Genomic DNA, 144,179 nt, shown 5'->3' with positions numbered 1-144,179 from the left:
TTTCTAAAGAATCAGAGTAAATACTCCTGCTTAACACAACAGTTACCAATAAGATTTCACTTTTCCAAAGTAGCAATATCTAGAACTCTATGAAAATAAGAATCCATTTTATGGATTCTGAAATGACTTAGTAGGATGATTCAGACAGAAGGTGCTCCTGAACAAGGTCATTTTCTTTTTGTTTTAAATATTCCAACTACAAATGAGTAGACTGCCCTCTCAGGACAGCCAAATGCTCTGTCTCTCCTGCTCCATCACTGAGGTGCTGAGTGTTGCTGAGTAATAGCACGCAAGGGAAAATATGCAGATGTTGACTTTTTTTTTTTTCAGTGCAATGGTGTTAAACCATGAGGAAAGCTGTAAGGACCCAGGGAGTAACTGGATCTCAAGAGCCTACTTACTGGCTCTCATGCACTGGGAAGACCCAATCAATCTTGCCCCCACTCCTAATTCCCAATTCTGTGGAACTCGGGTCAGGGACAGATTCATACCAAGTACTCCTAGGTCTGGGCATTTCAGTATAAGCCATTTCCAGACTGGAATTATTTTTTCTCATTTTGAATATTCTGAAAAGGACATGAAAGAGCATGCCAAATGGTGTTTAAAAGATAGATATATAATTTTCCTAAGAGAATATGAATATTGCAAATAAGATTGATGGCCTTACAACAGTTTCATGAATAAAGACCCCCAAGTTCAAACGCATTTCACTTACTCTAAAGAAGCATCGTGGTAGGGAAAGTGTGGTTGCACAGTGGCAAAGGAATCTGCTTGGACCAGAATTTTTTAAATGGAGTAAAGTAGTTGAAGAAAATACTGCTTATTTTTACCTGATAGATTTTCACAATAACTTTGATTTTCATGAGAGCTAGCTGTATGAGGCTGTGAAGATTGTCTTACCCCTGAGGACCTTAGTTTCTTTATCCGGGAAAGAAGGCAGCTGAACATGATGGGAAAGGCCAGAGCACTGCTTTCCACTCCCAATCCTGCCATTGATCACGTGCTTGTGGGCATGTCCCTGTGCCTCCCTGAATGGGACCATCATTGTCAGAGTCCTCCAAATACTAGCAACCTCACATGTTTGGATAAAATGAGAACATGAACATTAAAGTCCTTCAGAAATTGCAAAGTAGTGTACAAATGACAAGTCAGCTTCATCTCATTCTCCAAAATCCCTTCCATATGGAGTTAATTAATTAATTCACAAAATATTTTCAGGGCCTGCTATATGCCATACACTGTACTAGGCCATCATGCAGTGGTAATCAACACAACTATAACCCCTGCCCTCATGCTGCTGTGGGCTCCTGGAGGAGAAACACATGAAATAACTGCACAAATATTTTTGTGATTCTATAACACAATTTCTTTCTTCCACATTATTCCTTCCCAGTTGCTTCTAACACCATGTGGCCACAGTGGCAAGTATTGTGGGGCAGGGAGGAAGCCTCACTCCTACCCCTACTCCTCCCTCCTTGGCAAAGGGCCGGGAGTCTATCACTGACATTGTGCAGGATTTCTAGCACATGGCAATTATGAAAAGCACATGTATTTAGTAAACTTTGTGATGGTTTGGTAAATTCCTCTGAGACAGTAGACTCCTTATGGTCTGCACTCAAGGGGGACCATGTCCCTTCACCATGGGAACCTCACACACCTACCTCTCTATCTACTATCTACAGTTTGGTCCACAGACTTTCATCTCTGTCAGGAGAGTGCCTCTTCATTGTAGACAAACTACCAGTGCTCAAAATCCTGACTCAGCTCCTGTTTACTCTCACCAAGAAAACACCTACTGGCTCCCAAATGCCTTTGAAAGAGATCCACATCACATTTTGAACTCAGAGCCTTTCAACCACCAAAGGCTTATATATCTCCGCTCATTTAAGCACTTTGGTGCATGAGGGCGTCTGATTTCTTATGTCTCGCAAGTAAAATGAGAAATACTGCTGCTCTCCCCAAAATACACTAAACTTAGATAAACTTTAGACCTTAACTCCTGTGGTCAACAGAATAATACCCCCAAAAGATATTGTATTAGTTTGCTAGGGTTGCCATAACAGACTATGACGCAGAAATTACCACAGACTTGGTGAGTTCTAAAGAAACTTTTTTCTCATGATTCTTGAGGCTGGAGGTTTCAGATCAAGGTGTTGGAGGGTTGGTTTCTTCTGGGGTCTCTCTCCCCAGCTGTCTTCTTCCTGTATCTTCATCATCTTCCTTCTGTATGCATTTGTGTCCAAGGACATGAGTTTTATTGAATTAGAGCCCACCCTAATGACCTTATGCTAACTTAATTATCTCTTTAAAGATCCCATCCCCAAACATAGTCACAGCCTGAAGTACTGAGGGTTAGCATTTCAATGTTTGAATTCTGGAGGGACACAATCCAGCCTATAACAGATGTCCATGTCCTAATCCCCAGAACCAGTGAATATGTTACCCAACATGGCAAAGGGACTTAACAGATGTGATTACATTGATTTAAGGATATTAAGGTGAGGAGATTACTCTGGATTATCCTGGTGGCCTCAATGTATTTACAGATCCTCAGAGGGAGGTTAAAGGATCAGAGTCAGAGACGTAAGTCAGAGAAGGCAGGGACAGACTTGGAGGGATAGACTGTTGGCTTTGAAAATGGAGGAAGGGGCTGTGAGTCTTAGGAACACAGGTGGCCTTTAAAAAGTGGAAAATGCAAGAAAATGGATTCTCCCCTAGAGCCTCTGGAAAGAACGCAGTGCTGCAGACACCTTGAAACTTCTGACCTCCGGAACTGTGAGATAATAAATTTGTGTTCTTTTAAGCCACTAAGTTTATAGGAATTTGCTACAGCAGCAATAAGAAAACCAATACAATTTTCTAGTCTGGAAATATTTTGGAAGCTGTGAAAATGAGGAAACAGGATAATCAGAAAATAATGGGAAACTGGAGATCAAAGGAAAATACCAATGGAAATGAGGAAGGAAGAGAAAAGGAGACAACGAAATTAAGTAATGCAATGGAAGAGATTGGTAAGGAATTCAGAAGTTTCGTAGAAAGCCCTAAAAAGACATTCTGGCCTGGAAAAGATTATGATGTTAGAGAATTTAAAATACGGAGTATGATAAAATCAGTTGTGGAACATGGAGCTTCTAGGAAAGGATCCCTATTCAATGGTTTGCACCCATGGCTCTGACCGCGCTGATGTGCCAGAGCCTGAGCAAGCCACAAAGCCAATTAGCCAGATCTGGAAATGGCTTAGGGTATACGTGCTTTAGGGAAGCCACTGACCTAAACAAAACCTAATTCTAAAACCACCCAACAATTCAGATAGCCTCAATTGAGATGACAACAAAAATAACAGCTACTTTTTAGAAGTTTATGACTATGTCTAAGCACTTGAAAGAAGGAATATACAAACAGACAATGGCCAGACTCCATACAAAAATAGAGCTCTCGCCCACCGCTTGCAGCAACCTCTTCTCTATAATAACCAGCCCAGGAAGCCAGCCTGCTGTAAGTCAGGCTTGGAGGAAGTCAGGCTGCTATCTGCAGTAACAATCCAGGAAGTCAAACAATAACTTCTGTAACAATTGGCCCTAAATGGCCAGGACTTGATTCAATAACTGGCAGCTTCATTAGTTTTTTACCTTAATTCCAACTTAAGACCAACCCCAGAGAAAGCCAAATATGCACTCCTAACTAACCACATAGGGTGTCCTCCTTGTTCCCATCTCCAGCTTTGCCATGATATAACAGCCTCCAATCAGGGCGTACCTGAGCCTTCTGGTTTTTTCCACCACAGAGCTTACCTACTCCTCTCCTGAGTTAATGCCAAAAGGAGTAATGGTGGCTGACTCCCTTGCTATAGCAAGATCTGAATAAATGGCCATTGCCTGTTTTCATTTGTGTGGTTTTCATGTAAACACTTAGGAAACACTTGCTCACAGCTGCGAGGTGATAGCATATGATGGACAGATGGCAGCACCCAAAGGGTCACTCTCTGATTGGCACCGGAAGTTCTATGTTCATTATCTGGTGCCTGAATACACAGAGAGTTTTGGCTAAATACTTTTCCTAGAATGGCCCACCAACTATGTTTGGGAAATATTGGGCTAGAGTTTAGGAAGCAAAGCCACAGTTTAGGGGCGAGAAAATAAATAGTTGAATGCCAGAGCAGAAATATTCCACAGGGAAAACCAGAGAATGGTCAACATGAGATGGTCAGATATGTCTGACCCACATCATAGGGATATTTCTTTTAGAGATTAATGTGCTTTAAAATGTGCCCAAGTATTCCTGAGGGTTCCCTGAGGTCATGTCTCATGTGGGCAAGCACAGTCCAGGCCTCCATGCCACTCTGTGCTGGCCTTGACCCTCCTGTAGTCCCGGCCAGACCACCGTGCTGCTGGGCCTAGTAGAAGCCACTGGTCTCTTCCTCTAGAAGCTGAGCACTGAGCACAGGGGCCTGGATTCAGCATCCCATATTGCTATGTATCCCAGTCCCACAATCAGGATGATCTAGGCTTCCCAGACATCAGAGCCTGGATCAAACACTCCCATCTCTGGGAGATTAGGACCTTCCCCTGTCTCCTCTCTCAGGCTCATCTCCTTGAGCCCTATGCAGTGTCCAGCATCACTGTTATTGCAGGTGACTGACAACAAAATGTCTACTCCTTTCCCACTATGATTCTGAAAAAGTTACTTAGTAATATGACATTGAGACATTCCCATGATTTCCTTGGAGCAAATCATCTTCAAATTAACTCCACAAGTACTGCTTATACATGGCCCTATCCCTCTTTTGGAGGATGATGAACACTGGTGGAGGGGGCTGGGTTTTCATCCAAAGAGCAAAACATATTCAAAATTCAAAAGCTCCTCAAGCTCCATGAAGCCAGGGACAAGATTTCAACGAAACCAAGCCCCATAGCTGCCATTCACCTCCCTCCTCCATGTGCCCTCACCTGGGCTCCCTTTGCTGGTAGACTCTGAGAAGGGGGTGAGGGACATGCTGGAGAATAGGTTACCATGAAAAGAAAAGGGTAAATCAAGGAAGACTTGCCAAAATATGAAAAATGCATTGGCAGAAGGCCACTGTGTGGTGAGCCAAAGCACTGTAAGAGTATGGCCAACAAGTACTACGCGCAGGGAGGGACTAGCACATGAGAAGTTAGGTCTCCTTGAATCTCATCCTGCGTGTCCATCATTCAAGATAACGCTCAACAACACCCAAAGGCTGCAAAGGTGCTTCACAAGTATGATGTACAAAGGGTAAAAACCAAGCTGTAACGTTTTCTCAGTGGAGGCATCAGGAGCGTATCCTTATGTGAACTTGGCAGTGGGGAGCCAAGGGGTCACTCTGTCCTGAGAGTAGCAGGTGCAGTTTCCAGTGCTCCCTTATGTGTGTCAACACATCCCAGCTAAACCTTTACCTCAATGGACAGGTTAGATAGCAGATGTATTTACACTTCTGTCTGTCACACATGCTTTTCTTATGGAAACGTCTGCACTCAATATGATAGTGCCGGGGCTGAACACTGAGGGTTGCAGCCTCCTTCATCACAGGGCTGGCCTACGGCTGGCCCATCTCTCCAGACTCTGTGATTAGTTAATACTCTAGTGTCCCAGAGTATTTAGGACATTAGGAGACCAAATTCTCTTTCCTTATCAGATTGTTAGTTGTAGGAATCATAAACCCGGAGCATCTGGAAGTCACCTTTCCCAGCACCAGAGAAGAGCCTCACAGAGCAAAGCAGAGCTGAGAGATAGGGAGAAACGGAGTCTTAACACCAAGAGATGAGAACCAGAATCCTGTTATTGCTGAAGAAACATGCTGAATGCTTATTTCTAGAATCAGTAAAGCCCCTTGTATTTTCCCTAAGTGGCCCACCTTGGACTTCTATCACTAGCCCCAGCTGGAACAGAGGGAAACCCACTGAGCCTATGCCTAAAATTAGGATGTACACTAGCATCAGATTTCCCACCCTTTCCCCAGCGCTCATGTCAAACAGTGAATCCAGGAAAGTGGCAGGAGACAGTGCCTTCAAGAAACACAGCTCCCTCCCAGATTTGAGCCAAGCCCAATAGGAGGCGGCGGCCACCTTACACTGGGTACCTCGAAGCCTGAAATAGCATCACGGTGTCAGGAAGGCCAGAAAAGCAAAAGTAAAGTGGCAAGACAGCTGCTCTCCTCCAAAGGGCTGCAGCCTCAGGACGAGGAACATCAGCCCATTGTTCCAGGGCACGTAACTCCGAATAGCAGAACTTGCCCACTCTGATGTCCTGCTCCTAGAAATCCAGAGAACCAAAGCAAGTGGAGCGCTGAGTCGGAAACTCATACTCCAGTGTGTGTAAGCACCTATGAACTACTTCTACGGCCCATTTATGTTTCCAACATCACTGGGTTATCTGGTAGAGCAACCAGATGTCCCCAGACACAGCCTGTTTGGGACTCCGAAAGGGACTCAGGTCCAGGCGCGGCTGTAGGACAGCTATGACCTGGACTGTGTCCCCTTCGAATTCAAGTGTTAAAGCCCTAACCTCATGTAACAGATTAGAAATAGAGCCTTAACGAGTTGATTAGGATTAAGTTAAGGTCAAGGGTGAAACCCCGATCTGTTAGAACTCTGATGTTCTTATAAAAGAGGAGGAAACACAAGAGATTTCTCTGTCTCTGTAGGTCTCTCTATCTCTGCCATGTGAGCACACGGTAAGAAGGCAGCTCTCTCCAAGCCAGGAAGAGTCCTCACCAGAAACCAAATCCCGCGGGCACCTTGATCGTGAGCTTGCCCGCTTCCAGAACCATGAGAAATACATTTCTGTTGTTTAAGCCCTCGGCCTTCCTCCCTGCATCTGGGGTATTTTGTCAGAGTGTCCTGACCTGACCAAGACAAGGATTGGGAAACTCTCTGGATAGCTATGTCCCAAATGTCTGGTAAATATGACATCCATCTGACACTGTGGTTTTCTGGACAGAACTTGAGATAATGCCTCAGTTAATCTTGAACTTCACATGGGCCTAGTCCCGGCCACTGGCGGGCAGCTGGAGGTTACAGTTGCCAGAAGCTCCCATGGCTGGCCAGATGCCTGCCATGTGAGGCCAGCAGATCTGAAGGGTAGACTTTATGGCCAGGAGCTCCATTTCCTCCCTGAGGAAGTCAAGTCTGTTGGCACAACCTTGAGGAAAACTAAGTGTTGGGCAAAGTCTTGGCTCCGGGTCCACCCAGTCAACTGGCCTCAAAGTCTGGAGTGTGACAAGTGGGAAAGGCAGCCTTCTGATTCCAGATGCTTTGTTGTGTCGGGGGCTGGGCTGCAGTCAAGAACTTTCTTCTTATAATGATTCAGCAGAGCAGCCACACTGGACAAGTGTATGGAAAATGGCCTCATTGAAGGCAGGGCCTGTGGGCTGTGCTCACTGTTTCCTTCCCAGTGCTTAGCATGGAAAGAGGCACGTGGCTCAGTATCCCTGATGGGGGGAAATGCCCTTGGAAAATTTCCGGCTGCTTCCAAGCCGCAGTGACAGAAATGCCCCATTTGTTCTTAAACCATGGGGGTCATCTGTCCTGGATACTCGGCCTGGCCTTCCCACCTGTAGAATAGCAGCAAGTTCTCTGCCTCAGCTGGACTATTGCTTCCTGTCAGGCAGAGGGGCTGAGCAGCAAAGGTTAAGGGCATGGCCTTTCTTCTCCTCTATAACCATAAATCCCCAGAGTTCTACCCTAGCCAGTCACCCTACCACACTCCCAGAACCCGTTTGCTCTCTCACTTCCCCTGAAGGTTATTTCATGACCTCCTGGTGCTCACACTTCCTACAGCCTTCTCTTCCTCATGCTGCACCCCAGCCTCCCCTCCTCACTGAGTATGCAATGATCTCCTGCCGCCACATCTGCTGAACCCCCTACCCCTAGAATCCTCGACTCCCTGTTCTCTCCGTGGCAGCTGGGCTAACAGTCCTTGCTTCTTCCTTAAGCAACCCCTCCATGTGTGCTCTGGCCCCCATCCGTTCTTGTTAAGTCAAGGATGTTTCTCCTATAATTATCTTCCCTCCCACTGGCACCATTAATTTACTCCTCTCTCCTGGTTTATCACCATACGCATATAATATATTCTAGTATCTCCCACCTTCTAAAAAGTTATCTCTCTGGAACCCCTGTTCCCACGTGTGCTGCTTCTTCCCTCAGGACTGCTCCTTTGCAGGGCCCTTCACTGGCTCCTCATCCTCTACATGGAGCCCAGGCCTCAGATCTCTTCTATCTGTAATCGTATCCAAGACATCTCATTGGTCCCTTGGCTTTATTGACATCAAACTGTTCATGATTATTAAATGTCTATTTTTAGTCCCAACATCTTCTCTGAGACCCAAACTCAAATATCCCAGTACTTACTTAGGTATCTAGTAGGTGTCTCAAATTTAATGAAATCAAAACAAAACTCTTATCAACTCCCCTCAAACTTGTAGATCCCTCCGATCATCCCCATTTCAGCAAATGATATTTCCCCCATTTTCAAGTCAAAACCCTAGGAATCCTTATTAGCGTCTCTTTCCCATATACCCTGGAATTCTTCTTGGGATTCCTCATCAGGTCACACTCTCTTACTTCGCGAACCCTGAATCCAACCCCTCTTATCAGGACCTGCTGACCATGCGTTCAGGTTCATGGCACCTCTCCAAACCCCAGGATAGACTGCTGCCTGTGCTGTGAGCACCACAGCCCTTGAGGCAGGACAGGTGGTGATGGATAAGCCATTGCCACCAGCTACCACACACAGGACCAGTACCAGGACCACAGAAACTGTAGTATCTTGGCTGAAATCACATGACAGAAAGTGGAAAAGGCAGGATTTGAACCTAGGAAGTCTGGCTCCAGAGTCAGGGCTCTCGGTCACTATGCACTAATCACTATGCTAAAATAAACACAAGTGCTGGATGTGGAGTGTCCAGCACACCTAGGGAGCTGCCCAGAAGACATGAATAGACTTCCAAAGAAGACATACAACTGGCCAAAATATATATGAAAAGATGCTCAACATCACTCATAACCAGGGAAACAAAAACCATAAAAGACTCTTAACGATGAACAAACTGAGGATTGATGGAAGGAGGTGGTGGGGGATGGGCTTGATGGGTGACCGGTATTAAAGAGGGCACTTGTGATGAGTACTGGGTGTTGTATGTAAGTGATGAATCTCTGAATTCTACTTCAGAAACCAATATTGATTTGCACTGTATGTTCACTAACTAAAATTTAAAAAAAAATTAAAAACAGACAAAAACAGGGATCCCTGGGTGGCGCAGCGGTTTAGCGCCTGCCTTTGGCCCAGGGCCCGATCCTGGAGACCCGGAATCGAATCCCACGTTGGGTTACCGATGCATGGAGCCTGCTTCTCCCTCTGCCTATGTCTCTGCTTCTCTCTCTCTCTCTCTCTCTCTCTCTATCATAAATAAATAAAAATTAAAAAAAAAAAAACAGACAAAAACAAGGAACTGACTAGCTGACCTGTGAAACTTTTATTTTTGAGATGAAAAAAGTTAGGCTTACTCAAAATCCTATTTCCTCACCCACTCATTCACATGTTCATTGGCCATACATAGTTGGGGAAGTCTATAAGGCCATTTTTCAGGCTTTGCAAACACTCTCTTCCAAGGACGAGAGGCTAAGGTAAAAGGTCTGGATCCATCAAAGTGGCCAGTTGGACAACTGATCTAGTGAGGGTAAGAACAAGGGGAGCCAGAGAATGAAGGCATAGCCAGAAGAGGAGCAAGGTACAAAAAGGCAGTTCTTAAACTAACACAGGGGCTCCTTTCTGAGATTAGAGGACCCTCCCTTATGTGACCTAACACATGGGGACAAAATGTAAACTCCATCCCATCGGGACCAGAAACTAAGTGCCCAAATCAAATAAACCATAAGTTCCTATTGTACCATCAGAATTGCTTTGGGAGACTAAAAATACAGTTTCTAGGCCCAACTGAATCAACACATCTCTGGTGGCATCTGAGAATCTTTACTTTTAGAAGCTTCTCAATGATTCTGTAGATCATCCTAATTTGAGAACTACTGGTGCAGAACTACTGTGGAAGAAGGAAGAGGTGATTGAGGCCTGTCATGGCAGCCAGCTCCTAGGCTGACCCTCAATGATTCAAACCACCTGATAGTCATGCCCTGTGGAGTCTCCTTCTATAATGAATAGACCTGACCCGTGTAACCAATAGGATCTTGCAAAAATACTGATGTGCGGTTCCATGTGTAGGTCATGAAAGACATCACAACTTTTCTCCTCACTCTCTCTGGACCACTGCATCATGGGACCCTCAAGCAACCCTGTAGAGAAGTTTACACAGAAAGAAAGCCTGGCCTCCTGCCAATAGCTAACATTGATTCCCGGGCTACATGAGTGCACCATTTTGGAAGTGGATCCCCCATCCCCAGTGAAACCTTCAAATGTTAGTCCTTCCCGACATACTGACTCTTCATGAGGGGCTCCAAGTCAGAATACCCAACTAAGCCACATCTCAATTCCTGGCCCACAAAATGATATGAAATAATAAATGTTTATTCTTTTCACTGCTGAGTTTGGGGGGGGGGGTGATTCATTAAGCAGAAAGCAAAAATCCATATACCTGGAATGATCAGGGACACTTCATGAAGGAAACTGGACTCTGAGCCCTGACATGAGAAGGGATGAGAAGGATAAAGAGACGAGAAGGGAAGGGCATCAGGACAGGAATATATCTAGGTTAGGAATGATATATTTCACTGCCAGTGAAATAGAGAAGTGTACTTTTATCCCTATTTTCCCAGCGAGACTAACAGTGCTCCTCCAGGGCAGAGGAGGACTAGGGTCATCATGCTCAGTGACGAGGAATGCTGGCACTGCTACAACAAGTTGGCCTGGGGGCCTCTGCCTGTGGTCTCAAGCTGAGCTACACATTAAGATCACCTGGGGGAACTTTAAAAGCTATTGATTCCTGGACCATATCCCAAAAGATTCTGGTTTAATTGGTCTGGGCTGTAGCCTGGGCTTGGGGAAGTAATAAAATCTCCCACAGGTGATTCTAATATGCAGCTCAGCTCCAGCTGAGGACCACTGCTGTAGACAAAAAGCTTCAGTATCTGTCTACATGGCCGGGCTAAATATGTTTATGGTGAGTGTAGGCAGAAAACTGTGGCCCGTTGTTCTAATGTAGCCTGGTGTGCAGGGAGCTGGGACTGCACACTAACATCAGCCTTCTTCTGAAAGGCAACAGTAACCAAATAGCCAATGAGGTTGCTCTTCTGGTTATCCACTGCTGTGTGGCGGAAACCACAGTAACCATCTAATTGTCGCTTTTGGGTTTTGGAGGTTGACTGGCCTCAGCTAGATGCTTCTTACTTGGACTCTTTCATGTGGTTACAGAAAGACAGTTGCTGGGGCTGGAGTCCTCTTTAAGGCTTCCTACCCTGTTGTCTGGTGGTTGACGCTAGGTGTCAACTGGATGTTGTGTGTGCTATTATGGAACGTCTACATGTAAATTTTCCCTGTGGGCTGGGCTTCTTCACAGCATGGGGGCTGGGTTCCAAAAGGAAGCATCCCAGAGAGGCCATCACAAGCCATAGAGCCTCTTATAAGTCAGCCTTAGAAGTCATGCCACATCGCCACGTTTTGTCATCATGGCAGTCACAAAGGCCCAAGATCGAGGTGCTGGGGATTGACTTGTGTTACCCTAAAAATTCTCATGTTAAAGCCCAAATCCCTAATGTGATGGTATTTGGACATGGGGTCTTTGGGAAATGATTACAGTTAGATGAGGTCTGAGGGTGGAGCCCTCATAGAGACACCAGAGAGCTTGCTCCCTCTCTCGGTCTCTGCCAAGTGAAAACACAGCACGAAGGTGGCCATCTGTAAGCCAGAAGGAAGACGCTCACCAGATCCCAACCACATTGGCACCTGGAACTCAGACTCTCAGTCTCCAGAACTGTGAGAAATAACTATCGGTTAAGCCACAGCCTCTGGAATTTTATTATAGTGGTCCTGGCTAAGATAAAAGAGGAGTCATTGATTCCACCCCTACTTTTTTAAAGATTGATTGATCGGTTGGTGGATTGATTTAGAAAGCACATGCATGGGGGGAAAGGGCAGAGGGAGAGGAAGAGAGACTATTCAAGCAGACTCCCTGCTAAGCATGGAGCCCAATGCAGGCCTCAATCCCACAACCCTGAAATCATGACCCGAGCCAAAACCAAGAGTTGGAGACTCAACCTACTGAGCCACACGGGTGCCCCAGACTCTACCTCTTGATAGGACAAGTTTTAAGAAAATTGCAGACATATTTAAAAAACCACCTAAAATAAAATGGATAGGAACAACACCTCTTGGGTACATCAAGATTGATGCCCATCTGGAGCTGAGAAGTTTCTAGTATTTTATAGATGATCAGTGGTAGAATTATTTTGTAATGCATAGAGTTTCTGTAATTGCAGCTCCTGGACCTTTTCGTGCAGAAATAGGAAGGGTGGAGGTCAACTTGGTGGTCTTACCAGGAAGAGCAGAAGAGATTCCCACTTAACTTTTATTTATTTATTTATTTATTTATTTATTTATTTATTCTTCCCCACTTAACTTTTAAAATCACAGTTTACAACACTCTGTATGCAGCACTCAGGTGCATGGGACATGCAGAAAAAAACATCTGGTGGGCTGATGCCTTCGCTTATCAGTTAACCATCTCGGATACCCTTGATACTCACCCTTGATGACCTGAAGGAAAGGCCCTGGGCTCAAATAGCCTCTCTCCTCTGTCTGGTGGGGCTCCACCTGCTGAGAAACAGAAGACGTGAAGTGGACAGACATCTACCTGCTGTCCAGCGATGAAGATGGGAGCTGGCCCCAGAAGGCCGAGACTGTTCAGAGCAGTTACTGCAACTGGTTTTTGCTGAGGGAACAGCGTGGGAATCTGTGAGAGGGACTAAGCTGTGGCTGAGATGTTGTGATTCGTTCCAGATGTGGACGACAAGTCGCAGTGGGAATGGGATGCAGAAGACCTCTCAGGACTGCCTTAGCCCTTCAGCTGCTGTGGAGTGGCTCCGGGACAAGACGTCAGCCACTCACCAAAGGTGACTGGCACAAGATACTGCTCTCAGGGGCCCCTCCAGCCCTCACAAGCAAGGGTACAATGTAGTGGCCATTGGCCGCACTATGCTTGTGTCCCCTAAATTGCTGCCACTTGGGAAGGCGGCTGGGAGGGCCAAGCAGATGGGAAGAAGTCCATGAAGGTGGAGGGCACAGCCTCAGCTGTGGCTAATGCTCTTCAGAGGAGCAGAGCAGAGGACACAGCCAAAGACCTCCCCCCACCCAGTACCCTAATGCTGCCATGGAGGGTGTTGGCTGGAAGGATTCACTAACTGGGTGGGAGCAAAAAGGCAGGTGAGCTGAGATGAAGTGGGAGGGGATTCCCAAGGATCAAGAGGCTGTCACCACGGCGACCCTCAGAAGCAAAGAATCAGCCTAAGCAACGACATCCTAAGGGCTGACCATGTGCCTGGCAAGAAGCGAGGCACGATCACTCTGGCTATCAGAGTGACTGCACCGCCATTCATAAATCATTATATTATTTAATCCCACAGCACCCCCCGACGTGATATGATCCCTGCTCTGCATCCGAAGAAACTGAGTGTGTTCGTTTCCTATGCTGCTGTAACAAATTCCCACGACCTGAGTGATTTAAAACAACAGAAATTTATTTTCTCATAGTTTGGGAAGCCAAGAGTCCCAAATCAAGCTCTCAGCAGGGTCATGCTCACATGGCCCCCTTTTCTGTGTACCTGTCTCTCCATGACCTCTCCTCTTCTTATAAGGACATCCGTCATTGGATTTGGGACTCACCCTAATTCAGTATGACCTTATCTCGTTAGCTCTGCAAAGACCTTATTACCGAGTAAGGTCACATTCTCAGGTTCCAGGTGAACATGAATTTCAACCCAGCACATCGAGTCTTGGATTTGAGGAATTGCCTGAGTCCTCCACAACCAGTAATCAAGGTGGTTGGGATGGGATTTGAACCAATAGAGCAAGCCCCGCTGCACTTGTCTCAGCAGCCCAAGGTTGTCTCAGCAACAGAGCGGCTTTCACTCATTATGTGAAGCCCCCAAGAAACATCACCACTACCCTCACTTCTTAGCCATGGGGACAGAATTGGAGGACGAGTATCGTGCTATCGCTGTGAACCCCTGGACAAGAAAATACCTATACCAGTAAAGAAAAATGAAAGCAGGATTTGGAGAAAATGAGCTCTCAAGGGGCAAAATGCATTACCCTAACCGTTGTAAGCAGACAGGACCCATGGGGAAGTTGAGGGAAGTTTTGTCCAATAACTTGAGGACCTGAGAATGGTCTCAGCCAGATTGAGGGAGATCATCCAATGTGACATTCCCCGTCCTGCCCTCACTTGGGATTATCGGGTGTAATCCCAGTCTCGGTAGGAGACAACAGGGCAGCCCCCAACCTCAGGAATTCTATGCAAACTATGGTGACCCCTCGTGGCCTGAAGGAGCCATGTGTGCTGGAGGGAGGCTCAAAGGTTCAAATGGGAGGCGGGAGCCTCCATGGGGTGTTTACAACTACAGGGAGGAACCCCAGAATTCCAAGGAGAGGGGGCCGGAGGGAAGGCACACAGCTCGAGGGCCCTGGCATTACGGACCTGGGACAGTGGCTTATGGGCAATGAGTAGGAGGACCTTGAACAGGAAATAACGCTTCCTTGGTCCAAAGCCTACATATTACACCATGCAGCGTGTTATCAAAAGCAAGAATTAAAAATGGCACAAGACAAAGGAATAAAGACCTGCATGCGGATCCCCGGGTGGCTCAGCACTTTAGCACCTGCCTTTGGCCCACGGTGTGATCCTGGGGTCCTGGGATCGAGTCCCACGTCTGGCTCCCTGCAGGGACCCTGTTTCTCCCTCTGCCTGTGTGTCTGCTTCTCTCTCTGTGTCTCTCATGAATAAATAAATAAAATCTTTAAAAAAAAAAAAAAAAGACCTGCTTTGTGTCCTCAGTGCCATCGGCCTTCATAAGTGAGGAGATGGGATGAAGTCCCTTTGCTGTCCAAACCCTTTACCCTGTCTCCTGCTGGGTCTCAGACCATTCCCAGGGCCCCAGAGGGCTGGTGGCACAGAAGCTAACCCTCTGGCTGCCATCGTAGCTGTCTCACCATTCAGCTGTTTCCTCAGACAAGGTGCTAGCCAGCTCCGGGCCTCAGTCCCTTCGGTTAAACAAATAAAATGACAATACTTGCCCTGCCGACCTGATGGAATTGTAGTTAGGAACAAATGAGATGATAGTAAAGCATAACCTGCATCTCCCTTTTCAGAGGAAAGAAAATATAATGGATTTTTTAAAAAATGCTCTAGAAGTCCCCAAACCAGAGGGACAGGCTGGACCTCAGTCAGATCTGGTTCCACATCTTGTGGAGTTAGAGGCTGGGCTGGAGGTACCAGAACAGGTATCAGGGGCAGGGGCTCTGAGTCCGCTGCCCTGCCTGTGTCCTGTGCAGCAGCCGTGTGGCCTGGGCAGGCTCCTCTAACTCTCCAAGCCTCAGGGCCGAGGTGAGTCTCAAAGGAGCTCACACACAGCTTCCAGGCATCCCCAGGTGTGTTTCAAAAGTCTGCAAATGTTCTCCAGATGATTATCTTTCCCTTAGTTTTATATTCTGCTGCTATTTTTCTATTTCATATGATTTCTCTTTTCAAGAACATTTCTTCAGTCCTCTCTCTAGATGCCCCACCTCCTCTCTGGCTGTACCTACTTGTTCTCATAGTCCTTTCCCAAATGCTGAATTTTCCTAATTAGTAGGTGAACATTTTGCACCTCAGCCCTCCCCAGTCCAGCAGAGCTCTAGGAGCCCTCTGCAGGAAAACTCACAGGTACAGCACTCTTGAGGGCTGGGAACTGGGTTTGGGTTAGGATATAAATCCTCAGGGAACTGCAAACAGTAGAGGGCAGTGGTTCTTAGTTATCCCAGACCTGGAGATAATCATCTCCGTTTACCAGCCAGACTCAGGTTGGAAGGTGGAAAGGAACCTGGGATTCCCACCCCGTCACTCCCAGGCTTCAGACCCAAGCAGGGGAGTGAACAGAAGGAAAGAATTAGGGAAAGTTGAGAGAAGAAGAGAGAGTAAATTTTTATTTCTCTGTCCATGTATCTCATAAAAATCTCCCTCTGAGGAGTACTTACAGTCCAACCCCTATCCCAGAGCAAGCTGTAGCCTCCAGAGGGAGCTCAGAACCCTGTGGTGATTGCCTGGCAAGATTTCAGGAGCTTGCCTGTTCCCTTTGCCCTCACACACTCCACCCCACCCTCAGGTAAGGAAGTCTTTGGGAAAGATAATTAATCACAAGCTATATAGATTAAATATGTATAGTTTTCTGTATATCCATTATAGCCCATTAAAATAGTTTTTCTATAAAGACCCAAAGCATGTGCATATCACCAATTTCAATTGTGGCAATTTATTCTAAGAAAACAAATGAACATGTCAACAGGAATTATTACTAAATCCTAGTAATAAATGATACAACAAATTTAGTAATAAATGATACTGTGAAATACTATGTCATTAAATCTTGAGGGAGAATATGTGTTCACATAGTAAGATGTCCAACATATATGGGCACGTCAAAAGCAGATCATGAGAGTATGTATTCTATAATCATAGTTTGCATTATTTTAAGGGGAAGAAATGAGAGAAGGGAAGGAAGGAAAGTAGGAAGGAAGTGAAACAATCACTCTGTTAAACAAAATGTCAACACTGGTTAGTTCTAGTTTTCAGTATTATGAGTAATATTTAGTTTTTATAATTAACATATATAATCAGATAAAAAATTCTGTGCTCACAAAAAAGAACAAGAAAATTATCTAAACAAATTGATGTATAACAATCTCATGCCTCATGTATTTTATAAAGGGGGAAAATAAAACAAAAATTGGGTCAAATTTTTATATTTTATAGGTCAGTCAGAGAAAGATAAATATCATGATTTCAATCATTTGTGGAATTTAAGAAACAGAACAGATGAACATAGGGGAAAGGAAGGAAAAGGAAAATAAGATAAAAAGAGAGAAGGAGGCAAGCCATAAGAGACTTTTAACTGTAAAGAACAAACTGAGGGTGGCTGGAGGGGAGGTGGGGGGGATGGGCTAAAGGGGTCATGGGCATTAAGGAGGGCACCTCTTGGGATGAGTACTGGCTGTTGTATGTTAGTGACGAATCACCAAATTCTACTATTGAAACCAATATTATACTAATGTTAGTAACTTGAATTTAATTTAAAAAGAAAAGATATAGTCTAACTTCCCTCAAAGAGCTGATAATTTACTTGGGGAGACATGAATTCCACACATTAAGAGTAGCAAATAAAATAATATAGAATTTTAAAAAGTTTAAATTTCAGGTGTAATCACATGAAAAGACAAGGTGTTTAGAAGTCTTCTGGCCTCCACAAATGTCTGCATTTCTTGGTCTGAAAATGTTAGGTTACTAGAAATTGAGAGGAGAATTTATGGTTTATCTATAATGCTACTGCTTCATATATCTGCCATATACATTCAGGAATTGTTCTACTTTTAGGTATTCAACTTATCACATTTTGAAACTATTAACAAAACTACTCCAAGAAGCTCTAGCACAAAGGCTCTTCTCACCACCAGCAGGTAGCAATAAAAGTGTTGGGAGTTGCAGAGGGAAGACAAAGGTGACATAGCTGTCCGAGAGACGAGAAGCATGAAAGGTCAACAGCAGAGGTTCTCCAGCTTTGGCATTCAGCTCTCCTCGACAGACATTTGTTTGAGTGCAGCAGGCATCAGGTCTTGTTTCCCCCAACAACGACTGCAAACCATTCCATTCTGCTCCATCTCATTAACCCTAGAAGAGCCAGGACCTCAACAACCAAGTCTCCTCAAAAACTTCCTCCAGTTCCCTTTTGAGGCTGCATTGACAACCACATTGTGATTCCAAAATCTTAATGGATAAAAAAACCATCCTCCACACGTGGACTGTTACGTTAGTTGAGTTTACTGTTAAGTTAGTGATAAAAATTTTAAAGTGTAAATGTCTGGTTGAAGTAGCAATAGATAATCAAGTCTTTTTGGATGTCAGTGGGGGAACAGATAGATTCTAGGCATCTAAGGTGAGGACGATAAAGCAGGAAAGGAGAATTTACAGAAGATGGAGAAAACTTAAGAATTTTATTTTATTTTTTTATTTTTTATTATATATATATTCTTATTGCAGTTCAATTTGCCAACATATAGCAAAACACCCAGTGCTCATCTCGCCAAGTGTCCCCCTCAGTGCCCATCACCCAGTCACCCCAACCCCCCACCCAGTATTAAGAATTTTAGAAGCAAACTTCTACTGTCTCAATTATTGTCTGGGATTTAAGCCAACTACAACTGTGTTAGGGGTGTCTTGTCAAATGACTTACTTGCAACTCAGTGGGGACTCATTTAAACTAAGTGACACATTCTGATAATACATGATTTATGAAGCTGTGTGCTTATTATCTTAGCATATCTTAGCTCTGTTCTAAAAGAGCATTCAGACAACTCCTTGGTTAATTATCACCAAGCTATTTAAAAGGCCTAAAACTTAGTTTCATGGTGGAAGAAAAAATTTCAGTTTTAGATCTAAGTGCTGTTATAAAAATAATCCTTGTACTAAGTTATTACAATAAGGAAATAATAATGATATCAAGGAACATTTATTTCATATTAGTTGTGCCCTGGCTGAAGTATTCAGGGTCTAGATTATATACTTTTATTTATTTGTTTGTTTATTTATTTATTTATTTATTTATTTATTTTAAAGATTTTATTTATTTATTCATGAGAGACACAGAGAGAGAGGCAGAGACACAGGCAGAGAGAGAAATAGGCTCCATGCAGGGAGCCCCACATGGAACTTGATCCCAGGTCTCCAGGATCAGGCCCTGGGCTGAAGGCGGCGCTAAACCGCTGAGCCACCGGGGCTGCCCTATACTTTGATTTATAACGTCAGATGGAAACCAGATAATATCCAATGTGGAGTTGCATTTGTAGATTATAAGCTATGAGTGTAAAGTGGTTGAAATGCAAATAGAGCAGATGGCCACATCATACCTTAAAACCTGCCCTTATAGCAGAGATTCTGATCCAGCATCTTGGAATCAACAGAGGTCATGTGAACTGCAAATGTCCCAGAAATTCTGATATGTACCCCAGTGCCCAGGGAAGTGCCCTCTTTCAACCTCCCACTGCTGCTACTGAAGAGATCACATCATTTATCAGAGGCATGGAATGAAAAGTTGTTTAATAATCGCTATCTTAAAACAACTAAAGACAAATATTAAGACTTCTATAGATCATGTACTTATTTGCTCAGGTCCAGAAATGGTTCTGCATGGAGCAGAATGCATTATGAATCAATATGAAACAGAAATTCAGCAGTAAAGAACATCAAATAAGCAAGAGTAGTTGAACTACCCCCATTATATAAACAGTAAAGGCAATTCTGTTTCAGTTCACTAATTCTGCAAAAATGAGAAATTGGTAATATTACCTCAGTAACATTTGTGTTAACTGTATATTAAATTTAACTTATTCTATAGGCCAAACTTCAATTAACTGTTTCAGAGACTATACATAATTTGTCCTAGAGTATGGATATTGTCATCTCAATGATGATGACAAAGAAAAGAAAAATAAGAGAATTGACAAACTTTTAGCTAACTTTACCAGAATAAAAGAGAAAACTCAAATTACAAAAATAAAAAATAAAGAAGGAGGGGATCCCTGGGTGGCTCAGCGGTTTGGCGCCTGCCTTTGGCCCAGGGCACGATCCTGGAGTCCCAGGATCGAGTCCGGCCTCAGGCTCCCGGCATGGAGCCTGCTTCTCCCTCCGCCTGTGTCTCTGCCTCACTCTCTCTCTATGTCTATCATAAATAAATAAATCTTAAAAAAAATAAAAATAAAGAAGGAATTCTACTATCAACACCAGAGGAAAAAAATAACAAACAAGGTGGGACACCTGGGTGGCTCAGTTGATTAAGCATCCAACTCTTGATTTTGGCTCAGGTCATGATCTGAAAGTCCTGGGATCAAGCTTCACCTTGAGCTCCAATCTCAGTGAAGAGTCTACTTGAAATGTTTCTCCTTCTCCCTCTGCCCCTCCTCCTTCTCTCTCTCTCTTAAATAAGTAAAATAAATCTTTTTTAAAAAGTGTTATGAGGTACTATTATGAGTAAATGTATTCCAAAAATTAGATATCTTAGGTGAAATGGACAAATTCTAGAAAAACACAAACAAAACCGAATCAAGAAAAAGTAGAAAATATGAATAGAACTATAATAAGTAATGAGATTAAATCAGTCATTTAAAACCTTCTCACAAAGAAAAACCCATGTCCAGATGGTTACTCTGGTGAATTCTACCAAATATTTAAAGAAGAATTAATATCACTCCTTCCAAACTCTTCCAAATATAAAGCAAATGGGGAAACTTTCCAACTTATTGTATGAGGCCAGTATAAATCTGACTCCAAAATCAGACAAAGACATCATAAGAAAAAAAAGCTATAGAGCAATCTCCTTTAAGAATATATATATTAAAATTCTCAACAAAAATACTAGCAAGTTCAACCCAGTAACAATGATCAAGGGGGATTTGTCACAATCACGCAAGTTTAGTTTAACATATGAAAATTGGTGTAATGCATCATATTTATAGAATGAAGGACAAAGACCACCAGATCACCTCAATAGATTCAGAAAAAGCATTAGACAAAATCTAACATTCTTTCATAATAAAAACATCCAACACACTAGGAATACAGGACACTTCCTCAACCTGATAAAGGCCATCTTTGAACACCCCTCCCCAGTTAACGTCATGCTTAACTGTGAAACACTAGATGTTTTTTCCCTAAAATCAGGAACAAAACAATGGTCTCTACTCTCACCACTTCCATTCAACATTGTACAATTTCTAGGCAGAACAATTAGGCAAGAAAAATAAAAAGCATCCAGACTGGAAAGGTAAGGATAATATCTCTATTTGCAGATGACAAGGTTTTATATATAGAAAACACTAATAAATTTGCTTAAAATTTATTAGAACTAATAAATAAGCCCAGCAAATATATTATTCAGAGTTCTTGAGAGAAACAGAACTAATAGGGGAGGGAAGGGGAGAGACAGAGAGAGATTTATGAGGCCTTGGCTCACATGATTGTAGGGGCTGTTAAGTCCAAAATCTTCAGGCTAGGCCAGCAGGGAAGAGTTGATATTGCAGTCTTTGAATCAAGGAAGTTTGGAAGCGAATTCCTTTCTCTTTGAAGGACATCTGTTTTTTCTGTCAGGTGTTCAATTGGCTGATGAGGCCCACTCATGGTATTAAGGGTAATCCATTTTACTCAAAGTCAGCTGTTAAAAATATATCTTCCTAGCAACATCTAGACTGGTGTTTGACCAAACAACTAGATACCATAACCTACCCAAGTTGACACATAAAAATAGCCATCACAGTAAGGTTTCAAGACACAAGATTAATATAAAAAAGTCAATCATATTTCCATACACTAGTGATGAACATTCTGAAAATGAAATTCAGAAAATAATTCCATTTATAATAGTATCAAAAGTAATAAAATATTTAGGAATAAATTTTAAAAAGAAGTGCAAGAACTGTACCTGAAAAATGTAAAACATTTTTAAAAGATATCAAAGAAGATCTTAGTAGGTAAAAAAAAAAAATCCTATGTTCATGAGCAGAAGACTTAATATTGCTAAGATAGCACACTCCTTTAATTGATCTGCAGATTCAATGTCAACTTATCAAATTCCCATTTGAAAAATTTGTTAAACTTGCTTCTAAATTCACCTGAAAAAAATCAAAGACCAAATATATCCAAAAAACAAACTTGAAAAAGAAGAACAAAGTTGGAACAGTCACATTTCCCAATTTCAAAACTTAGTATAAAGCTACAGAAACCAAGAAAGTATGATACTGGCACTAGGATAGACTTATAGGTCAATGGAATAGAAAGAAGATACTGGAAATGAACCCTTAAATTCATGGTCAATTAATTTTCAATAAAGGTGTTAAGATAATCTAAATGAGAAATAAGTCTTTTCAATAAATATTGCTAGGACAACTGTACACTCACATGCAAAAGAATAAGTTGGACTTCTATTTCACACCATACACAAAAATTAACCCTAAGTGGATCATAGACATGAATATAAAACTCTTAGAAGGGAACTTGAGGGGGGCACCTGAGTGGTTCAGTTGGTTAAGTGTCTGTCTCTTGATCTCAGATAAGGTCTTTTTTTTTTTTTAAGATTTTATTTGTTTATTCATGAGAGACACACAGAGAGAGAGAGAGAGAGAAAGGCAGAGGGAGAAGCAGGCTCCATGCAGGGAGCCTGATGTGGGACTCAATCCCAGGTCTCCAGGATCACACCCGGGGCTGAAGGCCACACTAAACCGCTGAGCCACCCGGGCTGACCTCAGCTCAGGTCTTGATCTCAGGGTTGTGAGTTCAAGTCCTGAATTAGAAGAAGAAAAAGAAAGGAAGAGGAGGAAGAAGAGGAAGAAGAAAGAGAAGAAGAAGAAGAAGAAGAAGAAGAAGAAGAAGAAGAAGAAGAAGAAGAAGAAGAAGAAGAAGAAGAAGAAGAAGAAGAAGGGGGAGGGGGAGGAGAAGGAGAAGGAGAAGGGGAAGGGGAAGGGGAAGAAGAAGAAATATAGGCATAAACATTTATGATCTTGAGTTAGGCTATGGTTTCTTAGATCTGATACCAAAAGCATGGGTGATTAAAAAAATTAGACTGTCAAAATTAAACCTTTTGTGCCACAAATCATACCAAGAAAGTGAACAAGCAGCCTACAGAAAGAGAGAAAATATTTGTAAAACATATAGCTAATAAGGAACTCTTATTCACAATATAAAAGAACTCTTACAACTCAGTAATAAAAAGACAAATAACCCAATTGAAAAAGGATGAAGGATTTAAACAGACTATTCTCCAAAGAATATATTCAAAATGGCCAAAAAGTACATGAAAAAATCCTTAATCATTGGTCCTCAGGGAAATGCAAATCAAAACCACAAAGAGATACCACTTCACATCCCACAGGATACCTATAATCAAAAAGATAGATAATAACAAATTTAGATGAGGGTGTGGAGAAATTGGAGCCCTCATATACTGCTAATGAGAATACAGAATTGGGCAGCTGCTTTGGAAAACAGTCTGACAGTTATGGAGTTATCATATGATTCAGTAATTCCAACCCTGGGTATATGCGCTACAGAAATGAAAAACATATGACCACACAAAGGCTGACATGTGAATGTTCATAGGTGCGTTATTCATGGCAGTGAAAAGGTAGAAACAACCCAAATGTCTATTAGCTGATAAAGGATGATACGTTGTATATCTATGCATTGAGATATCACTTATCAATAAAAAGGAATGAAGTACTGATACATGCCACCACACAAGTAAATCTTGAAAATATAAAAAGAAGTCAGTTGCAAAAGTCTGCCTTATAAAAGCAGTGATTCCTTTAAAGTAATTCCATTTACTGGAAATCTCCAGTATAGGCAAATATTTAGAGACAGAAGTAGATTAGTGACTGGTGTGTAGAATCAGAACTGCCTATTAATGGATATAGAGTTTCTTTTGAGAAGTAATAAACATACTCTAAAATCAGATTATGGTGATGTTTGCACAACTCCACAACTATACTACAAACCGCTGGCTTGCACACTCTAAATGGATGAATTTTATGGTGTGCGAATTTTATTTCAGTAAAGCTATTAAAAGTTTAAAAGAAAAAAGAGTCAAACGTGGAAGGAAAATAAAGGGAGTGAGAAAAAAAAAAGAGAAGAAACAAGAAAGCTGAAGAAGAAAGTTATCTGTATTGTCTTTAGGAAATCTTAAGAAGTCCCAGACATGAGGAAGACCAACCTACAATATCACGGAAAGGGGTCCAAAGTTTGAATGTCTTAGGCATTTGTATCTCTGCTGAGGAGCCCCTAGCTTAGGAAACACAAAATATTTTATTAATCTTGTGTTTGTTTATCTTTTATTTATTACACAGGCTGCTAGCAAATCTGACCTTTGCCTTAAAGGGAGACATTACACTGAACAGCAAATAAACTTACTCTCTGCTCCAAAAGGAGACTCTATCTCTATCTTCCAAGACTGTTCACCATACAAACATCTTTGGAAAACATAGTCCAGAGCAGCAGAGCCTCGGCTCAGAGGACGTGGAGAATTGTCTCCCAACAGGGTCATCCAGGCTCTCTTTCTTGACAGAGTGAGCTTTGGTAGCTTACGTCTTTCAAGCACTTTGTCCATTTCATCTAAATTATCAAATTTGTTGTCATAACATTGCTTATGATATTTCCTGATTTTCCCTTTAATATCTGTGAGTTTATAATGAGGTCCTATCTCTCATTCCTGGTATTGATAATTTGTGTCTTCACTATTTCCTTCTGCTCAGTCTGGCTAGAAGTATATCAATTTTATTGATCTAAAAATGAAAAGCTCTTGATCTCATTGATTATAGAGATGTTGTCTATTTTATTGATTTCCAGCTTGATTTTTATTATGTCCTTCTGTTCAGTTTGAGTTTAATTTGTTCTGCTTTTTCTAGGTTCTCAAGGTTATTTGTTAAGTTGCTTAGATCATTGATTTGAGCCCATTCTCCTTTTTCATACAGGCATTAATATTATAAATTTTCCTCTAAGCTCTGCTTTAGCTGCATCCTACATTTGCCGGAGTGTTTTCTTTTAATTTTCATTTAATTCAAAATAATTTCTAATTTTTTATTTCTTCTTGATCCCATGGGTTATTGAAGTGCAATTTAGCTTCCAAATATTTGGAGATTGTTCAGGTATCTTCTTATTACTGATTTTTAATTTGATTCCATTGTGGTAGAAGAGCATACTTTATATAATTTGGATATTTCATAATGTATAAATATTCACTTAATAACCCAGAATACAGTCTATTCTGCCAAATATTCTGGGCACACTTGGAAATAATGTATGTTCTGCTATCGTTGCATAGAGAAGCATATGATTGTCAATTAGGTCAAATTGGATACTAGTGCTATTCAAGTCTTCTGTACTTATTGATTTTCTCTATTTGTTCTATTGATTATTGGAAGAGTGGTGTTGAAATCTCTGGTTATAATTATGTATTTGTTTATTCTTCCTGTATTACCAGATTTTGTTGCAAGTATTTTGAAGCTCTATTATCTGTTATAACGTTTGGAAACATAAACATTATGATTGTTATATCCTCTTGTTGAATTGGCATTTTATCATTATGACATGAATCTTTTTTATTTCTAGCATTATTGTTTCTTCTGAAATATTTCACATAATATTTTGGTTAATAACATAACTCCAGTTTTCATTTGATTAGGGTTAGTAAGGTATATCTTTTTCCATTCTTTTACTCTATAAGTGTCTTTGTATTTAACTTGTTTTTTTTATAGCCAGCACACAAATGGGTCAGCTTTTTACATTTAATCTGAAAACCTATGCCTTTTAATTGGAACACTATGTGTATTTACATTACTAAGAATTAATGCAAAGTACATACATCTGTCATGCTAAACTGTGGTAACAAATAAAATCTAAAACTTTTAACAACTTGTCTCATAAAAGTTATATACCATCCACTCAACATTCAAAGCGCTTGATAAAGTCTCCTCCATTCACTGACTCAGGGATCCAGACTTTCCTTATTGTGATGCTACTAGTTTAGCCAAGGCAGAAGAGAGACATGAAGGAGACATGCTTAATTTTACCTGCCTCTTTTCACAGACTTAGCCTGAGCTAGAAATGTAGCTCCAACCTACCTACCAAGGAGGCTGGAAAAGGAACACATGAGATGTTGGTGAGCACAACTGTCTTTGATGATCTTTGCTGTGTTATTTTAAATTGGTTCAGAAAGAAAATGGGAGGGCAGCCCAGTGGCTCAGTGGTTTAGCGCCTACCTTTGCCTCAGGGCATGATCCTGGAGACCCAGGATCGAGTCCCACATTGGGCTCCCTGCATGGAGCCTGCTTCTCCCTCTGCCTGTGTCTCTGCCTCTCTCTCTCTCATGAATAAATAAATAAAATCTTGAAGAAGAAGAAGAAGAAGAAGAAGAAGAAGAAAGAAGAAGAAGAAGAAGAAGAAGAAGGAGAAGGAGAAGGAGAAGGAGAAGGAGAAGAAGAAGAAGAAGAAAAGAAGAAGAAGAAGAAAGGAAATAGGAGTCTTAGAGAATGTGGTCTAGGGGTCAAGTTCTATAGGGTTAAAACTCCCTGTAGTTAAGAAGTGTTCAAACTTGGCAAAGAACTTTGGGAGAATTAAGATGTGTACTTCGACATACTTTTCCTAACTAACCATTTTAAAACTATAAAATGTTAAATCTAGACAGAGCCATAGAGATCTTCTATTCCATTCCTCAATTTTACTATCAAGGAAACCAAGGACAAGTGGTATACTGTATTTTTAGCAGAATTGGCTCTAAATACTATGTCTCCTGCATTCCAGGATAGGGCTCTTTCCTTCATAGCATCTTTCAACATAAAAGTCTACAGAACTACCTTCATAAGGCTTCAAAGTCTGCGAAGAATTAAATTTTTTCATAGGATAATTTGAGACCTAAAGATCAAGGCTCAAACCAGATACCACCTTTCTTTCTTTTCTTTTCTTTTTTTTCCTTTTTAAAGATTTATATTTTTAAGTAATTTCTACACCCAACATGAGGTTCAAATACATGACCCTGAGATCACGAATCGTGTGTTACACATACTGGCTAAGTTTGGCCAGGCGCTCCAAACACCTTTCTTATATGTGTGATCAATATTTAATCCTTTAACCACAATATCCTCCTTTGAAAATTAGAATAATAATGTCTATCCTGTGGGAATGTTGTGCATAATAAATGAAGTAATTAGGACTGCTGCCTGGCTCAGTCAGTAAAGCATGTGACTCTTGATCTTGGGGTTATAATATCCAGTCCCACGCTGAGTGTAGAGATTACTTAAAAATAATAAGTGAAGTAATTTATTTGAAGTATCTTTGTAGTTGGCATTCATTAAGTATGAATTCCTTTTTATATTTCTTCTCTTGGAATGGAGGTCTGATTTTAAAAGACACACCTAGAACCACAAAGTGACTGAGTTTGAAAGGACTTGTAAAGGTCACCTAACCCCAAAGCCTCCTGGTGCTTGACAATTCTCTACCAAATCCTGACCAAGTGGTCATCTGATCTGTGCTTAAATGCCTCCAGTGGTAGAAATGCTCTCTAACTGCCAAAAATCCATTTTTATTTAGGGTCCAGTTTGACTTTTGGAAAGTGTTTCTTTAACATTCCCACCCATTGCCCTGGTATCAATTTCTTGCAGTCCTACAAACAGATTTTCCACATAATAGTTCTTCATTACATTTGAAAACACATTTTATAGCTCCCAAACCTTCTCTCCTGTAGGGCAAGCATTCTCTAGTTCTTCAATAAATCTCATTTTTGCACATTTTTCATCTCATCACTATCCTGACTCTTGCTTCTAAGCTCCAAATTATTTATAGGTCTCTGAACAGGTGGCTTTCAGAAGTGAACACACTATTCCAGGTGTGACTGACCAGCACAGCACAAAGTGGGGCTATCACTTTCTGCCTTCCAACTTCTATACTTGTATTAATGCAGTCTGAGCTCATTCTAGCTTTTTTTGGCAGTCATCTCACAAACCAATGACTCACACTGAGATAACTTTTTAATAAAATGCGCTAAAAATCCCAAAGTCTTCTTAACAGGAGCTGCCCTCAAAGCTACATATTTCTCATTCTTCATTTGAGCAAATGGGTATATGGACCCAGATCAGGACTTTTCCATTAACTTCTACTTGTCGAGATCTTACTGAATCCTGATTTTGTCTCACAGCTCACTGTAATCTACCAGTGTGAACACTGTGCCTTCTGCTTGCCATATCCCAGGATTAGGATACAAGACACAATCTTCCCTACAGCATCCTGGAATAGGTGGAGTGAAAGAGGGAGCCAGGACCTGAAATGACCTTTACCAGGAAGGTAGATGGAGCCTAGGCAGAGGAATGCCACACATGGAGGGGGAAACCAGGTATACACAAGCCAACCTATGACCAATTTAGCCATGAATTTGGCCACAGAGAGCCCTAATATTTCCAAAAGAAAATAGTGAAATCTTATTCTGGAGGATTGTGATGGAAGGAACAGGAAAGGATCCAACAGGAAAGGAATCAAGGTCCAGAGGAGCTCTCCCAAGGGTTACAATTATTTAAAATGTGCAAAGAGAAAGCTCGATCCCTGAAAGAAGAGTTAGCAAAAATAGGACAGGAAACACAGTGGAAACCCAGACCTGGCAAACAGGGGTTAAGAAGAGCTTCTGTTGGGCAAGGTCATGGGGGCACAGGAACAGCACTTCTTGATCCAAGTCTAGGGGTGACAACTTGCTAATAAGTTTGCTAGACAGGATTGATTTGGAGTCTGGGACGAGAGAAGCCAGTGCTGGAGATGAATCCAGCAGGACGTAGTTGTGAGTAACAGAACAAAGGAGGCAGAAAGAGAAGCTAGAAAATGAGACATACACGCTATCATTGAAAATGCCAGTGAAAGAGCAGAAGATCCACCTGAAACATGATCAGAACACACAATTCCAGCCACATCACTTTCACCCTCTTCAGTTTGATATCCCCTTCTATGTCTTTTTCTCCATCTCCCTCTAAAATCTGATTTCATGGAGAGCAATTTTTTCTTGATGTTACTTGGGCCTTCAGTAGGAAGATTTGTCTTTAAAGACACAGGCATCAAGCCTATATCTAATTGCATTACCATTTAATCTACACTTCCCTCTTACCTGAAAAGATAATGAAAAAAAAAAAAGATTAAATGCCTTGCTGAATTTCAGGAGCAAATGTTGACCATTCTGCCAATTTTTCAATTTTACAACTGAATCAAAAAGGAAATGAAGCTACTTCAGTATAGTTTTTAATTGAATCCACCATCCAATTTAGTTACCTCTAGCTTGTGCAAACATAGACAAGTGATTTGTTTGCTAACTTATTCCACAAGGGTAGAGTCTATAGTGTGTAGCATGTACCTTACTCCAAATGCCTGTGATTTTGAAAGACTACTACTCATCATTGGTGAGTTCAGCTGTTTGATGTCTGATGTTGCTTTGGTCCAGCCCTATAGAGCAACTAGATAATCTCTCAGGAGAGGTCATCAACCAGCAGATGTTGCCCATATTCAGAACACAACTGTATTTTGTTTTGTTCAATAAGGGTTTTGATACTTCGAGTTATTTGCCAATGTTGAACATTGAAGACACGCAAAAAATCAGGATTCTTTATCTCTTTTGAAAATTTGGAAGCTCTGATTTTCCAGTTTCCATGTGGGATGCCAGATATCCTGGGGCACCCTGAATTTCTAGGTTTCTCATCCCACCTGGCTCACGTGACCCCTTTATATTGGCCTCCTGGATCCTTTCTGGGCAGACTTTGTGATTCCCAGCTTAGTTTCATCATTTATCCTGGGCTCAATATCCTGCTTCCAGTTACAACCTTCCTAGTTTGAAGTTGATAATCCCCAAATGAGAATGAAGATGCAAAATGTAAGGAGAAAGAAATGGCAAATGCCTACATAGCACCTACCAGGTGCCAGACACTGAACTGTTAGTTCAGTTCACACTCACAACAACCCTGCGTGGGAGGTGCTGTTATTGCCCTCATTTTACAGGTGAGGACACAGGCTCAGAGCAGTCAGCTTGCCCAAAGGTAATTGTCTTTTCCACACTTCTGTTCAATGAGAACTGTAATTATTTCTTATGAGTCAGGGAGTATCTAAATTTACTTTCTGAAGTCAGAGCCTTAGAGGATCACCAGCTGCAATCTGGTAGTGAGTAAGTGTTTTCAGCACTTTTACTTGTCATTATAAATAAACTTGAAATTGAAGGAAAGTGAAGGAACACCTTTCAAAAGAGCACGTCTTTGACTTGAATTATAGGGCAGAAACTACACAATCTCCTTAAATCTCACCTAGTCAAGCTGGATAGCATTTAAGTTCAAGGATATCTATGTAGTCGGCAATTCATCAAGCATGTACTAACTGTGTACCATGCACCAGAAACCATGCCAAGTAGTTATCAGGGGTTTCATCCTTCACTAGTAGCCATTTGTGGGCCTATGAGGTACAAACATCACACTAGGCTTTGAGGATGTAGTCTCTGCCCTTACAGCCTGCGTATTAGCAGAAAAGCCAGACTTTCAACCATTATACAACTAGTTAATTATCATTATAAGTATTGCAAAAAGAAAATGCAGCTTTCTAACCTAGGTGTTCCCAAGCTTCTAGCTCCCTCTCTTGCACTGTTGGTGGGAATGCAAACTGGTGCAGCCACTCTGGAAAACAGTATGGAGGTTCCTCAAAAAGTAAAAAATAGAGCTACTCTAAAACCCAGTAATTGCACTACTAGGTGTTTGTTTATCCAAAGGATATAAAAATACAAATTCAAAATGACACATGCACCCTGATGTTTAAAACAGCACTATCAACAATAGCCAAACTATGGAAAGAGCCCAAATGTCCATTGATCAATGAACGGATAAAGAAGATATGGTATGGAATATTACTCAGCCATCAAAAAAAAAGAAATCTTGCCATTTACAATGACGTGGATAGAACTAGAAGGTATTATGCTAAGCGAAATAAGTCAGAGAAAGACAAATACCACATAATTTCACTTACATGTGGAATTTAAGAAACAAAACAGATGAACATATGGGAAGAAAAAAAAAAGAGAGAGGGAAACAAACCACAAGAGACTCTTAACTATGAAAAACAAACTGAGGGCTGCTGGCAGGGGGTGGGCTAAATGGGTGATGCGTGTAAAGAAGGGCACTTCACTAAATTCTACACCTGCCAGTAGAAACAAACAAACAAGCAAACAAAATCTAATTCTAACCACTAGTCTGGGAAATAAGGAAAAGCTTCCCGAGTGAGACAATTTTTGAGCTGAAATCTGCAGGAGTTTGGAGGAGTTAGGTGAAATTAAGTAAGTGAAAAGGGCAAAGGGGAAAGTGCCAAGGACCTAAGGAGGGAAGAGGTCCCTGATTTCAAGGAATTGAGAAAGGCCAGTAGCCAGCACACATGGAGAATAAACACTGAGGCCAGGGAGGTGTGGAGTAGGATCAGAGACCTCGGCAAAGGTTACACCACGTAAGGCTGGTGAACTATTTAAAGAATTTGAGATTTATCCTAAAAGCACTAGGATTTCAAGTATGAAAATGATCAAATTAGCCTTTATAAAGGTCAGTGTGCTGTCATGTGAAGAAAGGTCAGAGATGTAGAAGAACATATACAGGGATTCAGGTATTTTGCAAACTCACTGGGGCAGGTAGAAGTTCTGGTTTAGAGCTGAGTTTCTCACCAGCAGCACTGTTGACATTCTACAGCAGATACTTCTCTGTTTTAGGGCTGTTTGCAGATGTTTAGCAAGAGTCCCAGCCACTAGATACCAGTAATGCCTTCTCCCAGTCATGACAACCAAATGCGTCCACACATTGTCAAATGTCCCTTGGGAGCAAAATCATCCCCAGCTGAGAACCACTGGTTTAGACTAATGTGATGACAAGGGAGGTGAAGAGATGTGAAGAGATTCAAGATCTATCAAAAGAAATTAATGATAGACTTGAAAAAGGATGGAAATGACTCTAATTGAGCTACTGATGGATGGCATGGCCACCCACAGGTGGAAAATATGAAAAAAAAAAAAAAAGACCAGATTTGAAAGAAAACATAAAGAGTTCCATTTTGGGTGTGTAGAGTTTATAGTGCCTCTTAATTCCTCCAAGGAATACAAAGAAAAATGAAATAAGGCCCTTGTCTTCCAGGAGTTTAGAGTCTAGAAAGAGAGACTGACAAATACATGAACAATTGTAGTGCACTGGGTTAAATACTCCCTTAGTTATGCTCATATGTGTTGGATGCACACCGAGAGGCAACCAGACCTAATTGGAGAGAGAGAGACCAAGGATGGTTTCTCAAAGACACTGAAGATTGGATTATGTTTTAAAGACTGGATTAAAATAAACTAGTCAGGGGTAAAGAAAGAAAGAGGAAAGCAAATGTGAAAATGTGCAGCCTAAGGAAAGATAATATATGCAGAAATATACGAAGCAGCTGAAATAAGGGCTACAACCAAGAGAGTGAAAATGTGGATCAGATGAGTTTGAGAGATTCTGCTGAGGATGATGCCTCAAGACTTGAAGAGGGACTACTCCGAGATGGCCTCTGCTTGAGCAGCAAGTACCGATACCAGGACATGTTCAATGTTTTCCCAAACAGTTGTTCAAGTAAATATGGGACCATTCATTTAGATAGAGACTCCAGGGTGAGAACTGAATTTGGTGGAAAGATATAAACCCAATTTGGGGTTAGGAATGGTGAGTTCCAGGAGTGGGAGAGACAAGCACCTTCAGTCAGCTGATTCCAGGCTCCCAGAAACCCCATCTGTTAAGAAAGGGAAGTCTGGTCCAAACGATGATCATTCTTTTCTTTTCTTGAGATTTTATTTATTTATTCATGAGAGACACACAGAGAGAGGCAGAGACACAGGCAAAGGGAGAATCAGGCTCTCCGCAAGGGCCCAGATCACGACCTGAGCCAAAGGCAGATGCTCAACCCCTGAGCCATCCAGGGCCCCCCAGCGGAGATCTTTCAAATGACCTTTCTCTTCAATCACTGAGTTCTGCATTCTGTGCTGCTATTTACTACATTTCAAGTATGTCTACACCTCCTTGGTCCATTTCTGACTGGTAAGTCACTTCGTTTGAAATAGGGACTTGAAGTCTCCACGGTAACCAGCCAAGGTCCAGATGGGGAAGTTGAATGCCTGATTCACTCCTTTCGCAGCACAACTGTGAAAATGACAGCAGGTACTCCCAGATGCCGGGGCAGATTATCTCCTCTGTTTCTGCAGAAACAGCTATTCAAGCAGCCGGGAAAGCTGGTGTCACGTGCAGCATTATACTCACAAGATTATTATTCCAGGTGAGCTTCTGCATCTCATTAGCACACGTACTGCCTGGGTCTCCCTGAAGTCTTTCTGTTTCTTTCTTTTGTGACAGAATTGCCCTCTTCTCCTATTTCATAGGTTTCCCTTTAGTTTTGTTGACTGTTTCTTTCCCTGCACATAAGCTTTTTATCCTGATGAAGTCCCAGTGGCTCATTTTTGCTTTTGTTTCCGTTGCCTTTGGAGACATGTCTAGCAAGAAGTTGCTGCAGCTGAGGACAAAGAGGTCACCTCCTGTGTTCTCCTCTAGGATTTGGACGGATTCCTGTCTCACATTTAGGTCTTTCATCCATTTTGAATTTATTTTTGTGTATTGGGTAAGAAAGTATCCAGTTATATTTTTCTGCATGTGGCTGTCCAATTTTCCCAACATGATTTATTGAAGAGATTGTCTTTTCTCCTTTGGACATTCCTTCTTGTTTTGTTGAAGATTAGTTGACCATAGTGTTGAGGGTCCATTTCTGGGTTCTCTTCTGTTCCATTGATTTTTTTTTTTAAGAGGGAGAGCTCACATGTGAGCTGGAGTGGGGCAGAAGGAGAGGGAGATAGAGAGACAGACGGAGAGAGAAACTTAAGGAGATTCCGCGCTCAGTTTGGAGCCATATGTGGGGCTCAGTTTCATGACCCTGAGATCATGACCTGGGCTAAAATCAAGAGTCAGATGCTTTACTGACTGAACCACCCAGGTGCCTCAGTTAAAAAATTCCTAAGAAGAAAAATGCAGCTTGTTCTCCCTCATTTTTAACCAAAAGTATATCTCATTCCTTTTTATCAATCCAAAAAATTGTGCTATACACTCTCTCCTGTCTCTTGGTCACAACTTAATTAAAAAGTTGAAAAAATATGAAAAGTTGTGTGTGGAGTAGGGTTGTCAAATAAAACACAGGACATTCAGTTAAATTTAAATATCAGATGAACAGCAAACAAGCTGTTAGTATAATTATGTTTCAAATATTGCATAAGACATACTCATACTAAAAAATTATGCATTGTTTATATGAAATTCAAATTTGACTGGACATCATGCATTTTTATTATTAAATCTGAAAAACTTAGTATGGAACACTATGAAATTTGACCTTCAGCCTCCTAAAAGAGATATGTCAAATATATTTAATCACTTGTTTAATAGGTTCTTTCTAGTTCCAGAGAAGATTTGAAGTAGCTAAATAGAGATGTGTCTTCCTGGCAATAAAAGTTGCCAGTTATGGTCCGTTTACTCTTTATAATGAAGAAAAGATCATCAACCATTGTCTTCTCCCCATGTCGTTAAGCCCCAGGGAGGGAATGACAGCTCCAGTTTTGAGAACCAGTTGACACCCTCACATGATTCCTCCTGAACATCCTTTCATCCCTGGGCTCTCTCTGCTCAGGACACCTATTTTCTCATCATAAAGCTGGAGTTGAACTTAAAACCAAGCATGATGATGGTCAAGGAGATATGTCTCACCTATAGCCTTCCTCCTTACCCCCTACCCTTTAATCCTAGAGAAAAAGCCACACCCCTCACTTCCCACATAGTCCCCCATTCATTCTGATCCTAAGCAGGGGTTCCTGGTAAGTCAAGAGGGGCTGTCCTTCAAACACTCAGTGGTTCTGTCAGACATACTCAGTGTGACAAGGAACCAGCAATCTGAACTGATTCCACTTAGGTCAGAGGTAGAGCAAGGTAAGGTGACACTCAGACAAAATGTCTTTTTAAAAGTTATATTCCTTCATGACAACTAGACTATGAGGAAGACTTTGGAGAAGTAGGAATACAATCGAGAAAGAGACGGAGCGAGAAAAGGAGGGAGAAAGAGAGAGGTTGATTGAAAGCAGTGCCATGCTAACACGCTCACTCTTTCAGGGGGGCTGACCATACCCCCAGGCTCAGCTCTTTGAAAGTTTAGAAACTGGTGGAAATTCTAGGGTAAGAAGTGCCACCAAAAAGTTATCTTTCCAGGTCTCAACTCTACTTGGTTTTGCTGGGAAGGAAGAGGGGCAGGGACATGAAAAGCAGGATTTACTGTCCCCGTGGACGGTCAAGGGCAGGGTCTTTGGAGGCCTTCACAACACCTGATCTGACTCTAGCCTAAAGATCTACAGCAGTTGCCAACCCTAAGATGCCATCTTTAGTCACTCATTAGAAAAGCCTCCGTTTTAAGTACAGAAATCACTCAGCTAGCCTATTCCAGATGGCACAGAGCTCTTCAAGGCCATTACTGCAGGAATAATTTTTATGATTCACTGCAATAAATGTGATAAGTGGGTGTAAACATTACTTTTCTTTCTATAATAGAGGAACAGAGGAACTAAGTTTACTGAAGATCAGGCCAGAGAGTCTTACTACTAATAAGACTCCTACATACAAAATGTTTTCCTTTTAATTTTTTAAAAAATACTATTTAAAAGTCTAAACATATACAAAGCGGAGAGAATAATAGAGTGAACCGCTATAAACCCATCAATCAGCTACAACAATTATCAGCTCGTGGCCCCTCTTATTTCATCACCCACTTTCTCCTCTCCCACATTATTTTAAAGCAAATTGTAGTCGTTTATCATTTCAACCAGCAATGATTTAGTATGAGTCTCTGAAAGATAAGAACTCTTTTTCAACATAGCTACATTACTAATTTTATACCTAAGAAAAAATTAATTTCTTTAATAGCCTCAAATATCCATGTTCAAATGTCCAATGATCTCATAAATGTCATAAATTTATTATTAGTTTATTTGAATTAGGATCCATATTCTATTCAGATTAATATATCTCTTATATCTATAAGCACCCCCACCCCTGTGTATTTTGTTTCTTTGCATTTGTTTGTTGAAGAAACCAAGTCTTCTGTCAGATTGAGTTTATCATACTATGGATTATTCTAATGGAATCCCGGAGGTGCCATTTAACATACCTCTTTATCCTCATTTCCTGCAAATTGGTAATGAGGATTCAATCCATTTTAATCAATTCTTTTTTTTTTGCCTTTTTATTTTATTTTATTTTATTTTATTTTATTTTATTTTATTTTATTTTATTCAATTAGCCAGGGCCACCTGAGTGGCTCAGTGGTTGAGCGTCTCCCTTTGGCTCAGGTTGTGATCATGGGGTCCTGGGATCAAGTCTCACATCAGGCTCTCTGCAGGGAGCCTGCTTCTCCCTCTGCCTGTGTCTCTGCCTCTCTCTGTGTGTCTCTCATGAATAAATAAAGTCTTTTTAAAAAATAAAATCAGTTAGCCAACATATAGTACATCATTAGTTTCAGATGCAGTGTTCAATAATCCATCATTTGCATCTAACACTCAGTGCTCATCACATCGTGTGCCCTCCTGGATGCCCATCACCTAGTTACCCCACTCCCCACCCACCTCCCCTTCAGCAACCCTCAGTTTGTTTCCCAGAGTTAAGAGTCTCTCTTGGTTTGTCTCCTTCTCCGATTTCTTCACATTCAGTTTTCCCTCCCTCCCCTTATGATACTCTGCACTATTTCTTATATTCCACATATGAATGAAAACATATGCTAATTATCTTTCTCCAAATGATTTATTTTACTTACCATAACACCCTCCAGTTCCATCCACATCAATGTAAATGGTTCGTATTCATCCTTTCTAATGGCTGAGTAATATTCCATAGTACAAAACACACCTTCTATATCCAACCATCTGTTGAAGGACATCTAGGCTCCTTCCACAGTTTGGCTAATGTGGATATTGCTGCTATGAATATTGGGGTGCAGGTGCCCCTTTGTTTTACTACAACAGTATCCTTGGGGTAAATACCCATTTGTGCCCTAGCTGGGTCATAAGATAGCTCTATTTTTAACTTCTTGAGGAACTTCCATATTGTTTTCCAGAGTGGCTATACCAGCTTGCATTCCTACCAACAGTGTAAGAGGGTTCTCTTTTCTCCAAATGCTTGCCAAACATTTGTTGTTCCATGGCTTGTTAATTTTAGCCATTCTCACCAGTGTAAAGTGGTATCTCATTGTGGTTTTGATTTGTAGTTCCCTGATAGCAAGTGATGTGAGCATTTTTTCCTGTGTCTGTTCGCCATGTGTATGTCTTCTTTGGAGAAATGTCTGGTCAAGTCTTCTGCTCATTTCTCGACTGGATTGTTTGTTTTTTGGGTGTAAAGTTTGATAAATTATTTTTTTAATTTAATTTATTTATTCATGAGAGACACAGAGAGAGAGGTAGAGAGAGAGGCAGAGGAAGAAGCAGGCTCCATGCAGGGAGCCAGATGTGGAACTTGATCCCAGTACTCTGGGATTATGCCCTGAGCTGAAGGCAGACGCTCAACCGTTGAGCCACCCAGGTGGCCCAAGTTTGATAAATTCTTTATAGATCTTGGATACTAGCCCTTTATCTGATATGTCATTGCAAATATCTTCTCCCATTCTGTAGGTTGCTTTATAGTTCTGTCGACTGTTTTATTGCTGCACAGAAGCTCTTTATCTTGATGAAGTCCCAGTAATTCATTTTTGCTTTTGTTTCTCTTGCCTTCATAGATGTGTCTTGCAAGAAGTTACTGTGGCAAAGTTCAAAAAGGTTGTTGCCCTTGTTATCCTCTAGGATTTTGATGAATCCCTGTCTCATATTTACATCTTCATCTATTTTATCTATGTGTCTGGTATAAGAGAATGATCTAGTTTCATTCTTTTCCATGTGGCTGTCCAATTTTCCCAACATGATTTATTGAAGAGACTGTCTTTTTTCCATTGGATATTCTTTCCTGCTTTGTTGAAGATTAGTTGACCAGAGTTGAGGGTCCATTTCTGGGTTCTCTATTCTGTTCCATTGATCTATGTGTGTGTTTTTGTGCCAGTACCTTGCTGTCTTGATGATCACAGCTTTGTAATACAATTTGAAGTCAGTCAAGTCATTGTGATGGCCCCAGCTTTGGTTTTCTTCTTCAACATGCCTGTGGCTATTTGGATCTTTTTTGGTTCCAGATGAATTTTAGGAAGATTTGTTCCAGGTCTGTGAAAAATGTAGATATTTTGGTAGGTTTGCATTGAATGTGTAGGTTGCTCTGGGTAGCATAAATATTTTAACAATATTAATTCTTCCAATCCATGAGCACAGAATGTTTTTTCCATCTCTTTGTGTCTTCCTCAATTTCTTTCAGAAGTGTTCTGTAGTTTTTCAGACACATGTCTTTACGTTTTTGGTTAGATTTATTCCTAACTATCTTATGCTTTTTGGTGCAATTGTAAATGGGACCAATTTCTAAATTTCTCTTTCTTCTGTCTGTTGTTAGTGTATAGAAATGCAAACGGTTTCTGTGCATTGATTTTATATCCTACCATGTTGCTGATTTGTTGTATGAGTCCGAGCAATTTTAAGATGGAGTCTTTTGGGTTTTCCACATAAAGTATCATGTCATCTGGGAATACTGAGAGTTTGATTTCTTTGCCAATTTGGATGCCTTTTATTTCTTTTTGTTGTTTGGTTGCTAAGGCTATGAATTCTAGTACTATGTTAAACAACAGAAGTAACAGTGTGCATCCCTCTCATGCTCCTTACCTTAGGGGAAAGTTCTCAGTTTTTTCCCACTGAGAAGGATATTCACTGTGGGCTTTTTGTACATGGCTTTTATGATATTGAGTTATGTTCCCTCAATCCCTACACTTTGAAGAATTTTAATTAAGAAATGATGCTCTATTTTATCAGATGCTTTTTCTGCATCAATTGAGAGGATCATATATGGTTCTTTTCTTTTTTTAATGTGATCTATCACGTTGATTGATTTGTGAATGTCGAACCACCTTTGTATCTCAGGAATAAATCCCACTTGGTCATGGTGAATAATCCTTTTAAAGTATTGTTGGATCCTATTGGCTAGCATCTTTCTGAGTATTTTGACATCCATGTTCATCAGAGATATTGGTCTGTAATTCTCCTTTTTGATGGGGTCTTTGTCTGGTTTTGGGTCAGGGTAATGCTTGCCTTGTAGAAAAAGTTTGGAAGTGTTCTTTCCATTTTTATTTTTTGAAACAGCTTCAGAAGAATAAGTATTATGCCTTCTTTAAATGTTTGATAGAATTCCCCTGGGAAGCTCTCTGGCCCTGGACTCTTGATTTTGGGGAAGTTATTGATTATTGCTTCAATTTCCTTGCTGGTTATGGGTCTGTTCAGATTTTCTATTTCTTCCTGTTTCACTTTTGGTAGTTTCTAAGTTTCCAGGAATGTATCTATTTCTTCCAGATGGCCTAATTTGTTGGCATATAGTTTTCATGGTATGTTTTTAAAATTGTTTGTATTTCCTTGATGTTGGTCGTGATCTCTCCACTTTCATTCATGATTTTACTAATTTGGGCCTTTTCTCTTTTCTTTTTGATAAGTCTGGGCAGGGATCTATTGGTCTTATTAATTCTTTCAAAGAATCAGCTTCTAGTTGCATTGAGCTGCTCTATCATTCTTCTGGTTTCATTGATTTTTGCTTTAACCTTTATTATTTCTCTTCTCCCACTTGGCTTAGGCCTAATTTGCTATTCTTTCTCCAGCTCCTTAGGTATAAGTTTAACTTATGTATTTTAGACTTTTCTAATTTTTTGAAAGAATCTTGTATTGAAACATACTTTGAGTTCCTTTCAAATTTCCTCTTCTGATTGAGTTCAAGTTTCAAAACATTATAGTTTGGAACTACACACGGAATAATACCAGTCTTTTGATATTGGTTGATACCTGATTTGTGACCAGTATGTTATCTATTCTGGAGAATGCTTCATGTGTATGAAGAACAATGCTTTAGGATGGAATGATCTGTGTATATCTGTGAAGTCCATCTGGCCCAGTGTGTCATTCAAAGCCCTTGTTTCTTTGTTGTTCTTCTGCTTCGATGATCTGTCCATTACTGTGAGTGGGGCATTGAAGTCCCCTACAACTAATGTATTATTATCTATGTGGTTCTTTACTTTAGTTATTAACTGGTTTATAAATTGGCTGCTCCCAACTTAGGAGCCAAATATTTACAATTGTTAGATCTTGTTGGATAGACCGTCTAGGTGTGGTATAGTGTTCCTCTTTGTCCCTTACTACGGTCTTTGGTTTAAAATATAGTTTGTCTGATATGAAGATTGCTACCCCAGCTGTCTTTTGAGGTCCATTAGCATGATAAATGGTTCTCCATCCTCTCCTTTTCAGTCTTGAATTGTCTTTAGGTCTAAAATGAGTCTCTTGGTAGACAGCATATAGATGGGTCTTATTTTTTTAATCCAATCTGATACCCTGTGTCTTTTGATTGGAGCATTTAGTTCATTTACATTCAGAGTAACTATTGAAAGATGTGCATTTAGTGCCATTGTGCTACCTGTACAGTCTCTGTTTCTGTTTCTTTCTGGTCTATGTTACTCTTAGGCTCTCACTTTGTCTATAAAATCCCCCTTAATATTTCTTGCTGTGCACCTGTTCTTCCAGTTGGTCTTTTGGAGAGAAGGTGCTGCTTCTCAGATGTCTTTGCCCGGGCAGAGTTGCACCACCCCTTGCCAGGGAGCTGGGCTCAGTGTAAGCTGGTCTTCTGTGTGGCTTTTGTTCCCTGAAGGCTTTCCATGCCTCTTTAGAGATCAAAATAAAAATGGCTGTGCCAATCTCCAGCCCTAGAGCCAAAAGATTGAGATCCTGTTTCTTCAGTAAAATCTCAGGGATAAACGGTCTTCACTTTTACATATGCCAAACTCCACAAACTCTGGTGGTGGTGTCCACACCAATCCTTCCAGGGGAAGTCAGAGGGTCCCACGTTACTGCCCTTTGTAGGCCCTGGCACTGAGAGCTGTTGCAAGATGCTGTGCGGATCTGCTCTGCTCCTCCCAGGGAAAAACAGAGGATCATCTGGTACCGTCTTCTCCAGGGGCCCCATCCTGGGAGCTGTTGCCTGGTTGTCCATGTAGCCCTCTGCCCCTCCTTGGGGATGGCAGAGGGTACCTGGGTTCCAGTCTTCTGCAGGGTCCCTGGGTGGAGAGCAGTCCCCTGATCAGGCCCAGCTCCTGGTTTATGGTGTTAGGCTGAGAGCTCCTTCCTGGGTTGCTGACCCCAACCAGTTTCCCAGATCACTTTTCGGAAATTCTATCAGCTCAGACCCCCTGTTAACTCTGTGACTCCTAGGATCCTGAGACCTCATTGTCCCACCTAGAATTATGCCCATTTCACCACTTGAGCATGTTTCTGGCAAGGACGTCTCTCACTGGAGCAGATTTCTAAGGGTTCTGATTTAGCCCTTTGGGGCTATATCACTTTCCAGTAGCCAGCTTTCAGGAGGCTCCCCCATCGCCACTCTGTTTACCTTCTGATATCTCCCCTCAGATTCACTTCTCCCCACCTGCTGTCTTGCAATAAGTGGTCGCTTTCCTACTTGTAGAGTTCCAGATATTTGTTCCTTATATATGTCTTAGGTTGAATTCATGGGTGTTAGACTAATTTTGTAGTTATCTAGCTGAATTCAAGGGACCAGATGAAATGAGGTCAGCTGCTCTTCTGCCATCTTGCCTCCCCTCAATGTTTTTCAATTCTTCACTGGTGGTACTGTCTACTTCAAGAAGGAGGTGTATGGTTGTCTCTCCTCTCTCTCTCTTTCTTTCTCTCTATCTGTCATTTACTGTTCAAATATTCAAAGCCTATATCTCTTAATTTATTATCGGTTGTGAAAAGATGTTAATCTAATTCAGTCTTCCCTTCTTCATCTATTAGCTAAAGTACATACACACACACACACAACTACCACTTCTATCTAGTTGCCCACTGGTATAGTTCATAGGAGAAAGGTAAGTTAAATATTTGATTATTTTCTTTACATATCACTTCAAAATAATGTTTTGATCTACTAGTGTTCTCCAATAGTAATGAGTGAAGTTTCTTTTGTGTGTGTATCATGATGGCCATGGACTTGTTTTTAAACTACTAATCTCTATACCAAACATGGGGCTTAAACTCACAATCCCAAGATCAAGAGTCGCATGCTCTTCTGACTGAGATAGCCAGGTGCCCCATTATGATCATGGATTTAAATGTATTTGATAAATCAAGGAGAAATAATATCAGGTTATAGGAGATTTGAAACATAATTAACAAGCTTGCATTAATAATTGAAGAAAATATATTTTTAATTGAGAGATAAAATTCATCCTTAAAGTATATAATTCAGTTGTTTTTATTATATTTATAAAATTATGCAACCACCACCCCTATAAAATTCCAGTATCTTTTTACAACCCCAAAAGGAAACCCTAGAACTATTAGCAATCATACTCAACTCTTCTTCCCCACATCCCCAGGTAACCACTAATTTACTTTTTGTCTCTATGGGTTTGCCTAAAATCCAGAAAGCAAATCTTAACAAATGTGGAAGAATTGATATCATTCTTTGACTACAATGCAACTGGGTTAATAATAAATAACAAAAAGATACCTTGTAGTTGGAAGATCAACAACACATCTATTTGATCATGGATCAAAGAGTCGATAGATCATAAGACAGTATTTGCAATATGTAAGGAACTTTCTTTAAAACTATTTAAGCCCAAGCTGGAAAATATTAGATGTCAACTTAAAGGCATGGGTGAATTTTTTCCAGATCTTTTTTATGGAAGCATGAAAGAGAGAGGAAAAAAGAGAGGGAATTCACTAGTCTAAAGAACATCTAAATTGGAGCTCTGCTGAACAAGGCAAATGCTAACCTTGTGGCCAAGAGAGGTATGTGGCATACCTGGAGTCTCAACAAGAACAAACAATAGACATATTCTGAATACAGGCAATATCCTTTCAAGGGTTGTTCTGCTGGAAGTGAGAATGCTTCCTAAATTGGTCTGTAAGAGAATGGGGGTTTCCCCAATATTTTTTTCGCTTGAAATACCCTGCAGTCATGACATCACCCTACAGCTTCTTCCAGCTACTATCCATACAGCTTCTGGTCTCTTCTTCACCATTTGCATAATGATAAAAATCCCTCTCCAAAGTTAAACAACTTTCTTGTGATGAGGGCAGCATAACATACAGAGTTATTGAATCACCATGGTTGGTATACACTGAAAACTAATGTAACACTATATGTCACCCATGCTTTTAAAAAAGGTTAACTTCCAGTAATCCTACATGCCAGATTTTACTCCAGTAATTCCTTAAAGATGCCATGAAACTTACATCCTAACTTGCATTTCAAGTGGCCTAACATTTGCACCTGTAGGCGCCCATCGCAACATCATCTGAATGCCTTTTGTCAACCAATATAGATCAAAATTACTCAGATGAACATACTGTAATGGCAGAAAGCTTGGCCACAGCAATGAAATAAACAGATTGGTCAGCACTTGGCAAGCTGAGGAAATCACACTTTGTCCCCTCTGGCCACTGATAAACCTCTGACTCAACAGTATTAGCTAACGTGATACAAGAATTATGTTAACTATACTCTTCAGAATTCTAAAATAAAAAATGTTTCTGAAGGAATAGAGCTGTCGTAACTCAGCCTGTGTGGTAACTGAGCAGATCTCTAATCAGGTGATGTGGCATGGAGATAGTGCTGGAGTATTAGGATATTGGTGTTCTGCTAAGGCAAGCAGTGTTGTCAGAATGGGAGGACCCTGAGAGAGGGCAGCAGCAGTAATTCAGCACACACAGCAGGTATCAGACGGGTTTCAAGCAGTGCTGGCAGCAAATTTCAGGAACCCATAATCAGTAAGAATCTAAGAATTCTGAAACACTCTTTAGGCAACAAGAATAGTTTGTGGATCCTACACCCACACCCCCAGCTCCATCTCCTCTTGCTTTATCAGGAAACAAGATGACAGAAGGAGGGATGCCTGAGGTTCCAATAAATGTTGGTTTTGTTACCAAGGAGAAGGAAGGTTCATCCCCCTTCGCTCTATTGTCCTTTCTGAGATGAGTGATCAAGAAAACAAGTTAAGTTATGCTTGTTGCTTGAACTTCAAGCTGCTTGAACATTTAATATAAAACAGTAGCTAGTGGGGTTTTCTTCATCCACAACCATACTATTAAAACAATTGTCAGGTGATCATCCACCTAAGCCAGGGTGTAAGTCTTCACAGACAGATAGCTATGAAGCCATTGTCTTAGGACCTAATGGGACATCTGCTCAGGGTCTCCACTGACTTTGAGCCAAAAAAGTCAGAAGCAAGAATAAAGTATTTTGTGATTTTATTTTCCTCTGGATTTGATTTACAAAGCATAACACGAGAGGTAGAGGGAATTTTTCCAAGATAACCTAGAGGGGGGGGATCAGGTGGATACCATGTTGTTTCCACTATTCTTAGTAAATTGCCAAGAATGGAGTTTATAGAGGAGAGTTCCTGATCCCCAATATAAGGAAGAATTTCCCGTGATGATAGTTCTCATTATTTTGTGCTGTGATACATAACATTTCAGCATGAGTGTTAAAAAAAAAGGTGCCAGAGTAAACCAAGCCAGCAAGTGGACATCCTGTGCCTGAAAGACGATCCTGTATGTTTAGCTTTTTCCACGGTAGGAGGAATGCATGGGGGGACACCTCCAAGAAGTTTGCTCCTGGCTATTGCTCTTCTCTTCTGTTCCTGCTCTCCCAAGTTCTCTCCAGGACAACATACACATAGGTAAAGCCATCATATGACACTGTACGCAACTTCAGAGTAAAATCATAGACACATTTTAAATAAATTACAGGTGCACATTTTCTTAATCAATCCAGGTTCTAAACATTCTTCATATAGAATTGTCCATTGTGGCCCATCTGCTTTGTGTTCTTGAAGAATAGAGCAGTTGTTTTGGCAAATGTAATAATAACACATGCTTATTATCAACAGTTCTAGAAATAAAAAATCAGAATGGATCATAATCCTATTAAGTGATTACCGGAGCACTGAATTTAGTACATACATATATACATGTGCGCACAGACATGCACATACAAAGATGCTGAAATCCTGGTGCTCATGAGTTAAACATTTGCAACCTCAGTGATTCACAAGTCACTCTGAGTTGCACTGGGTACAGATGTTACTTTGGTGTCTGGGAGAATGTCCCTAAGCTAATGAGTGACCTTGCTGACATTGTCTCCTTGATTGCCTGGATCATTGGAGGCCATCAATAAATTCATAAGAGGACCCAAATCCAATCCGTGAGCATATTTATTTGAAGACCCTACTGATAGCATCAGAGACCCAGTCACAGTAAGCATGTAGAGGAGGGTGGGGCTAATAAACAGAAATCTCATAGAGATGTAAGGAAAGGGAAACACACATGGAACTAACTCATAGGGAACCAGAGAAGAAAACTGGGAAGGCAACCAGGGATAGAGAGGCAAACCAGGGTTGCTCTCTATCCCCTCTCTTAAGCATTGACTTGCCTCTGTTTGCTTCCTTCTGTGTCTCTGTCCCCCCCCCCCCCCGCCTGAGTTTTCTATTTCTTCCTCTTGCAAATGTGTAAAAATGGCCACTTCGGCCCCAAAGGATAAATTAAACTTAGTCTTATTTCCCAGAGAAGCTGTCAGATTTTTCAGTCTCAAATTTGACATCCCTGGAGTAGAAATCAGATTGGCACAGACCAAGTCCTTTGGAAAGACTGCCTGGTTTTTTTCGGCTTTAAAATCATGTTCGTCTAATTCAGTAAGAGATAAAAGCTGATGCATTCATCCATCAGTGTACTTATTTACCTGAGTGATTTCCATCTAGTGTGAATATGTCAACCTATTACTTCTCTCTGATGGTATAGTTTAACCCTTTAATTCATAAGTATAGATTGATTGAAAAGTTATCTCTGAAGACAGACACCTCGGGTATCAGTCATTTTTCCTGCAGGCTGAGGAGAAGGGATGGATTCAGTAGGAGAAAAATCAAACTGCAACTCAGAATGGTCTTGAACGTGTCCTAATGTTGTCCTTGTGTATGTCTGGATCCAGAGGCGTCCACTTCAACTCTCTCTCAGCGAAGATGGAGCTGGTGTGGTCAGGTGCTGGAGGCTTAGGCCCACAAGTGTTTAGAGGCTGAGGGCAACCCATCAGTGACCCCTGAGACTTAAGGTCAGCCCTTTCCTCCAGGAAGAGGGCGATTCAGCACATTTATATCTTCTGGGGAAGGTTAGTCACGGAGTTCAGTGCCGCTGGTCCTGTCCTCTCAGGAAGGGTAGCTTCCGGTTGAAGGGGCCTTGGATATCTTTGGTATGCAAATCCACAGGCCACCAGAATGTGGCACTTTGTCTTTAATGTGACAGTGAGATCTTCTGTTCTTTGTAGCCATAAAATAGATGTGATTTTATTTCTATTTCCACCCAAGTGGTTCACACCTGAGTTAATGTATAATTAATTGGATGCCATTATTTTATCTATCTATCTATCTATCACCTATCTAATCATTGATCAATGCCTGTAGCTCTGGCTAGAACTTCCAGTACTACGGTTGAATGAAAGTGGCAAAAGTAGGCATCTTCCCCTTGCTCCTAATCATAGTAGAAAAGCGTTTCCTCTTTCACCATCAGGTATGATGTTCAGTGTGGGTTTTTTATATATATGGCTTTTATTATGTTAAGGTTGTTTCCTTCTATTCCTAGTATGTAGAGTGTTTTTATGATGAAGCATGTTAAATTTTGTCAAATGCTTTTCCTGCATCAATGAAGATAAACACGTGTAAGATATATTCCTCCCATTTTGATATACATCTTACAGTCATCAGTTGTAGGTTGAATCATCTTTGCATTACAGAAGTTAAGTTCCAATTGATCATAGCGACTGACAACATTAATTGTTTTTAATTAATTCTGCTTAATTCTGTTTGCAACTATTTTGTTGAAGATCTGTTCATCAATGCTTAAGGAGTTATTGGTCTGTCGTTTTCTTGTAGTGTCTTCGTCTGGCTTGGTATCACCCTAATGCTGGCCTTGTAGAATGAGTATTTCCTCCCGTTTAATTTTTTTGGAGGCGTTAGAGGATCGGTGTTGTAAAGTTATATTTTTGATTTGACGTTGTTTTTGTTTTGTTTCTTCTTTTTTTATTGAGATATAATTGACTTATAACACTATACTCATTGCAGGTGTACAACATAATGATTCAATACTTGTAGAGGATGTGAAATATTCACCACAAGTTTAGTTAACATCCATCACCATATCTAGTGACAATTTTTTTTCTTGTGATGAAAACTTTTAAGATCTATTCTCCCAGAAACTCAAATATGTGACAGAATATTATTAGCTACAGTCACCATGCTGTACACTACATCCTCATGACTTCTTAATTTCATAACTAAAATTTTGAAACTTTTGACCCCTTTTATCTATTTCACCCACTCACCAGCCCCTGCCTTTGACAACTACCAATCTGTTCTTTAAATCTGAGCTTGGTTTTTTGGTTTTGGTTCCCATGGATTTTTTTCTCTGTTTGTAACCTGAACTTTTTGGATTTTAATGTTTTGTTTTTTAATTTTATTTAATTCCACTGTATAGTTAACATACAGTGTTATATTATTTTCAAGTGTACAATATAGCAATTCCACAATTCCATACATCACCAGGTGCTCATCACAGTCCCCATCGCCTGGTTCACACCCCCCCCACCTGCCTCCCCCCTGGTAACCATCAGTTTATTTTCAATAGTTGAGAATCTGTTTCTGGCTTCTCTCTCCCTCTCTCTTCCTCTCTCTTTTTTTCCCCTTTGCTTATTTGTGTTGTTTCTTAAATTCTAACTATGAGTGAAATAATATGGTATTTGTCTTTCTCTGACTGACATTTCTTTTAGTAGTATACTCTCTAGCTTCATCTATGTCATTGCAAATGGCAACATTTATTTTTAATGGCTGAATTAGATTCCATTATATATGAATCTTCTTTGATCATTCATCTATTGATGGACACTAGGGCTTCTTCAATAATTTGGCTATTGTAAATAATGCTGCTATAATCATAAGGGCACAATTATCCCTTTGAATTAGTGTTTTTGTAAATACCTAGTGGTGCAATTACTTGATTATGGGGTGGTTCTATTTTAACTTTTTGAGGAAACTCTATAATGTTTTCTACAGTTGCTGCACTAGTCTGCATTCCCACGAACAGTGCAAGAGGGTTCCTTTTTCTATCAGTTTGGGTTTTGTTTTTGTTTTAGGTTCCACATAAATGAGATTATATGGTATTTGTCTTACTTTATTTACTTATTTCACTTAGCATAATGCCCTTGAGTCTCATCTATATTGTCCCAAACGGGCAAGTTTTCTTCCTTTTAATGCCACAATAATATTTTATTGTGTGTATACACACACACGGTATATTTATACATATATATATACCGTGTGTGTGTGTGTGTGTGTGTGTGTGTGTGTGTGCACCACATTGTCTTTATCCATTCATTCGTTGATTGCCACTTAGGTTGCTTCTGTGTCTTGGCTGTGTGTTCCTTAAGTCTGAAGTGAGTTCCTTATAGGAAGCTTATAGGTTAGTCTCATTTTTTTTTTATTCATTCAACCACTTTCTTCTCTTGTTCTCTTCCTTTCTGATTTGATAATTTTCTCTATTAGCATGTTTAGATTACATTATCTTTAATTTTCATGTGTCTACTGTAGGTTTTTGCTTTATGGTTGTATCCCGGTTTGGGTCTCTTTGGGTCCATGTTTTTTAGAACTCTGTGGACTTCCTGGAACTGATGTCTGTTTCCTTTCCTAGGTTAGGGAATTTTCCTGTCATTATCTTTTCAAATAATTGTCTGCTCTTTTTCTTATGGGACCTCTATCATGCAAATGTCCCATAAATTCCTTATATTATCTTTACTTTCTATATTTTTTTTTTATCCTGCTCTGATTGGGTGAGTTTTACTGCTCTGTACTCAAATTTACTGATCCTTTCCTCTGTTTCATTTAGATCCTTCCTCTGCTGTTGAAGTCTTCTATCTTATCTTTCGTTTGGTTATTAAATTCATCAGCTATGTAACTTCTATTTTTAAAATTTTTAAAAATATTTTCTATAGTCCTCAGTATGTTTGTGACATCTTTTCCCTAGCTCCAGCAGCATTATTTGGAACTCTTTATCAGGTAAATTACTTATCTCCATTTCATTAAAGTCTTTGAGGTTTCACCTTGTTCTTTTGTTTGAAACCTGTTGCTGTTTCTTCATTTTGCTTGACTCTCTGTGTTGGTTTCCAAGCAATACATAAAACAGCCTCCTCTTTCAATCTTGAAGGAATGACCTTATTTAGGAGATGAACCATAATTCTCAATCCTACTCTAATTTATAATTGTCTCAAATATTTGTTATTGTCCAAGCAGCCTAATTTACTTTTCATGGCCTCCAGTATGTAAGAGTGTGCAAGATCTGTGAGTACCTTAAAGCAGATGATTTCAGTCACCATCTAGATTAGGCTGATTATAAGCTTGAATTCTCACACAGCAGTTTTTAAAGTATGCAAATATATAGTGTCTCATGGGACAGCAAACATAAGTTCTACAGGCCACAGAACCAGGTGATCTAGAGGTGTCCCCTTGGCAGCAGCACAAAGATCAGGGTGATAGGTGAGGGTACAGACTGCTTCCTGATAGATACCTGAAACCTGAGGCAAGGCAGAGGGCAAACACAAAAATGGCCTGCACTGGCCTCTGTCCCCAGAGAGCCCACTAGACTCTTAGGTGTGAGCTAAACCAGAAGCCTGACCCTCAGACCAAAGATCCAGAACAAGCAAATAGCCTCTTTTTCACAAGATGACTGAGGTTGTTTTCTGGTCTGTTTGCACTGCCCTGAGGTTAGTGGCTGGGCAAAAACTGTTTCCCTAACTGGTACAGTCCCATGAAACTGAGAAACACAAGCCCTGTTGGCCATCAAACCCAGCCAATCAGAGTGTCCTGTAGGTGGTAGACACAAAAATTGGTGCACCAGACATAAAAACCATGTAAAACTTCCCTTGAAGATACACATGCTCTGGAGCACAGCTGGGGAGAGGATGAAGATAGCACCCAGGCTCCAAGGTCTCTGGAGAGGATTACAGTCAGTCCCTAGATGTAGGTTTAGTGAGAAGCCTCCTTCTAAAAACCATAGCTGCGAAGATGAGCTAAGAGACCCCTTTCACAAAAGGACTGGGCTCCTCAGTCAGTTGCCTCCTGTGTGCCCTGAGAGTTCGTAGCCAGTTAAGACCTTTTTCTCCATATGTTACAGCTTTGCTTGACACCAGAGCCAGGTGATCCAGAGGTGTCTGCTGGGAGGCAGCGGCCCAAATCAAGGGGCTAGAGAAGGGTATGTGTTCCTTTTTGGGCAATACCAGCAAGCTGGAGCGAAGCAGAAGGAGAACACAAAGCTTAGGTAATGGCCAGCCTCCACCCCTAAGTGTGTGTGAAATTAAATGCCTGCCCTCAGGTTGATGCTTTAAGTTAAGCAAATAAGCTTTAAGTTAAGCAAAAGCACCCTTTTGCAGAAGAGCTGAGTGCTTTTTAGCCAGTTGCCTCTGCCCTGGGCCCTGGGAGTGGGGAAGCTCATGCGCAGAAACCCTGTGAGAACTGTTGCTCAGTTTTCTATAGTCTCGTGGGTCTCATGGACATGAACCCTTTGGTTTTCAAAGCTAGATGGTTTGAAGCCTGTCTCTCCGTTGCAGGTCTTAGAATTTGGAGTGTTCAATGTGGAGTTCAAACCCTTCACTCCTCAGGTAAAATCTTGGGGTTTTAAGTTCCCCAATTGTGGGCTGCTGCGCCAGGCTTGGGATTTATGACAAGGTTGTGTCTCAGCGTCTGCTACCCAGTATGAGGTGCATTTTTTTTTCTCATTTGCTTGATGTGTAGAAGTTGTTCAGTTAGTTGTGATTGTTGTTGTTGTTTCTGAGAAGTTTTTTTAATATGTAACTTTAGATTCAATATGTCTGTAGGAGGAAGGGAGTTCAGGATCCTATGACATCACCATCTTGATCCAGACCATTGTTGTTTTTTAGTGTAAGTGTTTATAGCTATAAATGTCCCCCTTAGCACTGCTTTTGCAGCGTCCCTAGATTTTGATGTATTGTGTTTTTGTGTTCGTTCATCTCTAAGTATTTTTTAATCTCCCTTGTGATTTCTTCTTTGATCCATTAGTTGTTTAAAAGTGTGTTATTTAATTTCCACAGTTTTGTGAATTTTTCAGTTCTTATTCTGGTTTTGATTTCTATCTTGATATTGCTGTGATCAGAGCATACACCTTGTGTGATATCTACTTCTTAAAAATATATTAAGACTTTGCTTGTGACCTGACATATGGTAAATCTTGGAAAATGTCCTATATACCCTTGAGAAGAATGTTTATGCTGCTGTTGTTGGGTCTGTGTTCAACGACAGACATTGGTTTATTGTGCTGTTCAAGTCCTCCATTTCCTTATTTATATCTCTCTGGTTGTTCTATTCGTTATTGTAAGTAGGATCTTAAATCTTTCACTATTATTGTAGAGCTACTAATTTTTTTCTTTTGATTCTATCAGTTTTTGCTTCATATATTTTCATGGTCTGTCACTGGGTGCATAACAGTTTATAATTGTTATATCTTCTTGCTGTCTTAAACCTTTATTAATGCATGATTTCTTTCTTTGTCTCATAAACTTTTTTGATTTAAATTCTATTTTGTCTGATATCAGCAGAGCTATGCCTGCCCTCCTTTGGTTACTATTTATGTGGGCGATCTCTGTGCATCCTTTCATTTTCAACCTCTTTGTGCCTTTGGATATAAAGTGAATTTCTTGTAGACAACTTGTAGTTGAATCATGTTTTTACCCATTCTGTCAGTTTCTGTCTTTTAATTAGAAAGTTTAGTCCATTTACATATAAAGAATTACTAATAGAGAGGTACTTATTTCTGTCATTTTGCTATTTGTTTTCTATGTGCCTTACAATATTTTTGACCCTCACTTCCTACACTACTATCGTCTTTTGTATTCAGTTCACTTTTTTTTTGTTGTGAAATGTTTACAAGTCTTTTTCATTTTCTTTTATGAATATTCTACAGCTATATTCTTTGTGGTTACCATGGGGATTACATTTAGTAGCCTAACATTATAACACTCTAATTATACCATCTTAACTCCAAGAACTTGCAAAAACTCTGCTTCTTTACAGATATGTTCCTACTTATTTTGATTGTTGATGTCACAAAATTACATCTTTACATTGTGTGCCCCAAAACATAAACTAGTAATTCTTTTAAATGCATTAATTCCTTAGCCCTGGTGGCTCTGCGGTTTAGTGCTGCCTGCAGCCCAGGGTGTGATCCTGGAGACCCAGGATCGTGTCCCACATCAGGCTCCCTGCATAGAGCCTGCTTCTCCCTCTGCCTGTGTCTCTGCCTCTCTCTCTCTCTCTCTCTCTCTCCCTCTGTCTCTCATGAATAAATAAATAAAAATCTTAAAAAAAATATGTAGAAAACAAGATGGGTCGTTGCAAACCAATGTTATAGTAATGCTAGCTTTTGTACAAATTGCTTTTTTATTGAATAGTCTCTTAAATCATGTAGAAACCAAAAATGGGTATAAACCATTGTTACAATAATGCTAGCTTTATACTTGTTAAGGCATTTACCCTTATTGAAATGTTTATTTCTCCATATGGCTTCAAGCTACTGTCTACTTTTGTTTCATCTTGCATGATTCCCTTGAGTATTTCCTTCAGGGCAGATCTGCTGGTCATGAACTCCTTCAGCTTTTGTTTATCTGGAAATGTCTTAATTTCTCCCTCACCTTTAAAGGTAGTTTTGTCAGATATAGGATTCTTGGATGACAGTTTTTATCTTTTATTTTTTAGCACTTTGAATATATTGGCCCACTGAATTCTGGCCTCCAAAGCTTCTAATGAGAAATATGCTTTTGATCTTCTTGAGGATCCCTTTCATGTGATGATTCATTTCTCTCATGCTGCTTTTAAGATTCAGTCCAAAAAACTTTTAGGCCTGGTTCACTTATTTTTTTTTTAAGATTTTCTATATTTATTCACAAGAGACACAGAGAAAGAGGCAGAGACATAGGCAGAGGGAGAAGCAGGCTCCTTGCAGAGAGTCTGATGTGGGACTCCATCCCAGGACCCCCTGGGATCATGCCCTGAGCTGAAGCCAGATGTTCAAAGGCTGAGCCACTCAGATGTCCCTGGTTCACTTATTTTTTTTATCTTTTTTCTTTCTGTTCCTCAGATTAGATAATTGCCATTGTTTTATCTTCAAGTTTGCTGATCCTTTTCTCAGAATGTTCAAATCTGCCTTTGAATCCATGTAGTGAGTTTTTCATTTCAGTTATTGCACCTTTAAGGTCCAGAATTGTTTTGTTTCTTTTAAAGCTATTACTCAATTGATATTTCCATTTTGTTCACATACCGTTTTTTGTTTGTTTGTTTACTTTCTCCATACTTGTTTACTTTACTTCTTTGAGCATGTTTAGGAGACCTACTTTAAAGTCTTTGTCTACTGTGTATGCCGTTAAATCTTTTTCAGGGACAGTTTCTATTGATTTATTTTTTCCTTTGAGTGGGCCATATTTTCCTGTTTCTTCATATGGCTTGTGATTTTTTTTGTTTTTTTTTGTTGTTGTTTTTTTTTGTTTGTTTGTTTTTTGTTAAACGCTGGGCACTCGAATCTAGCAATGTGGTAACTCTTAAAATCAGTCTTCTTATTCCCCTGGATTGCTGGGTTTTGTTATTGTTTTTGTTTGTGTATTTATTATAGGCTGTCTCTGTACGAATTATGGTCTTAAGCATAAATTTAACATCTTCTTAGATCTTTTCTGAACCTCTACTTTCACCTAGGAATGCATGGTGGCTTTCTAGTTTTTGCTGTCTGTGTGGTTGCTTTTGAATATGCTAGTTTTCAATGACTGGCTCTCCAAAGAAGAAAAAGAAAAAATGAAGGGGAGGAAAAAGGCAGCAGCCTTTTAAATTCCCTTGGAAAGCATTTCATCCAGAGGGGAGGGACTGGCAGCAATTAGGGTACGTGCAGTAACAATGCTCCTCTTTTTCTGAACCTCTGTGATTGGAAGAATCCATCTGTGATAAGAGCACAGATCCCTAATATTTGGAGGACAGGATAATTTTTGACAGCTCTTGCTCCTGCAGACTGCGTCAAGCTGCTCGTGGAACATGTGTGTGGCTCATGTGTGTGGCTATAGGGGTAAGGCAGATGGATAGATGGTATTGTGTTAAGAGCTGAAATTCACCAAAATTCACAACTTATTATCCAAAGCTTTCCCTGGAAGTTGCAAGTCTTCAATAGGCTCTAGAGTTCCAAAATATTACATCAAATTGGTTTTGCCTGTGTAATACTTGTTTAGATGGGGAGACAGATTCATGGTACTTCTAATGATCCCATCTTTCCCCAATATTCTTTCTTTTTCTTTTTAAATTGGGGTGTAATTTACCTACACTACACAAAGTCTAAAGAATTTTTGCTTATTTATATGCTCATGTAACCACCACCTAGATCAAGATGGTGTGGAAAATAAAGGCAAAGAAAAATTGAATTTCCTTACATTTATAGCCCCTTGACAAGTCCTTAAAACAAGCAGAATGACATTCCTCTAGGGACTCAACTGCCTGGATGGATGCTTGCTAAGGGCAAATAAAATAACCTATTTGCATCAAACAGGTATCCAGAATTCTTTCTTGGCCCTCAGCTTCAAACTCTAACAACTTCCCTACATCAAAGATACAGAACATTTCCAATATTGGGGAAATATAAATAAAAATGGAATCTCTTGGCAATTCAGAAAACCTCTTCATGAGATTAGAAGTGAAAGTAAACAGTTTTATTATTGAATAAGCATGAAACTAGGATATGATGTGTACACAAGCTAGCCACTAAATAGATTGCAAAGACAAGGAAATCCCATCCTTTTATATAATCAGGCAGATATACTCCATTGCATATTTGTTCTCAAGATAAATGATAACTAGTCTTCAAGTAAGAAGACTTCATAGCATTTTTCACACACAGTTCATCCTATATTCGCCTGGTAATTGGTATAGCCACTGTGTTTATTAATTGCCTTTATCCAAAGGAAAAAGAAAACTTCTCTTTTTTTTATGACAGTGTTGCAGTATTGCAAGATTCTTGTCTCATGGAGTCAAAGAATGAATCTTTTTTTTTTAATTTTATTTATTTTTGACACACACATGCAGAGAGAGAGAGAGGCAGAGACACAGGCAGAAGCAGGAGCAGGCTCCATGCAGGAAGCCGGATGTGGGACTCAATCCCAGGTCTCTAGGATCAGGCCCTGGGCTGAAGGCGGCGATAAACCACTGAGCCACCTGGGCTGCCCCAAAGAATGAATCTTGCAGACACAAAAGGGTGAAGTAATAGTTTATTAAGTGAAGCTGAGAATGGAAAGAGAGCTCTCTAGAGTGAGAGGGGTCCCAAATGGGTTGCCAAATGATCTAGTTCTGGAATGTTGGTGAAGTCCAGAGCCGATGGCCAAGAAAGAATTATTGAGACATCTTTTATGCAAAAAAGGTGATTTTATTAAGTACAGGGACAGGACTTGTGGCCAGAAAGAGCTGCACTGGGGTCACGAGGAGTTGTCTAATAAACTTTCAAGTTGGAAGAGGGTTAGGAATAGCATAAGTCTCTAAGGAAGTTTGGAAGCAAGGTTTCCAGGACCTTTCAGGGGGATAGCTATTGTTGGGAAAAGGTCATTCTTTACTGTCTAATAAAACCTTACTCATGAAACCCTTCAGATGTATGTCACTGGGTCATATGCTTGGAAGATGATTGCCAACATATATCTTGGAGGGGAGAGGAGATAAAAGAAGTTTTCAAAGGAATCTTTATATGTTAAAGGAGACTTACAGGATCCTGGTGATCAGGCTAATTGCCTTTTGCCCTTAGCGAAGTGTCAACTTCGAGGCAGTTGAGTCCCTAGAGGAATGTCACTGCCTGTTTCAAGGACTTGCAAAAGGGCTGAAAGTAGTAAAGAAATTTAATAATTTTTCTTCTGCCTTTGTTTCCTGCATCAACAGGAGATAGGTTTGTAACTTAGGGAAGATGCCCACTTAAGTTAGGCTATACCTTCCCGTGGGATCTTTCTTGATGTTCAGGTTCCAAAGAGCTCCCAAGCCTTTTACAAAAGCATCCTTTGGTTGTAAAGCTGGTGAAAAGGCTATTTAGTTTTTTTACATATGCCTTTAAAAGGACAGAAAAGAAATTACCAGTATCCTAAAGTAAATGTTCTAAGGAAAGTGGAGGTAGGGGGAGTCTCTTCACTTCTTGTGCCAAAAAAATTCCATTTTTTAGATTTATATGTATCCTTATACCAGTATCCAAGTAGGCTCCCTCTACCTCTATTTTGAGGGGTCCATTACCACTCACTACTTAGATGTTTTGCTGGAAGGACTCAACTGATTCAACATAAAGTCATAATCATGGTTAAAGTTTATTACAGCAAAAATTCCACTGCAGGAAAGCTAGAGGTCAGGCACAGGCTTCCAAATCCTCTCTTTGCTGCTTGTTCTCCAACTGCAAACCACAAACACATGAATCTCTGCCCAAGCAAGCTTACTTGAATTTTGCAGTCTAGAGTTGTTATAGGAAGCTAGTCACGTAGACATGTGCCTGTTACATGACCAGCTCTGATAGAAACCAAGGGCCTCAGATCAGATACAAGGGCTATCAGGAAGGAAGACCTTCCTCTGCCCTTAGGGTGCTTAGCTGGACTTAGAATCAAATTGACAAGAGGTAGATTAACAGGAGAAAATCAAATTTACTAGGTGTATCTAGGAAGATTCCATGTAGACATGAGTTAAGGAGAGTGATAGGATCTGAGGATACAGAGGGGGAGAAAGCTCATCAGCAAGAAGGTGAAAGGAAATGTTTGTAAAAATAAGGTTGCCTATCATGCAGATGAGTTCCTTAGGTAAAGGAGGGTCTCTAGGGGCCTTTGGGTGGCTCAGTTGGTCAAGTATCTGACTTTGGCTCAGGTTCTGGGATTGGGCTCTGGACCCATTGAGCTCTGTGCTCTGTGGGGAATCTGCTTGTCCCTTTGCCTTTGCCCTCCCCCTCCCTACCCTGTCTGTGTCAGACAAGTAAATAAAATCTTAAAAAAAAAAAAAAAAAAAAAGGAGGGTCTCTGTTAATAGCTCTCCTCCTGTTATAGGCTCTCCTTTCCAATGTAAATTTAGGCAGTTGTGGAGGAGGCAGAGAGCTTTTCCTGCATCTGCTGGGTTCTACTTACTTTTAAGACAAAATAATCTTTATGCCAAAGTGGCCCATCTTGGAATAGCCTGCCCTGGGTGCACAGGAAACATGGTGCTTATGTCAGACATTGCTGACAGCCTGGAACATTCTGCCCCCACTGCCTTGGTCATAGAAGATGGCATCAGTAAGCAGTGACTGTGTGACCACTCCAGGAGGGTAGTTCTCAGAGTGTGGCCAAGAGTCATCATCAGGATTCCAGGAGTCCTCAGAGAGAAGAATTGAGTGCAGCAGACCTGCTGTGGCCACTCTGTCCTCACACCCTGACATACAGAAAATTCCAGAAGTAACCACTCCTCCGGCCTCTATAAACAGAATTTCTTTGACCTGTTTTGAACTTCAAATAAATAAAATCAACATTATTCTCCACTGTGTCTGACTTCTTTGGCTCTGTGCTGTCTGAGATTCATCTGAGTTATATTTACCAGTATTTTATTCCTTCTTTTTGCTGAGTGGTGTTCTATTGCATGCATAAACCACAGTTTATTGATTCATTCTTCTATTGATGGATATTTGGGTTGTTTCCAGTCTTGAGTGCATATAAATGCAGCTGCTACACACAATCTTGCATTGGCACTGTAAATATGACTCCTAATCCCTGTTAAATTCTCTGGATAGCCATTCTTCAGCTTCCTGGTTTAAGAGGCATTAGGGCAGCAGCAGAAGCAGTGGGGCATAGCCTTAGTGACAGCCTCAGAAGTAACACCCTTCAGAGTGCTGAGAACTGATCTTTTTTTTTTATTTATTTAAATTCAAAGACTGATTTTTCCAGCCATCATTCCAGGAGGCCTTGAAACTGCCTCTTCCCAACAACTTTCTAAGTACCTAATTCCTGAATTAAATCTCTGACTCATTAAAGTACTTGGAGTGATTTCTGTCTTCTGCACCAAATCCTGAATGATATAAACAGTAATTTCAAATTTGCCATTCAATGAGCAAAATGTTCTGTTGTTTAAACATTTATGGTAACAGGCCCTGCTTCTTAGAACTGTAAGCTTCTGAGTGTAGTATGAAAGCAGGAGGATGATCAAGGGCACTGACAGTTTGAAACATTGTGAGCATGGGTCTTTGCAGATTATTGTATTTAGGAAATGATTTATCTTCTCTAATATGAATAAAGTCTCTGAAAATTAATGTTTGTCTTTGGAAGATTATGTATTGTGTGTGTGTGTGCGTGTATTTAAGCAAATTATTTTCTATTAGTCAACTGAGAATGACAGGAAGGCTTTCACTCTAATAGAAAAATTTTAAAGGGCTTGGACTTAAGTACCAAAGCCCATGTGCTTAATTTTTTCTTTTTCAAAAAATTTGTCCTAACTTACATTTTTTGTTTTTCTTTAGTTTCAGGTGTTTATTTAAATTCCAGTTAGTTAACATACAGTGTAATATTAGCTTCAGGTATAGAATTTAGTGATTGGAATCACTTATATATAGCAACCAGTGCTCATCACAACCAGTGCACTCCTTAATCCCCATCACCTATTTAACCCATCACCCCCACCCACTGCCCCTCCAGCATCACTCAGTGTGTTCTGTATTTTAAAAAAGTCTGTTTTTCTGTTTGCCTTTCTCTTTTTTTTTCCTTCTTTGTTCATCTGTTTCATTTCTTAAATTCCACATATGGGTGAGATTATATGGTATTTGTCTTTCTCTGACTGACTCTAGCTCCATCCACATCATTGGAAATGGCAAGATTCATTCTTTTTGATGGCTGAATAATATTCCACTGTGTGTGTGTGTGTCTGTGTCTGTGCGTGGGTCTTTATCCATTCATCAGTCGATGGATATTTGAGTTCTTTCTATAATTTAGCTATTGTTAAGAATGCTGCTATAGGGATCCCTGGGTGGCGCAGCGGTTTGGCACCTGCCTTTGGCCCAGGGTGTGATCCTGAAGACCCGGGATCGAATCCCACGTCAGGCTCCCGGTGCATGGAGCCTGCTTCTCCCTCTGCCTGTGTCTCTGCCTCTCTCTCTCTGTGTGTGTGACTATCATAAATAAATAAAAATTTATTTAAAAAAAAGAATGCTGCTGTAAACATCAGAGTACACGTAGGTACCTTTGAATGATTTTTTTTTTTTTTTTTTGTATCCTTTGGGTAAATACCTAGTAGTGCAATTACTGGATTATAGGGTAGTTCTCTTTTTCACTTTTTGAGGAATGTCTATACTGTTTTCCAGGGTAGCTGCACCAGTTTGCAGTCCCATCAACAGAGTAAGAGGGTTCCCCTTTCTCTGCATCCTCAAAGCTCATGTGTTTTAGAAATGTTCTGCTGAAAGGTCCTCCCTTGCAACTTGATATTGCTATAATTTAATTAAACAGACTTAGAAAACATGCTGATGTGGTTATCACACAATAGGAATATAGTAGTGTGTGAGAAAATAGATCCTAGGGTGACACCAACTCCTGGAGTAGATAATTTAATCTGGGTTCCCCCACATACAGGGTCTTTTAGGTGCAGTTAGTTTATTTAGAAAGACGATCTCAGGAAGCAGATGTGTGACAGTGGGCAGACAGGGAAGGGAGAAATGTCAATAAAGGGTATATTTTTGAGCCGCAGTTGCTATAAGCAAGTGGGGCTCAATTCATCCAGGAGGCCTTTGAGGAACTAAGTAGAACATGTTTCAAAAATGCCTCAGGAAGACTGAGGCATGTGTCCATGCGTTTCCATGTTCCATGAGGTAAGGGTTGCCTCCAGGGACTTTAACACTTTGCTCTGGAGCATGGGCCAAGGGTCCTCTTTGGCCTTCATAGAAAGCCCTGAGGCAGAAAGCCTGGGAGACACTGAAGATGGAAATCTGATGAGCCCAAGACATAAGCGAATTCTAGAGATAAGGATGGAGTTTCTCTAAAGTGGAAGTTTACACTATAGAGGTTTCTCGAGGGAAGCCAATTTCTTAGGACAGGGAGCTAGGCTGGGAACTAAGAGAAGTTTTTTTTTAAGAGAATCTCTTAAGGTAAGTTTATCTTATACTTTATTTTCTCAAGAACAATGAGACTAATTGTATTTCCCAGCAGTGCTCAACATTTAAATATTCTCTTGCTAGCATCAAACATTTACATAACAGTTTATCTGACTTCATTTACTTTTCATATTTTGTCACATTTTCATTAGTTGTATGTATTTATTTGTATGTGTGTACAGGTGTATATTTTATATTATACAAATATAGTAATAATTTATATGATAAAAACACTTTATTTGTGGTTTATATATAATTTTTATAATTTATGTAATAAAATATATTTATATAATATAAAACTTCTAAATGATTTGAAAGTAAGCTCTAGACACTGTCACTTCACCCAGCATGCTTCTCTTGAGAATGACATTCTCCTACATGACCTATAACCATTCTCATAGCTACAAAGATAATTCAAGAATAGCTTCTAAGAGAGAAACCATATTCAAATTACCCAATTGTCTAAAAAGTGTCATTTAAAGCTTTTTTCCATATCCAATTAAGTCACACTGAACCTGGCTAAATGTTAGTTTCTTTTAGTGTAGAACTTTCCCCATGTGTTTTCTGGTTTATTTGTTTGTTTGTTTTTAATGATAATTGACTGTTTCCAAAGAATTCAGGTTAGCCGTCAAATAATTAACTTCTAAATGAATTTCTGCATTTGTCTGATGGTTTCCCCAAAGTTTTAAGCCAAATATTTTTGATGAAAGTACAACCTAGGAGATATAGTCTATTTCTTATTGCATCACATAAGGAATTCCTCAGCATCAGATTTTCCCACCACTGGTGTGTTAAATTTAATCATTTGGATAAGGAATCAACCATTCTTCAATTCCGAAACTACATTTTCTTGATATAATTAGTAATAATTATGTAATCTGTAAATAATCTGTGGGGTGATGTATTTTGTGTATAATATCTTGTCCTCACAATATTTTGTCTCACGGTTTTATCATCTCTCTAATAATTATTGTTTAAATTAATTACCACCTTGAGACTGTATAAATTCTTTCATTCTTGGGGCACCTGGATATCTCAGTTGGTTAAACATCTGCCTTCAGCTCAGTTCATGATCTCAGGATTTGGGACCAAGCCCAGTGTTCAGGCTCTCTCTCTCTCAAATAAATAAATAAATACATAAATACACAAATAAACCTTTAAAAAAATAAAATAAATTCTCTTATTCCTTTGCTGGCAATTGTTAATTAGAGCTTTCCCTCTTCCACTTTTTTTCCTTCTTTTTTTTGTTTGAATATTGTATGGATTCGTGTAATACTTTCCTCTGTTTATAACTCATTATTTTCATTATCCTTTTTGACAAACTGACCAATTTTTGGACAGTAGGAGCCTCTTCCAGACCATTTTTAAAAATTATTATAAATGTCATTGAGGAATACAATAAAAACAGAAAAGTAAATTCTGTGTCCTTTTGGCCTGATACACCCATCTTTAAATACTTCCTTGATTTCTGATAGAATAAGATGATATCCAGGCTTATTTCAGACCCCCCAGACCTACTGTCACAAATTTGTTCAAGGAGTCTTGGTTCCCTTTTTGGTTTTTGTTTGTTTGTTTGTTTGTTTTATTTTTTAAAGATTTTATTTATTCATGAGAGACACACAGAGAGAGAGAGAGAGAGGCAGAGACACAGGCAGAGGGAGAAGCAGGCTCCATGCAGGGAGCCCGATGTGGGATTTGATCCCTGGTCTCCAGGATCATACCCTGGGCCAAAGGCAGGCACCAAATCGCTGAACCACCCAGGAATCCCTGGCTCCCTTTTTGGAGCAATGGGATTTAGAAACCATGATTAGGGTCTTACATGTGTTTATTGCTTCTAAGCTATTTCCAATGTACAGACCTAAAAACGGGAATGTATAGTATTTTGAAATGGTGATAGGGCTATAGAAAAAAAAAAATAGGAATGAGAGGGCAAGGTTAACAATCTTAAAAGGAAAAAAAAGGAATTAGGGAATTAGAACAAAGGGAAGAGTAGAGCATGTAGGTGAACACAGTCTTCCACGCCCACCCTCCTGATGAGGCTAGACAGAGCCACAGGTAGCGCTGGCTTTGGGAGGCATCCAGCACATTGGCAGGAAATGGTGGAAGAAGCATGTTACATGCAGAGGCCATGACAGCTGAGAGGACAATTCAGGAGCAAACTCAGAACTAACCTTCTTTCTCAAGTGTATTGGAGGGAGGTGGGGACCAGTGCAGAAGGACTGGAGTGAGAAAATGAGTGAAAATATCAGTGAGGGTGACAAAACATGACAGACACCTAACTCTGGGAAATGAACAAGGGTTAGTGGAAAGGGAGGTGGGCAGGGTTTGGGGTGACTGGGTGATGGGCACTGAGGGGGGCACTTGGCGGGATGAGCACTGAGTGTTATGCTCTATGTTGGCAAATTGAACTCCACTAAAAAAATAAAAATAAAATAAAATAAAAAAGGACTGGAGTGAATGGGGGATGAAGGAGAGGGAAGCAGGCTTTCAGATTACATAACCATGGCTATTTTAAAGGCGGATGATCATTTTGCATCACAGATACTTTCATTTTTTCAATTAGAATGTAGGCCAGTTGTTCACCAAATATTTTATAACAAGGCAGCTTTAGCTAACTACTCATTTCCACTGTTGAAAACGTTTTAATCTTTGATCATTTCTTGAGGAAAATTTTTCAGGAATAAAGTAATTTTAAGGGCTTTTTTATGTATCTTGAGGCTTTGACTCTGTGAACAGGGGAAATTGGTTATGTACTAGGTCACTTTGTTTTACATTTTCTTAAATAACCTACCATTCAGTTTTACTGAGAAATTCCAAATCTAAAGCAACAGCCTTCTGAGAGATCATATAATTTTTTTCTGATGGAAAAACAGATTTTTTTTTTTACATTTAATTCACACTATAATGATTTTATACAGTTGTTTTCTTGCCCATTTGAGGGCTGATTTCACTAAGTTTGAGGTTTTCTTCCTTTTAAATGTATATAATTTTCCTCTAAAAATGCTTTAGATGCATTTCACAAGTCTTTATATGTAATTTTTCATTACCATTCAGGTCATACTATTTCCTAATTTTCATTATGATTCTAGATAGATGAAATTTTGGAGTTTTCTTTTTGTTATTAATTTATTAATTATTTATTGACTGCACTGTGGTCAGTTAATGAAATCTGTTTTTTTCCAATTATTTGAAATCTCTTTAGCCTTGGTCTTGGAGACACACACGCACACACACACACACGTACTTCACACTAAGTGCAATGATGCTAGTTCCAGCACTCAGCTAGGAGAGAGAAGAGGTAGGGACTTGGACGTGGGGCCTTCCCTCTCCCTGGGCTGGGCAGTGACTTGAGAGGGAGGAAGATGGGGGATGTGTGTGAGGGAAGGCCCTGACTTAGCAGTTTCTGCTCCCAGCACCTGGCTTCCTCCCTGCCTTTCCCTCAATCCACAGGCTGGGAGGAACAGGCCTGCCTCCCCCACCTCCCTCTCCCTCGGGGATCCTCCCTCCTCCAGTTTTATATGAAGAAATAGAGGAGGGCGTCAAAGCGCCCCTCATGAGTGCCTTCTTGCAGTGACCTGCCTTAGGGGTATTGGGGCCTCTCCTTCACAGCTACTGAGCCCAGAGGCCATGCTGGCCTACCCGGAGTTTTAGGATGGTATTAAAAATAATGAATCTAAAAAAAAAAAATATATGAGTGCTAGTTCTCTCCTAGTGCATTGCTGGGTGCAATGATGCCTGTTCTTATAATGGACACTAGTCTGACAATGCTTAACTTTCCTATCATCTCAAAGAAATTTTTAAGGAGTGTGAACATAAATTTATATAGGATTTTTAGTATTTTTCAAGCAAGTGGGTTCATGGAATATCTAACTTATGATTTTACTGAAAGTAGATGCCATTGAAGTTGTGTTTTGCAGTGACCTGAAGGCTCTTGATCACATATAAATGAGCAGATAAGCCATGAAATGCAGGGTTCACCTGGGGACAGTGGAAAACTTGTCCCAGAAAGTAGTTTAAAGGAGTGGAAGGGATTCTAAAATGAAGCCACTTTATGGAGAATTTGTTGTAATGTTTACATTGATTTTTCTTTTAATGGTTTACTTGAGCATTTCCTTATATCCACTCTAACCATTTTTTCAGGGTACAAATGTTACTTAATATTCTATGATGTAGAGAGCATTGGGTGTTTTTCTCTCCTTTTCTCTGTGTTTGAGCAAAATCCAAGTCATTTCTTGAAGGAAATATTTTGGGAAAATAATTTAAGAGTTAAATTTTTTTTTAATCATTTGATCCACTGATTGTACATCCAGGAATAGTTGTAGTGGAATAATTTGATATACAGAGAGAATAATCTTAAAAACAAGAATATTCTCCAAATATTAGTAATAACATGGAAATACTGAATATAAATTAGTCTAAAAATAGGAGCCTACTTAAAAAGTTAAGATGTTGGGGATCCCTGGGTGGCTCAGCGGTTTGGTGCCTACCTTTCTCTCCCTATGTCTATCATAAATAAATAAATAAAATCTTAAAAAATAAAAAAATTTTAAAAAAATAAAAAGTTAAGATGTTTTCATCAGATGGAATATTACACAACCACTAAGATCACATTTTGGCAGATTATAGCATAGCTTGAGAAAATGCTAATGATGAAATGTATGTTAAAAATCAGGATATATATATCTATACGTAGATGTATATTTTAAATATATAATAGTAGCTAAATGATGGTGAAGGCATTTATTATTTATTTAAACTTATTAAGTAAGTAAATAATTTTTTTAAGATTTTATTTATTTATTCATGAGAGACACAGAGAGAGAAGCAGAGACACAGGCAGGGAGCCTGCAGGGAGCCCGATGCAAGACCCTGGGATCATGACCTGAGCCAAAGGCAGACACTCAATTGAGCCACCCAGGTGCCCTTAAATAAAATGTTTAAAAAAAAAAAATCAGCAGGCTTGGCTCTGGAAGAGCCAAGATGACAGGAACTTGAGTTGCCATGCTTAGAGAGACAGCATAAAAAACTATTCACTGAGATATAGCACAGAAGTAGCAGTTTGAAAAGTTTCCAGAGTATACTTGAAGATTTATTTACTAATATCAGAAGAGGTACTAGAGATGCAAGGACCTTTAAGATTTCAAGAACAAAAGATCTACGGGCACCATTACCCTCCCTGAATCCCCAAACTAGATAGCAGAATACCTGCGGGAGCCAGTGCAAACACTTTCCACCTAACTTGTTAACACCATATGACCCAGTACTACTTTGTCCTGTGGATCCACCCTATCCAACCAGTTTCACCCAGCAGGAGTACCTTTCAAGTAGCTCCTTCCTTGTCTCATTCTGCAAGTAGTTGTAGCAGGACCAGCACCACTCCAAAGTGACTTCTGCCCTGGAGAAAGGGGAAGATAACTACACACACTAATTTCACTGTAGCCCCAACAGGCAAACCTTATAACTGGCAGTACAGAGAGTGTCCTACTGATCACTATGTCTGCAGCCCCAGAGACTATGTAGGGGCAGGCATCTGACCTGTCAGCCTTGCCCACCAACAAAAGCCTCTCCAGAGATAGCACAGGGAGAGAAGCCTGAAGTTCGGGATCATTGCAGTCTGAGCAGATGGATTGGAGGTAATTTTCTGGTTTGTCTTCAGATCCTACCCACCAACTAAGGCTTCTCAAGGGACAAAACAGGGAGGGTGCCCTGTAGTTCTGAGCACTGGGTAACCTCAGCAAAGGGTCTGAGGACAGGAATCTGGTATGACTGCTAACACTGCTTAACTGCAAGCCCATGATGGCTATAGACTGGTCCTTCCACAGCACAGGGACCAAACCTTGCCCACCACAGGCAAAATGGGCTATGGCAGCTGATTGAACAAAAAACAAATGAAGCCCAGCCACAACATTAGGGTGCATACAATCCACATAGGAGGCATCCCTGAAATATCTAGTTCTGGGTGAACAGGGGACATTGTGCTATAAGGCACAACAGGACTCTTCATAAAGCCACTACCTTAAAGATCAGGAAACATAACTGGCTTTCCTAATACATAACAACAAATACAAAGAGTTAGACAAAAGAAGGAGAAAGAGGAATAGTCAGAAATGAAAGAAAAGGACAAATGAACTAAATAAAATGGAGATAAGCAATATGCTTTATAGAGAATTCAAAGTAATTGTCATAAAGATACTTACTGGACTTGAGGGGAAAAATGGTGCATCCCAGTGAGACCTACAAAAGAGAGAAAATATAATAGGGCACCTGGGGGGCTCAGTTGGTTGAGCGTCCAACTCTTGAGTTTTGGCTCAGGTCATGATCTCAGGGTCATGAGATAGAACCCCCTCACCAGACTGCACACTCAACAGGGAGTCTGCTTGAGGTTCTCTCCCTTTTCCTCTAACCCTCTCGTCTGTATGTGTTCTCTCTCTCTCCTTATAATAAATAAATAAATCTGTAAAAACAAATTAAAAAGAACTGATCAGAGATGAAGAACTCAATAATTGGAATTAATGATACACTAGCTGAACAGCAAAAAGAAAAAAGAATAATAAAAAAAATGAGGATAGATACAGGAAACTCAACAACATCATCAAGCATAATAACATTCACATTATATGACTCTCAGAAGGAGAAGAGAGAGTAAGGGAACAGAAAATTTATTTGAAGAAATAATAGCTAGAAACTTCCCTAATCTGGGTCAGAAAACAGATATCTAGATCCAAGAGCCACAGAGTGCCTCCAACAAAATCAACCCAAGAAGGTATACACACACACACACACACACACACACACACAAATTAAAATAAAAAGTAGGGGCACATTGGGGCTCAGTAGTTGAGCATTTGCCTTTGGCTCAAGTCATGATCCCGGGATCCTGAGATCAAGTCCCACATCTGGCTCCTTGTGGGGAACCTTCCTTTCCCTCTGCCTAGGTCTCTGCCTCTCTCTGTGTGTCTCTTATGAATAAATAAATAAATAAATAAATAAATAAATAAATAAATAAAATATTTTAAAAATAAAATAAAATGACAAATGTAGTAATTGAAAGTGAAATTTAAAAGTAACAAGAGAAAAGAAAATAGTTCCATGCAAGGGAAATTGATTTTTCAGCAGAAATTTTGTAGGCCAGAAAAGAGTAGCATGATATATTCAAAGTGCTGAAGGATAAAAACCTTCAACCAAGAGTACTCCATCCAGCAAAGCTATCATTCAGAATAGAAAGACAGAACAATTTCCCAGACAAACAAAAGTTAAAGGAGTTCATCACTACTAAACCAGCCTTACAAGAAACACTAAAGAAAATTCATTGAATAGAAAGGAAGGGCCATAATCAGGAGTAAGAAAGTTAGGAAGGGAAAAAATTTCATAGTTAAATACAAATATAATAAAAGTAGAGGGTTATTCATATAAAACTAGTATAGAGATTAAAGCACAAAAACAGTAAAATCAATTAAATCTATATATCAGCCAAGGGATTTGCAAAATAAAAGGAAACAAAACAATGACATTATATACATAAAAAAAAATAAGGAGGTAAAAATTTAGTGCTTGTGTGTATTTTATCCACTATATTGCCTTTTTCAAAAAAATGAGTTCTTTATATATTCTAGATACACACCCTCTATCAGTTTAATGTACTATAGCCTATGTACTATAGCCTATGGCTTAACTTTACACTCTTATACACTCTTATAAGTTCTCAACACAAGAAGAAAAATGTGTAACATGTATGGTGACAGATGGTAAGCAGATTTATTGTAATGATCATTTCACTACATAAATACTGAATCATGTTGTACACACGAAACTAATATAATGTACACTAATTGCACCTCAATAAAAAAATATAAACAATATCATCAAAAAAGTCAATGCCTGGGAATAAATCTAATGAAACAAACATAAGATCTCTATACAGAGTCACAGAGTAGTATTAACAGAAAATTTAAAAGATCTAAATAAAGCACATATATGTATGTGATGGACTTGAGACTCAGAATTATTAAAATGACAATCTACCCAAACTAGTCTATGCAATAGCAAAAATACCAATCAAAATCCTAGAAGTTTATTTGTTTTAATTGACAAGGAGAGTTTGAAATGTGTTGGGAATTTCATATGACCTAGACATTTGCAATACCAAGACAATCTTGAAGAACGAAGAACTTTTCTACCTGACTCTAAGACAAAGTGAGAATAATTAAAACAGAATTGGGGAAAAGATAGGCAATTAAACCAAAGAGAAGAATAGAGACCAAGAACAAACTTACACATGCATGCATACTTGACTTCTGACAAAATTGGCAGTATAGAACAGTGAGTAAAGGCAAAAATGTGGGTCAGTTTCATATCCAAACGGGAAAAAATCAAAAATAGTTCCTAATGATAGTACAGACATTAATAATTTCAGGTAGGTTACAGACATAAATGTGAAAGGTGTAAGAATAAAGCACCCAGGTGATATAACATGAAAATAGCCTCATGGCTTTGAGGTGGCAAAAACTTCCTAAACAGAGCCTGAACAGCAATATAATAGGACCACCTTAACATCCGGATTGCTTTAATGTCTGAAAGTGATCAAAGAGTTTGAAAAAATACGCTGCATAGTAATAGATTCATAATATCAATCTCGACCATTTATTGAGCATTTACTGTATACTAAGCACCCTATCAGGTTTCAAATGCCTTATCTCATTTGACCCTTACTATTGCTATAATTATTTTCCAGATGAGAAAACTTAGGCACAGAGAGTTTAAATACCTTGCCCAAGATTATTTTTACTGCTAGTAAGGAACAGAGATGCTGTTCAAACCAGGCAGTCTAGCTCCAGAGTCCACACTCAGTGATTCCACCTGAGCCCTATTTAAGGTATTGGATTATTTTAATGTTTCAAGAGTCTCTTTAAATTCTAGTTAGTTAATATAGAGTACAATATTCATTTTGGGAATAGAATTTAGTGATTCATCATTTGCATGTAACACCTAGAGCTCATCACAACCAGTGCCCTTCTTGACACTTGTCACCCATGTAGCCCATCCCCTGCCCACCTCCCTTCCATCAGCCCTCAGTTTGTTCTATATAGTTAATAGTCTATTTTATGGTTTGCCTCCCTCTCTTTTTTTAAAAAATCTTCTTTCCCTCTATTCATCTGTTTTGTTTCTTAAATTCTGTATGAGCGAAATCATACAGTATTTGTCTTCCTCTGACTTATTTCTCTTTGCATAATACCTTCTAGCTCCATCCATGTTGCTGCAGATGGCAAGATTTCATTCTTTTTGATGCTGATAATATTCTATTGGGGATATATATACATATATATAAACCACACCTTCTTTATCCATTCATCAGTTGATAGACATTTAGGCTCTTTCCATAGTTTGGCTATTGTTGATAATGCTGCTATAAATATCAGGGTTTATGTGCCCCTTCGAATCAGAAGTTTTGTATCCTTTGGATAAATACCTGGTAGTGTAATTGCTGTGTCATAGGGTAGTTCTATTTTTAGTTTTTTGAGGAACCTCAATACTGTTTTCTAGAGTGGCTGCGCTAGTTTGTTTTCCCACCAACACTGGAAGAGGGTTCCCCTTTATCAGCATCTTCACCAACCCCTATTGCATTTTATGTATTGTATGAATTTCACTGACACACTGATGCTGAACCTGAGGAGGACATGTAGGATACATGTCCATCTGGAGACATCTCAGTGTTACTTATTAAGAGGATCTCAGAAATCAAGTCAAAATCATACTAGTAGGCTCAATCTTCCTGTCTTCCTAATCATGTTTCCACAAAGGTAATTGTGAGTTGTTACGTTTGGTAGTGGTAGCAATAAACTTTACATTAATGAGATCCATGATAGCCAATCTATAATTCTTTTACCTTTTAATCATGTTGGGTTATATTGGGCTATCTCTCTGTCTTTGTTAACCAGGTACTGGGAGGAGGATGAATTCCACATTTGGAATTCAACAGATGGAAACAATCTTAGTTAATCCTCAATTCCTTTTAAGAACTGAATCTCCAGTGGTGATATGAATTCTGGGTATGTAGAGTTTACTAAAAATAATAACAAAAGAGCATAGAGAGACTTTCTGCTCAAGCGCATAGAATGCCCATGATATTCCTATGGCCAGGGAAATAATACAAGACTAGAACAAGTTACCATCATGTGAGTCAGCCCTACCCTTGCCAATTCTTTCTCTGACAGATGGAGAGATGGAAGATTCAAAACTGTGTCTATAGTAGGATTAACATTCTAAAATCTAGTCACTTGTAGGAGTATAATATTAACCATCATTTGAAAAGATTTGGTTTATGGTTCCTCAACTGACCTTACCCAGAAGGAGCTTATTCATTTGAAACATCCACATACTTTCCTTTCATTTCTTCCCTCCATCCTCCTTTTTTTCTTCAGTTTTTATTTAAATCCAGTTAACAAACAGTGTAATATCAGTTTCAGGTATAGAAATCAGTGATTCATCACCTACACGCAACACCCCCAATGTTCATCATTTCCCACCATCCTTCTTTTGTTTTTTCCCTTCTCTCCTCTCCCTCCCTCATCCCCTTCTTCCTTCCTTCCTACCTTCCTTTCTTCCTTTTATTATCTTAGTTGTGTAGCCTTATATATAAATTGTCAGTCAAGAGACTATTCTAGAAAGGAATATAAAGAAAAGTAAAAAAAAAAAAAAAAAGAAAGAAAAAAGAAAAGTAAATGCAATGTTTAAAGTCTCATTATATTCTAAGTCTTCTCAATCAAAATAAGAATCTTTAAAATATCCAGGTCAGCAAAGAAACTCTCGTTATGTCATTTTTTTGGTGATAATGCTTTCTTTTCTAAGCCAAGCACTACCCAGCAAGAGAATTCCTAAATGTAAATTGGCAATAAAGAATGTTCTCTTCTAGGCAAGTCTTCAAAAATGCCCTGTTGTCAAGGTGCCACTCTCTGTGCTTACACAGATCCACACTAACTCCTGGAGCTGAGTACTGGGAACAATGGAGAAGGAATGGGCTGAAGGGTCACACAAGGTGAAAAGATTCAGAGAGACCAAAGAACCTCAGCACAAAGCAGGTATGAGTAACAGAAGAAAGGATCCAATGAGTCTGATACCATATGTAACCCATGCTTTCCGCAGCAGCACAGGACCTAGACAGCCAAACAAGGGCATGTCTGGTAATTTCAGTATTAACAACAAAGATATTATTTAGTTCCAAGACTTCAACTCAAAACTTCACTGAGATCCCCAAGAGTTCCATATCCTCCTTTTCTCTGGCAGGGCCCTGGGGACTTCTGGATATAGCCACAGCACAATGTGCCAAACACATTCTAAGTGGTGCTCCAGGGGATGTTCAAGTATAAAACAGTGTGAGTGGCCTCACCCAAAGTTGGACAATGCCATGGTATTGCTACATGATCACTTTGGTGGCCACCTGGGTAGTCATTAACATTTTATTGTTATTTATTACTTATTAAACAAACAGGAACAACTGAATGTCTAATAACAGTGGATTGGTAAAATAAATTCAGGTAGGCATTACAGTGGCATCTTATGCAACCAGTAAAATCATGCTATAGAATGTTTAACAGTTCTGGCCGCTATAATGGAATGATTTTGCTAAACTACAACTCTTTAACTGTTATAAAATCTGAGCACAAAATCTAAAATTGTCTTTTTAAATGTGTATAGGCATTGGAGTAGGACCCAAAGCACGCAGAAGCTGTAGCGTAATTTTTCTTTGGAAATTGGGAAGCCCAATAGGTAAGAGATTTGCAGTTATGCAGCTTCTGGCCTGAAGGATCTTGGATGACAGGTAGACAGAAGGGATAAACCTCAAAATCTGATTGTAAACTCAGCCCAAAGTCTTGGCTGATTTGCTAAACTACATATGCCTAGGGAGACTCCAGGGAGCCCAGCAAAAAATTAACAGCTGAAAATGAAAATGATAGAGATTTCAGCTGCTGCTCACTGCAGAGGAAACAGAATTTGAATTTTTTTTAATTTTATTAATTTCTTTTAAAGACATATTTTTGAAGACCAACATTTCATTGTGATGTTTGTAACATATGTAGACGATGTAAACATGCTAACAACACATATTATAGAGGGGATGTAACTGAACTACATACCATGTGTTTGTTGTTTTTATTTCATTGTGAAAAAAACACTTAACAAACTCTACCTTATGGACAAATTTTTAAGTGTACAATGTATTACTTTTGGCTACAGGTACAAAGTTGTGCAGGAGATCTCTAGAGCTTATTCGTTTTGTTTGACTAAAACATGATGCCTGTTCATTATTAACTCTCCATTTCCCTCTTCCCTCAGTCCCTGGCAACCACCATTCCACTTTTTGATTTTATGAATTTGACTATTTTATTCAAGTTCTTAGTCCATTTTTAAAATAGAGTTATTGGGATCCCTGGGTGGCTCAGCGGTTTTGCGCCTGCCTTCAGCCCGGGGTATGATCCTGGAGTCCCCAGGATCGAGTCCCACATCAGGGTCCCTGTGTGAAGCCTGCTTCTCCCTCTGCCTGTGTCTCTGCCTCTGTGTGTGTGTGTGTGTCTCTCATTAATAAATAAATAAAATCTTTAAAAAAATAAAATAGTTATTAATTTTTTACTGTTGAGTTGTGGGAGTTTCTTGTATATTTTAGAAATTAATCCCTTATCAGATTTATGGTTTTCTAATATTTTTCTCCCATTCCATAGTTTGCCTTTTTATGTGGTGATTGTTTCTTTTGCTGTACAGAAGCTTTTAAGTTTGATACAGCCTTAGTTGCTTATTTTTGATATTGTTGCCTGTTTTGGGTGTCACATTGGTGAAATCCTTGCCAAGATCAATGTCATAAAGCTCTTTACCTGTTCTCTTTGAGGAGTTTTACAGTTTGGGTCTTATGTTTGAGTCATCAATCATTTTGAGTTGATTTTCGCATACGGTACAAGGTTAGGATCTAGCTTTTGCATATGGCTATCATGTTTCCACACCATTTCTGGAAGAGAAATTGTATATTCTTGACACCCTTGTTGAAGATCAGTTGACTGCATGTATTGTCTGTGACAGAGCCCCATGACATTCCTCCTTCTCCGCTAACCTTATTTCTGAGGTTGGGGAGGGTATACCTTTAGGGTGTGTTTTACAGGGTCACAATTTACATAAACAATTTGAATCACCCACATCAGTGTATCAGCATCATTCTTGTGGTCTCATCACTCTCTAGGCCACTCTCTTAGAATCTGGGTCAGGCATGGGGACCCTAGGAAAACACCACAGCTACTACTCCTGGAGTTCACGGGGCATCTGGTCTTTACCCTGCAGGGGCAAGGGCTCTGAAGAAAAGAAATGAGAGTGGCCCCTTGTATGTTTTGTCAGGGCTTGGGTCTCCCCACCCAGATGGCACTGCCAGCCTTCACCAATCCTAGGATGGAAGAGGAACTTAGAAAATTCCGAGGAAGGGCCTAGGAAGGTATTATGTTATCTGTCACCCTGCCATGTGGGCCACATCATAGCACTTTGAATGATGCCGCGCAATGCCTACTCTCACAGCCTTCTCTTTGGGCAATGATCAATAACAAATCTGTGTCCCAACATGGAGCCCAGGTGTCTTGAGTCTCCCTACCCCACACAGTGCAAGTTAGAACAGTCCTTTTTCACCTATAATTTTGGAGAGTGGGATCATAGCACTCTGCTACTAGGAATTGGCTATCAGTCCCTCCATTGTTTTTGGTGTGTAACAGCTTTATTGAGATGTAATGCATATGCCATATCGTTCACTCATTGAAAGTGTATGACTCAGTGGTTTTTAGTACATCACAAAGTGTTGCAACTATCACTACAACCAATTTGAAAACATTTTCACTGTCACAAAAAGACACCTTGTACCTCCTAACCATCACTTCCTAATCTCCACTTGCCTAAGTCCCACACAACCACTAACCCATTTTCTGTCTTTATAGATTAGTCTATCCTGAGTAGTTCATATAAATGGAATCCAATGTGTAGGGTAGGAGGCAGAGCTTTCCATGTCATTATCTGCTTAGGAAGTCAAGGGGTTAACTAGTTAGTCAACTTTTTCTTCATAAATGAAACGGTGGGGAGGGCTGTCTCAAATGAAGTTCAGCTTGCTTCAGGAGAGGCCTGTTTCTTGCATGGAGAAGAGCTAAGGAAAAAAATTTCTATATAGAGGCAGAGCAACCATCTGAGTAGAGAAGTTATTTCATAGTACTCATTAACAAAAAAATACTGTATTTTTTCCCAGAAAGACCTTACATCTGTGATTGCTCTGTGTACCACGTAGGGTAGATCCCCCCATCTCATGAATAAGGTCACATGAACAGTAGTTATTCATATTTCACTGGCTCATTAACTGCAAACTGACCCCTCCCAAATATATGGGAGTCGTCATAGTATGTCTCCCATGTTCATGAATAAATCAGCTCCCAAGAGTGCTGCCTCTACCTTGTAGGGCATCACACTGTGTCTGCCACCTGACTGGCTATATGTCTGGTCTGCAGCAAGAAGGAGAAAATGCAGTTGGAAATGCACAGGATTGCTAAAGCCCATTTTCCCTTCGATGTGACTTTCTCTTTTTCTACCACCCATCGCGGGTTGAGCTGAGGACAAGCCCCAATCCCACATTGTTCTCAGAATCACACCCTGCCTGCAAACAACTGAAGCTTTGTTCCTGGGCCAGATGGTTATATCTGGCTCTCAGAGGGTAAAGAGAAGATAAACTCTTGCAAACAGCATCGTGTTGGGGCTGCCTGCAAGTCCCCAGACCTTCTCAGAGATATCTGAACCCCAGCAGTGAGATCCCCGCTGTATCTTTACATTCTTATCTGAGTAAATCCTTATGTCTCTTATATTTGGGGGCACTCAAGATGAGCTTGCCCAGAAAGCATGGCCTGTGTAGGCCTTGCCTGGAAAGCATTCTCAGTATGGCCTTTCTCCTAAGGCCAGGTTCCAGAAGGACAGCAGAGGAAAGGTGCCCCCATAGACATATGCTCGGCAAGACACTAGGATAGAGGTGATAGTGTCACCACAAACCTTTAGTCTAAGTCTCCCATATGAAATCTAGTTACCAGCATTTCATAAGCACAGTGCTCTAAGTTCAGCTCCTCATTCCACCTTAGGTCCTGACCTCATGTTCCACAGAAGCCCACATGAGATGCAGTGCCCAGACTGAGTCCTGTAGAACGTGTGCACTTGCTCCTTACCAATGCCTCCTGCTCCCTCATAACCTTTCCTGGGATCTAAGCAACTTCCGGTTCCTTTTTGGCTTCCTATCCATCCTTCAGTCTGAAACAAGTTAAATCCTCACTAATTCTTATAGAAACTAGATTTCCTATAGAAATCAAATGAAGGGATGACCAAGCCCTCCTCTGTTAAGAACCTCTTCAGCAGACCCCACTAGACCAGGCACAGCATCGCAGAGAACCCATGGTGACAGCCACCAAGGGACAAATGCAGAAACAGGTGCTCTCCAGTGTGCCATCAACTCTTCCTGGGAATGCTTACAGGACCCAAACTTGGTTAAAATTCAAAATGCTTTTGAGTTCTACTAGTATAGTGTAAGCACCAGCATTCAACTTACATTCTGAATTTCAGCACAAGCTTTAAATCTATTGAAACTTCCATGACGAGGCACAAAATTTGGGTCAGTATCCTCTAACTCTCTTTTGACATGTGTGAAAAGACACTTAGCCTTTCTTTGATCATCACCTTTCAGTCATAAATTGAGTCCCATAAAGCAAATAATTATATAAATGATATCAAAATAAGTGAGCTGCCATTGGAAGACACTGTAAAAATGACACCAGACAACAGCAGGTGAGGAAAGTGCTCTTTGCCAGGTACACTTTGCAGTATCCGCTGTATCTCTGAAATGAAGTGTGCCTAATGGAACAGCTTGCTGAAGACAGCAATTCTTTTTTTTTTTTTCAAGTGTATTATTAGTTCCAGGGGTAGAATTTGATGATTCCTCAGTTGCATATAACACACAATGCTCTTTACATCAAGCACCCTCCTTACTGCTCATCATCCAATTACCCCATCCTCCCACCCTTCACCCCTCCAGGGAACCTCAGTTTGTTTCCTAGAGTTGAGAGTCTCTTATGGTTTGCCTCTCTTCCTCCCTCTTTTTCTTTTCTTTTGTCTTTTTTAAGATTTTATTTATTTATTCTTCAGAGACACAGAGAGAGGCAGAGACACAGGCAGAGGGAGAAGCAGGCTCCCTGTGGGGACCCCGATGTGAGACTAGATCTCAGGACACCAGGATCACACCCTGAGCCAAAGGCAGATGCTAAACCACTGACCAACCCAGGCATCCCTCTTATTTTTCCTTTCCTTCCCCTATGTTCATTCGTTTTGTCTCAAATTCCACCTATAAGTGAAATCACATGGTATTTGTCTTTCTCTGACTGATATATTTTGCTAAGCATAATACCCTCTACTTCCATCCATGTTATTGCAAACAGCAAGATTTCATTCTTTTTGATGGCTGAGTAATATTCTATTGTATATGTACATATAACCACACCTTTGCCCATTCATCTGTCAATGGACATCTCAGCTCTTTCCAAATTTGGCTATTGTGGACGTTGCTGCTATAAACATTGGTGTGCATGTGATCCTTCAAATCACTACTTTTGTATCCTTTGAATCAATACCCAGTAGTGCTACTGCTGTGTCATAGGATAGCTCTACTTTTCAAGGAACCTCCATACTGTTTTCCAGAGTGGCTGGACCAATTTGCATTCTCACCAAAAGTGGAAGAGGCTTTCCCTTTCTCCACATCCTCGTCAACATCTGTTGTTTCCTGTGTTGTTAATTTTAGCCATTCTGACAGGTGTGAGGTGGTATTTCATTGTGGTTTTGATTTGTATTTCTCTGATGCCAAGTGAAGTGGAGGATTTTTTCATATATCTGTTGGCCATTTGTACATCTTCTTTGGAGAAATGTCTGTTCATGCTTTCTTCCCATTTCTTAATTGGATTTTTTGGTTTTGGGGTATTGAATTTAATAAGTTCTTTATAGATTTTGAACACTAGCCCTTTATCTGACATGTCATTTGCAAATATCTTCTCCCATTCCATAGGTTTGAAGGCAGTAATTCTTAAACTTTTGGTCTCAGAATCCCTTTACATTTAAAATATATTGAGAATCCTAAAGAATTTTTGTATGGACAATATCTATTAATATGTACCAATTTGGAAGTACTATGAAAATTTTAAATTATTTTTAAATTTGGCAACATAACAAATTACATGCTATAGGTTAATGCAAACAACATATTTTATGAAAGATAGCTATTTTTAAACCAAAAAAATATGCACAAGTGGCATTGTTTTACATTTTTTACAAATTTTTTCTATACCTGGCAAAGATAGCTAAATCTTCATATTTGCTTCTCTATCAAATCTGCTTGCTATGACATCTTATGTCATGTTGCCTCTAGAAAACCCACTGTACACTCATAGAGAATGGTAGTGAAAAAAAGCAAAGAATGAATGGGAGCTCTTCTCACATCTTGTCTCCACTGTCTGTCTACCTAACCCTACTTGTGTTCAGTGTCCTGTGTGCACACCTTGCAAGCAGTGAATCTGACTTCCAGAGTACCAGCTGAGTGGATGTCACGAGTCACCAGTGCTGCTAAAAGAGCTGCAATTGCTTATCTAATTCACAAAGATTTTATGTTAAAGATCATTGCAGCAAATCTACAGTAAACCGTCACCCCCAGAAAGACAGCCCCAATGTGTGCTACCATTATTGACGGTCCAAAAATTTCCCATTCAGTGATGGATTTCAAATAAAATACAATGAGGGAACAGGAGACAATATGAGACTTCTGGTAATTAAGAAAAAAGAAATTTAATTAGGCAGTTCTGATACTGTAAACCAATTTTTCACGATATTACCTAATGGATTTTGTGGGGTTTTTTTGTTATTTAAGTATAGTTGACATGCAATGTTAGTTTCAGGTGCACAGAACAGTGATTTGACAATTGTATACATTATGTAACGCTTACCCTGATAAGTACAGCTACCATCTGTCACCATACAGTTATTACAATATTATGGACTATATTCTTTACGCTAACCTGATGACTACCACTTCTAACGCACTCCCCTGGGTTCTAGATGGGGTAGAGTGAAAACCGCAGCTTTCACATTCACAGCATTTACCCTGTTTGTTTACATCATAGTACAAATGTGTTTAAATTGAAAGAAAAGGAAATGGACAAAACCTTGTGGCCTGTGAGTTGGTTTGGTTCTGTGAGGATCTATTTCCTTATATTTCAAATAATGACATCAGAATATAGTTGTATGTTGAAGTTAACATATTAAATTGCTCTCAAAATTAAAAATCAGGAAAAGCTGCCCCAAAAGGCCTCTGATGATACTTCGAGCACCAGTTACTGGCTTAAGGGATCAAATTTGTCTTAAACTAGAGCTGTAGCGCATATAAGGCTTGCAGCTGGAAGGTGCCATCTTACGTATCAGCAGAGAATGAGGGTAAAGCAAATCTCTCCTCTGTACCCCTGGCTAGCCTGTTTCTTCCCCAACGAGCCAACGACCTGGATGCTGATGGATGGACAAACTGTAGGGCAACCTCAAAAGGGAACTGCAGTGTAAGAAGAAGGAACTTTACTGGGGCTTCCCCTTGTACTTCCCAAAGGAAAAGTCTTCCACGGAGGCTTGGGCAGTGCTGGCAAACACAGATAGGACTGGAGGACTCAGTCGGTAGCTTAGGAACGCAGACAAATCTAAAAGCATGTCCTGGGCAGCCAGGGTGGTTCAGCGGTTTAGTGCTGCCTTCAGCCCAGGGCATGATCCTGGAGACCTGGGATCGAGTCCCACGTGGGGCTCCCTGCATGGAGCCTGCTTCTCCCTCTGCCTGCGTCTCTGCCTCTCTCTCTCTCTGTGTCTCTCATGAATAAATAAAAGTCTTTAAAAAAATAAATAAAAGCTTGTCCTATGACACACAAGTGAAGAATAAATAAAAAAGCTATTTAATTAATCAAAAGGCAAGCAAACAAAACCTCGGGACTTCACATGTACCCAATAGATCTCCTTCACCTGGCCCTCTGCCGACATCCACGCTGCCCTGGAAGTTTCTGTCCTGCAGCCCTGCCCCAGGAAAACCTGTCTCCTGCAGGAGGAAGACTCACTCCCTGAGCCCTCTCATGGAGTTCCCGGCCTTGAGCGCTGTCCAAGGTTCAGCCGGTGAACACGGACATTCCCCTCTCTGCTAGGTTCTTTTGCTAGGAATTGCCAGTTGTCCTCACCACTCCTAGCTGTTCGTTTTTGACATTAATCCTTGCACTGTCCCCGCTCACTTACCTAGATGAGTAGGGAAGGACACCCTACCTAAGAATCCGGTTTGGCCTTAAGCTAGTAAAAAGTCATCATTTCAAGGCACTGCTCCAAGTCCGTGCTACCAAAGCGTGGCCACCAGAGGAAGACAGTCCCGCAGCTTGGAAGGGCAGCAAAATGGGTCCTCACACCTCCTGTTATTTTTTAAAAGCCTCCAGGAAAAACAGGAGCGTGAAGGAAGGACTGTCACAAATCTGCAAAATAGCGCAAGTGAAATCTCCACTAACAGCAGACCTGCAGCTCAGACAATATTTAAGAAGACACGCCAGTTCCTTAAACTGCCTTTGAATTTTTTGGTCCTTGAATATATATCGGTCATCCTTGGGGTGAGTTTGTGGACTTGCCAACGGTTGTCTGCAGGCAAGCACCGAATCCTAAGAAGAGTCAAGAAAAACTCTTTTCACCTGACAGCAAATAGGTGAGAGAGAGCAAAGGTCACCAGCCTTACCACGGCAAAGCCAGCAGTGGCCGTTTCTGCCACACCTGCCTGTGGCCTTCTGGTCTAAAGGACACAGGCCTCAGGGAACATGCGCCATGGATGATCTTCTCTACTGAAGTCCCTGAGGTGGGAGGGTTATGGTCCCTAAGGCAGGAGGGCGTCAGTAGTTAGAGGACTACATTCACTTCAGGTGAAAGCATGAAAATCGGGAGCAGCAAGATTTCCCTTACTCGGGGATGGGACCCCAGGACAGGGAGATGGAGCACATAGTGGACAGGGATGCAGCCGTACACGCACACTTTTTTTTTCTAGATTTATTTATTCATGATAGATAGAGAGAGAGAGAGAGAGGAGAGAGGCGGAGACACAGGCAGAGGGAGAAGCAGGCTCCACGTCGGGAGCCGGCCGCGGGCGGGACTCGACCCGAGGACCCCGGGGTCACGCCCTGGGCCAACTGGGCCAAAGGCAGGCGCTAAACCGCTGAGCCCCCCAGGGATCGCCCAGGGATCCCCCAGGCACACTTTTATTAGACGGCTGTTTCCTTGAACTCTAGGATCCTTCTGCTTAAAAAAACCCCATTGGAATGATTTCCTCCTACACGGTACTCGCCCCTGGTCCTCCCTCCCATCTGCAGGGGGTGTTGCACCTGCAGGGCCCTGTGCAGCTGGGGTGGGGGGGGGGAGCCAGCGTCCTTTCCTGTTGGACACAGTGTTTTCCTCCATCGCATCGCATCCCTCTTCATCACACTAACGTACATACTGCTTGGTTCCGTTAAAAAAAATAAAAATCTTTATCCTCCTATACCGTAACCCTGACCTTTCTCCCGCACTGACTTGCAACCCGAAGGGCATAAACTATCTTCTATCTGTTATTGCATCGGAAATCTAAATGGGGAGGGGTGGTGGGGGGGGGGGGAGGGGGAGGATATTCCCCTCCAGGAGAATGAAACCATTGCATGGGCTCGGCCCAGTTACGTAAACCGCCAGGCCTGTTTGCTCGAGTCCTTTTACGAGGCAGGTGACGCTCCCCCCCCCCCCCCCCCCATCCACGTTGCGGGAGTCTTTGAGGTCGATGATGCTTCCACGTTCGCCTCCCGCTACCAAGGATCCGTCTATTGAAACAAAGAGGCTGAAACGAGACGTGGCGGTGGGGGGGGGGGGGGAGCGGCCTGTGGCTCCTCCTCCGACCCCCCCACCCGGGACGGACGGGACGCAGCGTTTCCCCCCTGCCCCCGGGAGGCACTATGCTTGCAGCGCCGTGGGCGGCTTTGACAGTCTTTCCTTTAGGATGATTTTTTTCTCCTAGACTCCCCCCCCCCCCATCCATCCATCCTAGGGCTGCTGCTGCTGCTGCTCGCGCGGCCGGCGCCCGGGCCCGAGGACGCGGCGGATCGCTCGGCGGCTGCAAGCGCAGGGCGGGCTCGGAGCCCCGGGAGCCCCCGGAGCGGCAGCGGGCGGGCCCTGCGGGCGGGGCAGCCGCGGGGGCGGGGCGGGGGCGGGGGGCGCCGCCAGATGTGCCGGGCCCCCGCCGCGACGCCGGCCCCCCGCAGACGCGCCCCCGCAGCTGGCGGCCTCCGAGGCGGGAGCGCCCGCCCCGCCGAGCGCGGGCTCCCCGGCGGCCGGCGCGGGGCTCGGGCCGGAGCGCGGCGGCGGGAGGTTTGTCCCCGCGCGCCCGCCGTACCGCGCGGCCCCGGGGCCGGGGAAGCGGCGCGCGGCTGAGATGGGCGAGACCATGTCCAGGAGACTCAAGTTCCATCTGGGCGGCGAGGCGGAGATGGAGGAGCGGGCGTTCGGCAACCCGTTCCCGGACTACGAGGCCGCCGCCTCCGCGGGGCCCGCCACCGGAGGGGCCGAGGACGCGGGCTGCGCTCGCCCCCCGCCCGCGGCCGACGAGCTCGGCCTCCCTTTTCACGACGACGGAAAGGTGAGTCGGCGGGTGGCGGGGCCTCGGGCCGCGGGGGGGGCTGCCGATGGTCGCGTCCGCCGGCCCCGCCCCCGAGGCGCGTGACGTCAGCAGCCGGCGCCCGGCGCCCGCGGGCCCTTCCTCCCCGAGGCGGGCCGGGTGGCGTCCGCAGCGTCCCTCGGGCCGCCGTGTGCCGGCCGCTGCTGCCGTCGAGATGCGCGCTGAGGCCCGCGCGGGGGAGAGCCGGGCTGGGGGGCGCCGGGGGCGCGCGGGCCTGAGGGGAGCGGCCTCCGGACCTGCGGCGGGGCGCGCCGTCCCCCGGGGACTTCCGGCGTCGCGGCCGCGGACGGGCGCCCCGTCAGCCGTGTGGTGCGGAGCGGCCGTGGGCGCCGACGACGAGGCCGCGGGATGTCGGAGCGGACGGGCCCTGGGTGGGGCCCGGGGCGCTCCGGGGCCGCCCGCGCGACGGCCCGGCTCCGGTAAGAGCACACCATCACCTGCTAGGTTGCAGGGGGCCCGGTTTTCTTGTTTTTTGTTTTTTGTTTTTTGTTTTTTTCTACTAATGTCGGTGTTCCAAGTCTTTTTTTTTTTTTTTTTGGTGTTCCAAGGTCTAGTTCTCCCCGCTTCCCTATGTATTTTGTACTTTTACCGGCAGTCACAAGTAGCTTATGAGTAAAGAAAGAGGTTTTCTTAAATCTGGAGAGGAAAAAATACAATTAAAAAAAAAAAAAGGAATCAGCAATGTTTCAAAGAAAAAAGTCGCAAAGGAAAAAATATACTTATTTATTTACTTACTTATTAAAGATTTTATTTATTTATTCATGAGACACACAGGCAGAGGGAGAAGCAGGCCCCACGCAGGGAGCCCGACGTGGGACTCGATCCCGGGACCCTGGGGTCACGCTCTGGGCTTAACCGCTGGGCCACTCGGGCGGCCCGGAAAACAAAAAAAATTACAATCATCCTCCATTCATTTGGTTCCGTGTTGTTAATTCTTGTTTTGTCTGCATACTGGGGTTTTTTTTTCCCCCCATTAGTTCTGGAAATTTTTTTTTTTTTTTTTTTTTTTTTTTTTTTTTTTTTTTTTATGATAGTCACACACAGAGAGAGGCAGAGACATGGCAGAGGGAGAAGCAGGCTCCCTGCACCGGGAGCCCGACGTGGGATTCGATCCCGGATCTCCAGGATCGTGCCCTGGGCCAAAGGCAGGTGCCAAACCGCTGCACCACCCAGGGATCCCCTAGTTCTGGAAATTCTTACCTAGTTAACGTTTTACGATCTTAAAGTCCTGTACAATCTGTGTTCTGGACGACTTGTCAGGCTTTGCACCCTCAGACCTTCTCCGGAGACGAAGCACGTTTGCAAAAGCATCAGAGTAAATCCGTGACTGTAAATGGAAAAAGACTGAAAAAGTGACCATGGTTAAAAGATGCGACGAGAACTCATTTGATAAAGAAATGTGATTATTTCCGTGCTGTGAGGCAGTTTAGGGTAGTTGGACATACTGGTCCGTATATCCGTACACCTACACCTGTTGGGGAGGAAGACCTTCCCTCGCCCTGTGGTCCTTCCAGCTGGATTTAGGGTCAAATTGACATGAGAGAGATTAACCGGAGAGAAATCAAATTTCACAGGTGTACTTACAGGGAATCCATGCAGACAGGAGATTCCAAAGGCGGTGAGGCAATGGAAGCTTATATGAAATAAGCAGAGGTTGGGGGGGGGAGGGGTGTCTGAGGACACCAAGGGGAAGAAAGACCATTGCAAGAAAGCTAAAGGAGATGTTTGGAAAAACAAAGTTGTCCTGTTAGGCAGATAAGTTCCTTAGGTAAAAGGGTGGGAGGTCTCGTCATAGCTCTCTTCCTGTTACGGGGTCTCCTTTCCTTTTTTTTTTTTTTTTTTTTAAGATTTTATTTATTCATGAGAGATACAGGCAGAGGAAGAAGCAGACTCCATGCTGGGAGCCCAATGTGGGATTCGATCCCGGACTCCAGGATCACACCCCAGGCTGAAGGCAGGCGCTAAACCGATGAGCCACCCAGGGGATCCCCATGGGCTCTCCTTTCCAATGAAAATGTAGGCAATTGTGAGGGAGGCAGAGCTTTTCCTGTATCTGCTGGGTTTTGCTTACTTTTTTTTTTCTTTTTTATTAGAGAGCATGGCAGGGTAGGGGAAGCAGGGGGAGAAGCAGCAGCAGCAGACTGCCTGCTGAGCAGTGAGCCCAGGGTGGGGCTGCATTCCAGGGCCCTGGGATCAAAACCTGAGCCACCCAGCCACCCCTGAGTTTTGAGTTTTGGTTACTTTTAACTCAAAATGTTCATCATGCCAAAGTGGCCCATTTTGGGGCTGCCTCCCGTTGGCCCTTACCTACCCTAAAAAGGTTTATCATTTATTTGTCAATGCTTCCCATGTAATTTAACATAACAAATAAAAATATTTACTTTTACCTCTCCTACAAGGTGAGAGATAAATCCTTTGAGATTTTCCAGGGACCCTCAGAGAAATCTAAGTTGTTTTGATGTCAAAGACACCATATAGAACTTGGTTTTGAAAGTTATCAAAATGTCAGAAATTTTGAACATTGATTAATAGGATCACAGATCAGTATGAAATAATACTTAGTGGTTCACATAACCAAAGGACAACAGATGATTTTAAAGGCAAATCCAGAAGGTAACCTAGTGGGGAACAAAACTTCACTCTTGTAATATGGAAGACTCAATTCTTGCAAGTAATCAAAGTCCTGCTACAGATAAACATTAAGCACAAAAAATTACTTTGGTAAGACACAGGGTCTTTGCTTTCTGGACAGATTACTTAAAACATAAAAACAGACCTTTCACATCCTTTCTGTAGACCCAACAGTCCAAGGAAAGCATGTCCTTTTAACGGGGAGAAAACCAAATTCTAATTTTGCATGTGTATTTTTGATATTTAGACTCCTTCTTTAAAGACTTAAATTCATTCCAGCCCTAGCCCACTTGATCACACAAAAAATTCCTTTCCCAAGACTCCTTTTCCACAGCCTTCTCATCCATTCAGGTTTTACCTCTTTCTTATTCTGGAACAACTTGTCATTTTACTTTAGGACACACACAGACTGGTTTTCTTTAACAAAAAGCCTATTTTTCATATCTTTCCTTATTAAAAAAAATACATTGTGCTTTTTCTTAGCCTACTTTTGATACAATTGTTTCCTTTTAGCCTTGTTCTATTAGTCTTAATGACATGTATCGATAAGAATTCTTAACCCATAGGAACATTAATTTCTAGTGAAAACTAAGAAGTAGACAATTATGGATTCTGTTCCACATTCTGTGAATTTGTTACCTAATGAATACATTTCACAATTTCTAGAAGTAAATTCTTCCTCATTGTAAATTTTTCAGTGTGGCAAACCTATTTACCAATGGACCTCAAGTATCTTTAGTTCCTTTGTAATAAGAAGCCGAAAGATAAACATATGTTCAGTAATCAGTGTCTCAGAGTTTCAGCACTTGGCACGTATCATCCTAGTCTCCTAGCCTGTTAAGATTTCTGCTGAGAAATTCACTAATATCCTACTGGAGGTTCCTTTGTAGGTTATATATAATCTTTTCTCTCTTTGTGTTGTGTTAGAAGGTGAGAGAGGGACAGTAAAGTATCTCCCAAGTGGAGAAGAGACTTTGAGATGGGGGAAACAAAGCAGGTGACTTCATACAGTTTATAGAGTTTTATTCAGGGGCACTTACTGACAGGGGTTTGGGTGAAGGACGTCTTTCCTGATTGAGCTATTCATTCTTTAGTAAGATGCTCTTTAACCTCCAAGTATTTGAATTTCTTCCAAATTTCCTCCTCCTATTGAGTTCAAGTTTCAAAACATTATGGTTTGAAACTATGCATGGAATAGTACCAGTCTTCTGATATTGGTTGAGACCTGATTTGTGACCAGTATGTTATCTATTCTGGAGAATGTTCCAGGTGTACTCAAGAACAATGGGTATTCTGTTGCTTTAGGATGGAATATATCTGTGCAGTCCGACTGGTCCAGTGTGTTATTTAAACTCCTTGTTTCTTTGCTGCTTAAATAACCTGTCCATTGCTGTGAGTGAGGTGTTGAAGTCCCCTACTATTATTGTATTGTTATCAATGTGTTTCTTTGATTTAGTCGTTAATTGGTTGATGTAACTGACCCATCCCAACATAGGACCATAAATATTTACAATTGTTAGATCTTGTTAGATAGACCATTTAAGTATGATATAGTGTCCCTCTTCATCCCTTACTACAGTCTTTGGTTTAAAAGCTAATTTTCTTTTATAAGGATTGCTACCCTAGCTGTCTTTTAAGGTCCGTTAGCATGATTAATGGTTCTCTACCTCCTCACTTTAAATCTGTCGGTGTCTTTTTGTGTAAAATGAATCTCTCATTGGACAGCATTTGGATGGGTCTTGCTTTTTTAATCCAGTCTGATACCCCATGTCTTTTGATTGGAGCATTTAGCCCATTTACATTCAGAGTAACTATTGAAAGATATGCCATTGCATATCAAAGATATTTAGTGCCATTGTATTGCCTGTAAAGTCCCTGTTTCTGCAGATTGTTTCTGTTTATTTCTGGTCCGTGTTATTTTTGGGCTCTTTCTTCTCTTATAGGATCCCCTTTAATACATCATGCAGAGCTGGTATAATGGTCACAAATTCTTTTAATTTCTGCTTGTCCTGCAAGTTCTTTATCTCTCCTTCTATTCTGAATGATAGCCTTGCTGGATAAAGTATTCTTCATTACATATTTTTCTCATTTAGTGCCCTGAATATATCATGCCAGCCCTTTCAGGCCTGCCAGGTCTCTGTGGATAGGCCTTCTGTCAGCCTAATGTTTCTACCCCTGTAGGTTCAGAACCTCTTGCCATGAGTTGCTTTTAGGATTTTCTCTACGTCTGAAATTTGCAAGCTTCCTTATTATATATTGGGGTATTGATCTGTTTTTATTGATTTTTTAGGGGGGGGGGGCTCTTTTCTACCTCTTGGACTTGAATGCCTGTTTCCTTTCCCAGATTAGGGAAGCCCTGAGCTGTGATTTGCTTAAATATACCTTCTGTCCTTCTCTCTCCTTTTCCTCGAGGACCCCAATAATGCTAATATTGTTTCATCTTATGGTATCGCTGATTTCTTGAAGCCTCTTCCCATGGTCTATCAGTTACTTTTTCCTCTTTTCTTCAGCTTCCTGCCTTTCCATCAACTTTTCTTTTATGTCACCTATTTTCTGCTTCATTTACTCTAGCTGTTAAAGCATCCAATTCAGACTGCATCTCAAAGCATTTTTAATTTCGACCTGATTAGGTTTTATTTCTGTACTAAGAGATTCTCTGGTGTCTTTTATGCTTTTTTTCAAGCCCAGCTCGTAACTTTATAATTGCTATCCTGCATTCCATCTCTGACATTTTCTTATATCCATATCAGTTAGATCTGTGGCAGAGAGTATTACCTCTGGTTCTTTCTTTTGTTGTGAATTCCTCCTTCCAGTCATTTTGCCCAGAGAGGAATGGATGAACAACAGGACAAAATAAAAATTATCAACCATGACTCAAGTGAAATACACACTAGACAAATCCAAAGAGGTCAGAAGCCAAAAAGAAAGGAAAAAGAAATAAGAAAGGTGGACAAAACAGGGTGATCCACTTGATCCTGGGTTTATTTTGGTCCGTGTGTTAGAAGACATTAAGCCCCAAAATTGTAAAAAATGCAAACTTACATATATACAAAAATAAAGCTGAATACAGTGAAAGGAAGCCAAAAAATAAATCTATAAAATGTAAATGTAAAAAAATGAAAGTTAAGACTTAAAAACAAAGAATTGGTAAACTAGTTGATAAGGAGAAAAAGGAAAATTTTAATCTGAAAGATAAATAAATGAGAAAAATCTTCAAATAATATATAGTATTTTCCCCAAGCGCTGGAGTTTATAGTCTTGTGTGCTCTGTAAACTTGATATTCCCTGTTGTTCCAGCTGGTCTTCTCGGGGAGGGACCTGCTGTGCTGATTCTCAGGTATCTGCCTGGGCAGAGTTGCACCGCCCCTTGCCAGGGGGCCAGGCTCTGTGTGAGTTTCTACTGGTTGCTCTATGTGGCTCTTGTTCCCTGAAGACTTTCTGAGCCTCTTTAGAGGATGAAAATAAAAGTGGCCAGGCCTGATCTCCAGCCCCAGAGCTGAGAGATCATGGTCCCCTTTCTTCAGTAAACCCTCAGGGATAAGCAGTCTTCACTTCTGGTGCATGCCCACACTGATCCTCCCGGGGGAAGGTGAAGGGTGGCAGTGTTTCTGTTCTTTGCAGGGCTCTCAGAGGGAGAGCTGTCGCTCAGTCATGCCTTGGTTCACAGTTTACGGCAAACTGAGCTGAGAGGGTCCCCCTCCCCACTCCTACTTGCTGACCCTAACTGGTTTCCCTGTTTCAATGCTTGGGATCTCTGCCAGCTTAGGCACCCCCATTCTTTCTGAGACCTCAGGGATCCTGAGACCACACTGTCCTACCTAGGATCCTGCCCCACTTCACCACCTGAGCACCTTTTAGGCTGGGATGTCTCTCACTGGAGCAGACTTCTAAAAGTTTCTGATTTCATGTTCCTCAGCTGCATCATTTTCTGGTAGCCAGCTTATGGAGGTTCCCTCCCTCTCCCTGTCAGTTATCTTTTGATATCCCCTCAGATTCACTTCTTCGCACTTCCTACCTTGCAAAAAGTGTCACTTTTCTATTTGTAAAATTGCAGCGATTCTTTTCTTACATCTCAGGTTGAATTCATAGGTGTTCAGAATTATTTGATAGTTATCTAGCTAAATTTAAGGTACCAGATGAAGCAAGGTCCCCTACTCTTCCCACCTTCTTGCCTCCCCTCTGTCCTTTCTATATTTTCTTGTAGCTCTAAATTTCCTTAAGCAGCCATTTTGAATTCTTTATTGGATAAATCATACATTTTCATGTGTTTGGGTGTGGTTAGTGGAAGATTATTGTGATCTTCTGGCTATGCCATGTTTCCTTGATTTTTCATTAACCTGATGGACTCCAGAACACATTTGCAAGAACTGTAATCTTTTGTGCCCTCTGCTCTGGGAATCTTGTATGCCACTGCCCCAAATTTCCTCTTTTCCCCCAGTCATGGAACTCTCTCAGTAATGTTCTGGATGCCATGAGAAAAAAAAAAAAAAATGAGTCTCTTCAAGCAGAGTCCTGCAGAGATTTGAAAACTGGGCATTCATTCAAGGGCTCTCTCCCTTTTCCCCATGGAGGTAACAGTAGGCCATCTATTTAACCCTATGCTGTTCCACCTTAGGGAAGAGATGATGCTGATAAAGACAAGGTCTTACCCAATTTAATGTATACAGACTCATTTTTTGCTCTTTAATAGACTGAACTTTTCCTTTGAAAATCTGCACTTCCCCAAAGGTTTTCTGATCTGAAATTGATTGCTCAGCTCATGGGGGTGGGGTGGTAGGGGGCAGGGGAAACAACTAGTCCACAGTCTCCTGTAGGTTCCACAGCCAGTACCAGAATCTCTGCTTATTTCCAGATAGACTGGTGGGCTAGACCTGCCACAGGTCCCTTGGTGTAAGGTGTTGGGTTCGACAACTCACGCAAAAGCACTTCTGTTTGTAGATGGATGCCTGATTTTTATTGTTAAAGGGAGGACAAAAACAAGGGATACCTAATCTTAATGCTGCAGTGATGCTGATATCACCCTGGTTTAGGTCTTTAATGTTTATCTATTAATTTTTTCCTGAATGTACACAAGAAGTTTCTGGTTCAGACATTTATTATTTATCAGACAGACCATAACCTGTAAGTGGCTCCATGTGCCTCAGGTCTTCCCTGTGGGACAACACATGCAGCCAAGTCAAATGTTCTCCATATACAAAGTCTATGTGTTGTAGGCAAATAATGAAGAAAATTAACTTCTCTCTGCTTTTTACAAATGGAAAAGAGGCAGTTGTCTTCCCTTTTCCTTCTCGGAGAGTTTCATTGGAAATATTATACTCTGAGTCTTTGGAATGTAAATAAATCTCTCTATGAAAAAGATAAGCCTGTTTGTCGTCAGTTTTGCAACTCTGAAATGTCTCCCTGTTCTAGAGCTTCATCCCCCTGAAACATAAACACGTACCTCCTGGGTTCAGTAAACCTCTCTGGACTTCTTACAGCATATACAATTGTAACTTAATTTCTAATACTTGCTTTTAGTTTAGTCTAAAATCCCAAATTTCAGTAAAATCTTCCCTGACAGCTCTAGCTGTGCAGTAATGCAAAAACATGTGCCCCTATGAGACTACAGAGAAAATTTCATTTTAACAAGTTAGTCCATCAGTAAAATGCTTCAGTCATAAATTTGTGCTAATAACAGAACTACAAAATATAGGAAAACAAAAGATAGACATTAAAGGGATAAATAGAAAATTCTGTGATCATAGTCATGGATTTTAACATATTTTAGCAGTTTCTCTGGCAGCAGACTTTTTTTTTTACATTTTTTTAAATTTAAATTCAGTTTGCCAACATATAACAACACCCAGTGCTCATTGGCAGCAGATTTCTAAAAAATCATCAAATACATAAAAATCTGAACACTATCAACTACTTATTTAAGGATATTGCTAAATTGCTTTTGAGAAAGACTACCAGTGAATAAGAATACTTGTTTCCTTAGCTCTTAGCAGCCTTGGGACTTGATATTTCTAAATTTTTTTATTATTTGTTATTCTAATAAGGCAAACTATGGTACTTTTATTTATTTGCATATCATTAATTGCTAAGTAAACCTTTTTTGCATGTTACTTGATTTTTTTCTTTTTTTAAGGTACATCAATAATTTTAGGTCTATTTTGGTATTGTGGTCTTTTTTTTTTTTTTTTTTTTTACTTAAAATGTTTAATATTGCAGATATTTCCCGCTTGTCATTAATTTTTAAGTCATCTTTCTCACGTTCTTTAAATTACAGAAGTTAACATGTTTGTGTAGTCAAATCCATCTTTTTTAAAAAATGGTTTTTTACTTTGGTTTCTATAACTAATTTTTTGTAATCCTGCCAATGCCTTATAGTCTATATAGGGCATTATCTTATTTAAAAACTTACCATATAAAAGCAAGGTAGACACCTTCTAACCTATGAAAGATTGAAGTGGGCCAGTTAATACAATTTTTCTCTCTTATATTCTGACAACTTAGATTATTTTTTTAAATATTTTATTTATTTATTCATGAGAGACACAGAGAGGCAGAGACACAGGCAGAGGGAGAAGCAGGCCCCATGCAGGGAGCTCAACGTGGGACTGGATCCTGGATCCCCAAGATCATGCCCTGGGCTGAAGGCAGTGCTAAACCGCTGAGCCACCTGGGTTGCCCAACAATTTAGATTATTAAAGTATTCATTACAGTATTGCCATATTGTTATGCAGTTTAAATATCTATGTTCTTTTGGTTCTCAGATCGTTCAGAATTTCACAAAGCGAATCCAGACCAAAATCAAAGATCTTCTACAGCAAATGGAGGAAGGGCTAAAAACAGCTGATCCCCATGATTGCTCTGCTTATACTGGTTGGACAGGTAGGAATGTGGGATACAAGTAATTGGTATGCTCTATTTTGCGATTATAAGAATTTAAAATTTTTCTTTTAAAATGGTGAGATTTTATATTCTTTAAATGAAATCTTGAACTTCTTTAGTGACACGATGCTTTGGAGTTTCATTTATAAGGAAATCTTTTCTGCTTGAAGTTTGTTATTAAGTATATATATTTTTATAGCATTATTTATTTGGCCCAATATATGGGTATCTCTGAAAATGCATAATAAGAAAAACTTGCCCTGGGGTCAGTTTTTTGTTTGCCTTTATTACTTTGATCTTTGCAACAAGTTGTAGGATATGACTTCTCTTTTATGCATAAACTGTTTAACCTATTGCTTGTACTCATTCGACTCATTTGTATGCATAAAGATGTTGAATTTAGTGATAATTGAATAAGCAACTTGTCGTACCCTATGTCAAAAAACTTAATTTCAGAATTAGATTTCCATAACTAATCTTTGCTCTTATTATTTTATCATGTAACCAGAACATTGTAATAACTATTTAGAGAATATAAAAGAAATAAAAGACCTTCTTCTGAAAGATTAGACTGCAGGATGATTACCACTATTAACAATTTACATATCAATATATAGCCCTTGTTAAGTTTTTATGGTTTAGTCAATCAACAGCATAGACATAAATTTTCATGTTAGAATCACTGAGAACTGGTACCTGCTTTCACAGTGTACAACCAAACATGACAGCCTTGGTCTTTTTTTGTTTCATTTTTATATTTATTTCTGTGATGTTTTATTTGTATTTGCCTATTATGAATACAACATTTACATAAAGATATTAGAATTAAATTTTCCCAACTATTAAACCCAGAAAGACATGGATCTAGTTCAATTTAAAGAGCCAAAGAAATTTATCTTAAATGTAAATTTAGATAATTTTAGCTAACTTGAACTTAAAAGCAAAGAGGGACATATTTATGTATTTATTAAGATTTTATTTATTTGAGAAAGAGGATGAATGCACAAGCTAGGGGGAAGAAGCAGAGGGAGAGAGAAAGGGACAAGCAGATTCCCCAGTGACAGGACATGGGGCTGGATCCCAGGACCCAGAGATCATGACTTGAGCCGAAGACTGATGATCAGTCTGACTGAACCACCTAGGCACCCCAGGATGGATATTATTAAAAATAACATAGATATTATTAGCATAGATTTCCCCTAAAAAGTATTTTACTTAAAACATTTCTTGTTGAAATAGGGGATTTAAATCCATGATTATTATTAGGTCCTAAATTAGCTGTGCATCAGAAACAGTCAGAGGGCTTTATAATAAACAACATATTATCTGCAGCCATCCCAGAGTAACTACATGCGGATCTCTGGCAGAGGAGTCCAAGAATCAGTATTTCTTAAAAATCCCCATTTGTTGTCATCTTTTGGAATCAGTGATAGAGCCAGCATGGAGGTGTTTTGTGTGAATGGTTAAAAATAATATTTAGGGCTTTGGAATTCAGGTAGCACTATGGAATCTACTTACACCCACACCTACCTTTCTTTCTAAAACCATGCAATCAATACAAGAAGAATGAATGAAGCACTCACAACTTTTTTTTTTTTTTTTGGCAAAATTGTGAAATAGAGAATATACCAAATAATAATAAAAAACAAATAAAATCCAAAACACTGTGGAAAGCCACCAAGTGACCCATAGGTAGCAAAATGTATTCTGCAATTCCCCCTCTCCCAAGTCAATAAATAATTATTCTCAGAAGGATGACACACACACTCGGGGAATTTTTGAGGGTATATCTGAGCGTACAGTGGACAAGAGAGGCAGAGAAAAAAGATTTGGAGAGCATTCCGGGAAAAGAGGTCATAGAATTTTTTTAAACAGCATCCTTCTACAAAAGGGGATTATTGTATGCGGCAGGAACTACATCCCTTATGGCACTGGCTAAGAAGATAATCAGGAAGGAAATGTCATTGGTAGGAGCCCTCGTGAAACAAGTAAGGATATGAGAACCAAAGGAAATCTGGTCACCACAAGTCACCATACACAAATAAACTGTCACTCAGTAAGAAAAGGATGCCCTTGAGCTGAAAAAAACTAAGAAAGCTATCCTAACACTTTCCCTCTTTTAGAGAGTCTTCCTGTTGATAGTTAATTCAGAAAAATTCACCTAATTCAAACTTAAGAAAAAATTCAATTGTATACATAATATTAGAAAAAAACAGAATATCACATTTTGGCAATGGAAGAAAAATCACCAGGAAAATGCCATTACAATGTGGGGAAGAATTGCAGCATTTTCAACATTAATTTTGGAACTTAATTAAGCAGTTGAATCACAAAACAGAAGTAAAGGAGCCCCGAAAGGAGATGGCAAGACAGTAAGATGATGTGAAATGAGAATTGTAAGAACTAAGAAATTGAAGGAAAAAGTAAAATCACTTCAAAAATGAATTCTAAGTGACAAGGGGCTGAAGAAAGAACTGACACTAGAAGAAAGAAAACACAGCAGTTTACTGGAGAAAATCACAATTTCCTGGAGCAGAGATCCCCAAGAAGGTACATCCGTGGGAACCAGTGTGGGGATAAGAGATTTAAAGGTTAATTGATGAATTGCTAGAGGCTCAGTGTGAACAAGCAGGAGAATAAAATGCCTCTAGGTATACCCAGTTATAAGGACGCTTCTTCACTTTTGCAAGTTTAATGCCAGAAGTTCTCTCAGGTTCTCACTATTGATATTGGGGAGAATCCCTTTGTGCTTCTGGAGGTGGCTGGAAAGGCACCCTTTGGAATATGCCAGAGCATTCTGTTTTTCTTCACCAGACCCACCCTCAGGAAAAACTATTTTACCAGAGCCTAACCTAGTGGAATTTTATTGAAGCCAGACATCCCTGCGGGGAGGGAAATACCTGACTCCACCCTGCTCTGGCTGGGTCTGGGGAAAACCCAACTCCAGCCCCTTGTAACTGCTATCCTGTCCAACCTACAGGGAGGAAAACACTGAGAAGCACTAGTAAAAGTCATCGTCCAGGGGCACAGCTTCACCAAAAGACTGAGATGAGACCTAATCATAGGACCATAGGATGCTGCTACTTCCCTATTCCTCAGCGCCACGTTACTAAAGGACTGGTTACTGAAGTTTCTAGTACATTATGTCCACCTTGCAATAAAAATTTACAAGGAATACAAAAAGGCAAGAAAGAAAAAGAAAAGAAAAGAAAAGAAAAGAAAGAAAAGAAGAAAGAAAGAAAAAAGAAGAAGAAAGAAAGAAGAAAGAAAGAAAGAAAGAAAGAAAGAAAGAAAGAAAGAAAGAAAGAAAGAAAAGAGAATTAAAACAGTTTGAAGTGACTAAGTAAACATCAGACCCAGAATCAGCTATGGCAGGAATGTTGCAATTATCAAACCAGGAACTTTCAAATACTATTATTAATATGCTAAGGGTTTTAGTGAAAAAAGTAAACATGTAAGAATACATTAATAATGTAGCTAGAAAGATGGAAATGTTTTTTCTTATTAAGTCTCTATTTAATAAATTCCAGTTAGTGTAATATTATTTTCAAGTATACAGTATAGTGATTCAGCATTTCCATAAACACCCAGTGCTCATCACAAGCTGTTCACTCCGTAATCCCCATCACCTGTTTAACCAACACCCCTGCTGACTTTCCTACTGGTAACCATCAGTTTGTTCTTCATATTTAAGAGTATTTCTTTGTTTGCCCTCCTCTCTTTTTTTCCACTCTGCTTGTTTTTTTTTTTTCTTAAATTGCACATGAGTGAAATCATGTAGTATTTGTCTTTCTCTGACTTATTTTGGTTAGTATATCTTTAGCTCCATCCATGTCAATGCAAGTGGTAAGATTTCATTCTTTCTTATGGCTGGGTAATATTCCATTATACATATGTACTCCACACCTTCTTTATCTGTTCCTCAGTGGATGGACACTTGGGCTGTCTTCATGTTTTGGCTGTTGTAGATAATACTGCTATCTATCAACATCGGGGTGCGCATATCCCTTTGTATTAGTGTTCTTGTATCCTTTGGGTGAATACCTAGTAGTGCAGTTGTGGATCATAGGATAATTCTAGGTTTGAGGAACCTCCATACTGTTTTCCAAAGTGGTTGCACCACTTTGCATTCCCACCAACAGTGCAAGAGGGTTCCCCTTTCTCCGCATCCTTGCCAATATCTGTTGTTCTTGTGTTGTTAATTTTATCCATTCTGATAGATGTGAGGTGATATCTTGTAGTTTTGTTTTGCATTTGCCTGATGGTGAGTGACATAGAGCATCTTTTCCTGTGTCTGTCGGCCATCTGCATGTCTTCTTTGGAGAAATGCCTGTTCGTGTCTTCTGCCCATGTTTTAATTAGATTATTTGTTTTTTGGATGTTAAGTTTTATAAGTTCTTTATATATTTTGAATACTAACCCTTTATCAGGTATTTCATTTGCAAGTATCTTTTCCCATTCCATAGGTTGCCTTTTAGTTTTGTTGGTTGTTTCTTTTGCTGTGCAGAAGCTTTTTATTTTGATATAGTCCCGATAGTTAATTTTTGCTTTTGTCCTTGCTTCAGGAAACATATCTAGAAAGAAGGTGCTATGGCTAATGTCACACGTTTGCTGCCTATGTTCTCTTCCAGGATTCTTATGGTTTCAGCTCTCACATATAGGTCTTTCATTCATTTTGCATTTATTCTTTTGCATCTTTTGCATTTATTCTATTATTTATTATGGTTTCATTCTTTTGCATGTTGCTGTCCAGTTCTTCAAGCATCATTTGTTGAACAAATGGTCTTTTTCCCATTGGATATTCTTTCCTGCTTTGTCAAAGATTAATTGACCCCTGTGAGTTTATTTCTCAGTTTTACATTCTGTTCCATTGATCTGTGTATCTGTTTTTGTGCCAGTACTACATGCTTTGATGACTACAGCTTTGTAATATAAGTAGAAGTCCAGAATTGTGAGGCCTCCAGCTTTGTTTTTCCTTCTTAAAGTTACTTTGGCTATTTGGTGTCTTTCCTGATTCCATTCAAATTGACGGATTGTTTTTCTAGCTCTGAAAAAAAAAACTGTTGATATTTTGATAGGAATTGCGTTAAATGTGTATATAGATTGCTTTGGGTAGTATCGACATTTTTACAATATTTGTTCTTCCAATCTATGAGCATGGACTGTCTTTCGGTTTCTTTGCATCATGGTTTCTTTCATCAGTGTTTTATAGTCTTCAGAGTACATTGGTTAAGTTTATTCCTCGATATTGTGCAATTGTAAATGGGATTCATTCCTTAATTTCTCTTTTTGCTGCTTCATTACTGGTGTATTGAAATGCAACAGATTTCTGTACATTGATTTTGTGTTCTGTGACTTTACTGAATTCATGTATCAGTTCAAGCAAATTTTTGGTGGTCTTTTGGATTTTCTATCTAGATTATCGTTTCATCTAAAAACAGGGAAAGTGGGAATCCCGGGGTGGCTCAGTGATTTAGCGCCGCCTTCAGCCCAGGGTGTGATCCTGGAGACCTGGGATGGAGTCCCGCATCTGGCTCTCTGCATGGAGCCTGCTTCTGTCTCTGTCTCTCTCTCTGTGTCTTTCATGAATAAATAAATAAAATCTTAAAAAAAATAAAATAAAAACAGGGAAAGTTTGAGTTCTCCCTTGCCGATTTGGATGCCTTTTATTTCTTTTTGTTGTCCATTGCAGTGGCAAGGACTTCCAGTACTCTGTTAAATAACAGTGGTGAGAGTGGACATCCTTGCCTTATTCCTGATCATTAAGAGGAAGTTCTCAGTTTTTCCCCATTATGGATGATGTTTGTGGTAGGTTTTCCATAGATGGCCTTTATTACATTGAGATATGTTTCCTCTAAACCTGTTATCTGGAGAGTTTTTATCATGAATGGCTGTACTTTGTCAAATGCTTTTTTTGCATCTATTAAGAGGATCTTACGGTTCTTATCCTTTCTTTTATTAATATGATGTTATCATGCTGATTGGTTTGTGAATATTCAACTACCTTACAACCCAGGAATAAATCCCACTTGATGATGATGAATGATTTTTTTAATGTTTGGTTGGATTAAGTTGGCTGTAACTCTATTGAGAATTTTTGCATCCATATTCATCAGGGATATTGGCCTGTAGTTCTCTATTGTAGTGGAATCCTTATCTGGTTTTAGTAGCAGGGTATTGCTGGCCTCATAGAATCAAGTTGGAAGTTTTCCTTCCATTTCTATTGTTTGGAATAGTTTGAGAAAAATAAGTATTAACTTTTCTTTAAAAGTTTAGTAGAATTCTCCTTTGAAACCATCTGGTCCTAGTCTTTTTAGAAGATTTTTGATTACTGATTCAACTTCTTTGCCGGTTATTGGTCTGTTCAAATTGTACTATTTCCTCCTGTTTGGGTTTTGGTAGTTTATATGTTTCTGGAAATTCATCCATTTCTTCCAGATTGTCTGTTTTTCAAAATAGTTTGTATTTATGTGGTATTCATTGTTGTTTCTCCTGTCTCATTTCTAATTTTATTATTAATATGGGTCCTTTCTCTTTTCTTTTTGATAAGTCTGGCTAGGGGTTTATCAATTTTATTAATACTTTCTAAGAACCAGCTCCTGGTTTCATTGATCTGTCCTATTGGTTTCTTGAATTTCTATATAATTTATTTCTGCTCAAATCTTTATTATTTCCTTCCTTCTGCTGGCTTTAGGCTTCGTTTGTTGTTCTTTTTCTACTTCCTTCAGTTAAGTTAGGTTGTTTCTTTGAGGTTTTTCTACCTTTTTAAGGTAGACTTATATTGCCATATACTTCTCTCTTAGGACAGCTTTTGCTGCATCCCAACGGTTTTGGACTGTTTTGCTTTCACTTTCATTTGATTCCATGTATTTTTAAATATCTTCTTTGATTTCCTGGTTCACTTATTCATTGCTTAGTAGCATGTTTAACCTCTGTGTATTTATGGCCATTGCAGATAGTTTCTTGTGGTTCACTTCTAATATCATAGTGTTGTGGTGAGAAAAGGGGCATAGTATGACTTCAGTCTTTTTGTGTTTCTTGAAGCTTATTGTGTGACCTAATGCACGATCTGTTCTGGAGACTGTTCTGTGTGCACCAGAGTATTCTGATTTAGGATGCAGTGTTCTGAATATATCTGTTAAATCCATCTGGCCTAGTGCATCATTCAAAGCCATTGAATTCTGTTTGATTTTCTGTTTAGATCATCTGTCCATTGATGTATGTGTGGTGTTAAAGTTTCCTACTATTATTGTATTATTATCAATTAGCTCCTTTATGTTTATTATTAATTGTTTTATATATTTGAGTGCTCCCATATTGAGTTTATAAATATTTACAATTGTTATATCTTCTTATTGGATTGTCCCCCTTATATATGATTATATAGTACCTTTCTCTTTTTTTAATTTCAATTTTAGTTAACATAGAGTGCAATATTGGTTTCTAGAGTAGATTTCCGTGATTCATCATTTATATACAACAGCCAGCAATCATCACAACAATTGCCCTCTTTAATACCCAGCACCCATCTCTAGCCAGCTGATCCCTTCTGTCACATTGATCTATGTATCTGTTTTTGTGCCAGTACCATACTGTCTTAATGACTACAGCATTGTAGTATAGTTTGAAATCTAGAATACATGATGCCTCTAGTTTTGTTTATCTTTTTAAGAATTGCTTTGGCTATTCAGGGCCCTTTCTGGTTCCACATCCATTTCAGCACTGTTTGTACTAGCTCTCTGAAAAATGCTGATGGTATTTTGATAGGGATTGCATTAAATGTGTAGATTGCTTTGGGTAGCACAGACATGTTAAAAGTGTTTGTTCTTCCAATACATGAGCATGGAAACCTTTTCCATTCTTTGTGTCCTCCTCAATTTGTTTCATAAGCAATCTATCATTTTTCAGAGTACATATCTTTCATCTCTTTAGTTAGGTTTGTTCTTAGGTTTCTTATTGTTTTCAGGGCAAATGGGATGATTCTTTGATTTTTTTTTTCTGCTTAATTATTGATGTATAGAAATACAGTAGATTTCTGCATATTTGACTTCATATTCTGCAACTTTGATGCATTCACGTATTCTAGCAATTTTTTGGTGGTGTTTTTCGGATTTTCTACATGGAACATCATGTCATCTGCAAAGAATGGAAGCTTTATCCTTCCTTGCAATTTGGATGCCTTTTATTTCTTTTTGTTTGGCCACTCCCAGCTTCCTTCTGATATCCTTTAGCATGATAGATGATTTCTCCATCTCCTCACTTTCCATCTGCAGGATTCTTTAGTTCTAAAATAAGTCTCTTGTAGGCAGCTTATAAAGAGATCTTTTTTTATTATTCATTCTGATGTCCTCTGTCTTTTGATTGGAGTATTTAGTCCATTTACTACATTCAGAGTGATTATTGGAAGATGAATTTAGTGCCATTGTGTTGTGTTACCTGTGAAGTTGGTGTTTCTGGTGATATTCTACATCCTTTCTAGTTTTTCTTGTTTTTGTTTTTTTTGTTGTTGTTGTTTTGGTTTTGGTTTTTTCCACTCAAAAGAATTCCCCTTAAAATTCCTTGCAGGGCTGTTTTAGAGATCACAAACTCCATTAGTTTTTGATTGTCTGGGAAAAAGTCTTTATCTCTCCTTCCATTCTGAATGATAGCCTTGCTGGATAAGGACTTCTTCTTGGCTGCATATTTTTCCCATTGGGAATAGGGTTGTACATTTACATCCACTCCTGTTTGTGGATAGATTTGCTATGAACCTGATCCATCTCCCCTTGTAGATAGAGGACTTTTTTTTTCCCTTGTTGCTTCCAGGATTCTTTCCTTGTTTGTGTATTTTGTGAATTTGACTATGATATGCCTTGTTGATGGTCAGCTTTTGTTGAATTTCATGGGAGTTTTCTGTGCTTCTTGGATTTTGATATCGGTGTCATTCCCTCAGGGAAGTTTTCAGCTATCAATTGTTTGAATAAACATTCTGCCCCCTTTTCTCTCTCTTCATCTTCTGGGACTACTATCATACAAATGTTATTACATTTTTATCCGCTGCTGAGTTCCCTAAGTCTACTTTCGGTGGTTCACTACCTTTCTTTCCCTGTTTTTTTTTTCAGCTTCATTATTTTTCATAATTTTATCATCTATATCAGTATTATTCCTGTGCTTCATCCATCCTCATTTTTATGACCTCCATTTGGGATTGCAGCCTGGTTATAGCATTTTTAATTTCGACCTGACTAGATTTTAGTTCTTTCATGTTTGTAATAAAGGATTCTCTAGTGTCTTCTATGCTTTTTTCAAACCTAGCTAGTATCCATATAATCATTGGGTTTTAAAATTTTTATTTATTTTTAAGATTTTATTTATTTATTCATGAGAGACACACAGAGAGAGGAAGAGACACAGGCAGAGGGAGAAGCGGGCTCCACGCAGGGAGCCCGATATGGGACTCAATCCCTGGACTCTAGGATCACACCCTGGGGCAAAGGCAGATGCTCAACCACTAGCCACCCAGGCATCCCATAATCATTGTTTTAAATTCTAGTTCAGACATCATACTTATATCTTTATTGATTAAGCCCTTAGCCATGAGTTCTACTTTCTTTCCTTTGGGGTGAATTTATCCATCTTGTCGTTTTGTCCATAAAATAAAGAAGAAAGAAAAAAAAAAGAACAAAGAAAAAGAAAGAAAAAAAGATAAAACAAACAAAACTAGATACTGGGTGTGTTTTGGTCTGTTAAAAGGGTCTAAGGGCAGCCCGGGTGGCTCAGCGGTTTAGCGCTGCCTTTAGCCCAGGGCCTGATAGCCTGATTGAGTCCCACGTTGAGCTCCTTGCATATTTTTCCCCTTCAACACTTGGAATATATCATTCCACTCCTATCTGGCTTGCCATGTTTCTGTTGAACAGTCTCCTATTAGCCTTATGGGTTTTCCCTTGTAGTAAAGACTTTTTTGTCTTTTGCTTTTAAGTTATATAGATTGGGAAGGAAGAAATAAAACTGTCTTTGTGGATGACATGATCTTTCTATGTCAAAAATCAGAAATAACAAAAATATCAGTTAATAAGCAGGAAAGTAAGTCACTTTTCTATGTAACAGCAATGAGTAAGTTTGATTTGAAATTAAAAACACAGGATCCCTAAAAAAAAAAAAACAAAAAAAAAAAACAAAAAAAAAAAACACAGGATCCCTGGGTGGCGCAGCGGTTTAGCGCCTGCCTTTGGCCCAGGGCGCGATCCTGGAGACCCGGGATCAAATCCCGCGTCAGGCTCCCGGTGCATGGAGCCTGTTTCTCCCTCTGCCTGTGTCTCTGCCTCTCTCTCTCTCTCTGTGTGTGACTATCATAAATAAATAAATAAATAAATAAATAAATAAATAAATATAATAATAATAAATAAAAAAATGAAATTAAAAACACAATACCATCTATGCTTGTTTTGGAAGCACATATACTAAAATTGGAAGTATACAGAGAAGATTAGCCTGGTCCCTCTGTAAGGATGACACACAAATCGTGAAGTGTTCCATTAAAAAACAAAACAAAACACAACACAGGGGCACCTGTAAGTTAGGCATCTGCCTTTGGCTCAGGTCCTGGGATCAAGCTCCAGGTCAGGCTCCCTGCTCAGCGGGGAATCTGCTTCTCCCTCTCCCACTGCTGCTCCCCCTGCTTGTGCACATGTGTGTATAATAATATATTATATTTTAAAATTGTGGTAATCAAAACAGTGTGGGACTGGTGCAAGAATAGACCAATAGATGGAGAGAATAGAATAGGGAGCCCAGAAATAGACTCACTTAAATCTAGTCTTCTGTAGATGCTCCATTGGTTTTTAACAATGGAGTTAAGCAATACAATGGAAGATAGTTATTTTTAACAAGTGATGCTGGAAAATTGGGCATGCACATGCAATAAAATTAATTTAGACACCTTTCAAAAGTAATAAAGTGGATCATAGGCCTAGATATAAAATGGAAAGCTATAAAACTAGAAGATAACCTAGAAGAAAGCCTAGATGCCCTTAGGTATGGTAATGACTTTTTACATATGACACCAAAGGCATGATTAGTCAAAGAAATAAATGGTAATCTGGCCTATGTTAAAAATAAAAACTGCTCTGTGAAAAATAAGGTCAAGAGAATGGGAAGATAAGTCACAGATTAGAAGAAAATGTTTGTAGGGTGCCTGGGTGGCTCAGTCGGTTAAGCATCTGTCTTTGGCTCAGATCATGATCCCAGATCTTGGGATCAAGCCCCACATTGAGCCCCCTGCTCAGTGGGGAGTCTGCTTCTCCCTCTCTCTGTCCCTCTTCCCTGCTCATGCTTTCTTTCTCTTTCTTGCTCGTGCTCTGTCTCAAATAAATAAATACCGTTTTTTAAAAGAAAAATATTTGCAAAGACTTATCTGTTTTATGGAACATATACAAAGAACTCTTAAAATTCAATAAGAAAAAAACCCCTATTAAAAAATGCACAACAACAAAAAAAAATAATAAAAAATAAAAAATGCACAACATACCTGAAAAGACCCCCACCAAACAAGATAATACAGATGCAAGGTAGTCAACATCGTATGTTGTTAGGGAATTGACAAAATCCAAAACACTGACAATACCAATTCCTCATGAAAATGTGGAGCAACCAGAGCTCTCACTTACTGCTAGCATATATTTATATTAAGAATTTTGAAATAAACAGAAGAGCATGCAATGAGACTGAATGGGGACTCTATATTTTTTTAAAGATTTTATTTATTTATTCATGAGAGAGGCAGAGACACAGGCAGAGGAGAAGCAGGCTCCATTCAGGGAGCCCGACGTGAGACTCAGCCCCAGGACCCCAGGATCATGCCCCAGGCTGAAGGCGGCACTAAACCACTGAGCCACCCAGGCTGCCCTGAATGGGGACTTTAATATAAAGTTGCTATCTGGCCCTTTCCGCCAAAAAAAAAAAAAAAAAAAAAAAAAAAAAAGGACAAATACTATTCCAGTCCCACAGGAGAGGAATCCATAGCCAAGATATGATTGGGGAAACCAGCATAAGCTTATAGTGACATTGATTATTTTTAATTATGTAATTAAGTTCCAAACGGAAGTTTGCAGATAGGGGAGGAAGGCACAGAAACACTATTAATGAGACGGAGAAACTATTGAAACAGGAAATTTAGAAGCCACACTCCATTTCACTGTATATAAATTTATTTTACAATGTAAATAAAATGAATAATTCTTTGTGAATACATAATCTACCAAACCTCACCCTAGAAGAGATGGAACATCAAAATAGACAAACTTCCAAATAAAAACTTGAGAATATTGTTAAAGATCTACCCTCAAAATTTCACTGGGAAATTTTACCAAACCTTGAAAGAATAGTAAATCCAAGGAGAATGGCATCAGCAATTCAGCAATCTACCGTCTTTCCCCCCAAAGAACACTGATTTTGATAAGTTTTTGTGAGTACCTTTATGGGACCCAGGAATCCAGTAGAGAAGTTCAGTACACCATTGGGAGGACAAAAAAAATCTGAGATTGGAAAGAGTGAAGAGGGTAAGCAGAAAAGTTTCATTTCACCTATGTCACTGCATCTCCAAGATGGCACAGCTCTGTGCCAAAAGAGACAAACTTGGCCTGCAGTTTTTCCCACAGAGTAAAGTGAGAGCATGTGAGTGAGTTTCCAACTTCCCCAGCTATAAAGGATGTTGTCAAAGACACCCACTTCTTTCCTACTCTTTCAGAATACGGGGATGATCTACATGACTGAGGGGCAGGGAGATTCTGCGCTGTTATGCTTAACCGCCAGTGCTCAAAACTCAAGTTACACAGGTCTTACCACTTCACAGACTCCATTAGGAAACCTGACCACAAGCTGCTGGGGACACTTGGCCTTTGAATCCCTCCAGCTGACCACAAGCATTTCTAGCATTATTCTCCTTACCCACATGCTACTCCACCCCATAGTTGCGTGTGCCTCTGAGAGCAATGAGTGCAAGTCTTTGTGGGCAGTTACTGAGAATAAGTAGAAAGCCAGCTCAACCCTGTAGAACTGGAAGACAGCATACAAACTTGAGCATTCAGCACTCTTTAGCGAGAGCAAACAGGAGACTCCACACATAGCCTGGCTTTATGGAATTACGAGAAGGCATACAGTTCTAAGAATTCACCCCTAAGCGGGAACAAGAAGTTCGGAGTAGGCATATTTGTAGGGAAGCTGTGATAAAGCCTCAGAATCCTTAGCAGGGCTGACAGCAGACATTTTCCCCCCCAAAGTTACTTCATCAAGAAGAAATAACAAATATATACATGCACCCAGAGTAATTAGGCAAGAAAAAGAAAGCCATCCAAATCAGAAAGAAAAAGTGAAATTTTTCTGTTTGCAGGGTAACATGATCTTATATAAGAGAACACCCTAAAGATCCTAACAAAAAGTTGTTAGAAGTGATGAACAAATTTGGTACAAAATTAATATGCAAAAATCAGTTGTGTTTCTGTAGACTAAGAATAAACTACTGGAGAAAGAAACTAAAAAAAAAAATTCCATTTATAATAGCATCAAAGAAAAATCTTTAGGAATAAATTTAATCAATGAGGTGAAAGACCTCATTGAAAAGGCATTTGACAAAGTACAACATCCTTTCTTGATTAAAACCCTTCACAGTATAGGGATAGAGGGAACATATCTCCATATCATAAAAGCCATGTACAAAAAAGCCCACAGCAAATATCATTGTCAATGGGGAAAAACTGAGAGCTTTTCCCCTAAGCAGAAACATAGCAGGGATGTCCACTTTCACCACTGTTGTCCAACATAGTACTAGAAGTCCTAGCCTCAGCAATCAGACAATAAAAAGAAATAAAAGGCATCCGAATTGGCAAAGAGGTCAAATTCTCACTTTTTGCAGATGACGTGATACTCTATGTGGAATACCCAAAAGACTCGACCTCAAAATTGATAGAATTCATGCAGCAATTAAGCAAAGTGGCAGGATATAAAATCAATGCAGAGAAATCAGTTTCATTTCTATACACTAACAATGAGACAGAAGAAAGAGAAATTAAGGAATCAGTCCCATTTGCAATTGCACCCAAAACCATAAGATACCTAGGAATAATCTAACCAAAGAGGCAAAAGATCTGACCTCAGGAAACTGTAGAATACTCCTGAAGGAAATTGAGGAGGACACAAAGAAATGGAAAAGTGTTCCATGCTTATGGATTGGAAGAACAAATATTGTTAAAATGTCTGTGCTACCTAGAGCAATCTTTATGTTCAGTGCAATCCCTATCAAAGTTCCATCCACTTATTTCACAAAGTTGAAAAAAATAATCCTAAAATTTGTATGGAACCAGAAAGGATCCTGAATAGCCAAAGGAATGTTAAAAAAGAAAACCAAAACTGGTAGCATCACAATTCCAGACTTCAAGCTCTATTACAAAGCTATAATCACCAAGACAGTATACTACTGGCACAAAAACAGACACACAGATTAATGGAGTAGAAGAGAGAACCCAGAAATGGACCCTCAATGCCATGTTCCACGAATCTTCGACAAAGCAGGAAAGAATTCAATGGAAGAAGTCTCTTTAGCAAATGGTGTTGGGAAAATTGAACAGCCACATGCTTCTGCAATGAAGCTGGACCATTTCCTCACAGCATACACAAAAATAGACTCAAAATGGATGAAAGATCTAAATATGAAATAGGAATTCATCAAAATCCTAGAGGAGAACACAGGAGGCAACCTCTTCGACCTCACCCTCAGCAGCTTCTTGCTGGACATGTCTCCAAAGGCAAGGGAAACAAAGGCAAAAATGAACCATTGGGACTTCATCAAGAGAAAAAGCTTTTCCACAGCAAAGGAAAGTTAACAAAACCAAAAGGCAGCCTATAGGAGGGGGGAGAAAATATTTGCAAGTGACACATCAGATAAAGGGCTAGTATCCAGAATCTATAAAGAACCTATCAAACTCAACACCCAAAAAACAAATAATCCAGTTAAGAAATGGACAGAAGACATGAACAGATATTTCTCCAAAGAAGTCATACAAATCGTCAGCAGACACATGAAAAGATGCTCAACATCACTTGGCATCAGGGAAATATAAGTCTAAACCACATGGGACACCACCTCACAGCAGTCAGAATGACTAAAATTAACAAGTCAGGTAACAACGGATGTTGGCAAGGATGTGGAGAAAGGGGAACCCTATGCATTCTTGGTGGGAATGCAAGCTGGTTCAGCCACTCTGGAGAACAGTTTGGAGGTTCCTCAAGAAGTTGAATATAGGGCTACCCTATAACCCAGCAATTGCACTACTGGATATTTACCCCAAAGATACAAATACAGTGATCAGAAGGGCACCTGTACTCCATTGTTTATAGCAGCAGTGTCCACAACAGCCAAACTATAGAAAGAGCCCAGATGTCCATCGACAGATGAATAAAGAAGATGAAGATGTGGTGTATATATATATACACACACACACACAATGGACTACTACCAGCCATTAAACAAAGAGAAGAAAGAAATCAATCAATCAATCAATCTTGCCATTTGCAATGACATGGATGGACCTAGAGGATATTATGTTAAGTGAAAATTCAATCAGAGAAAGGCAATTATCATATGGATCTCACTCTTATGTGGAATTTAAGAAACAAAACAGAGGATCATAGGGGAAGAGAAGAAAAAATGAAACAAGACAAAATCAGAGAAACCGTAAGATTCTTAATCATAGGAAACAAACTGAGGGTTGTTGGAGAGGAGAGGGGTGAGGGGGACAGGGTAACTGGGTGATGGGCATTAAGGAGGGGCATGTGATATAATTAGCATTAGGTATTATATAAGACAGAATCATTGACCTCTACCTCTGAAACCAATAATACATAATATGTTAATGAACTGAATTCAAATAAAAATGTTTTAAAATTATGATATTTTTCACAGAAATTGAAAAAAAATCCTAAAATTTGCATGAAACTACAAAAGAACCAGAGTAGAATAGCAGTCTTGAGAAAGAACAAAGCTGGAGACATCACAATTCTGATTTCAGAATATATGGCAAAGGTATAGTAATCAAAACAATATGGTAGTGGGATGAAAACAGAAAAATAGTTGAAATGGGACAGAATAGAGAGCCCAGAAATAAATCCATGCATAAATGGTTAATAATCCTTGACAAAGGCAATTAGAACACACAGTGGGGAAAAAGTCATCTCTTCACCAAATCATTTTGGGAAAATTGGAGAGTTACATGCAAAAGAATAAAACTGGACCCCTATCCTACACCACTCTCAAAAATTAACTCAAAATGGATCAGAGACTTGAAATGTAACATCTGAAACAATGAAACTCCTAAAAGAATACATAAAGGTAAAGCTCCTTAACCTGGGTTTTGGCAATGATTATTTGTATATGACACCAAAAGCATAGGCAACAAAAGAAAAAGTAGTCAAGGGGAGACTACATCAAACTAAAAAGTTCTGAACAGCAAGAAAGCAGTTAACAAAACAGGTAGCTCATAGAATGGGAGAAAATACTTGCAAAACATATTTATGCTAAAGGGTCAGTATCCAAAATACATGAGAAATATCCAACAACGTGAGTGGATATTTTCCCAAAGAAGGCAAAACATATTTGCAAAACATTTATGCTCAAAGGTCAGTATCCAAAATATGTAAGAAATATCCAACAACCCAATTGGATATTTTCCCAAAGAAGGCATACATATGGCTAACACATACATGAAAAGATATTCAACATCACTAACTAATCAAGAAATGCAAATCAAGACCGTAATGAGATATCACCTTAATCCTGTTAGGGTGGTTTTTATTTTTATTTTTTAAGATTTTATTTATCTATTCATGAGAAACACAGAGATGTGTGTGAGAGAGGCAGAGACACAGGCAGAGGGAGAAGCAGGCTCCATGCAGGGAGCCCGATGTGGGACTTGATCCCAGGACTCCAGGATCACGCCCCAGGCTGAAGGCAGGTGCTAAACCACTGAGCTACCCAGGGATCCCCTAGGGTGGTTTTTATCAAAAATAGAAGAGATGGCCAATGTTGGCAAGGATGCGGAGAAAGGGGAACCCTAGTACACTCTTGGTGGAAATGTAAACGTAAAAAGTTTAAAATAGAACTACCAAATGATACAGCAATTCCACTTCTGGGTTTTTTCCAAAGAAGTAAAACTTAACTTACAAAGATATATGCACCCCTATGTTCATTGCAGCATTATTCACAATAGCCAAGATATGGAAACAGCCTTAATATTCAATGATGGTTGAATGAATAAAGAAGTTGTGGTATTTTTATATATTTCTGTCTATGTTTACATGAATAATAAACAAAATCCTGTCATTGGTGACAACAAAAATGGGTCTAGAGGACATTATGCTATGTGCAATAAACCAGACTATGATCTCACAAAAATATGAATTCTAAAAACAAAAACAAAATTGAACTCATAGAAACAGAGTTGAATCATGGTTACCAGGGGTTGTGGAGTGGGAAAAATGGGAGAGATAGAGTACAAGCCTTCAGTTACAAGATATACCAGTTCTTTAGATCTAATGTACAGCATTGTGACTATAGTTCATAGTACTGTATTGTATACTTAAAATTTGCTAAGAGAGTAGATCTTTTTTTTTTTAAGATTTTATTTATTCATGAGGGGGGGGGGGGGCAGAGACACAGGCAGAGGGAGAAGCAGGCTCCATGCACGGAGCCAGACGTGGGACTCGACCCTGGAAGTCCAGGATCACACCCTGGGCTGAAGATGGCGCTAAACCGCTGAACTGCCCTAAGAGAGTAGATCTTAGGTGGTCTCATCACACACTTTTAAAAAATGATATGTGAAGTAATAGACGTGTCAGCCTGATTGGGGTAATGTTTTCATGAATAAGTCTATCAAAGCGCCCTTTTGTACACATGTATCTACAATTTTGTCAATTATACCTCAGTAAAACTAGGGGAAAACAAACAATAAACTAATTAAAATAGACAATTTCTTTAAAAGAACAGGAAATGCTCGTGCCACTTTTTTTTGTGGGACTACATCAACATAAAAAGCTTTTACAGGCAAAGGAGACAGCAAAACTAAAAGACAATGTACTGAGTGGGAGATATTTGCAAACAACTTACCTGTAAAGGAATAGAATTTATCAAGAACTTATGCAACTCGGGGATCCCTGGGTGGCGCAGCGGTTTGGCGCCTGCCTTTGGCCCAGGGCGTGATCCTGGAGATCCGGGATCGAATCCCACATCGGGCTCCCGGTGCATGGAGCCTGCTTCTCCCTCTGCCTGTGTCTCTGCCTCTCTCTCTCTCTCTCTCTCTCTATCATAAATAAATAAAAATTTAAAAAAAAGAACTTATAAAAAAATATAACTTCTAAAAAAAAAAAGAACTTATGCAACTCAACACCCAATAAATTATCCAATTAAAAATGGGTGGAAGACATGAAGAGACATTTCTCCACAGCAGACATCCAGATGGCCAACAGACCCATGTAAAAATGCTCAACATCACTCAGCATCAGGGAAATACAAATCAGAACCACAATGAGGTACCACCTCCCAGCAGTCAGAATGGCTAAAATAACTCAGGGAACAACAGATGTTAGCAAGGATGTGGAGAAAGGGGAATCTTCTTACACTGTTGATGGGAATGCAAACTGTTGCAGCCACTCTGGAAAACAGTATGGAGGGTCCTCCATACTCAAAAAGTTAAAAATAGAGCTATCCTATGATCCAGCCATTGTACTACTAGGTATTTACCCAAACTATACAAAAATACAGATTTGAAGGAGTACGCACCCCCCAATGTTGGTAGCAGCACTATATCAACAATAGCCAAACTATGGAAAGAGCCCAAATGTCCATTGACTGATGAATAAAGATGATGCGTCCAGAAGGGAAGTGGGTGGGGAAGGGTAGGTGAAACAGGTGATAGAGATTAAGGAGTGCACTTGTGATGAGCACCGAGTAATGTATAAAATTGTTGACTCACTGTTTTGTATACCTGAAACAAATATAACACTGTACCTTAACTATTCTGAATTTTAAAAAAAATGTTTAATAATAATTGACAACAGGAACTCTCAGTGTTACTTTTTTTCTTTGTTACTTTTAAACTGTTTCAGGCAGGGATGCCTTGGTGGCTTAGTGGTTGAGTGGTTGCCTTTGGCTCAGGGAATGATTCCGGGGTCCTGGGATTTGGTCCTGCACCAGGCTCCCCACAGGAAGCCTGTTTCTCCCTCTCTCTATGTCTCTGACTCTCTCTCTCTGTGTCTCTTGTGAATAAATAAAATCTTTTAAAAAATAAAAAATAAACTGTTTCAGAGGTTAGGAAAATAAGGAATAGTTCCTGAAAATAAGGAATAGTTCCTGTTACTTTTATGAAGCAAGGATGATAGTGGTACCAAAACTGACAAAGATTTACTTAAAAAAAAAAAATCACAGCTCAGTTTCACTTATCAATTATTCATTCGATAGTTATAGTGCTATTTTGACTTATAGAAATAGGTTTATATATTTTAGATAATCATACTGAAGTGTTTAAAGGTGAAATGTTAGGATGAGCTTTTTTTTTAAATATTTTGCCGGGGCAGCCCCAGTGGCCCAAAAGTTTAGCGCCACCTTCGGCCCAGGGCCTAATCCTAAAGACCCAAGATCGAGTCCTCCGTTAGACTCCCTGCATGGAGCCTGCTTCTCCCTCTGCCTGTGTCTCTGCCTCTCTTTGTGTGTGTCTCTCATGAATAAATAAAATCTTTCAAAAAAAATATTTTGCCTATCATTTGCTTTAAAATACTTGAGCATTGGAGCATCTTGCTGGCTCAGTTGTAAGAGCATGTGACTCTTGATCTCAGGATTGAGAATTCGAGCCCCATGTTGAGTGTGGAGATTACTTACAAACAAATTAATTAAAAAAAAAAAAAAAAGACCTGACTGTAACATTAAGAAAATAAATAGGGCGCCTGAATGGTTCAGTCAGTTAAGTGTCCAACTCTTGTTTTTGGCTCAGGTCATGGTCTCGGGGTTGTGAGATCAAGCCCCACATTGGGCCCTGTGCTGGATATGGAGCCTGCTTAAGATTCCTTATCTTCCCCTCTGCCTTTGCTCCCTCTATAAAATTAATGTAGTAATTAAAATATTTAAGATTTGATACATACATAACGATAGGTTTTAAGGTTCATAGGCTGCCCACATCATCATTCTATTTTTTAGGGATTTCTGAGTCAATCATGAAGTACTTATTTGTAAACCTTTTATAATGACTACATTTGAAATTTGTAGGTATTTAACTTACTTTTTTAAAACTTTTTAATTTTTATTTACTTATTTGAGAGAGCAGGAGCAAGGAGAAGCAGAGTGAAAAGCAGGCTCCCCACAGGGGGCATGACCCTGGGATCATGACCTAAGCTGAAGGCAGCTGCTTAACCAACTGAGCCACCTAGGCACCCCTGACTTGCTTTCTATATGTATATAATTTGAATTTTTTGAATACAAAAACAAATACAGGAGCGCGTAACTAATTCATATGGAAGGATACTTTTCCAAGGCTTACAAATGCGTACTTTTATATCTGTCTGACTTAACAACTTCCAGGAAATGGATAATGTGAAAAGGACTTTCCAAATGTATGGAGAGAGAGAGAGAGATGTTAAGCATCTGAAAGGGAAAGAGGATACCCTGAAATGGAGAATTAATGAAAAAAGAAGCTACCTATTTAGAGAAATGTAAAAAGCAAAACGTGTAGCAGAACACAGACTTGTTCACCAGTTGTACAACATGCTATGTTGTACATGTGAAACTACTGTAATGTTGTGTGCCAATTATACTCAAATGAAACAAAACAAAGTAAAAAGCAAAATGAAAAATAATAGAAGTGAGAGTAGGATATTAGACAACATAATATTAGAGAATCCCAACATTTCCTTCAATGCTTTATATTTTATTAAGTTTATATTTATACAGATGGATTTTTTATGTAACCATCATAGTAACTGGAGTCCAGGAATAATAATAGGCTTCTTTCAGAAGCCATATAGGTCATCCTCTGTAGATTTTTGGAAAAAGATCTCTCTGGTTCACTTACGTGTCCAGATTTGTTCTTCAAAATAGGAAGGTTGTGGGGTGCCTAGATGGCTCAGTCAGTTAAGCCTCCAGCGCTTGGTTTTAGCTCAGGTCATGGTCTTAGAGTCTTGAGATCAAGCACCCTGTCGGGCTCACACTCAGCTCGGAATCTTCGGGAGTCTTTTCTCTCCCTAAATAATAAATAAATAAAATCTTTAAGATAAGAAGGTTGCATAGGTGATAAACTGCCTTGTGTGTTTGTTATCTTGCTCTGCCTCATATGGCATTTCCATAGGCAGTGAGTTGACTCACTGGTTCGTTGGTCATTTGGATAGGTTAGTCACTAAAAAAAATTGGAAAATTGTGAGAAATATATAAAAATTAGAGGATGTAAAACTTAGAAAGTAATTATTTAACTTGGATAAGATAGGAGAAAGGATTATATGAGAAGTGAAAGGAAAAGGATCCAAGTTAGTTTACAATCCAGAGAAGGAATAAAATCTTGAACTGGATGTACAGAAAATGGGAATGCGTGGGAAGTGTTAAGTTTTACCTTGTCTAGGAAGTACTGAGTCATTGTATCAGAGCCATTGGCAAGGTGATGGATTTAATTTAAATGGTTTAAGCTTTTTCTACCCTGAGGGGTTTTTTTTCTTTTTTCTTTTTTTTCTTCTGTTTTTAAAAGTTGTACCATACGTAATTTATTTGATGGTGCTCCTTCAGAAACATAGGGTTTAGGTTAAGTTTTTCATAGGATCATAAAATAATGCCCTGAAAGTGAAAAAGAAAGGTAATCATGCTTTTCTTTGGGGGTGGGGGAATTTTGCAGGCATAGCTCTTTTGTACCTACAGTTGTACCGGGTTACATGCGACCAGACCTACCTGCTCCGATCCTTGGATTACGTGAAGAGAACACTTCGGAATCTGAACGGCCGCAGGGTCACTTTCCTCTGTGGAGATGCTGGACCCCTTGCTGTAGGAGCTGTGGTATATCATAAACTCAAAAGCGATTGCGAGTCCCAGGAATGCATCACAAAGTGAGTTTTTAAAACTGGAAGTATTTTGTCTAAATTCTCCATTCAAGGTCTTATGTAGAAAGACATTGAAAAAGGAAATTATTTTTTAATTAATCTGCTGTTGCAAACAGGTCTTTCTGAGAAGTGAAGAGGTTTGTATATTAACCTTAAACATAATGATAAGATCATATGCCTCCCTTTCTATCCAAGCTTGTGTCGGCCTTAATTTTGGAACAAATAAACATGATGTTACTCTAATCTTTTCCCTAAGTAACTTTTGGTTGCCTTCGTCACGTGAAAATTAGCTCATATGCCTTAGATTCAGTACCATAACCAAGTTATTTTTAGGTTCTATTGTTTTGGAACAATTAGAAAGTATAAAATTTTTATTGCACCCATTGGTTTACATTCTTTTTTTAAGGGTTAGAAATCAGGGCCTACTCCCTTGGTTTGGCGGAGTATCTGGCACATGCTGCTCAGTTGATGTTGCCTGGAAGACAGAGCGACTCGAGCTATTTCCCAAGCATTGACTACATTTTAGTACTATTTTCTTTTAAATTTTAAATCACTTCCTTCTAATTCTGGGTTTCAAAATTGAATATCGTCTCTTACATGGTTTAGACTGATATAAAGATAGATATTTTGAACAGAAGGATGTATTGTTATTAATGTGACATCTGAGAAAGAAATTAGTGTCATAGGTTTTTGTTGTTTGGGTTTTGTTTGTATTTCTTGAAATCAGTTCTAAATTAAAAACGAATAACAGGTAATTTCTAAGGTGTTAGGTTACCAACAGCTTTAGGAAGAGGTATTTCAGACATTCTCTGGGAAAACAGAATTTTTCTTGTTGGGTAGACTTTTACAGCTCCAGAGAACCATCGTGTGCCGCGATTCAGACCTTCCCGATGAGCTGCTTTATGGACGGGCAGGTTATCTGTATGCCTTACTCTACCTGAACACGGAGATCGGTCCAGGCACCGTGTGTGAGTCAGCTATTAAAGAGGTACTGTGGGGCTGCTGCCAACTGTGGGGCCATCCCTATCATTCCAACCCGTCTGTTAGCACAGAACTATGTTAGTGGCTGGACTCTGCATCTAGGTAGGAACGAGTGATTTCTTAAGGCAGCTCATAAAATCAATAAATAGCTCCTTTTTTTTTCCTTTCTAGGAATGTTCTTTAAAAATCTGTCCTCAAAAAAAAAATAAAACAAAATCATAAAAAATAAAAATCTGTCCTCTTAGCCTGTTAATTCACCCATTTTAACTAGAACCAAACAACAGCAGCTTCAAAAAGATTGAATATTTAGTTCTCTTTCATAAAGTATCTGAATTGGTAGGCTGTCCCAGTGAATATGGCTAAGGATCTGGGTTCTTCTCGCATTCTCTCCCATATCCTAGGGGCATGCCCTTATCTGCAAGACTAAAGCTAATTGAGCACCCTTCCACTCAAGACTGGGGGGGAAGTAGAGGATAAGCACCTTCTTTTTTAAGGCTGTGATCCAGAAGTTAGTTGTCTGCTTCACTTCTGCTCACATCCTATTTCCAGAACTTAGTCAAAGGACTGTGTCTGTTTGTAGCGAAGAGGCCCGATGCCCAGCTAGAACTTGGAGCGTGGTTACCGAAGTATGAAGAGAGAAAGGATAGGAGGAAACAATTTGTGTCTTTGCTACATAGTCATTACAGATATGATATTCTTTTGATTTAACTAAAATCCGCTTTCCTCAATAGACCTCATTTCATTAGCCTTTCATAAATAAGGCCAGTTCCTCCAGCCTCTCCTAGATGTACGACCAGTCTTGGAGGAAGCATTGCAGTGACAAGGCAACTCAGTCTGATTTTTATAAGGAAGTTTTTCTATATTCCAGTAAACTGTTCATACAAAAAACTTTTAATTTGACTTCCTAATTTCTTTTTTTACTCCGAGATTGTCTTCTGATTTCTCTCTGCCTTTATTTACTAGTTTGTAAACTAACAATAACAGTGGTGGCTACTGGCTGCTTTAAGGATTTTTAAATTAGGTAATCTATATAGAATTGTTAGTATTAGATGAAAGCAGGATGGTGTCCAGAATGACACAGTCTCGTTATCTCCATAGGTGGTCTGTGCTATTATTGAATCAGGCAAGACTCTGTCAAGGGAAGAAAGGAAGGCCGAGCGCTGTCCGCTGCTGTATCAGTGGCACAGGAAGCAGTATGTAGGAGCAGCCCATGGCATGGCTGGAATCTACTACATGTTAATGCAGGTAAGTACGAATGCTCTGAAATACTAATACAGTGACTGCAGCATGAAGTGTTTGACCAAATAGAAAATGGGGACTGAAATTTTAGTATAAGTCAAGCAGGGAGGTGCTCAGAGCACATTCCACACGCAGCTTTGTACTGGGTTAGGTGTCTGTTGCCTACATTTTTCTTTGTCCATGTTTTTCTGCTCATTGAAGTAGTTACTCTCTGGATAGAGGGGAACCTTCAGGGAGCAGAAGGGCCTCCAGAATCCAGACAGGGGCAGAGACTTTCCATATCCAGGTACCCCCAACTTGCTATCAGTTGTATTCTAAATTTTTACTAGTGTATTGTTGTGCGTATACTCTTGTCTCTTAATCATACTTGACATCTACTGGGTTGAGTCTTTGCTGTTCTGTGCGGCAGATGGAGACTCCACCCCGAATACTGCGTCTCCCTGCTTCCAGCCTTGTGGCCTGCGGTTCCCTCCCCTGCTCTGTACACGTGTAGCCTACTTTTTTTTTTCAATTATACCTTTCTTTATCTGCCACACCCACAACAGAGTAGTTAATTAATGTTCAGAATCACAAAGCTGGGCAAGAAGCATGGACTAGAATTCAGATATTTTTTTACTAAAAATCCATATATTCCTTTTTTAAAATTTTTATTTCAAATTCCCTTCTTAAACCTATTCTGTCAGTAAAGGAAATTCATATCTAAACAGGACTAATGTGCCCTTTTCTGGTACTTAGTTGTCTTTGTTTATTGTTGTAGACAGTAAAACAATATATTCCAATTTGTGACATTTTCTTTATAGTGCAGACACATGTTTCCAAAGTAACTAGAATTCCTTATCTCATTTAGAAATAGCATTGTTATTCTGGAAAGTTGGTTTGTGTGTGTTTTATATTTCCCCAGGAAAATGTTTTACCACTAGCTTTCGAAACTTTCTTTTTAAATGATAATGTTAGGGGAACATAACAATACGGAAACCACACCAGTGAGACGTAACCTAGTTTAGATGTAGGTGTTGAGATTAATTTTGTTAGATATTAGGGGTTTCCCTGAGAGAAACGCCCGTGAGGTTGTCCCGTTTATCTGTTTTTAAAGTGAAGAACGTGGAAGTATTATTTAGTCAAAATTCTCTATATAAATCAGTGTCAGTTTTCTTGTAGCGACCACTAGACAGTGGTATGCTGGAGCTGACTCATTCGAGCTTCTTCCCTGCTGAGCACTTAGGGCCCGTCCACAGTGCAGCCTCCTGGCAGTGGGACGGAGCAATTCCTGATCTGCGCTGAGCAAGGCAGTTCTCCAGCAGATGCCCTTCAGTCTCTATCTTCAGCATCAAAAAAAGCTAAAACAAAAAAAGGCCTGCCCAAGTCTTAAATACCCAGATAATTGAATTAATTTGAATTTTATATGCTTCTCAAGTAGCCCAGGTAATTGATGCTTTGTTATATTAACTATAATACAAAGGCTTAAAAAAAAAAAAAACTTGAGAAAAAATAAGTTCATTGTTCTGTTTTTATTTATTTATTTAAAGCCAGCAGCAAAAGTGGACCAAGAAACCTTGACAGAAATGGTGAAGCCTAGTATTGATTATGTGCGCCACAAAAGATTCCGATCTGGGAATTATCCGTCATCATTAAGCAACGAAACAGATCGCTTGGTCCACTGGTGTCACGGTGCCCCAGGTGTCATCCACATGCTTATGCAAGCTTACAAGGTCAGAACTTCCACGTATCATAAGCATTTAATGTTTAGAAATCCACTTTTTCCTCTACTAGGTTTGCAGTTTGATCCTGGCCAGCACATTTGATTGCAAACTAAAAACCTTTTAGAATTCATGTTTTTACAGAACAAAGTCTCCCTGTTTCGCTTTATCACCCCTGTGGTTGGAGCTGTAAGTGTAAGTGTATGTGTTTGTGTGTGTTAGTGGGAATTATATTCATGTGTAAAAGAAAACCTGGGTGACAGCATAGTGATGATTTTATTCAGAGTATGACTGTCCGATAAGGCAGAGGCGCTCTTATAACCAAATGCTTTTTTGACTTCAGATCATTTTATTTTCTTGCTTGAGTCAAGACTATTATTGGATGATGATGCTTATTCAGGGCCTTTTAAATTTGGGTTTAAAATTGTTATAAAATCACTCATAAGGGATAAGTGTGATGTTTAAAGTTTTACACATATGAAGGGTTATAGAAAAATAGGCAGTACCTTTACTGATTAATTTTGGTAGTCTCAAGATAATATTTAGACACAATATTAAGAATACTTTGATTTTTCTCCTGAACTAAGAATTAACCTTGTAAGTTGAAAGCAAACAATGCTTCTGGGTTTTTTTTCACGTGTTTTTAAGTGTTTTCTTAACACTTTACATAGGAGTTGAAATTATAAACGGCTTATTGTTATATTCTGTAACATTTAAGTTTTTTTATCCTTTCTTGGAAAAAAAATGAATGTGTAAAGAGAAAATATGTTTTCAAGTTTTTTTAGAAAACTACCACATTTTATTTTTTAAATTTCTTACTTGAGCCCACCTCGGGCAGCTCAGTCAGTTAAGTGTCGGCCTTCAACTCAGTTCATGATCCTTGGGCTCTGTGCTCAGCAGGGAGTCTGCTTCTCAACCCCTCCCTCTGCTCTTCCCCCACCCCACTTGTATACTCCAGCTCCCAAATGAATAAAATCTTTAAAAAAAATTTTTAAACACACAATGTTTTACTAGTTTCAGGCATACAGTGTAGTGATTCCACAAACTTCTGTGTTATGCTGTGCTCCCAAATGTAGCCACCGTCTGTCACCATGCAAGGCTATCACAGTGTCATTGACTACATTCCTTACACTGTGTCTTTTATTCCCATGACTTACTCATTCCACAACTGGAAGCCGGTGCCGCCCACTCCCCTTCACCTATTTTGCCCATCTCCCAAAACCGTCAATTTGTTCTCTGTATTTACAGGTATGATTCTGCTTTTTGTTTGTTTATTCATTTTTCTTTTTTAGATAATACATATGGGGGAAATCTTAACGCTATTTGCCCCTTTCTCAGTCTGACTTATTTCATTTAGCATAATATCCACTTGCTCCCTCCATGTTTTCCCAAATAGCATGATCTCATCTTTTTTTTATGGCTGAGTAATATATATATATAAACACACACACCACATCTTATCCATTCATCTGTCAATGGAAATTTAAGTTGCTTCCATATCTCAGCTATTATAAATAATGCTGCAGTAAACAGAGGTGCATATATCTTTTTGAATTAGTGTTTATTTTTTCTTTGGGTCAATACCCAGTAGTGGAATTATTGGACCACATGCTTATCTCTATTTTTAAATTTTTGAGGAACCTCCATACTGTTTTCCACAGTGGCTGAACCAGTTTACGTTCCCATCAATCATGCACAAGGGTTTCTTTTTCTCCATATTCTCTCCAACACTTATGATTTCTTGTCTTTCTGAGTTTAGCCATTCTGACAGGTGTGAGATGATACTTCATTATAGTTTTGATTTGTATTTCCCTGGTGATTAGTGACGTTGAATGTCCTCTCATTGCCTGTTAGCCATCTGTAGGTCTTCTTTGCAAGAATGTCTTTTCAAGTCCTCTGCCCAGTAGTACCTAACAGTAACCACAATGAATGATTAGTGTCTTGGCAAAGTCTCTTTGTTTTGTAGAAATAGACAGAATTAATGAAGCAGAATTCATATTTCTACTTGGAAATAACAAAAGTTTCTGAATCAATTTTATTTTCCCTTTGTGACTAACCATAATAAATTATTTAGAAAAATTGTGGGGAATTACCACTCATGATTTAGGCTAATTTCTTAGAATTTTTCACCCCCCCCCCCACAACAGCAACACCTAAAGTATTCAAATATAAAAGGCATGAGCATTTAAGAAAATAACTCAGAAAGTTATGATATTCGGTCAGAGCAAAACACAGTGAAATAAACTCTTTGCAAATCAGAAGAACTTTATGATTCATCTTCTTAACAGCACCTCAGTTTTTAAATTAAGAGAATTCTGTTCAAATTGCTGCCTCCCTTTTTAGAGGCTTTAGAGTGATTGTTGTAATTTCAGCAACAGAGATAAATCTATAATATCATAAATATCCAACCATAATAGGAATGTACTGTTGACAAAAAAGGACCCTTTGATACTCAAAAAAGATTGCATAACTGATAAAAAGTAAAAACTTTTGTCAGACTCGTTTTTGTCTTTCACACTGAAGAGGATAAACAATACAAGGAGGCACCCTGCATGACTAATAGTCTTGCCTTCTGAGGGTCTCCCCCACCCCTACCCCTGAGCCAGTGGTAAGCAGATAATCAGGAGCCGGGGCTTCCAGTGGGTCCATCAGTGTAAGGAGGTCCATTTCTACTAGCCTGCTGACCAGCACTGCCATCTGTTTCCACCACTGCTAGTCACGCCGGGAGCAAACATAGCAGAGCTCTGCTATTAGCAATGCCACAGATGTCTCAGACCAGCTGCTGCCTGTCCAGCTTTGGCTCAGAATATCATTTGAACCTCTGTCCCTGCTCTGTTTACTCCAAAACAGAAAGTTCTCTCCTAGAAAGCATGGAACAAAGACATACTAAGACCAATAAAGCTCAGTTCTGTCCATTTACATCCAGATTCTCAAACATGAGGAAGGCAAGGAACACCAGAATCTCTGGGGGCAGAAGGCATCAATTTTAATTTGGAAAGGCATATATGGGGGATCCCTGGGTGGCTCAGTGGTTTGGTGCCTGCCTTCAGCCCAGGGCGTAATCCTGAGGCCCCGGGATCGAGTCCCACATCGGGCTCCCTACATGGAGCCTGCTTCCCCCTCTGCCTGTGTCTCTGCCTCTCTCTCTGTGTCTCTCATGAATGAATGAATAAAGTCTTTTAAAAAAATGAAAAGGCACATATGGCATAGTTTTACAATCAGAGGTGTGAGTGAAGTGTGAGATTCGTGTTTGACCAAGGCAGAGGGTGGTGCGGGCAGAGACAGGGCACGGTTGGTGGGTGGAGAGGTAGAAATGTAAAGCTAGAGAAACACAGCTCAAGGATCCATTTTCTCTCAAGTTATTGAGGTTTTTTATGTTTGTTTGTTTGTTTGAAGATTTTATTTATTCATGAGAGACACAGAAAGAGGCAGGGACACAGGCAGAGGGAGAAGCAGACTCCCTGCAAGGAGCCCGATGCGGGATTCAATCCCAGGACCCCAGGATCACGCCCTGAGCTCAAGGCAGACACTCAACCACTGAGCCATCCAGGCGTCCCAACTCTCAGGGTATTGTTAACTCAAATTACAAGCATCTGCATTCATTGAAGCTCTCTCAGAATTACAAAGTTGCTTACATTTTATGTAATAAGTTTCCAACAGTTTCTCTTGCTGGCATGTGAACTCATGAGTACTTCAAGAATCTTTATGAAAGCATAGGTTTTCAGGTATTTGGAAGAATGCTAATATCCTTCACAAAGAAAACTGCAAATTGAGTCTAGGTTCACTTAATTTGTTTTCCCTTCCTATAGCTAATCATTCGTGTAGTTAGGTGTACTCTACTTTGTATGAACATATATTATTTGTTAATTTAAAATTATATGGGATTTTAAATGATCCTTGAAAAAATGTCAAGGTTTTAATAATAGTCTATGCTATATTAGGACTTTTATCAATTGCAAATGATTTTCTAACAAGGTCCATTGCAGACCGTATGGCTGGAAGCTATTTTGCTGAGCAGTTCTTGATTATCTGACAGTAAACTACAGGTAATGATAACAAATTCTACCTTCTTCTAACTGCACACTATGGGCCCTCTGGCATTAGCAGGTTTTGTGGCTTCAGGCACTATAAACAAATGCTAACATTGGTCAAGTGAAAATTGTGTTTGGGAAGGTATTTACAAACCTACTTGCCCAGGAGAACCGTGTTGGTCAAACCACAGTGCTACTGATGTAATCTTTTGATTCTGTGCTAATGTCTGAAGCCACCATGCCTTCCCCACGCCTGTACCTACACGCCCAAGCTGAAAACCCCAGAGGAGAGCTGTATTAGAAATGCTCCCTGATGGTTAGCTGTTGACCGGATGTCAGAAAACGCTTTCATATAAACTGTGTTCCCAAAGCTCATTTGTAAGTTGATTATTTGAAGCATGGACTGTCTTTCTAGGAATGCATATCAGGATCAGCTGGAGAGATTCTTTCAAATTATGCTTTCTTCCCCTCTTCCTCCAGATTTGATGCCTTCCTAATAAGTTTAAGCATCACTTTTATATAAATCTACCACACTCTAACAATTTGTTTTCCAGTTGTTTCTCATTTTTTACTCTTACGAATAAGCTGCTGTGAACATTCTTGTACAGGTCTTTTTGTAGACGTGCATTTTCTTTTCTTTTGGGCCAAAATCTAGGAGTGGAATTGCTGGATCAGAGACTAACTGTAAGAAACTGCTTTTACTTTTTAAAGAGTAACAGTTGTTGTACCTTTTACATTCCATCCTCAATGTAAGAGAGTTCATATCTTTGGCAGCACTTGATACTGAAAGGCTTTTTAATTTTATTCTGGTGGATATTTCATTGTAGTTTTTAATGGGGAGCAATTTTGCTTCTGTTCATGGGTCATTTATATGTCTTCCTTTGTTGAACGTTTGTTCATTTCTTTTACCCATGTTTTATTCTTTTATCTTTTTATTATTAAGTTGTGAGGTATCTGTTTTGCATATATGTTTTGGCTAATTATAATCTTTATGGTATCTTCTGATGGGTAGAGTTCTTAATTCTGATAAAGTCTATGTTTTATAAAGTTTTTAATGGTAATTTCTTTCAGTATCTTGTCTAAGAAGCTGTTAACCTAAATAATAAAACAGCCAGTTATTTTACCAGCAAAACAGTCTTCTTCGAGAATAGCAGAGAAGTACATTTCGGGATAAACAAGCTATGACAAAACCATAGGCAAATCCAACAAACAAAGGAGACGAACCTTATTTTATGGAGAAGGAGGAAGGGGGGAGAGATTGTTTTGAATGTAAGTCCATTGGAAAAAAGTTCAGGGTCATGACAGTTTCTCATTGGCAGAGTTGCAGGGGTAGTCAAATCGACTAGTAGGAGATGCAGTGGGCCTTTTTCCCTATTGGAGCCTATAATCGGTAATTCTGTTCTGTTTCCTCTTCTCTTGGGGTCTATAATTGACAAGTCTTTCTGGAATTGACTAGAGTGGCGGGCTTTCCCCTCTAACCTCCCACCTCCATCTTAGTGAGATTTCCCTTTATATGTCACAAAATTTTACTCACCCCCAGCTTATACAGTTAATATTCTTCACACTGCATGGTTTTAGATTCAGAACTCTGAATCAGTTTTGTATATTCTATGTATATTTTATATATTAGGTTGGTATATGTGAGGTAAGAAGAGAGATTCTTTTTTTTTAATCAGGATATCTGATTGTTCCTACATTGTTTATTGAAAAGATTTTTATTTTCCCCCATTTGATTGATTTGATGTCATCAATACTCATAACAAGCCACTGAGATGAAGAACTAGTAGTATTCTCTTATAGTTGAGAACACTGAGATATAAGAGCTTGAGCGACTTGTCCAGGGCCAGGCCACATAGTTAAAAGGTGACAGAGCTGAGATTCAATCTCAGGCGCTCTGACCCCAGAGTCCCCATCTCAGTTGCTTTCATGAGTTAAGAGTGTTGCTTCCCACCCTGGTGAATAGATTCTGCATCAGGAATAGTGGGTAAAACGCAAATGTCTCTCTCTTTCCCCTTCTCCTGCTCTCTGCAGACACTGATTCACATAGTTCATCCCTTTTTCTTTCTTTTTTTGGCCACTACTAATCAGTCACAGGTAGATGAATCCTGTTTGTTACCCCCAAGGAGATCATCTCTGGTGACCTTTTTGCCTCAAATTCATTGTCCAAAACTGACTTACACTAGCATGGAATGAGGGAAGCAAGTGGAGATTACTGATAGATTCTGAAGGAAGGACTAGAGACACAGAATAAATGAAATGTGAAGAGAAAGAAAAGAAAATTTAAAAGGGAATTTGAGGAGGCGAAAGCCGCTTCCTCCTGCCAGGTAGTTGTCTTCACTGAGCTCATTTGTGTCTCTGCATGTAAAGCACTGAGTGGAGGCAGCGCCAGTGAGTCCTGCAGCCCAGCAAGTCTGCTCCAGGAACTGCAGGAGGCGTCGTGCAGGTTTCCCTGGGATGGATTATGACACAACTCCCAACCCAGAGAGTGCCAGGCCCTCAGGGTCTTACTGATAATGTGGCTGCCCCAGGATATGGAGGATTCTTGACCTAGGTGACAGGATATTGTGGAATCATCAATCCCTCAGTTGACTTCAGAAGTTGACCAGAAGCAGAGGTTTTAGCACTACAGGTTATATTGCTCTAGGAAGCACAGAATGGTTATTTGTGATGTAACATCTTAACCAAAGAGTTTCTGGTAGCTTTTGTTTTCATTTTTTTTTTTAAGATTTTATTTTTTTATTTGACATAGAAAGAGAGAACAAGAGCGCACAAGCAGGCAGAGCAGTAGGCAGAGGGAGAAGCAGATTCTCCCCTGGGCGGGGAGCCTGATGTGGGGCTTGACCCCAGGCCCCGGATCATGACCTGAGCCGAAGGCAGACGCTCAACTGACTGAGCCACCCAGGCACCCTTGTTTTAATTTTTTAACTGAATTTTAGAATTGCTCTTGCAAAACTTCGAACAAAGAGGACAAGGAGAAGAGATGGGCAGATTGTAAGGTGCTGTACTGTGGTGTTGCTGGTAGTTTTTGTTTTACCCCCAGAACTATTTTCAGGTTTCTTAATGTTGTATCATTTACTCACCAGAAAGGGAAACTATTTGCTAACTCATCACTGAAAACCTCCTTTTTTTTTTTTAAAGATTGTATTTTTGGGGGATCCCTGGGTGGCACAGCGGTTTAGCGCCTGCCTTTGGCCCAGGGCGCGATCCTGGAGACCCGGGATCGAGTCCCACGTTGGGCTCCCGGTGCATGGAGCCTGCTTCTCCCTCTGCCTGTGTCTCTGCCTCTCTCTCTCTCTCACTGTGTGCCTATCATAAATAAATAAAACAAAAAAAATTAAAAAAAAAAAAAGATTGTATTTTTTCATGAGACACAGAGAGAGGCAAAGACACAGGCAGAGGGAGAAGCAGGCTCCATGCAGGGACTCGATCCCGGGACTCGGGGATCACACCCTGAGCCAAAGGCAGATGCTCATCCACTGAGCCACCCAGGTGTCCCTGAAGTCCCTAAAAACCTTTTTTTAACACTGCTTTGCTTTTCATTCCCCAGGTCTTTAAGGAGGAGAAATACTTGAAAGATGCCATGGAGTGTAGCGATGTCATTTGGCAGCGAGGTTTGCTTCGGAAGGGCTATGGGATCTGCCACGGGACAGCTGGGAATGGCTACTCTTTCCTGTCCCTGTACCATCTCACGCAGGATAAAAAGTATCTCTACCGAGCTTGCAAAGTAAGGAGTCTTTATCCAGCCAACTTTTGAATACTCCAGAGCATGCACAAAATCCAAAAATACAGCTTCTCTCCTCTTAACCTGTTTTTCTCACCTCTGTGGTCTCCCCTGTGTCTCTTGGCACAGCCATACCCCTGGCCTGTCTTTGCAATGTTGATCCCTCTCTGGTCCTCAGGAATCTTCTTCCTTGGGTTCTTGGTGAATTCGTTGTTGCCTCTTCACCAAGTGAAATCTCTGCTCTTAAATATGTTTCTCCTTAGTTTGCAGAGTGGTGTCTAGAATATGGAGCACACGGGTGCCGCATTCCTGACAGACCCTATTCTCTCTTTGAAGGTAAGAGTGAGCAGAAAACACCAGGTTTAACTCTCTGCCTGAGTGAATTTGGTCCTTCTATGTCTCTCGGCACCGGGTCGATTACGTCTGCTCTTACTTGAGTAATAACTCCACAACTGTAAAGTAACTGTGAACGAGGTAGTTTATTGCTGAAACTTGTATTGAGTCTCTCTGCCTTACCTATATTGTGCACCTGTTAGTGCCCTTCAAATATTTCTAAATCTTTTCATGGAGGATGCGTGCTCCACCCCACCAAAAGAAAACAAAGGTCATTTCAGCATGGACCACTTTAGGGTGTCATGAGTCATTGTCTATTTCTAATAGGTTCTAATAAGTCAGTGGTTTTCAGATTTCTTAAGCTACTAAAACCTTTTCTTCAAACAAAAAGTTATAGGGAACTTCGGGAACAACCAAAATACAGGAAAACAGCTAGTGACACACACAAAATATGAATGAATTGCAAAATCATTAAGGGAAGAAGCCAGACACAACAGGCTGTGTATCATGGGGTTCCATTCGAAGGACATTCTGAAACAGGCCAAACTAATCCATGCTGGGGATGGCGGTGGAGGTAGGCTACAGAGGAACACACAGGAACTTCTGGGGGGAGGTGATGGAAATATTCCCTATCTCTTGAGAGGAGTTTGTTTTGCACAAGTGTATGTATTTGTCAAAACTCAGAGGAGTCCCCTGGAAGACTTGTGTGTCTCGTTGCATGTAAATTTTACATCAAAAGAAAAAGTATAGGGCAGCCCGAGTGGCTCAGCAGTTTAGTGCCGCCTTCAGCCCAGCGCATGATCCTGGAGACCCAGGATCGAGTCCCACATTGGGCTCCCTGCATGGAGCCCGTTTCTCTCTCTGCCTGTGTCTCTGCCTTCTCTCTCTGTGTCTCTCATGAATAAATTAAGTCTTAAAAAAATTTTTTTCAAGGGTTTTTTTAAAAAAAGAAAAGAAAAAGTATAAACAAAAATCCAGTAAGGGAAGAATTGTTCTGATTGAAAAGGGAGATGAGAGGCCTGCAGGCTGGAGCCAGCTCACAGGCTTCCTCGCCCACCCTCCTGTAGGTCAGTTTAAAGCCCGATCTTAATGCAGACTGCAGTGACCTGGGATGGGGATTTTGATGAAAACAAAGTTAAAAAAAAAAAAAAAACAAAGTTCATTTTCTTTTTTTTTTTTTTTAAAGATTTTATTTATTTGAGAAAGAATGAGCACATGAGCAGGAGGAGGGGCAGAGACAAGCAGAGTCCCCACTGAACACAGCTCAACACAGGGCTTGATCCCTGGACTCTGAGACCATGACCTGAGCTGAAGTCAGATGCTTAACCTATTGAGCCACCCAGGCGCCCCAAAAAACAAAGTTTATTTTAAAGTAGCATTTGCGCGCATGCGCGCGTGTGTGTGTGTGTGTGAATAATGGAATACTATTCAACCATAAAAAGAATGAAATCTTAACATTTGTAACAACATAGATGGAGCTAAGTGAATTCTGCTGAAGCAGAGTAAGTCAGTCAGAGAAAGACACCGTGTGATTTCACTCCTATGTGGAATTTAAGAAACAGAAAAAAACAAAGGGAAAAAAGAAAAACCAAGAAACAGACTCTTAACTATAGAGAACACACTGCTGGTCACCAGAGGGAGGGGCAGGAGTGGGGGAAACAGGTGCTGGGGATGAAGGGTCCACTTGACAAGTGCTGAGTAATGTATGAAGTGTCGCATCACTGAATTGTACCTGGAGCTAACGGTGTATGTTAACTATACTGGAATGAAAACTCAAACTTTCTCAAAAATTAAAGTAGCATTCCTAAAATCTAAAGAAGATATAAAATGCAGCCTCTTGTGTGGACTAAGAATAAAGCTTTGAGAAAGGAAGGTTTCTTGTTGAAATAGGGATAGCAGCACCCATAACTATTTAGGGAGCCATTCTGTTAGGAGATTAAAGCCCAGATTTTTTTAAAAAAATAAGACAGGGAAGAAAATTTACTGTTATCTGCTGGGTGCTAATATCAGAATTTCTTCGTTCCATTTTCTGTTTATTTTTTTTTTATGAAGTCATTCGTAAAGTCCTCAGTGCCTTTTCCATCAGCGTCACAGCCCCTGGTACAGGAAATGATTAAAGGTCAGTGTGTTTCCGACCATCCCTGTGTGCCCTTTAGTAAGAGGATCCACATTTACGTTGCAGGCATGGCCGGTGCCATTCACTTTCTCTCCGACATCCTGGCACCAGAGACCTCACGGTTCCCGGCCTTTGAACTTGCTCCTCCGCAGAGGGACAGAAAGATATAAAGTGACTCTCCTAAGACACCTGTTCGGACCAGAAGCCAGATTGCTCAGTGCCTGACACAGAACCAACTGTGAATCCTGAAGAAGGAAAAAAGGAGAAGCACACACCTTCCCGGGCCCCTGTGTTGCAGAGACCCTCGTGTTCGAGCATGGACGACAGAAACCATCCCATCAACGTTTTGTAGCAGTGTCCCCCTCACTGGTGTAAAATACGAATTCTTCACACCCAGCCTTCCGCAGCATTTGCATGTTTCTTGGTGTTTGTTGTCTGTAGGTGTAAGTTGTTCCAAACAGAAAGCCCTGCTCTTGCCGTGAGCCCTGAGCTGGCCGTACGCGAGAGCACGGCAGCAACCCCTTCTCTGTACATAATACCTAAAGTGAGGTGTCTTGTGTATTGGCAGGGACTAGTCAGATGGTGTCTCTCTTACCTGTCAGAAAGCTTCTCGAAGGTGATGTCCTGGTGATAACTTTGTCAGCGCTCCTGTGAGTACCGTTCAGACAAGCACGAGGCAGAGACCGTTCCAAAAGCTGAAAAGAAACAGAACAGATAAGAGGGCTTTTGCTGGAATGGCTGGGGGTGCGGGTTGAGCCGTTGCACAGCGTAGTTGAACGCTCCCACTTTGTGTCTTGTGTTCACCCTCAGTGTTTTTAAGAGACCACCGGCCATGCAGGGCAGCTCTCCCGGGGCTCCCTGTCCTCAGCACAAGTGTCGGGCCCCTGTGTGGGGCTCCCGGGGCTCCTTCGGTCCCAGCGAAGGCAGTGGGCTTGGTGGCAGAGAACGTTCAAGGGAAGCCCTTTCGTGGCCACATTGTAAGTCAAGCAGCAGTGACGAAGCATTGGAATTCTACGTTTGGTTTATGGTATTAAAATGGACGGCACCTCAATTTTATCAACATCGTAACTTATTATAAGTTCAGTGGATGCAGCTCCAGATGGCAATAAGCAGATAGTCAACTGTTCCCATGTCCCTACAATTAAACTTAGTGCAAAGTTTCCTGAGTTATCACACTATAAATTTGGGAGGAATACAGTCGTTTTTTTTGGTCTACTTTTGGGTGATTGAAATCTCACGTTTGTTGAAACCTATTAAGCCAAAACGGGATTAGTCTGCATTTATACATAGGGAAAACGTGAACCCAGAAAGTTGTGGGTCTGACATGTTTTATGTAAAAAGATGGACATTAATTTGGGTAAGCACACCCTCATGGGGATTTCACTTTTTAGAAAATTTTGTCATCACGATACGAGTGGCCTAGGACTTTCCATGTACTTTTCCTCTTGGGAGCTAAGGCATGGGTCCTAGGAGCCTAGACAGGCTTCTCTGGCAGCGTGGTCCCTGTCTAGGAGGGACGGTCTAATCATGTGTCAGCCCTAGTTAGTTTCCACTCCTTTCATAAAGGAGCAAGAAAATCGATGTAAAAGACAAATCTCCTCACGTGTATGCAGTCCATAGGCTGCTGCTGAGCCCTGTCTGTGGGGCTGGCACCCTAACATGTGACCTTCCATCTCTAAATGATGCCTCACGGATCCCTTCATTGCAGACACTGGGGTTTTTGTTTTTGTTTTTTTATTTTTTAAGGATTTTATTTATTCATGAGAGACCCACAAAGAAAGAGGCAGAGACGCGGGCTCCCTGCAGGGAGCCCGATGCGGGACCCATTCCTGGGCTCCCGGGATCACGCCCTGGGCAAAGGCAGCCGCTCAACCACTGGGCCCCCAGGCAGCCCCCAGACACTGTTCCTAAGATGCTTGCCTTCTCTCAAGGTAGGCTGATGGCTTCCAGAGCATAAACGCTCATGGTCACCTGTTAGCCAGCCCCGGGGCCTGCTCCTGTGCTTCTCGGGCAGCCCACCCCCGTCGTCCTGAATGCGTTGAGGGGGGCTGTCAGGCAGGAGTGCTCACCTGACCCCACGGCCCAGCCAAACAGCACTGCTCCCTCCCTCTGCACCCTCCTCACCCAAACCACGCACACGCCAGCCCACCTCCAAGGCCTTGCCTGCCTCGGGGCTGCAGCTGAGAGCTTTGCCCCGACCTCATTCCTTCCGTAGGGGAAGCTGGTGGGACTACACGGGGGTGCGCCCGGACACGTCCCGTACAGCCTGCCCCACCCGGAGCGCCGAAGCCCTGATCCTGGACACGTGTCTCCAGACCGGAAACAGCAGGTGACCCACTTCCCTGAGCCTCTCACCACGTATGACAAGTAAGCGTTCGGCTTCCTTCTGACGAATGTACCAAGGCCGCTTCCTAGCGCCTGCCCCGTGGCTGTGGCAGGACAGGCCCAGCGTCTGTCCCCGAGGGCAGGGCAGAAAACGGCAGCCCCTTCAAGGAGCAGACGGCTAGGCTCACGGTTCTAAGTGTTTGGAATTCAGATCTCGAAACCTCTCACAGTGATCCCTTGACTTGTCTGTGACCTCCAAAATGTGTCTTAATTTAAAAAATAAATGTATGCACAATCCCATTCTAAAATTTGAAAGAAAAAAAAAAGGCCGATGGCCACAAAAAAGTGTGTGGGGTTCTTTGGTCTTGTTAGTAAAGAGTTTTGCGATGATGACTTGCGGGCTCCTCGTTTGTTCTCACCTCTGTGCGCATGTGAGTGAGGTTGGTTCAGGGGCATCCGTCACGGTTGCGAAGATTTCATTCTCCACTTAAACACAGGGCAGCTGCCGTCCTTACGACGTCCTGATCGTTCAGTGGAACCGTAACTGAAGGTCTCTGCCCGTGCGGCCCCTGTGAACCCCAAGGCTCCCTGAAAGCTGGACAGTGATGGTAAGAGCAGCACAGGCTCAGCTGGTGCAGAGTATGGGCCTTCTGGTGACATGTGGCGACCACGCTAAGGGAGGTGGCATGCAGCGCTGTGGGAAGGCGGACAGCCTGGCCCAGGGTTAGCGCTGGGATGGAGGACAGACCCAGACAGTCTCGCCAGTGGTCCTACTCCGACTTGCACCCACTACCCCTCCCCTAGGTGCCCCCCGCCCCCCAAAAGTAAGAATTGAAACCTGGGCGAGCCCTTGGGCAGCAGCACATGACGAGGACAGGAGCAGCAGGGCCCCTTTCTCTGTCCTGTCCTCAGCTCCGGTCTCCTGCCCTCCACCTCCAGGCCGGGGGTGTGGGGGGACTCCGTGTAACTGTACTGCTGTTAGCATCTATTTCTTCATTTGCCGAATTCACAAAAGCAGTGATCCGACCTGAGTCAGGTTCCCTAAACGTTTTGACAGACGGCCCTTCCTCCATCCCCGGCTCTGCTGCAGCTTGGAGGGGCCCTTTCATGGGCCTCAAGTCCAGCCTGCAGCTGGGTTGTCGTGGGGATGGGGCCACAGTAGTTTGGGGGAGCCATGAGCCCACTGGATTGCGTGTGACGGTTTATACGCATCTGCCTGTGAATATTTACCTGGAGAGAGGGTTCCTAGTTTCTTCAGAGCTTCGACGTGGTCTTGGACTCCAAAGGGTGAGAACTCAGGTTCTGGAGTAAAGCATGTCCGCAAGCTGGGCTTCGAAACAGGGACGCTGTGGAAGATTGGCCCGGCAAGGGCGTCGGACAACCCCAATCACAGTGGAAGATGCCACCCGCAGGTCTCAATTTTTCCATAGCACGTTGACTTAAGGAGAGCAGATGTCAATATTCAAAATCACTGTCCCCTCCTGATGCCTGTCAGCCTGCTAGTCATCTGGCCCATGGCCCTGGAAGTCAGTGTCGCATCATTGCCCTTCCCGATCAGAGCAAGGTTGCAGGCTCCTTTGAGGCCCCGTTTCACCAAGACCGACTCCCCCGAGTCAGGTCACTGGAAGCAGCAGTGATCCCAGAGGGCTGGGGATCTGTACACAAACGCTACTTGGAGATGGGAGGCTTGAATCCTTGGTTCAGCACAGGTTGGTTGCACGCCTACAGGGTGCCAGGCATTGTGCCAGGTGCTGAGAGTGACCTGACGGACGCTCGTGGGCACAGTCCTCTGAGTTCACAGTCCTGCTTGCTGAACACCTGTCGGGAGTGAGTAGCCTTGAGCGGTCAGATGCACAGAAGGCCCCCCCTTTGCGGGACACCACAGAGCTCCTCCGAATGGTGGGGCGGGGGCAGTAAGCCTCCCGGGTGAAGCTTCCAGGTAAGTGCCCACCCAGCCTCGCAGTGTGACGCCCTCTGGCGTGAAGAAGAGGCCGAGCCCCACCATCAAGGGGCTTAGGTAGTGGAGGTTACGAACCTGAACGCCTGTGTTTACCTCGGATTCAATCACTTGTGTGAACTCAGACAGTTTCCTGAGCCTCAAGGTTGTTTCTTGTGTTTTTTTCCCCAGGAAATGAGGACAATAATCAGGAGAGCTTCATTTGGTTGGTGGGAGGGTTAAAATGAGCTAAGTTGAGAACGTGGCCACATGTAAGTGCTGGGGGGGCGGGGGAGGAAGCTGTAGTAGCTTTACGTGAGGAAACAGGCTCACTCCCCGAAGTAGTGGAATGAAACCCAGGTCTGTGCAGCTCCAGAATCCCGCGCTTCATGACAATGCAGTATCACTGCTGCCCCTGGCAGCCTGGCGCTTCCGGCCACCTATGCGCGCGCGCGTGTGTGTGTGTGTGTGTGTGTGTGTGTGTGTGTGTGCGCGTGCAGTGCACACCTCCCTGCCCCAAGGTCTTCCAAGGGGAGGAGGTACCATAGGAGCAAGGAGTAACCAAGCCACAATCTCAGGCCTACAAAAAAACCTCTGAGAGTTGAGAGGGGTTGGGTCTTCCACTTCTCTGGCCTATTCTTTAGTGACCCACGGAGATCTTTCCGTTCTGCCCCCGGTCGGCCGAGGTGGCCTTCACAGGATCATCCACCAGAGCAGTGCCCATCACATGTCAATGGGGAGTTCACACCAGCCTTTAAAGTATTGCCCATAAGAGAATAAAACGTGTCCTGAGCAATGCCATCACACGTCATAACCAAATAAATACTCCCCACAGTCCCCAGAGGGGATAGGCTGGCCTTTCAAACCATTTCTTCACAGAGGAAGTTCTCAAATTCTGTATCAGCCGTGGGGAACAGGGAGGGGGGAGGCAGAGAAGGAACAGGCCTGCTTTCCCGGCCCCAAGGAGGCCTGAGTCTCACCAGGGGCAGGAGGGAGGTCCACACTCCCTCTTGGCACCTGGGCTAAATGTTCTGAGACCTTGCGTGCCTGAGAGATGTCCTTATTCTGCTCTGACACTGAAATCACACATTATTTATAGAATTCTGGACAGGAAATCACTTTCCTGCTGAAATTTCAAGGCATTGCTGCACTGTCTTCTAGTTTCCAGCGTTGCCTCTGAGAATGTCGTAGCCACTGTGATCCTGTTTTCTTTATGCGTGATCTTGTGTTTTGTACGTAATCATTTTGCAAGGTGCAGATTTTGTCTTTTCTCTGTCACAATAATGAGCAGGTCCTGGGCTCTTGGTAGGTCCCTGCAGCCTGGAAACATGTGTCTTTCAATTCTAGGAACTTTTCTTATTTCTTAATGTTTTTTCCCCCTCTGATGTTCTTATCTTCTTCTTGAACACCTGTTATTTGAGTTTTAAACCTCCTATGATGGTCTCTAGCTTTTTTTTTTTTTTTCCCTTTCACACCCCCTTGTCCTTTGCTTTACTTTCCAAGAGATTTCAACTCTATTTTCCACTCCTTCCATTGAGTATTTCCTTTCTTCATGTCCAGGAGTTTCCTTGTACTTAAGGTACCTTATATATGTACTGTCTTCTTATTTCTCTGAGGATGTTAACTTATTCAATAGTAATTTTTTTTAAGATTTTATTCATTTATTCATGAAAAACACAGGGAGAGAGAGACGCAGGCAGAGGGAGAAGCAGGCTCCATGCAGGGAGCCCCATGTAGGACTCCATCTGGGGTCTCCAGGATCACGCCCTGGGCTGAAGGCAGATGTCCAACCGCTGAGCCACCCAGGCATCCCAACAAATAGTCATTAAGAGCTTATTCAACCCCAGACACGCTACTCTCGGCACTTGGAATCCATCAGTGAACAAAACAAAGATGCCTACCTTGCAGAGTTTGAGGTTTAGCACAGAGAGATGAACAATGAATACAAATAAGCAAATTGTCTCATGTTAAGGTAATAATACGGAAAAAAGATAAAGCAGAATAATTGGGATTGACAGTGGTAGAGAGAAGATGTTACTATTTTAAACAGGATGATAGGGGATCCCTGGGTGGTGCAGCAGTTTGGCGCCTGCCTTTGGCCCAGGGTGCGATCCTGGAGACCCAGGATGAAATCCCACATCGGGCTCCCGGTGCATGGAGCCTGCTTCTCCCTCTGCCTGTGTCTCTGCCCCTCTCTCTCTCTCTCTGTGTGACTATCATAAATAAATACAAATTAAAAAAAAAAAAACAGGATGATCAGAGTAAGACTAGACAGTGTGACATTTGAGCCAAGACATGAAGCAAGTGAAGAAGTCGGCCAGATGAATGGTGGGAGGGCACGCAGACAGACTTCCCTGTGCAAAGGCCCTCAGGTGGGAGCATGCGGCCCATGTTCATGGAAACACAAGAAGGCCTGGCTGCAAGAGTGAGGAGGAAGGTGAGAGAGGACAGGAGGGCTGGGCCAGGAAGGCCGTTCCTGGGAGTACGGCTCTCACTCCAGGCGAGGCAGAGGGCCACTGTGGAGTTTTGAGCGAAGGAAGGACATTATCTGGTCTGTGCTTTAAAGGGGTCATTCGGGAGGCTGCAGGGTAGCTGCAGGGAAATCAGCAGCCAATCCAAGGAAGAAATGGTGGCGGTGGCTCCCCCCGCCACCCCTGTCATGGTGGGGAGCAGTGGAGTTGGTAAGAAGTGGCCAGAATCCCCTGCAGCAAGGCTCGGTAGAGCTCCCTGTATCCCCTCTAATCAGCGGCAGAGTAGAAAGAGCAGACAAAGACAGCTCGGAGGTGAGGTGATCACGGTGAGCAACCTGAAGCAGAGGTGGGGCGTGGCCAGAAGCCCAGGGGTGGAGGAGGCCAGGCAGGAAGAGGAGGGCGGGCTCCATCTTAAGCGTATTGAGCTAGAGGTGACAAACTTGGAAAGTCTGGAGTTCAGCGAGAAATCCAGGGTGGAGCTGTCCCTTTGGAGTCAGGTCAGTGTTACCCGAAAGCCACAGGGCTGGATGAGCTCCCCCAGGAAGGGAGGATAGAGACCGGGGAAGAGGATAAGAGGCCAAAGAGCTTGGGCCACACCAGCAGTAAGTTGGGAGAAGAGAAAGAACCAGCCAAAGACGGTGAGAAGCAGCAGTCACTGGGATAGGGAGCGTGTTTCCCGGAAGCGGTGAGGAAAACGGATGTGCGTGCAGGAAAAGGGCAACTGAGCCACGTGCTTCTGGTAAGAGAAGGGCTAAGAATTGATCATAGTCATAACTCGTTAGTTAGAGGTCACTGGTGAATTTGTCAGCGGTGTAGACAGTACTTTGAAGAAGTTTTATTGTAGGGGCGCCTGGGTGGCTCAGTCGGTCAAGCGTCTGCCTTCAGCTCAGGTCATGATCTTAGGGTCCTGGGGTCGAGCCCCGTGTGGGGCTCCCTGCTCAGCGGGGTGCCTGCTTCTCCCTCTCCCCCCTGCTTGGGCTCATTCTCTCTCTCTCTCTCTCTCTCTCTCATAAATAAATAAAATTAAGATAAAGAAGTTTTGTTGTAAAAGAAAGAAATGGGGCCATAGTTGGTGAGAGAAATAAGATCAAGAAAAAACTTTTAAGTTCAGAAAAATAATAGCATGTTTGTAAGTGGATGAGTGTGAACAATTGAGTAGATTTTTTTTTTAAGTGCCCCTGGACAGACCGGGGGCAGCACTGGAGTGATGTCCTTAGGAGGTGGACGAGGTGGGAGCCAGTGCCTGAGCGCAGGTAAGCTGTGGACAGGAGCTTGGCCCCCGGGAGCACAGGTGCTGGTGCATGGGTGGCAGGTGGTGGCAGCTGTGGAAGTCCTCTTCCGACTTCTTCAGTCTTCTCAGCGAAGTAGGGAATGAGGCAGCATCTGCCGAGGGGACGATAGAGGAGGCAGTAGTGTTGGGATGGGACGAGGGAAGAGAAAGGGGACATTCCCCAGGGGAGCGGCACAGGCATCAGTGGCTCCCAAACAGCCACGTGCTCAGAAATCACGAGGTGACCGACGGGTTAACACACAGATCGCTGGGCTAGTGCCTGATTCACTAGGTCTGAGTGGAGTCCGAGAATTTGCTGACAAGCCCCAGGGCGACACCAGTGCTGCTGACTGAGGCACCCCACACTTCAGGAAATACACTGCTGATCGTCCCCGTCCCTCGGTGCAGAGTCAGGATGCCTGTGAGGACGCCAGGACGGTGTCACCCCCACCCCCACCCCAGGGCCACAGGCTCGTGAGCCCCGGTCCGTGGCCTGGGAGTTTTTCTCCTGCCGCATTCAGCCTGCCTTTTAGTTTAGTTGAGCTGAGTTGCTTTTTTCTATTGGTTGGCTTTCGTTTTTACCTTTCAAATTTTAGGGTCCTCTGATTATATGCAGCAGAGAGCTGCCCAGAGTTGCTTGCTGGGAGATTTTTGATGGCTGATTCCGCTTCTTTACTGATACTTTTCTTGCTTCTTCAGGAAGGCCTGGATTGCTATATGCTTCCCTCTTAGGACTGTTTTTGCTACATTTTGGACTATTGTGTTTTCATTTTCATTTGTTTCCATGTATTTTTTTTTTAAGATTTTATTTATTTATTCATGAGAGACACACAGAGAGAGAGGGAGACACAGAGGGAGAAGCAGGCTCCCTGCAGGGAGCCCGACATGGGACTCCATCCTGGGACTGCGGGATCACGCCCTGGGCCGAAGGTGGCGCTAAACCGCTGAGCCACCCAGGCATCCCTGTTTCCATGTTTTTTTTTTTTTTTTTTAAATCTCTTCTTTATTTCCTGGCTAATGCATTCATTCTTTAGTATGATGTTATTTTAACCTCCATGTATTTGTGGTCTTTCCAGATTTATTCTTTTCATTGACCTCAAGTTTCATAGTGTTGTGGTCTGAAAATACGCATGGTATGATCTCAGTCTTTTTGTACCGGTTAAGACCTGACCTGTGACCAGCATGTGATCTATCCTGGAGAATGTTCCATGTGCACTCTGCTGCTTTAGGATGAAATGCTCTGAATATATCTGTTAAGTCCATCTGGGCCAGCGTGTCATTCAAAGCTCTCATTTCCTTGTTGATTTTCTTTTCTTTTCTTTTTTTTCCCTGACATCCAACAGTTTTTTAGTGAGACGACTTGGCTTGGGGAGAGGGTACTGGGATGGACAAGAAGCTCTCATCTCAGGGGATTTTCTTGGAAATCGGGCATTCCTCCAAGCAGATTTCGAGGAAACACTATCATGGATGAAATCCCCAGAGGGTGGTGCTGTGACTGCCAAGCAGCAGAAATAGGCGGGTTGCTTAGGCACAGCTGGGCCCCTGGGACAGCAGGGCTTTGACATCAGGCTCAGTATTAATGGTTGGAAAGCAGCGGCTGTATCCGTTCACAGGCAACATTGTTGTGCCATATCCTAGACCAAGTGAACTTGAGGGGTCATGAGCACAGTGGTGTTTTCACTGGGGGCGGAGAGAGGTGAAGAGGGTGTGTGTGCACTCTGTTCACCTCACACTTCTCAAAAAGTGTAAAGGCGGGCTCCAACTACCACCTGTGTGGGGTGGGATGTACTCGAGGGAATTCAAGATCTCCTCCTTCCTGGCATTCCTGATGTTGGAACTGGTTGCCTGGGAAGCCAAGTTTGACCAGGCCCTGGGTCCAGGCCCTGCTTTCCTTCATCTGGCGCCACATTCTCAGTGAGCAGCACCTTGCCCCACAGGGAACCCAGGCTCACTGGAGCAGAGAGAAGGCTTACACAGAGCAAGAGGCCACAGCCGCAAGGACAGTGGCCCCCGGTGGCACACATGCAGGCTGTGGGACAAGAGTGTGGACTTTTGTCCTTGTTGGTTTTCTGCCTTGATCATCTTCCCATGCTGCGATTGGAGTGTTCAAACCCCCTATTATTACTGTATTATTATCAATGAGTTTCTCTATGTTTGTTATTAACTGACTTATATATTTTGGTGCTCCCAAGTTGGGGGCATAAATATTTACAAGTGTTAGATCTTCTGGATGGCTAGACCCCTTTACTATGATATAGTGCCCTTCTTCACCCCTTGTTATAAAATCTAGTTTGGTTTAAAATCTAGTTTGCCTGATAATAGGTATGGCTACTCTGGCTTTCTTTTGATGCCCACTAGCATGATAAATGTTTCTCCATTCACTCACTTTCAATCTGCAGGTGTCTTTAGGTCTAAAATGACCCTCTCATAAGCAGCATATAGATGGATCTTGTTTTTCTACCCATTCTGACACCCTATGCCTTTTGTTTTTTTGTTTTTTTTTTTTTTTGAAGTTGTCCCCATTTTTTTTTAATTAATTTTTATTGGTGTTCAATTTACCAACATACAAAAAAACACCCAGTGCTCATCCCGTCAAGTGTCCACCTCAGTGCCCATCACCCATTCCCCTCCAACACCCGCCCTCCTCCCCCTCCACCACCCCTAGTTCGTTTCCCCGAGTTAGGAGTCTTTATGTTCTGTCTCCCTTCCTGATATTTCCCAACATTTCTTCTCCCTTCCTTTATATTCCCTTTCACTATTATTCATATTCCCCAAATGAATGAGAACATACACTGTTTGTCCTTCTCCGATTGACTTATTTCACTCAGCATAATACCCTCCAGTTCCATCCACGTTGAAGCAAATGGTGGGTATTTGTCGTTTCTAATTGCTGAGTAATATTCCATTGTATACATAGACCACATCTTCTTTATCCATCATCTTTCGATGGACACCGAGGCTCCTTCCACAGTTTGGCTATTGTGGCCATTGCTGATAGAAACATCGGGGTGCAGGTGTCCCGACGTTTCATTGCATCTGAATCTTTGGGGTAAATCCCCAACAGTGCAATTGCTGGGTCGTACCCTATGCCTTTTGATTGGAACATTTAGTCCATTTACAGTAGGAGCGATTATTGATAGATATGATATGAATTTAGTGCCATTGTACTATCTGTAAAGTCATTGTTTCTGAAGATTTTCTGTTTCTTTCTTTCTATCACTTTTGATCTTTCAAAGAGTCCACTTTAATTATTCTTGTAGGTCTGGTTTAGTGGTAGGTCATGAACTCCTTAATTTTTGTTTGTGTGGGAAACTCTCTTTATTCTGAACAACAGCCTTGCTGGATAGAGAATTCTTGGCTGCTATTTTCCCCTTCAGCACGTTGAATATATCACGCCATTTTCTTCTGGCCTGCCAAGTTTCTGTGGATAGATCTGCTGCTAACTTAATTTGTCTTTCCTTGTAAGTTAGGGATTTCTTTTCCCTTGCTGTTTTTAGGATTTTTTTTCTTATCTTTGTATTTTTGCAAATTTTACTGTGATGTGTCTTAGTGTTGGCCTGCTTTTGTTGATTTTGATGGGAGTTCTCTGTGCTTCCTGGATTGGATGTCTAGGTCCTTCCCCAGATTAGGAAGTTTTCAGATATAATTTGCTCAAATAAACCTTTCCCCGCCCTTTTCCCTCTCTTCTTCAGGGACTTCTATGATACCAATATTATTATGCTTTATGGTGTAACTGAGTTTCCTAAGCCTACACTTGTGATCCAATATTTTTCTTTTCCTCTTCTTTTCACCTTCATTATTTTCCAGAATTTTATCTTCTATATCACTTACACACTCCTCTGCTTTTTCCATCCCATGGTCATTTCATCCAGTCAATTTTGCATCTCAGTTATAGCATTTTTTAAAATTTCAACCTGACTAGTTTTTAGGTCTTTTGTCTCTATGGTAAGAGATTCCCTGGTGTCCTCTATGCTTTTCTCAAGCCCAGCTAGAATCCTTACGATTTTTGTTTTAAAGTCTGGATAAGGCATATTTACTTGTATTTGTTTCAGTTAGATCCCTGGCCATGACCTCTTGTTCTTTCTTTGGGATGAACTCTTCCATCTTAGCATTTTGTGTAAGTCTGCTTCTCTGGGTTAGGAAAGCCTGTTATGTTTCCTGCATCTGGAAGTTATATTAAAAGAGGTCATACGCTGTCTAGGGCCTTCAGGAAGTCTTTCTAGTATATGCTGTGTGTACTTTGCTGTGTTTTGACTGCTCTTTCCCTCAGGTTAGTCCTCTGCAGAGTTTCTCCTTGCCTGCAGTGGGGAGTGTTTGGACCTTGTCCAGTGTGTGCCAAGTTTTAACTAGGTGTGCTCTGGTCTGCTTGTTAAAAGAAGCCAGGGCCTATTTCCAATAGAGCTGAAGCTTTGCAGCAGTCTATACTTGGTAGACTTTTTCTTTTTGAAGACATATTTATTTATCTTGGAGAGAGAGAAAGAGAGAGAGAGAGAGAGCAGGTGGTGGGCAAGAGAGAGAGAGGGGGAGAGAGATTTTTAAGCAGATGCCCTGCTGAGCATAGAGCCTGATGAAGGGCTTGATCTCAAAACTCTGAGATCATGTCTTGAACTGAAATCAAGAGTCAGATGCTTAAACAACTGAGCCACCTGGTCACCCCTATGATCAGTAGACATGGTGTATGTAGGGTGTTTGTGCTGGGGGGACCACTCCTGCTCTAGCTCTCAGCCACACGTGCCCTAGTACCAAAGCTCCTGCAGAGTTTAGGGGGCATGGCTTGGTGTAAGAGGCTCAAGCCTCCACTCTGGGTGCTGTGCTTCTCACTGAAGTCTGTCTGCTGATGGGCAGGGGAGAAGAATGGTGCCAGCCTGCTCCCTTGTCCCTGGAGGGAGGAGTTTGCACCCTGCACCATGCAGGAAGCCCTCACAGAAGAGCAAGCAATCTCTGCTCATGTGTCCTAGGCATCCCTCAGATCCCTGCCTTCACCCCATCTCTATCTGGGCCACATGCCTGCCTGGCAGTGCACTGCACTTGTGTCTTATCTCAGGTATACAGGCTGAGTTTCAAAACTCCAAATTTTAGGGATCCAGGGCAGCATGGACTTGTGGTGATCCTCTGTGGGGGAGGGGTCTCACCATACTGGGGCTGGTGCCAGTTTATCCCAGAAGGGTAGTCATACCAATACACAGGAGGTTGGAGCTTAGAGTAAAGTATAGCAAAACTCAGGCGTCCAGGCTAGCTGCCCTCAGCAGGTGGCTCTGCCCCTGTGCTAATGAATGGCACCCACCACTCTCATCTCTTGAGAGGCAGTGCCACACCTCCAAATGCACTCCAAGAAGGGAACTATCCTTCCAGTGTGACCCAGGGGATCCAGAGACCATGCTGTCTGCTCCCAGGCTTCTGCCCTCTTTCTCCGTAGGAACACCACTGCACGTGTCGGGCTCCACCCTGGCCATGGCGAGACTTCTAAAGCTTCAGTCTTTGAGCTCCACTGGTGGTAAAAATGCATGATAGTCAACCCCTCGTTTTCCCAGTCAAGGGTTTTGGGGAATTATTTTTCTTGTGCAATCCCCTGTGCACTGTGCTTGCTATCTCGGTCTCTTTCTCTCCTCTCTAAGTAATCAGGGCTCTCTCCCCACTACAGCATCCATGATCCTTTTCTTCCCCAAATCGTTAGTCTCCTTACCTCCTGTTTTCCACAATGTGGCCTCTTTTCTCACTCTAGTTGTGCAGTTCTCTCAGTCCTCAGATTGATTTCTTGGGTGTTCAGAATGATCTGATACTTATCCAGCTGTGTTTGAGGGACAAAGCACGCATAGGGTCTCCCTACTACTGTGCCATCTTAACCCCATCAACTCCAAAACTACTGAGTTATGACAAGAGACTGAAACAGATGGAAATTCTGGTCCATGTGGTACGATCTCATTATCCTCTCAGTCGGGGAACTGCTGGGTTCAGTTTCTGGGGCTCCTCAATCCCTGCTAAGATGACCCTACCTCCTGCCAGCAGGTGACAGAAGGAAGTAGGGACAGTGAGCTGGGTGGCTATCTTCATCAGATAGTCCGACCTTCAATTAGATCCAGTGTCCTCTGGGCCAAAGACAGAACTTTTTTTCAGAAAAGAAGGGTCTGGGCAGCCAGGTGGCTCGGTGGTTTAGCGCCCTCTTCAGCCCAGGGCCTGATCCTGGAGACCCAGGATGGAGTCCCACTTCAGGCTCCCTGCATAGAGCCCGCTTCTCCCTCTGCCTGTGTCTCTGCCTCTCTCTCTGTGTCTCTCATAAATAAGTAAATAAATAAAATCTTTTTAAAAAAAAGAAAGAAAAGAAGAAAAGAAAAGAAGCTTCCAACTTTGTGCTAGGGTTGGGGAGGAGGCTGTGATGCCACTGGGTAGATGGAGGAGGCATCTAGAGAACTGACTGGGGTCAAAACCAACTAGACTCAACCTCCTCACTGCCATCCAGAGGGCCTGGAGCTGTCAGTCCCAAAGCCTTGAGTGGGGTCTGGGTAACTGGCCCGGTGGCTCTTGCTCTCCTTGCTGGGGGCTCTGGGCTCACTTTGCCCCTCCTTCCTCCCATTGGCCTTCCTCTGCTCAGTCTTTAATCATTCATCCATTTGCTTTTCGGCTTCCCCAAATGTGTGGCTGCTTCTTCCCCTCTTGATCTCATGCTCTTTGTGAAAATACACTGGGGGTGGAGAGAGGGCATGGCTGCTTTCCAGGAGACTTTGGGAGAGAGCCCAAGTGTGCCCCTCAACCCTGCAGCTTCACTTTCCTGAGATTCCCTGGCTGGCTTGAGGGGCCAGGAATGGCCCAGTGGTTTTGATCCCTCAATAGTTTTTGTCTCCATAATTTTCCTGGGACTCTTTCTAAAATATACTAAGCACTGCCCAGCGACCACAATCATCACAAATTGAGCAGAATTTAAACATCCCTCTACTTAATTGTCAGCATCACTGTCTTGTGTTCAAACAGGGACTAGTGAAGGATGGGTGCTGTTTCCTACCCTGCATGCCCCAGGCCACTCTGGTTTCAATTGTCTTGCTAACATCTTAGTTTTGTGATTTTGTCCCATATTTTTGTCAAACGGGAAAATTCATAAATGAAGAATGTCAAGTGTTTACAAAACACCAGAGTTTCTCAATCGTTTTACCATCACAAATATTAGCCATTTCTGAAAGAAGAGACCCTGAAGGTCAACAAGAACAGAAGCTGGGTGGGTAGGGCAGGTGGGAAGAGAAAGGAAATGGGAGCTGCAATGGGCCTGCAGGACAGCTGCAAAGCAAGCCACCCTCCTTCCGCACTCAACCTCCCCCCGCTTTGAAAACTAGTCAACCATACACAGGATGCTGACACCTGAAATTCCTGCATTCCACACCAAGAGAGAAGCTGTAACATTAAGGCGCCTTGGGGAGATGGAGGTACATTTTATTCAGCAGCTCATCAACATTTACAGGCACTGAGATAGGAATAGTCTCTAATGTCAGAGTCTGGGTTCTAGTCTTGACTTTGCCGCATTCAGTATTTCCTTATGGGGTTGTTAGGGGGCAATTAAATAACCTGAGCAGAGCAGCTGACACAGTAAAAATGTTTGCAAAATCAATGTCACCTTTACAGCTGAATTAGGGGTGATTCTCTAAGGAAAGAAGTTTGTAATAATGGAACGGGTTGCCTCTGCTACCCCAGAAGTAAGCCAGGTAGCTTTTATCATTCTTTTTCCATTCCAGCCCCATTTCCTTGCTTCTGGTAATCACGAGATCTTTCTTCAGGGCGCTCTTGCTCCTCCCCCTAGATGCTGCAGCTTCAGCACACACATATCCCACATATGGCTAGCTCTTCCAAAGAGATGTAGTATTTAATTTTAAACTAGCCCATTCTGAGTCATTGGTAATGTTCCCAATGGCCCAATCAAGGAGTATAGCAATAGGGATTCTTCACATCCTTTCTCCTAGGCTCTCACACATTTAATGGGTTTAATCACTTGAGTGCATTTTATTTCTAATGTATAGTAATAATATCGATCATGTATTGAGCCAGACACTGTGTGAAGCACTTGATAAGCATCATTGCATTCAATTACCCCATTCAGGCCTTACAAAAGTCTGTGTGGAGGCTTCTGAGCCACATTTTACTAGCTATGAGGCAGCTTAGGATCAGGAGAGCAGCTCAGTGTTCAACCAGACCCAAATTTATGGGAGTAGCATCAGACATTTCAAGGTCAAGGATGAAAATGGAACTAATTTCCATTCTTGCTGAGGGGTGAGGGCAGTGAAGGAAGAGAACCCGTTAATATGAGCAGTACAGAGACAGCACAATAGCTAAAGCCTAGTGGACAGACAGTAATGGAATGGAATTACGGTCTTTCAACCACTCTTAAAGCAATTTAAGTAATGCCATTTTCCCAAACCACTCTTTCTGATAATCTCTAGTTTCAGTTGCTTACTCGGGCCAAGCGTCCAAAACATCATCAAAGCTCTAGACCAGAGCACATAATTTAGTAAATATA

General features: G+C 41.1%; 1 protein-coding gene and 1 non-coding gene across 3 annotated transcripts; both read left to right on the top strand.

The window, feature by feature from the left end:
- The first annotated feature begins 81,607 nt into the window (after positions 1-81,607).
- On the top strand, positions 81,608-130,398 carry LANCL2 (LanC like glutathione S-transferase 2). Of its 2 annotated transcripts, none has more exons than XM_072760087.1 (9): positions 81,608-81,921; positions 91,350-91,467; positions 113,361-113,568; positions 114,403-114,550; positions 115,642-115,788; positions 117,309-117,491; positions 125,058-125,234; positions 125,495-125,567; positions 127,747-130,398. In XM_072760087.1, exons 1-9 carry the CDS (start codon positions 81,718-81,720, stop codon positions 127,848-127,850), a joined length of 1,362 nt encoding a protein of 453 aa, XP_072616188.1. In that variant the 5' UTR covers positions 81,608-81,717; the 3' UTR covers positions 127,851-130,398. The 2 variants fall into 2 exon arrangements, with proteins under 2 accessions (XP_072616188.1, XP_025862479.2); XM_026006694.2 differs by lacking the exon at positions 81,608-81,921 and adding an exon at positions 82,056-82,379.
- Positions 101,883-101,988, top strand: LOC112925858 (U6 spliceosomal RNA). Its single transcript, XR_003236216.1, has one exon. It is a non-coding gene; the product is annotated as a U6 spliceosomal RNA (small nuclear RNA).
- Positions 130,399-144,179: the final 13,781 nt, after the last annotated feature.

Source organism: Vulpes vulpes, chromosome 5 (genome assembly GCF_048418805.1).
Source record: "Vulpes vulpes isolate BD-2025 chromosome 5, VulVul3, whole genome shotgun sequence".
In the NCBI taxonomy this organism is placed as follows: Eukaryota; Metazoa; Chordata; class Mammalia; order Carnivora; family Canidae; genus Vulpes; species Vulpes vulpes.
This window is presented reverse-complemented; position numbering and strand designations above follow the sequence as displayed.

Bases quoted from the DNA above. Each gene is read 5' to 3' on its own strand.
- LANCL2 (XM_072760087.1), top strand. From the start codon at position 81,718: ATGGGCGAGACCATGTCCAGGAGACTCAAGTTCCATCTGGGCGGCGAG. The intron at 117,492-125,057 runs GTCAGAACTTCC...TTCATTCCCCAG, and splicing joins TGCTTATGCAAGCTTACAAG to GTCTTTAAGGAGGAGAAATA. The intron at 125,235-125,494 runs GTAAGGAGTCTT...GTTTCTCCTTAG, and splicing joins ATCTCTACCGAGCTTGCAAA to TTTGCAGAGTGGTGTCTAGA.